The 122,795-nt window shown below is 38.5% G+C and overlaps 2 protein-coding genes across 2 annotated transcripts; one reads left to right on the top strand and one right to left on the bottom strand.

Moving 5' to 3' along the window:
• Positions 1 to 2,073: 2,073 nt before the first annotated feature.
• Positions 2,074 to 54,351, bottom strand: LOC140238509 (nephrocystin-4-like). Its single transcript, XM_072318414.1, has 32 exons — positions 53,884 to 54,351; positions 52,422 to 52,568; positions 47,932 to 48,067; positions 36,520 to 36,627; positions 35,465 to 35,620; positions 34,681 to 34,820; positions 33,826 to 34,007; positions 32,898 to 33,039; positions 31,123 to 31,344; positions 26,092 to 26,169; positions 25,466 to 25,617; positions 24,409 to 24,655; positions 23,957 to 24,045; positions 23,303 to 23,491; positions 22,603 to 22,695; positions 21,888 to 22,005; positions 21,250 to 21,393; positions 20,592 to 20,693; positions 19,878 to 20,085; positions 18,027 to 18,253; positions 17,291 to 17,349; positions 16,397 to 16,564; positions 15,315 to 15,537; positions 14,489 to 14,575; positions 12,689 to 12,845; positions 10,636 to 10,706; positions 10,001 to 10,086; positions 8,339 to 8,510; positions 7,716 to 7,824; positions 6,789 to 6,907; positions 5,338 to 5,433; positions 2,074 to 4,613 (listed from the first exon to the last, which is right to left on the bottom strand). Exons 1-32 carry the CDS (start codon positions 54,349 to 54,351, stop codon positions 4,473 to 4,475), a joined length of 4,836 nt encoding a protein of 1,611 aa, XP_072174515.1. The 3' UTR covers positions 2,074 to 4,472.
• A 56,074-nt stretch (positions 54,352 to 110,425) lies between these two features.
• Positions 110,426 to 122,354, top strand: LOC140238459 (protein LZIC-like). Its single transcript, XM_072318361.1, has 6 exons — positions 110,426 to 110,548; positions 112,154 to 112,289; positions 114,371 to 114,469; positions 116,772 to 116,867; positions 117,148 to 117,229; positions 119,199 to 122,354. Exons 1-6 carry the CDS (start codon positions 110,448 to 110,450, stop codon positions 119,252 to 119,254), a joined length of 570 nt encoding a protein of 189 aa, XP_072174462.1. The 5' UTR covers positions 110,426 to 110,447; the 3' UTR covers positions 119,255 to 122,354.
• Positions 122,355 to 122,795: the final 441 nt, after the last annotated feature.

Raw genomic sequence — 122,795 nt, 5'->3', positions numbered from 1 at the left:
TTGGGGGAAGTTTATGCATTGAGTAATTTCAAAGGTATGAAAAAAGAGTGTGATAACGGTACAAAATAGATTTTTTTTTTTTTTTTTGGGGGGGGGGGGCATTGAAACCTGGCCTTTGACCCTTAACCTTTGACCTTCTGGCTGGAAACTTCCTGGAGAATCTCCATCAGGTAATGCATGTACATAGTTTTGAAACTAATAATGCAAGCATTGCATACCATGAGGGAAATAGTAAAATTTTGAGGAGTTGACCTTGACCTTTGACCCCTGACTATTGACCCATGACCCCTAAATTCCCTAGAGAATCCCTGCCAGACAGTAGATGCGTATGTACCAAGTTCCATGAAAATACATGCATTGAACCATTTGCGAGAAAAGTGATATTGCAACATCTTCACCTAACCTTTGACCTTTTGACCTTTGACCTTATGACATGAAACTCTCTCTGGAGAATCTTTACGCAGTAGTACATGTCCACACCAAGTTTCAAGAAAATACCTTCGGGCATTGCATAGATATGGGGGAAATTGCAAAACTTGTAGCATTTTACCTTGACCTTTTGACCTTTGAACTCTGGCCAATGTCACTAAAATCTACTCAACTAATTGTCCCATCATACATCATCCTTGGACCAAGTTTGGTGAAAGCTGCTTCATCCAGTTTTGAGTTATTACGTAAACAGATAAATTTTAGGATTTGACCTTGATCTTTGACCTTTGACCTCTGTCCGATTTCACTGAAAAACTAATCATGTAATTGTCCCATCATACATCATCCTCCAACAAAGTTTGGTGAAATTTGCTCCATCCAGTCTTGAGTTATCGCGTAAACGGATACAATTTCATGATTTGACCTTGACCTTTGACCTTTGACCTTTAGCCGATTTCACCCAAAATCTAATCAAATAATTGCCCCGTCATACTTCATACTTGGACCAAGTTTGGTAAAATTCCAGTAAATATTACTCAAGTTATCGCGTAAACGAAAGCGGACGGACGTACGGACGGACGGACGGACAACCCGAAAACATATGCCTCCGGCACCACTTCGTGGCGGAGGCATAAAAACCCTCAATGATAACCATAAAGCACAAGTGATGGCAATAGCATCTTGATCTCAGGGAATTCCCCTTTCTAAGGCACCCTATTCAATTCACTGCTTTCATGGAAGTACGGCAGACAATTACAATGTGTACATTGTATTTGAATAACAGCATCACACACATGCTTCACGCTTGCAAACCTTTCTTTACACATATGCCAATGAAGTGGGGCTTGTAAACCAGCTTTTTTTTTTTTTTTTTTTTTTTTACTCTCTGTGTCAATTTTCGTGGTAACAATTCGATTGACTGTTCGTTGCCGTACGGCCCGTACTTTGTGAATGCTTTGGTATACCATGTGCATGTTAAGTTAGTCTGAAAAGCAAGGGTAAACTATGGCAAGCAAAACAGAGATACTTTGAACAAACTGGGATTAAGATTTGGCAAGTTATGAAATTGCAAAGTTTTGGTAATTTCACAGAACGTTTCTTTAACAGTGAATTATACAAATAGTTGATGATGGCATTTTGCCACAACTTGCAGTATAGTTTGGGCATAAAATCTTGATTTTTTTTTTTGTTCAAATGCAATCATGTCCCAGTCTCTAATCCTAATATATCTGACTGTTCATTGTTTTGAAGTTGTTCTGCTTTAACAATTCACACTTTCAGAGCAAAAGAATTGATAACCATCAGTTTTTTGTACATGATAAAATGGAAAATTGTGAGGTGATGACAGCTAACTAATTTGCATATTCATATATGAACTGTTTGCAACATTAGCAGATCTATAAAATTTTGTAACTTCCTACATCATATTTTGATTTCATACAATTGTTATAGTTGTGCTTGTAAATTGTTTGTTTGTTTGTGAGTGTGTGTGTTTTTCAACCATTTTATTTCTGACCCAGACTTGTCTTCTAATTGGGTGGTGGGGGTGAGGGTTGAAGAAAATGTACCTGACTTTACTGGATAAGTGTCATCTACACATTCACATGAAGTCTGATGCAATTAAAGGAAGAGGACAGACATCCATTACTTTTGCTTTCTTTATTGACATATTATACATATATATAATTATACATCATACATAGCATGGCAAAAATGACAACATACATGTATATTTTCAACTTTGTGTGTAGCATTGGCAATGAAATATTTCACAGTGGCTCGATTTTTCTTTCTTTTAAAGGTTATATCAAATGCTCATAAGAGATGACAGATGATAAAAAACACTGTATTCTTCCATATCCTGACTCTTCGTCCTAAACACTCACTGTTTATTAAGTGAGCAGGGAAAATTAAACTGATTTTGAAACCTAAGCCAGCAAAATACACTCATTTGATGCTATGTTATAAACTAAAACTATGATGAGTCCAGTAAACAGAAGACAACAGGTAGAGAGTTAATGGCGCCCAAAATATAATGTCTAAAGTCAATGTCCTTTCCTTTGTCCGTACACAGGTGCCTTAGACTAGTTTGACTATTTTTCTCCAATTAATAAATGTGGGATGAATGAAGTAACATTGAGTTTAAAACTCTTGAGTATTTTTAGGCATAGACAATGTAATTTATAATACACTAACTATACTACCTTTCATGCACAGGTGAGGGGCAATATCAGAGAGGGGGAATAATAATGATTTTGGCACACCCGTTGTATTTGTTATAATTTTAGTCATATATTTTTGCCGCTTGACAGGTAGTATTCTTATATGAGAGAGAACTAAAAACAAAATACCATTGTTGTCAAATACCAATCGAATACTTCAATCTCCCAAATATGAAGTAACCTCAAAATTGAGGATAATTTTTGGGAGAAAGTATCAGTTTGTCCAATGATGACTTGAAGGTGGTAAGGTGGAAGATGGTTTCCTTTGATAAAATCACAATTAAAAAATAACAAAAATCATCTCAAAAGTCATTTACTGAGTAGGTGAAAATATCTTTATCAATACAGATTGATATGACTGGTGATAGGTTGACAATTTTTTTCATTTTGCCTCAATGATATCTCAGACAATGAGATATGATTCTTTATATGTGTTTCCTTGCTCTGCCATGAAACATTGTGCTGACAGTACAGTAGCACATAGCACACACATAAACTGCACTGGAAAGCAGTGAAGTTACAGTATGTCTTCAAAACTTTTTGATTAAAAAACAGCCTTTTAAATCTCAATTCTATGCATGCCATTTTGCTGCCTCAAAAGCAGTATTCCTATATACTGTAAAACATGATATTTTTGCAGCATGAAATTTTTGCGAATTGGAGCCGACGGCCTTTTTTGCTGCATGAAATTTTCACGAGTTGCCTCGAATATTCAGTGCATATAGGGTAGACACAAACTTTCGCATGCATCTTAATTTCACAATTTGGCTCTCGTGAAATTCACGAAATTAAAATGCATGCGAATATTCCTTGTTTTATAGTATTGTCAAAAAAGCAAATGAAAATTGGAGTCTTAACCTGCTGAGGATGAGCAGATTTTGCTATAACATGTTTCCTACTGACACCTGCTTGTAGGACACTTGAGACTCGTCTTCAACAGGTTAAATATCTGTGAAATTTTGATATCCTCGACCAGATATGATGTGCTGCTAAAGATATCTGTAACTGCGTAGCCACCAATTTGATCATTCTCTCCAAACTAAAAAAAAAACAAAAATGATAAAAGGAGAATACAATTTCTGAAGTACAGCTATCAACAATAATGAATATCAAGGTGTGAATACGAAATAACTTTGCCTGCCAAGGTAGTTATTGATTTCACGAGCAGCTGAAAAGACTGTGACAAGCATCAAGGCAGCATGTAAGAGTTCATACATGTAAATTCATTTTGGCAATGTTGATTTATATTTGAGTTCCCCTCTCATCAAGTGTCTTGCAAAGCAGATCACTGTAATGCTTCCTCCACCAACATGCTGGCAGTTCTCACTGAGGTTTTCAAGGTGATTGATTGCAATAAAAGGTTTCAATATGTGAGTTATATAAAACAAATAAGGGCCATTCTCACTGGACTTGAAAACCCATAGAGTTAGGGCAAATGTCACCTTGCAACTGTACCAAATTCCACTAGAATTTTTGCACAAAAAAAGTTTCTAGTCAGAGTGCAAAGTTCAAAACTTTGCACAAAAATTTGAAGGACGATTTGTGATGAGAACGTACACAGGAGAAAAATCACAAATCTACTCATGTGACTTCTGCATCTGCTCTTCCTTTAGCACGCGTCAAACGAATAAACTGGGCATACACAGTTCTTCCAAAAGCATTTTTCAATTGAGCTAACATCGCAATTTTTTTTTGAGCAATGGGGATATGCAGTGTAGAACATTGTGAGCTTTTACATCATGATTTTCTTGTAAGAATGGCCCTTTTGTGTTTTTGACGATAGGGATGGGGTGGATTCAAAGGTCGCACATCTTAGGACTGTCATGAGTAGATGGCCGTCACTTGGAAAGTCTCCTCATTCTTGTCATCCTCATTGTTGATGAAGATGAGGATCTCAGCGTTGCCGGCCTGGTGGTTGGGGGCAAAGCGGAGACCAAGGGGGTGCGTCTCGCCCCCTCCAATCTGGGAGAAAAGATGGTAGTGTGTGCACGTGTGAGAAAAGGAGAGCAGCCATGAAGATTCAAAGTGAGAATGACAAGTAACTTATGGGCCTAAATATGTCATCCATTTTTTAACAACTATGTTTTGAGAAGATCTGAAAAAAAAAAGATCCACAAGCATGCATTAGCCCAGATCTTTAATTAAAAAAAACAAAAACATTCTCTCTGCCATTGAAATCATGTTTCTAGTACCCATGTCATACAGTAAAATTACATTACACTAATGATCATGCTTTGGGGCATGTTAACAAAATACTCCCTATCTATTAAAGAAGTAATTAATGCATAATGTTTTGATGAGTATTGATATTAGAAGTTTTACTACAATTACATTCAGTTTCCTCAAGTATTCTCAATTTTGGAAAGCTTTCATCTTGCTTAAATCTCATATGATTTCATCTCGTTTTCAGGACACTAAATGTGGTTTATTGTTACACACATGACAAAGTGACCTTGCTAATAATTGCAGAAGCATAATCATGCGTTGATAGATGAATTTTCATGAGGAAATTTATGACCAAAGGCAGCAAACAAATACTACTTATGATTCAGAGTTTGACAAGTTGAACAAGAGTACTGAAAATAAATGGCATTGTTTGATGATCCTGCTATCTTACAAGTGATAGTTGAGCTCAGTTATTAATCTTAGCATTTGTGCCTCATCTAATCATTGCTCCTCCACTCACCTCTATCCTCGTCTCCTTGAACTGCAGCAGGTCGTCACGGTTACATCTGATGAAGAACACTTTCTTCTGGGGATACCGATTGGTGTAGCTGATCCTCTGCAAAATGTCAGTCACGAAATATACACAGAAAGAAAATATATTGCAGGTTTGGAAATGAATTAAATTGTAGGGTACAATACTCAACAAATAGATACGGTACATAAAGACACAAAAAATTAACCTAACTCTTTCTCCCTCTCCCTTTACTATGGTACAATAATTGTGACCCGCTACAACAAAATGATCCTAAAGTCGGGAGAGGTCGATTATTTGAAATTTGCATGACAAAATTCCCTAATCTTTCTGCTTTAAATTGATATATAACACATCTTATGAAAATAATCGGGTGCGGAGATATCGATGTTTAAAAGAGAGCATGTCGAGACGTATGGGAAATCACTGTTTCGAGAAAAGCGCCCTAAAAGTTTTCCTTGCGACGCAATCGCGATCAAGGGGCACGTAGTCAGTTTTCACCTCCGGACAATAGAAGGTAAACCCTAGCAACCCCCGAAATGCTTATTCAAGCACAGCGTCGGCGGTCTCCTCATCGACCAATCAGTGACCAGGATGCCAGGAAAAGCGGCTGGGCATAGCGCACCCCTCCCGCACGCACCAGTCGACTTGGCAGTGTGCGAGCTTCACGCTTCGGTTAGCGGCAAGCAGCAAACTGACCAATGAGATCACTCCGGTCGTTGTTAGGGGCGGAGCCTGTCTGTGGCGCTAAATCCAAATTTTCGAACCGGTTTCTGCTTGGTTGAAACGCCAAAAACATGGCCCAGAAAAACGCTATTTTTTGGTCTTTCCTTTCATCATTTTGCTTCAAAATTTCGACAGATGATAGAAGACATGTCAGATTCCAATAATATGTCAAAATCAGAAAATCGTAAGTTTTGACCAATTATGATGCTCTGACTTCAAACTCGATTTTCATGGCTTCGACCGTGCGCGACTTTAGGACCTTTTTGTTGTAGCGGGTCACAATTCTTTATAAATATTAACTTTAAAGTCATGACAGTGCTCGTCTGGTGTTATTACTATATGATCACATAGAGGGTAACATCTTTTTTAAGGTCTAACCTTAAGAATAAACACCACAAAACCTCGATAGTACACTAGGAATTCACAAGTCTAACACACGTTAATAAAGAAAGGGAGAATAGTGTACTGTTCACCAAGTCACAGCAGAGTGTAGCATATCACTTGATCAGAAAGTTTAACCCATTGAGGACGAGTCCCGAGTATACTCAGGCAAGTGTCTATGGGAAATATGTGCTGTAGGAAAATCAGCCCGTTGTCAACGGGTTAAGTAGAAGTAGTTACAGCAGTTTCAAATATGAAATTGTTGACTGATGATTCTGTTGATAATTATCACATGCACTTTTGTGACAGATATCAGGGATGATAAATTTTACCTTATTTGACCCCTTGCCTCCACCGACAGGCAGCTGTAGCTCAAAGGACTTGGTGATGTACGGAGCTCTACAGATGACCGATACTAGCCATGACCGCACCAGGACGTGGTACTCGATATCTGATTGGACAAAGCCCCCTGGTCAAGGATGGACCTTTGGTACTATGAATCAACATTAGTTGAACGCTGTATTCTTACCATATACTGTAATTATATCAGAAAGTCTGTTAGTATGTACGACATTGCAGGTGAGAATGTTTTTTTTTTTAAAACTAGAAATAGTGAAAAACAGCACTTTTAACAATCTCATCAGCATGAATCTTTTTTTAGTTATCATACAGTGAATCTGTTTTAGATATACGTATTGCTCTTAGTGCATGTCTAGTGTATGGATGGCTGCTCTGAATGAGTGAACGATAGATGACCACCTGCTACTCATTGGACTTGGTCTAAACATCCCAGAATTTCCTGGGTACTGTACATTCCTTGGCCATTATAATTTTACAAGTACCTTGACACCTTTATACATTGTGTGTCAAAAAGGAGTGTTACGCCGAAAGACATCACATTGTAAGCTGAAGCTTAAACCCACTAACTTAGTCTCATATCCACCTCTTCACTACCATACCAGGATAAACTTTACAAGTCTCTATCAGCATTACTTTTAACAGGGAATAGAAATAATTTTGCATTCCAAATTTGTTGAACGATTTCCCCTTTTTCCCTGAAAAAGAGAACGGAAAAAAAAAATCCTGTAATATAATTTTGTATTATTTTTTTTTTCCAATCTTGTAATGGCTTTGAAATGTAAAACATTAAGACCATAAAAAATAAAGAGAACTATTAGAACCTCGACACGATGACCAATTGTCCAAAAACGTAGAAAAAAAAGGTACTTATGCATCTCATGTATTGAGGGTAAGGATACCAACAACATTGATGAACATAAACTTGTTTCCTTTCAAGCGAGGGCGCACTCCCAGATTGAGTTCGTGGACGGAATTTGCCAGGAGCATGAACGGTTCACCAGGAGCAACCTAGCAATACAAGAAAAAAATATGAAACTTTACCAAGAATTCTGACATTAATGCATAACTTATTTATCTGTTTGAAAATTGTACATTGACGTTAATAATCATAACATAGTGGAAGGTGCAACAACAAACTAGGAAGGTACATGGGTAAAGGAAAGTGGAGGGGGGGGGGAGGGGGAGTGGTGGAACAAGGTCTGATCTTGATGTCATAAGGGGTGGGAGGTACACGTACTACATCAAACCAAGTGGGTGGGTTTAAGGGGGATTTTGGGAATGTGGGGAGGGTAGAAGGGTGTAGTCATGATCAGGATCTAACCTTGATCTTCCTCGGTTTGTAGGTACACCATCAAACAAAATGGGTGGGGTTTAGGGGCTGGGGAATGTGGAAAAGGGAGAAGGGTGTAGTCTGGCTCTTAACCTTGATTCCCTGGGTTGGAGATTCAATATCAAACCAAATGGGTAGGGTTTATTGGTTGAGGAATATAAGAATGGAGAGGGGTGTGGTTTGGCTCTTAACCTTGATCTCCCCGGGATGGGAGGTGAAGCACTGCACATGGCGGGTGGAGCTGGACCCCTTCAGGACCAGGGTGATGTGGGCCGTCTGACCCTCCACACAGGTCACATCAACCCGCTGGAGGGTGTGGATGTAGAACTCCCAGGTTTGGAGGGGACGGGATAAGTACTGGCTCCTGTAAGTGGAAGAAAACACAGGACTTTGAAAGATGCTGATCCTGCAATTTGCACTGATATGACTCAGTCAACACTGGTGACAAAGAATCACATTCAAAAGCATTTCCAACTGCAATATGTTGTCAACCATATCGTCGCTGGGGTGATAATTGTATCTGCAATTTTGGTGAAAATGAGTTTTTTGGATTAATGGTCAAATAATTGGTTAAGTGATGTCCTGTCCAAATCCCCACTGTCTTACTCCAAAAATGAAGCCACTACGGCATGTCAAAGGAAAGGCTATCCCATTCGCCACAGTGCTTTGGCCGCCATGTTTTTTGGCTCTCCTGAACATTTGACATTTTGTAGATACGAGGTCTTATCGCCCCAGCTACGATATGTGACCTTGCATCACAAAACGAACAAAAAGTCGCACCCCTTGATTTTAAATGAGGACTTGAAAAAGGTGAAATGGGTCAACAGAGTCAATCTTGAGTTTTTTAAATTTTCTGAAAGAGCTATCCTTCTTCTACATTATTCTTAAAATTGGGGTCATAACATGAATGGGAAAGTGTGTTTTGAGCAGTTTTTCTACAACCCTTTTTTGGGGGGAGAGTAGAACGATCAGCTATGTCTTGAAGGCCTCCTTTCATTTCTTGAAATCCTTTGCATACTCTTCACTTTCAAGTCTAATAACTTTTGAAAGGATAATGCTACTGCTTTGAAAGTTGGCAGTAATTATGGACAGAATGTGTTAAAAGAGCATGCTTAATTTCAGCTTAATCTGATAATCCCTTCATTGTAGTTGCTCCAGTGGTTTACATCCTGTGTTTTGTCCCTTTCATCGCGCAGCTAGCACGGCTTGGTAACGATTAGGCGCTTGAATAGACGCTGTACTTCAGAGCCTCTTTTCTCAGTTCACACTTTTCCAGAGTGTGATTTCTTTCCAGTATTTAGATAGGTTAGGGGAGTCCATTTGAATTGAGCTATACATCATTTTAAAGTTTAGAGTCTGCTCTTTCAGAATCTGCCCTTAATTAAAAATCCATGTCTGGCGACTTTTTGTTGGTTTTGTGATGCAGGGTCACATAATAATTGTCGATGCAAATCAACAAGAGGACAAATTACACCAATTTAAAGCATTGGAGCTCTTCAGCTTTTCAAATTTTTCCATCAATGGCATACAAAATTATCTCTTCCAAAAGAACTCAAGATCCTTAAAATATTATCCTGCTGCATAGGCTGCTTAGACACACATTGTCTTCAAACACAAGAAACTAAATATCATACATTATGTATTTTTAAGTTACCACTATATACAAAGCCTACCAGAATCACACATTCTATCGAACATGATACAAATTTGTCACAAAATCTAAGCATCACCTTATCAAAATTTCTAGAAGTGCTTAAAACTGGCACAACTGAACGGAGACATTTGTATACAAAACCTGACAACATCACAGGCGCTCAAATGCAATGGACTTAGATAAGGATGAACAAGTCTTACGAGTAAATGAGGATGAAAAACTTCTTCACAGAGGGCGAGGCTCCACAGGCAGCTTTCAGGAAGATTTCATTAGGCTCTCCTGGTATCTGTAGAAAAACAAAGTACCAAACTTGTTCAACCTTTTTTTTTTCGGGGGGGGGGGGGGGGGGGGGGGATAGGCAGAATATTTTAATGATGCTTCAACAGCTTCAATGTGTGATTTATTGATCTTTTATAAAGGCTGAAAGTCCAGAAAGAAATCATAAATCTTTCTGTCCCTCAGTTGAGAGATCAAATCATTTTGCAACATTCACTTTATACAAATGAATAAAAACATAACTCTTAATCTTGTACCATTTTCTAATGAGACATAAACCACAAAAGCTCATATTCTATTAAAGAAAAGAAGTAAAAATTCACTCCTCAGTTTAATGTATGTGGTCAAGTGCTATACATGTATATTTCTCTCACAACCTGCTGAATTCAGCTCTGATGGCAGAGTGAATCATTTATCATTTATTCTTGGAATGACCATGAATTCACATGGAATGATGGATTATGAGCATTAACTTTTGCATTATCTGTCATTGCCCACACAATACATGATTGATTGCACAGCATGGCATTATTCAACATTGTCAGGTACAAGTACTTACAGTATTTTTGGTCTCACAAATAACATTGTCGTCACTGCACTTCACAAATATCCTGTCAATGGCCATGGGACCTGGGTTGAATTAAGCACAAATGAATGGATAATACATCAAATATAGATCACAAAATATCAATCAAATTCATATTAATTTATGAGTTTGCTGACAGGCTATTGACTAATTGAGAATCAGCGTTGAGTCATGGCAATTCTAATGCATGTATGAAGACAGACAGTGTACGTTTGTTATAAGTCACTACCTACAAAAATTCACACAGTAATACACTTCATCCATTCTCTGATATCTTATATTTTGTTATATGTTTATGTGGAATTCATACAGTAATACCTCAAGTCCTGTATTTAGCATGTCTATCATATCAAAATTCATGGTGCATTCACTTGTTCAGTATCTGATATGTCCTACAAAGTCCCTATGGAATTTTGCTGCCGATATCATCATCTTGTCACCATATACATGCAAGTGGAATCATTGAATTTTACTGCAGATTTTTATAGGAGAAAGATTTGGTGGAGCTTGCTATTAAAAAAAAAAAAAAAAAAACTTCATTAAATCTGCACAAATTTAGAAAAAGAAAAATTATAAAAAATATGCCATTTTGAAAGAGAAATAACAGCTGTAAGCTCAAAAAATGTATTGCCAATTTCAGAATCAGTTGTAAATCTAGTGATTAGGAGACTTTTGAATATTCTGCAGCTGAAACAAGCAATCATAAATGATCAAAGAAGGGCTCAAATTGTGTCAATATTTTTAACTCTACCATATGAATCTCTAACAGTGTAAAGAAAAATCAATCCAAAAAAGAGACAGCATTAAAAACACAGAAATTTGGTTAATGTGACGTAATGGGGTATGTAATCACCTTATTTCTGTTTAAACAAGTGACAATCTACTCTGAACACATTGAAATTAAAGACAGTGTACATGATATATTTTGCAAGTCTAATTCTTTGCAAATCGGGACTTCTTGACAATTTTGTAAGTGGTTAAATTTGCAATCATGGGGTACAGCAATGAAGGGAGAAATTGGGAAGTGCGCACATCCATTCATACAGTAGATGTGTCAAGTTTAACCCTAACTTACCTGGGCTATTTAGCGAGCTTGAATTCCTGGGGGGGGGGGGGGGCATTATGGCCCCCCCTTCAGAGCTCGACCGTTGATCGCCGCAAAATTTTGCATGAACATAAAGCCGGATGTAATCTACAAGACTGTTCAGTTAAATTTTCAAAAAATTTGCATTTTCTATTTTAAATTAATTAATTATTCAAATATATGCAAAAAACCTCATTTTCGTCTGTAATTGGCTTATAAAAGCTTGTGGAATGCAGATTTTTGGTGTAAATATTCCTAGTGACATTCCGAATATTTGTGCGTAAGAAAAAAATTCAGTATCAAAATTAATTTCTAATGTTTTTAATTGTTTTATCAATTTTTTTATGTATTTCCTTGTTTTTTCGAACTTTTGTTTTTGTTTTTTTCAGCAGAATTTGTCATATACATTTTTTGAAGCATAATTATACTAAAATAAATTGATTTCAGCCATATGAATCTTTATATGAATTAATTGAAAAAACACAATTTGTATTGACTCTGTACACAAAATCACGTTTTTGAGCAGTTTTGGGGTTGACGAAAATTTTATGAAGGGGCGTGGCTTCGGAACGGTATGCCCGGGCGCGACAAATTTGGTCTCAAAAGTTGCGCGAGACTTGAAAACTTAAAAGTCAGCGAGCGGCGCGGTCAAAAAATTTTGCGCGCCGGAATGGTCGCGGAATTAGTCGGGGGGGGGGGGGCATTATGGTCCCCCCCAGGTAAGTTAGGGTTTAGGCCCACTAAACTGTATGATCATGCATCATATTTGTACCAGGACATGTATGTGTGCAGGTCGCATTCATGTCAGGATGAGAAATTCAATGATTTTTTTTTTTGTGTGGTATAAAATTTGCAAATAGCATGTGACATGTGGATTTCAAGAAAATAAAGCCCTTAAAAAATACAGTATTTGCATATAAAGTAATTAAGCAAAATGTATACCCATGATTGAGCTGAAGGCGGGGAGGCGGATGGACTTTCGACAGAAGGAGTGCTCTGGCTGCTGGAGGCGGAAGGTCTGGTCAATGATGTGGGGCTGAGGGTCAACGTTGAGGGACAGCACAGCGATAGCCTTGTTGTCTTGGGTCTTGAAATACACCTAGACAAAGAACAGAGAAGACAATAGACATGCATACAAAGTAGAATTAGAAATTACATTATTAATATTTATCCATGTATTGGCACTTTGGTTCATTTTGTTTAACACAGTAACATTAAGTTAGATAATGTGAAATCAAGAATCTTTCACATACATACAATTATGGTTATATCTGTATGGACAGACAAATAGATATGCATATAGATAGATTGGGTGGATATGAGTACTCTGCTGTCATGTGCTCCTTTTGAAAAGGTCATGACATGAATGCCGGCTTTTATGCCATGTGGATTCTAATGCTTAGTCCAGATGTGTTTTTCTTTGTCTTTCTCTGCAGTCTTCTCGCCAAAGGAGTTGCAAAGTGAATTTTAGAACATGAATTTTATATTGTTAATAATTAACTCTTCATCTGATTTGATATTTTAATTACTGCAGCTGATTTGGATTTTATACTGATGACAATTCATTGTAATGACTGAATTTTTGTTTGTATTTTTATGTTTTATCTCAGGACCTTGATGAAAAACAGCTCATGCTGATCAAGCTATCCTGAATAAATATGTTTCAATAAATAAATAAATAAATAAATAGATAAGATCAATGTAGGAGCCATAGTGGCTTAGTGGATAAGACCTCAGGCTCTCAGTCATGAGGTCCCTGGTTCATGTCCCCTGGCAGCAGTGCATAATTATGTCCTTTAATAGGCAAGGTATTTTATATTCCTTGTCTAGTTCATCCGAGGGTGCCTACATAACTCTGTATGTAAGTCCCATAAAAACTTACTCATAAGCATTTTTTCCTTACTGGCAAAGTGCAAAAGGTCCACACATTATTATAACACATATGCCTGTCATTTTGAGATGAAAATATACTTTCACTAAACTCTGATTTTACTGGTACAGTTCGACCTCAATTATCCGGCCTCCTGTTATCCGGAAATCTCTATTACCTGGAACGCCTTCACACAGTGAAGGACTTTTTTTTCATCCAAAAATTGAGAAAACACAGTGACTTTCATGGATCTATTTCACTAATTTCATAAGATGTGCATGATAGGTTTCTTAATATCTAATGAGGTAAAACATGTACGATTTTCACATAAAGATATACTTTATTTTTATTAAGAAGGGACTACAATTTTGCGCAGGCTAGCATAGATTACACCACCATTGCAGGGTACGCTACCTGCCTAGCTGCCAGTGCACTGAGACAGCAGCTATACACATTAACATTGTGTCTCCCATATCCTGCCAACTCGCTTATCCAGATGAGCGCCGGTCCCGACATGGCCGGATAATCGAGGTCGAACTATATTAAAGTAAGCGTACTTCATATATAATAATTGCAATCCATCTCCCAATTTCAAAAACACAAAGATTTCTCTATTGTGGCTTTATGATATGGTGACTTTGTCCTAGGCCTACAGAGTTAGTGCCCTTCTGGTTTTGAGCACTTAAATGGTTGGTGCAAGATAGCATGGGATAGAATAATACAGCACACAATGCCACAGGACCCCCATGAAAGACGATACATAACACAGCAATCTCTGGCTTCAGACTTTGAATGAATAATGGTTAACTCCATGGGGCTTTTATTTCATTTCTCTCCTTGCCTAGAGAGGGATAGGCTGATGTGGGACTTACTTTGACAAGTTGCGACTCCAGAGCTGAATCAACCTTGTTGTCTCTACCACGAAGATGGAACTGTGATCGAGGACCAACATACGGTGTCTAATGAGATAATATAGATAAAATATTAGTATTGGTCAGTGATATTCAAATTAATAAAATTACGATAGATGTGAATGATTGCAAATATCTAACTGATGGCAAACATGTTACGAGCATAGAAACTGTCATCTCTTCATTCATTTGTCTTGTTCAATCTTGTTCTTCTTGTCTTCAAAACTACCACCACCATCGTCATCATCATCAACAAAGACAAAAAAAACCAAAACAAAATAACTATTATTAAAAATACTCCACTCTCGACTGGCAATGCAAACAATTTCTTGCTATCTCTTACACCTAAATCACAACCATTGAGTTTAACTTATTACAGCCAACTTCTAAATCATATCTTCCTAATCATTATTGTTTTTATTATAGTGAAGCAGGAGCTATTGTAATAATGCAAATGATTATCCTTCTGTTATCACTATCAATATCATTGTCATCTTTATCATCATTATCTTCAATGGCATCATCATCACCACCACCATCAGCAGCAGCAGCAGCATCATTATCAACATCACCATCATCATCATCATCATCAACATCATCACCACTGGCATCATCATTATCAACAGCATCATTATCATCATCATTATCATCATCATCACCATCAGCAGCAATATCAGCATCATCATCATCATCATCAGCAGCAGCAGCAGCAGCAATATCAGCATCATCATCATCATCATCAATGGCACCGCAAGTATTTTTCAGCCGAGTAACTATGGCAACTCACATTGGATGTCACGGTGTGGTCTGCCTTGAAGCTCTGAAACTTGAATGGGATGTTGACCTCTTCCTTGGGCCTCAGGAAGACCTTTAACCCCGGCACCTCCCCCTTGGAGGGTGCTCCTCCATCCTGCCTCTGGCTGCCGTCAAACAGACCCTCCTCAATGGGCGTGTTGAACGTCTCAAAGACAGCCTTGAAGTGTCTCCACTCTTTGGTGTCAGTGATCACGCTACACAAAATAAATCATAAACCCTTTGAGTGCTGATTGCACACAGTAAAACCCATAGCATTGTACACACTGTCCAAAGTCCCTGGCACAGTAAGGGTTAAGTACTTAGTGGTAAAACAATATACCTCTATCCAACAATGCATAAACTCAATGAACATCATAGGCACCCCGAGGGGTATGTATACATATATACATATAATTATATAAAACATTCATATCACATACTGCATACACTGTATCACAGTCATAACAATCAAAATACACTTTCACAAACTATCATCACAACATAAATTTGAAAAGTAACTTGTACACATTCAACATCAAAATTCATAAACTGCCTGATTAAGAACAAACAATATCAGATTTTGTGATTAACTCACTACCTCTATCATTTGGTAATTCTCACAAAGTGATTACATGGCACATTCACTTTCTGTATGCAAAGGGTCACCTAAAGCTAGAAGTGGATAGTGCCAGCATTTTGACCCCTGCTGGGGACAATCTCACCTTCATTACCTTCATTTTGAAAAAAACAGAGAACATTGAACAGAACCCCACACCCCCAAACAAACCCAAACAAACAAACAAACAAATACAATACTGTACCAACCAATTTATACCCCCCTCCCACCCCCCCCCCAAAATGACAATCAACAACAACAACAACAACAACAACAACAACAACAACAACAACAACAACAACAACAACAACAACAACAACAACAACAACAACAACAACAACAACAACAACAACAACAACAACAACAACAACAACAACAACAACAACAACAACAACAACAACAACTAGAATCACCCACACTATCAGATGAGAAGACTGAAGGTAAAGGTATCATCTTACCTCAGATCTGGATGTTCCCACTGGATTGAGATGGTGTGTGAGGCATTGTATGGATTCTTGAGGACGAACTCAAAGAACTCGGCCCGTCCAAAGGATGGATTGATGGTGTGTTCTGTAGTAATGACTGACTGCAACATGTTGAGAATTCCCTCCTTTTTGGATCTCTCTCTGCATAGGAAGGACACGTGGATATAACAATTACATTGACAATAATCACACTGAGAATATACATGTAATTCATCATATTAATAACTGTTATAAAAACAATAGCAATTGACTTCAAATTCAGCAATGCAATATAATAGAATTTGAGGTGCAAATTGTGCCTTTGCATCAACAGAAATACAAACATCTGCAATGTAGCAATGTGGGGAAAATAAATGTATTGAATACGAAAATGCAGTTGACCATCTCAAGCCATTTGTCACATCCTGGCTATTTTCACTGCAAAGGTAAGAACATGTTTGTTCTGTTTTGTTTTGTTTCTTTTTTTTTTTTGTTCTTCTCAGAATAAATTATGAGATGTGCCAGACATTGAAGGCTCAGTTAGTATTTTCATAGTCCATAATAAAAGCTTATATCTGGTACAGATAGTGGGTTTTCATATTTATTGCCAATCTGAATCATTAGCTTGATCACAGGACATGCACGATTGAAGATTTCGTCCGTAAAATCAATTATCAATTATCAATTGATCATATGGATTATACATATATTGATTACATTATCAACATCATCACCATCACCACCACTACCACCACCACCACCACCACCACCACCACCACAATCACCCTTTCTAGCATCATTTTCATCTGAAATCCTCTTCATTATCATACTCATGGTCTGACAAAATGACGTACAGGCCACTCATAATCACATAATATTGAAGCTCACCTGTATAGCTCTATGGTTTTCAGGTCTCTCATTCTTTGAACCTTCTCTTCTTTCTTCACCTTTGTTTTAAGTAATATAAGCAGAAGAGAGAAAAAGCAGGATTGGAAAAACAAACATCAATGAATTATTGCTCTGTATACAAAAGGGAAGGAGAGGACTAACTTTAGCAATCTAACAGCCAGATATTAACACTGGTATTACGGTATCTTCTTCTTTTTTTTTTTCTAATTACACACAGACAAAATGTGATTCCTTTCACAGAATACACTACCAAATATAATCCATCATGACAGCAATTATCACAATTTCAAAAATGAAATAACAGTGAATTAAGAAAATCATCCTCGCTTTCTCCCAGCAATTTTTAGGGATGCATTTTAAACACACACACACATACAGACATCTATTCAAGAATTGAAGTATGCCAATCTTATGTTAAATCCCACACATTACTGAATCTACATTGTATGCTGATTTTCATGTGCTTACTTAATAATCCAACTCATTGAATCACAAGTTCTAACATCATTATCACATCACAAACTGCAGGAAAACAGCTTCAAAACAAATTCTTCTTTGCAGATATTCTAGCGCATAGGGAATTGCAGTTACTTAATCCAGTGTAAACAAGTACACGTATAATATGCACAATTATTGGTAATTGTGTATCAACCAAAAATACGACACACCCAAACTGAAACAAAAGCAGGGTGAAGGAAGACCACCCATCACTCACAAGGAGGTTGTTGGCGAGTCCGTTCTCACGCCCCTCCTGCTGGCGCACCGCCTCCATGCGGGCGAGCTTGCGTTGCTTGACGTGGTCGCCTTCCCGGTTGGACTCCTTGAGGACTGCGGTGGTCTTGTCGCGTCGCGAGAACAGCACCGTGGCGAGCTCCTGGTCCGCCTCGGCCATGTGGGAGGCCAGGAAGCTGCGCTTCTGCTTCAGATTGGCAAGACTGGCACCTGACATCAAAATGGAGAGGATTTTTATGGAGTATGACTGAACTACTTGTTGAAAAGTAGCAGTTACGTTGAGATATATCTGTAGATAGATATTAAATGTAGACTGAGTGGTGGATGGAATTAGGAACACTGATTAACCCGCTGAGGACGAGTCCCAAGTACACTCTGACATGTGTTTATGGGAAATGCATGTTGTAGCATAATCAGTCCGACCTCAATGGGTAAGGTAAGCCACTGAAGATGGTTAGCTGGAGAAAAATATATAAAGAATGGTAGCTTGGTAAACAAATAAAAATTGGTTTTATAATACAAGATTGCATACACAAGTATATTAACATATGGCTGAAATAGGTAAGAATACATTTTCCATTTCATTATCATATTTTGCTGAAAATATAGACACATACAAACGGTACAGTCAACCTTGCACACATCTTTACGTCAAAAAATAGGCTAGGTCAAAGAAACATTTAACAGGACAGCTATGAATATGTGTTTATTCTATTAAGTACAGTCAAAATTAAGAATAGATTTTTACTTGTCCCTTTGGATTCAATTTACGGGAGGTTGACTGTTAATAAAAATCATACACGCGTATCCATAGTTTAGAGAAAGTACATGTAACTCTATCCTACATGTACTTGGTAACACTACATTAGCTCCGCTTCAGTCTCATTTTCTCCGAGGACTTAGCATTAGGGTTAGGGTTGTGATAGAGTTTTGGGTTTAGTTTGATGCAAGGATTAACCCTAAAAAGACTGGGCTATTTTGGTAGCTCGAAAGACTGGGGGGGGGGGGGCCTAAAGGGCCCCCCCTTAAGATCTCAGCCATGGATTGCACGATCGCCGGGGAAATTTGCACAATGGTAGTATGCGATGTAATCTACAAGATCGTATATTCAAATTTTCCAAAATAGTCTTCTTTTATTTTATTTTGATTAATTATGCTAATTTATGCGAGAAATCAGACTCTTTGATCTAAATCAGTAAATAAAGCTCCAAAAGTGGTCAGTTTTGGTCTAATTATTCTTTGTGGCATTCTTCTCAAATGTACCTGAAAAAAAATTCGGTATCAAAATTAATTTCTTATTCATTTTATTGTTTTATGAATTTCTTATGTATTTCCTTGTTTTTTCGACCTTTTGTTTTTGCTGTTTTTTTAAACAAAATTTGTGGCAGACACTTTTTGAAGCATAATACTACTAAAACAAATTAATTTTAGCCATTGAGAGTAACAATAAGCATATTTATATGAACCATGTGAAAAAACTCAATTGGCATTGACTTTGTACACAAAATCACATTTTTGAGCCATTTTCGGTCTCGCGTGCATGTACAAAAAGTTATGTAACTTCAGAACTGTACCCCCGGGCATCACAAATTTGGCGTCAAAATGTGCGGGAAACTCGAAAGAAAAAAGTCATAGAGCATCGCGGAGAGAGCATTGCGTGTTGCAGAGTAATCGCGCGAAATGTTGAGGGGGGCCTTTTAGGCCCCCCCCAGTCTTTTTAGGGTTAAGATTAGGGTGAGAGTTATGTTTGTGGCTTAGTGTTTCACTTAGCTCACAGATATTTCATGGGAGCAAATAGTCGCAGGAGCAAATGTCACCAAACTGTGCTACTGACTTGTCTGTTTGGTTCCAGCATGAAGGCTGCCCCCAAGGAAGGCCCCACTGCCATCCTCCTGCACGATGATCTTGGTGTCCTGAAGGGGTAGGGTGGCTGCTTTCACCAGCTTTGCATCCACCTGGTGGCCCACGTTGGCCAGTCGCAGGTGCAGGCGCCCTCGTGTGACGTTCTTGGAGCCCACGGGGCGAATGCTGCCCCCACGTTGCTACGTGAGGCAGAATGAAGAGTGTGATCGAACATCAATGGCTTGCTTAGAAGTGAACAAGTATAATCTTTTATGGTATCTTCTACTGTGCATAGAGGACTGTAAAATACAAATAATTCTTAAGCATCTGCAGGAGAAACTAAAATTTATGAGTGAGAAAGTGCTGCTTGCTTTATACCTTATATGAACAATTAATTTTGCTTCACAGCATACAATTTCTCTCAAGCATTGTCCTTTACATCATGCAGGCCTCCCAACCTTTCAGAAGAAAGAGCAGTTTCCATGGGAGTGTGTAATGAAATTATCGGGAAAAACAGGAAAATCCTATTGAAACAACAGCTGGGAATGTTCAAAATTCAGATTCGGGGGGAGGGGAGGGTAATTGCCCTGATACAGTCCTTTTTATGACGATGTTCCCCTGCACTGTGCTTTTCAGGGAGGTGAAAAATTGACATATCTCTCTCTATTCATCCACTATCCCTGAGCGTTTGATATTGAATACCCACCAGGTCTCCAGTCAGAACGTAATCCTCGTCGCTGTGTTCTGTTGTCATGATATCCACCTCATGGGTCACCTGCACAGCCTCTCGCCCAGCCCGTAGCAGTTGCTGTAACATAAATACAAAGTAAATCAATTTCCTGTTGTGCACTTTTGTTGTATTCATTGAGTTCTTGTTCTCTGCAACTAGTGGTGGCAATCCTACAGAGACTTGTCAGGCAGAATATTTCTTGAGGTATCAATGATTTAAGACTGAATTTAGTCTGTATTATACCCAATCACTCAAAAACAATACTGCTCACTTTGTAACATTAGCAATTTCATTGAACTCACACACTACTTCCCGCACTTAGATTTTATGTTTGCTTCCATTTGTAACAATTCTATGATCAATCACAACCACACGGTACTTGAACAAGCAATACAGGTCATAGCTTTACTTCCAGCCAAATTAAAGAATTCACAGACAGGGAAGATCACGTTTTAAGATCCAGTTCGCTTGTTTCTTTAGATTTAGCTTGCTTTCCATTTCGTTTTTATTGTTGCTGCTCCTTTTTTTTTTTTTTTAAACGCAACAATATTCTGGAGTCAGACTTTATGTGAATACATTTACCAATGACGCCACAATTAGAGAACTGCATAATTAGTTTAATAGCAATGCCTACCTTAAGATCGACAGCGGTTGAGCCAAGGAGCAGGAGAGAATCTCCGTCCCAGGTGTCTATGTGGAATGTCTGCTTCTCAAGGTACTGCAGGAATAGCCTCGCCTCTCCTGGTTTAAGGAATGACGGGTCCACATTGTAGCGCACCTAGGGAGCGAGCAGGAAAATGGCAGAAAGGGAGAAATATACACTTCTAATTAATGTGCAAGAATTTAAGATACATGCTCTATCACTTTAATACATCAAATGCAAACATCACATATTCCTATTTACAGCCTGTAATTCCACTCTCTGAGTCACAATGCACTTTTTGAATATATCAAAAAATATCACATGAATACTCTGAGGCCAGATCATTATTTGCAATGAACTCCTCATGGTTTTAAAGAGGGACCAATACAATAACTATGAAAATAATCTGATGATCATCAAATTTTCGTTCCCCTCAAATCATATGCTGCACCAAACAACAATTTTAACATCTAATCTATTCTATCAATCACTCATTCCTGTTACTATAATGACTGCATCTCCAATGAACAGACAATCTCCTTCTTTCTTCCCTTCTTTTGTTCTTCCTTGTTCCTCCTCCATTTTATCTTTCCCCTTCTCTTTTCTTTCTTCCTCTTCCTCCGTCTTACCATCCATCCTGGTGGACCACCTTCTGGTTCTTCGCTCTCTTTTTTCAGTCTCTTCAGGATGAACGGAAGACTTTGGGGATCGGCTGAAAGCTGTCCCTCCACCTCTCCAAGTAATAACCTGCAACAAAATAGTATTTGGGCAATCATATGATTTGCTATCTCCCTAACACATTGTCATCCAACTTCCAGCTACTTTCGTGGAATACTGTCATCTGAAACCTGCTAAAATATCAAAGTGTTAAGTATTCTCAGTAGGTTTCCATAGCAAGAGGCATAGCTCTGATGATTTCCAGTCTACCATGCACCAAATTCTTTCTGGAGTGAGAGGTGGTCCTGAAGAGGACCAACTCAATCTACTAGCTTATTCACCACTCCCTGTTACCATGACGACTGCATCGAGTTGATCCTTTTCGGGACCATCTCTAACTCCAGCCAGAAAGAATTAGGTGCATGGTGGACTGCAAATCACCAAAGCTATTAAGGTGTTATGTTGGCCATTATATTGGGGATCATTATCAAAATGTTGGTTGATATCATACAGTATGCATACCCTCTCTCTCTCTTTCTGTCTTTTTCTGAACTCCTTTAACCCGTTGAGGACGGACTGATTTTACTACAACACGCATTTCCCATAGACACTTGCCCGAGTATACTCGGGACTCGTCCTCAACGGGTTAACACTTATGAATAACACACAAACTATTTGTATTTGTACCTTTCTGTGGTGACAGGTGGATATCTGTAGAACTGGAATGTGAAGAAGACGGTTTTGGGCAAGTCCTTCCTGTTCACATCAAATGAGAGGAGCCTGGAGGGGGTGTAAATTCAAAATAGACAAGGAATATCATTTCTTAATTACTTCTGCGATATATACATGTTGTATCATCAAACGAATACAGACATTCTTTGTTTTCTTGCATAGATTGTGAAAAGTCTTATCAATTCAAAACTGGCAGATCTGCACAAAAACTTTATTTCGTCCAATCGTATTTGTCATTTTTTCTTGCAAGTATTGTTGAATACGTGCTTGGTAACATAAAATTACAATAGAATGCATGTTATTTTACAATGTGAAATGCCAATTCAAATGAAAATATAATTGATAAGCATTATGAATGTCAAATCAATGTATTAACTCTATGTAAGCAACATATGCACAGAAGAGTATATTTGATTTATAGTTCAAACCCTATTCACTCTCTTCACCATCTTTAATCTGACAAACCACACTGTTCGACCTAGTACACTTTTAGATCGCCCACAGTTTATAAAATCACTCTTATTGACCAACCACATTGTTTATTAAAAACACTCTTTTGATCAATTACACTGTTTATAAAGTCACTTTTTTGACCAACCACACTGGCACAGTTATCGACTAACAACACAATTAAAAAAGAAAAATGACAGCGCACCTTGATATTGCCAGAAACTGAATCACAATTTCATTGCACTGGAGCTGGTCAGCATACTCGAGCTGGGGGTTGAGCCTGACGTGGTCATTGGGGTCAACGACCTCTGGTGCCTCCCCAGTCCTGTCCGTGATCTCCGGGAACCCAGCCTGGAAAAGTCTGGCGTAGGCAGCTCGGCTAAGACCTCCACCACTGAGTGAGAAGGGGAGAGTGATGAAAGGACACTGAATCAGATGGTGGTAATCACTGAATCAGAGTCTGGAATGACATACGGTGGAGTTCACTTGTAACCCTTTGCATGAAACATACCATTTAATAGCCTGATTTATTTGCGTTTGTGTTCTTTGCATCTGAATGAATAAGACAACCTCAGCATATTACTGAAGGAATGGTAGGCAATGCCATTTTCGGGTGTATTTGGGGTAGTATCGCACCAAGCAAAAATGGTATCTTTTAGTTGCTACATAGCAGGGAAACAGAACTATCAATTTCAATTTTGCATAATTGTCCATCATGTGCATCTGAGGATAAGATGCCCTGACGCTCAGGAGAAGTCTTGTTGAAAGGGAATGAAAAAAATCAAACCATTTTTAACAGCCAAATTAAGAAGAGATGAGTCTTAGAGAGTTTAGTAGTGATAGAGAGAGTGGTCCTTACGTCTGTTGACCCGGTCCTGTTGTGATGATGGGGGCGTGGACGGGGGTAAATGGGATCTCATCCACTGGCTCACCAACGCCTAAAGGTGCCTGGAGAGGGGGAGTTGAGACGGAGAGGAGGGTGAAATCTGTGAGCATGAAGACACTCTGGCAAAACTGTTATGCTGGAAAGATACTAACTTCATCATAGCCATTTCTATCAAAATCACTTTTACTCATGGCCATTTCTATCAAAATCACCTTTATCATAGCCATTTCTATCAAAATCACCTTAATCATAGCTTTTCCAGCAAAATCTCCTTCATCATTTTCATCAGCATCACTATGACCAAATCACTGGGACCACCTGCATCAGTCACCGTTTTCACAATTGGCATAAACCCCAACCACGCGCACATCATCATCGACAAAATCCATCTTCCAACACCAGCATCCTTCCAACATCTCTCTCACCTCCATGTGGGTTATCTCGTACGGCAGCCTCCCCGACATGGGCTGCGGCTGGATTGGGGGATAGTTGGGGGGCATGCCTCCCGTGTTGTACATCCCCGCCCCAGGGGGACCCATGAACTGCTGGGCGGGGCCTGTGCCGTACATCTGGGGCATGAGGTACTGGTGGTTGGGACCCCGTTCGGGAGCGGTGAAGTGTTGCTGGAGGGTGTTGGGTGCCATACTGCTGTGGCTGGCTCCTAGAGGTAGTCTGGGTGAAGACATACAAACGAATAAATAAAAACACATAAACAAAGTGGTATGAAAAAAGGATGTCCTTTGGTACACTAGCACTGAATACTTTCTGATTTAAAGGGTAACTGACACACATTAAAGACATGTCTTTAATGGTTCCTTATAGGAAACAGCTAACAAAAGAAAATGTTTTACCTCTACCAATGTAGTAACTACATCATCAAATACTAAATTCTTCTTCTCTGTGCAATGATATCCACAATCTGATATAGATAGAGTGGCCACTAATACAAGTTTGACTGTACTGGGGTGGACTAGGCCTACTTTAACTATCAAAATTAACTGCATGATCACCTATTTCTCAAGAGCCCAATAAAATCCAATGTCATGACAGTGGTATCAATAATTCTGACGTGTATTTTGTTCACTAGTATGATCCTTATTTTTGGCTGATAATTGTATGACAGTATTTGCTGAGTATTGCTTCTAGATAATGCAATATAATTTCCACCAGATGCGTGATAATAAGTATATGAAGGAAAAAAAAGTGCTTTCATAACCCCCCCCCCCCCCCCCCAAGCTATAGAAACGCCTGAACCACATCATCATGTCACCGGCTTACCTACGAAATTAAATGCAGATATTTTCTTTCGCTATTTACTTTCATATCATACATATTTTTCATCCCTTGATCGTAGAATACGTATCTCCAAACATGATTTTAGATACTTTATGCCTTAAACAATTGACTTAATAAATCGATCTCAACCTTAATAACATAATTACTGCAAATCAATGCCAGTGTGAGGTCAAAGAAGTGGCATACTTTGGTGTTCGTGGGCTGCGAGGGAGTGGCGGCTTTGCCATCAAGCCCGGATGCGGCTGGATCTCATTCAGCACCGACGCCTCTGTCCCACTCGTCTGGGATGGCAGGGACTGCATGGACGGATACTGCCCTCTAGAGTCCGGTCTTATATCCTGCAGAGAGAACCAGAATAATTAATCCTCACAGTGCTGTATTTGCAGATTGTCATGTCATGTGAAGTGTTATCTCTATCGATTGGTGCAGATGTTCAAAATCTAATTGTAAAAAAGCGAACATCCAAAATCAAAACGAAACAGGCTCCACGAAGATAGAACCTGCCAACATTAATATTACACATTCACACTATTGCACTTTACCCACATATTCCAATATTTTTAATTTTGTTGCTAATTATGATTTTTTTTTTAATTTGGCAAAAGTTTTAATAAACCTGTTTAAACAATTGTCAGACTAAGCTTTCATATAGATCAACCATTTGTACTGTACTGCTCTCTCTCTCTAAAAAATAAAAACACAAACAAACAAAACACACACATACACTGTATACAAACATAAATATAATATTCCGCTAGAATATACCTCCCGGAGGATTACAGGGAGGGATTTGAACCCTGGAACTGACTTACTGATGGAGCAAGGTGCCTTGGGGCCTCCGATGGCACTGAAGTGGACTGAGGACTGACCGGACGCTGTGCTTCTTCTCTCTGCAGTAATGATAATCATAAAAAATAAGAGACCCAGGGGGTTTAGTGTTCACCTGAGTATCAAAAGTCCAACTTCCATGCATTCTTGCAGACTATTACCTTAGGAAACAGCAAACTTGGGAGCTTTGGGGGAACTCCAAGGGGCATGGTGTCCATGTGTATACTTTATGACAATTGATATAATAATAGCTAAGTTTGTAAAAGAATTGACCATGCATTTTCAAAAAGAAGATCAAAAGGGTGAAAACTGAACCCTGATATGTTCCCAACTTAAGGGGGAAGGCATGTTGCCCATGAGTACAAATTTTATCATCGTAGCAAATAATGCCTGCCAAATTTGGTCATAAATTTGACCAAGTGCTGTCAAGAAGATGCAAAAAAAAAAAAAAAAAAATGCCCCACTTTGGCCCTCCGCAGGTCCCAAAGGGAACACAACTTGATCTGACATGAACAACCTTGAAAATAAACTCTCAAACGAATGTAAACATACTTATATAATTTAGCTCTATCATTTCTGGTTCTGTAAAAAAAAAAAAAAAAAATACCCCCCAAAATTCTCTAATTTTGAGTTTATGAGCCCCCCCCCCCCCCCCAGACCCTGACGTGGGGCATGCTTTCCAAGAGTACAAACATATTCTATTAATCTAGTGATAATGTCTGCCAAGAATGGTGACCAATTTGACCATCTGTATTCAAGAGGAAGATGACAATGTGAAAACAGGTGCCAAAATTCATTTCCCGTAAACAGTTTATGTATGACACACAGTAGATGATGCATGCCAGGAGATATATGATCGGAATAGCTCACTTGAGCCTCTGGCTACAGTGATCTCACAACAAAGGGATCAAATGACAGATAATTATTTACTTCACCCTATGAAACACATACAATGAATAGTAACTACCTTGTACATTGTAATATAATAGAAAGATGTGGTACTGAATAACAAAAATATTGTTTATGGGACTTTACAGGTCGATGCTGTCAGACTATAGTTAAAACTAGAAATGTCGCTTTGGCGACTGGTATGCCTCCGCCATAATGCATGATTTTCCCAATAGGTCTAGATAGTACATGTGGACAATGTGTGATTACATTTTCACAAAATTGGCAAAATATTGAAATGACAAGTTTGTCACAAATGTGTTGAATGTTCACCTTCCTTGACCTAGGTTTAACTGGATGAATAGGAGAGCATGTATCTAGGGATTTAAGGACTTTAACTTGACTTTGACCCATTCATACATTTAGGCATTGAGTAATTTTCAAGGTACAGGTGTGGAGAAAAAGTGCAATTTCTGAATTAAATAGTAAATTGTTACCATTTTCATCTGGCCCTTGACCCTAAAATTCATAAGATAATCACTTTCAGGTAGAACATGCATAATACGTACTAAGTTTCAAGATAACTTGAGCCACTTCGAGATATGGAGGAAAAAGTTAGTTCAGCACTTTCACTTGATCTTTGACCTTTTGACCTTTGAGGCAAAAAAAGAAGAAAAAAAAAACTTTCCAGAGAATTTCTATTAGGTTACACATGCATACACCAAGTGTAAAAAAATAATAACCCTGCTGGCATTGCATAAATATGAGGGAAATAGTAAAATTTTGAAGTGTTGCACTTGACCTTTGACCCCTGACCTTTGACCCCATGAACCCTACATTCTCTAGATAATCACTTCCAGTCAGTACATGTATATACTATGTTCCATGAAGATACCTTGAACAATTTTCCAAGGCACGGAGAAAAAAAAAGAAGTTTTGATATTTTTACTTGACCTTTTGACCTTTGACCTCATGACCCAAACTTTCACCAGAGAATCTTAATTGGGTAATACATGTATATACTAAGTTTCAAGAAAATATCTTCAGGCATTCAATAGATATGGCGAAAATAGTGAAATTTCATGTATTTGACCCTGACCTTTTGACCTTTGACCTTTGACCTCATGACGCAAACTTTCACCAGAGAATCTTAATTGGGTAATACATGTATACACTAAGTTTCAAGAAAATATCTTCAGGCATTCAATAGATATGGTGGAAATAGTGAAATTTTATGTATTTGACCTTGACCTTTTGACCTTGAGCATGTGCACCCAAAAGTTGATAGGCAGAACTTCACCCCCTAATACACATACATGCCAAGTTTCATTAGGATACCTCAACAGGTTTTGATAGTTACCTTGTCCACAAAATTCATTACGGACGGACGGAAGGACGGACGGACGGACGGACGGACGGACGGACAACCCGAAAACATAATGCCTCCGGCACCACTTCGTGGCGGAGGCATAAAAACTTATTTGGGGTGATTTGTGTTAGTCTTTGTAATGTATGTCAGATTTATCATAGGTCAACAAACTAATTAAAAGTGATGTGTGTCAGGTCCTAACTTCACAGACAACCTACAGTAAACTCAGCTCTTGACTTCCTGAGGTATGTGAAATGTACACAGCTGCTTACTGAAATTAAGTCTGACAGCACCATCAACACCTGTTTGATATTTAACATTCACCAGGTTCACATTCCTTCTTTCATTGTTTAACTACTAAAAATAGTCAGAATGAGCAATGCTGACACATCAAATGAAACAAAAGAACATCACTTCTCCCTTTGTTTAACTGCATGAATTTGTCTGAACATGGCAAAAAGCACAATAAGAACATGGGGTGGGGGTCTAATACTCAAGTGTGTATTGCAAGTTCGCTTTCCACACATTCTCCCAGACTATTACCTATAAAAAACAGTTCCATGACTTTTGCTCCTGTGACAATTGCTCCCATGAAATATCTGCACTCAAGGGCCAAACATAACTTCTACATCCAAATATAACCCTTACCCTGATCCTAATCCTCTCTGAACCTAAGACCCAATCACAACCCTAACCCTATCCCTATGTTCTTGGAGAAAATAAGACCAGAGCAAGTGTCGCAGGAGCAAATGTTGTGTCACCCCTAAAAACATTGCAAACCTGTTGGGGGAGGGGGGAGTGGGGACCAAAGACCTCAAGGGGAGCATGTGTTCATTTTGCCATTAAATGTACAGGTATCTTATGAGTAGTATACTCACCCTCATGAATTTATATCATACGGTGCTTGTGCAATAAGAAATAATTTATTAGTTTGTGTATTTGTATTGTAAAGTATTCTTTGTTTTGTGTTTTCTGTAATAATTGATATGAGTAATTGGATTTGGGGAATTGACGTTAAGTTCAGTTAAAAATGAATGCAAACACAGTTATTTGAGTATCAAAGTGTTAATGGTTAATGAGGTTTTTATTTTTTTATTTTAAACAGATGATATGCAAAATATATTTATTGAATTTTTATATTGCATTGAATCAATCATAGGGAAATGTGGTGTATTTGTTATTGTAAAAATGTTTATATAATGTCTGTTGTTTGATGTAATTTATACGTTTTTCATGTGATGCATTATAATTTAGCCTTCGGGCTACTACTTTGCATGTTTGTTCCAATAAACCATTATCAATCAATCAATCAATTTGTATATTCAATCACACTGGCTATATGATTCCTGTCAAGTTTGTACAACATTTAACCATGCATTTCCAAAAAGAAGATGACAGTGTGAACATCTCCCTAGGGATGCTACCTGCAAAGTTTTTGAAGGTTTTAAAGAAGAAGATGAAAATGGGAAAAAAAAAAGTTTAATACGATGCATCATGCACACTGGATGATGAATTATTGCAATAGCACACTTGAGCCTTTGGTTCAGGAAAAGCTAACTATAAAAGGCACAAATGAAAGATGATTTTTTATCCAACCTGATGAAACACATACATAATGAAAAGTAACTAATACAACACAAAGATAAAGTGCTACATAACAGAAGTATTGTTTATGGGACTTGATGGGTTGATGCTGTCAGGCTTATAATAGGTCAACAAACTAATTAAGAGTGATGTGTGTCAGGTCACTGACTTCACAGATGACCAACAGTAAACCTAGTTCTTGACTTTCTGAGGCATGTGAAATGTACACAGCTGTTTACTGAAGTTAAGTCTGATAGCAACATCAACATCTGTTCGATATTTACATTGTAATATTCACCTGGTTCACATTCCTTCTTTCATTGTTTAACTACTAAAAATAGCAGAATGAAAGAGGGTGTTTACAGCAAATGAAACAAAAGAACATCACTTAACCCTTTGTTTGACTGCATAAATCTGTTTGAACTTGACAAGAGCCTTTAGACAGCAAAAAATGTAGCAAGAGCTAAGGGTTGAGGTGTCGCACAATGAGTACTGCAAGTTCATGTTCCTATCATTCTTGCAGTTTTTTTTTTTTTTTTTTTAATGTAAGAACATTGAAACATGATGTCCTTTTGAATATTTTATTTCATTATAGATGATAAAATGTACCTGTACTGCCCCCACCCCTAAGGTGGGCATACTTGGATCCACCATGAACAAATTTGAAACAATAATCACCATTGTACTTTAATACTTACAACTATGCTCTATCAATTATGATTCTAGACAAGAAAATTTGTATCTGTCTACTGTTTAATATTTATTTATTTATTCTTTATGATCTCTTTTGGGGGTGGGTGATTGGGATTCCCATGGGTGCGGGTGAAATCGGGCATGGTGTCAATTTGATTAGATTGTGATGCTATTACCCTGGGATGCTACATGTACTTGCCAAAGTTAGTGAACATCCCATATAAGGTTTTCAAGAAGATGAAAATGTGAAAAGTTCACACATGATGCACATCAGATGGCTTTTGCCGGATGATGAATGATTGCAACAGTTCATATGGGCTTTTGGCTCAGATTAGCCAAATGACAAAGTTATAATTTCTGGTACAACTGTTCCTTGTACATTGGTTGGGGGGGGGGGGGTAATTGCCCTGATATGATGAGGAACATATTCCTGTCCAGCAAAACAGGGATCAAAAGGGACTATCAATGTGATAGGACAAACCTTATGCTTGAAGATGAACTTTATCTTGCCAGCAGCCATCTTGGTCATCTCATCATTGTCCAGATCTTGCTGCTTGTAGAAGAGGATGCCCTCGGGGTTGGGTGTGGCACCGCCCTGGAAGGTCAGGGTGACCTCGGACGAAGGGTCGCGGTAATTCGGCGACCAGGCCACCCAGCGCACGGCCACGTTGCGGGACTGAGAGCGGGCCATACTTGCTGTCAGCTGCAATGTCATGAATAAAAGTGAATAGGACCATTCATGTGTGAAACTCCGATCAATTTCAACACAAACATCAGAAAAACAGAGATGTTACATACAATTTCCGCAATCCTGTTGCTAAAATACAAGCATCAATGATTCATTCTTTTTCTTTGTAATGTGATAAGGGTAGGACTACTGAATAATCTTTCACTCATGTAGCAGCAACTCGATAGCAGATCATTTGAAAATGAACAGCAATATGCCCAATTTGATTTTACTGATTTTGAGCTTGTAGTATACAGTATACAAATGCTTGCCCTACACACATATCAGATGAACAATGTACTAGGTACATCTTGATTTATTTGCTGTAAGATATTATTACTTAATGATAATCAATAAAAGAATGTATAAAAATCAATTCAGCAAAGATACAAATGATAAAGATATCAATATCACGCTATCATCACCCAAAAGATATCTTACTTTGGATATATATATATACTCAAACTGTTGATGAAACAAATGTTTATCTACAGAAGATATGAACATACTATGTCATCACAACTCAATTTATATCTTTGATACTGCACCTGCTCCACTGATTGATTCATCTCTCTATATGTTTGTCAGCAAAGGACAGCAATCACATTGCCTCACAACTCTGCTATAATAAAAGCCTTCCAAAACCTGCTAAATCTATAAATTTGTGACTGCCTACACCTTCATCCATCTGCACATATTTTGCATGTACAACACAGGAAATAACTATAAGATTATAGCCATGCATTCTGGCACAACATATTCAATCAATAAGTCACCTTTCTCAATTAATTCAATTAATGACTATATGTACTTAAAGGGACTGTACAGTACTGGTTGAGGTGGGGATTCATGTTTTGAATATTCCTACTATAAAGTGCGATAATGAGAAACCTCTTATGAAATATGAAGGAGCAGATAATTTTAAGAAGGATTCAACGTTTATTTGATGAAAATTGGTTTTCAAATGGCTGAGATATCCAAAAAAATTATGATAATAAAAGGCAACAGGCCACACCTTTTATTAAGGATATCTTTGTTTCACCTTTGTTTTCATCAAGTAAAGTTTTGATACCCCTTAGAATTGCATACTCTTTGACATCTCATAGAGTGGTTTCTGGGTATCTCGCAAAACATTAAAGGCTAAATCCTCACCTTGACCAGAACTGTACACACCCTTTAAGTTTCCTCGCAGACTTCCCTTTTGGGTAAAGGCATGTTGTAACATTATAAGGTCAATGACACTGCCATTCCATTACAATGCAAGTTCTTGGGACATATACAGTAGTTGTTTTTTTTTCTTTTGATCATTATTCATTCATTTTTTCACACATTTTGAAAAAGAGAGAGAGCAGTTTTTTTTTTTTTGCTTTTTTTGTTTGTTTGTTTGCTTGTTTTTTTTGAACAGTAAGGAAGCTACTTAACATTCTTCAGCATGAAATGATCATTCTATAGCCAATGCATCCTGAAATCAAGGAGATGATACAGCTGGACATATCAAAAGATGATTACCGTTTGTTTTTTTTCAGTACCTTTTTCTCGCTGGATGAGGTTGGCACGGTAACAATGTACTCCATTACAAAGACGATGGCAAAGAGAGGATCCTTGACGATCTCTGTCAGGTTGATGCTCCCCTTCACGTGGAGGACGGATGTCCCTCCCTGAAGACTTTCTCTAGAAATCAAGATGGTTACCATACATATCTATGTTCAATTGATTCTTGTTTACTTTTATTTAGAACCTGTGTGCGGAACATGACACCACTAACTCTATGTGTGCCATGGTGCAAACCCCCTGTATGCCACATATTATGGCTGTAACATATTTGAGTGCTCTTGGAAAACAGTGTGTCTTTCAAAGCCATGTAATTTTTTACAGAAATGTGTGTGTGGTTTTTTTTAATGCTCTAGAGACATGCTGTTAAAGTTGTAGAGAAAATTCTAAGCTTTGCTGTGATGTAAACCTTATGTATGACATAGCTATGGTTACTTTTCTTGCAAATGACCCAGTAGCTATGCTTTTGTTCAGGTCTGAGAGTCATGACTTCTGCAGACACAACCATAACGGAAAATTAGAATTTACTTGAAAATCCTTAGGGAAAAAAAGTACTGATGAATAATTCAACAGCAACAGTGATTATGATCCAAAGCAAATCAAAATTGGTGATATGGTTTCCAGCATATCTCAGGATATTCCTATCATTTTGCCTTTTGAACCGACTACTTAAATGTACAGTTGTAACTAGAAATATCATTTTCCTTTATATCCCAGCTATTTACGAGTATATCTAATTTATTTGTTGACATACACTTTATGATCATGACAGAGAGAAATGGTCAACAACCCTGAGCCTGACACAGACTCCATTTTCATTTGTATTCCAGTTATCCATACACTGTAATTCATTTGTTAGTATACTGGTACACATATGAGTATGACAGAGAGATATCGACAACTAACCTGGAACCTGACATGGACCCCCTTCGGCCCCTCCTGCTGCTCCTGGCCCCACCCCTGCTCAGGGAGTCGGCGTCCAGCATGACGATTTGAGGCTTGTCCACGTAGCCCCACCCATTGTGGACCCCGACCTGTAGCCTCCTTTCAGTCACCTGGATGGTGCCCTTTTCAGAAGCCACTTCCTCCTGTAGAGTGGAGGTTGTGGAGGACATTGCATTGATAAAGGAAAGCATACACAGACCTCCCAACCTGCAATTTTTGTTCCTCCCAAGTTAGGTTTGTTGACAATATTGTTTGTTTAATATCATTCTGGAGAGAGCAGCAAGTGCTCTGAGTAGTTTGTAACTAGTGTTAGCACTATATAAGAAATATATTTTAATTACTTATAACCTTTCTGACTGAAAACTAGGGATGATTTGGCTCAAAAGTAGGAAAGAAAGAACAGTTTCCATAGAAGTGTGTCAAAAAAATCATCACGAAAAATAGGAAACTACAATTGAAACAAGAACTGGGAGAGGTCAAAATTCAGAATATTTCCTCCAAATTAAGACTTGGAAGATTTGCATATAGAACATGCCAATCTCATCATCCACCATCATTGTTATTTTCATTGTCATCATTATCTTTATTGTCTCGACCATTCAAACTGCCAGCATTTGTTTTGTTTTTTTGATATTGGGAAAAAAAAGAACAAGATTTTCAACCTCAATACTATTGATGAACAGAAGGATATCTCATTCCACACGATTCTATTCTGTTACTGACTGCCCTCCCCATTACGTGTAGGTACACTTCTTGGCAATTTGGTCCACCCCGGCTTCAGTAAGAGTCGACTCTTAAGAATTAGAAAAGACTCACCCTGACAGATCTGTCTGCATTGATAAGTCTGCAGAGTTCCTCCTCAAACTTCTCCACGCTGGGATTGAGGGTGACCTCCATCTTGTCGACGACGGCAGAGATCTTCTTCAGCGGCTTAGGTTTCCTCAGACTGTCTCCTCCTACAGGGATGGATAGTGAGAGAGAGGGAGAGCATTCACAAACATCAGGGGCATGGAACATTAAACAGATATTGACTGGTGGGTGGGAAAATATCGTAGATCGGCTAATCAAATCCAAATGCATCGGGTGCACTAACAAATATATTGACTGGTGGAAGAGGGAATATCACAGATTGGGACACTGAATCCAAATACATGTACATTAGGGGATTGAACATTAGACATAATTCATATTTACTGGTAGGAAAGGGAATATAATACATTGGAAGATTGCATCTAAATGCATCGAGGGAACTGAACATTTCGGAGATATTGACCTGTGAGTTGAACAGTATTGCAAATTGAGAAAAGTGCATTCACATGCATGTAAGGAATTAAACATTCCATACATATATTGACAAGCAGAGGAGGGGATATCTTTAGACTGTTATAATTCTTATGGGTAGTATCAAGATTACTGTATCGTAATGTCACTCAGATTTTCACTGCCATCACTTACATCACGAAAAATGCAACATCAGGTCAGAAGGAAAAGGAATACAAACAAAAGAAAAAGCTAGACACCAACTTATGAGATAGAAGGAAAAGGGCATTAGAGACAGATGTAAAGCAAATGAATGAAAATATGTGGAACTTTGTCAAACCTGAACTTGGATCTACCACAGCTATCCCTGGGATGACATCACTGCCTAGAGCAAGGATGTTTTCTGGTAACAGGTGGTAGACTTTCTCCAGATACCGGTGGGTCTTTATGGTGAAACAGATTTGGCAGTCGGTCACAAATGTGATGTTTTCATTTCCTGATGGGCAGAATCAAAAGAGAACATTTTATCTATACATCAGCAATATGGACAGATTCACAATGATCACGACACTATGAAACTCTTCACAGAAAATGTATCATCTCACCTATTCTTTGAACCCGAAGCACGAAAACATCTGCCCTGATATTGCCTTTTGTCACTTGCTTGCAGCCACACTCTCACATACTGTAAAGCGAGGAATGTTCGCGAGCATTTTAATTTCGCAAATTTCGCGAGCACCAAGATTTGCGAAATTAAAATGCATGCGAAAGTTCTTGTTGACACTATATGCATTGAATGCCAGTGGTAATTCGCAAAAATGTTATGCCACGAAAAAGGCTGTTGGCTCCAATTCGCGAAAATTTCATGCCGCGAATTTATCATGTTTTCCAATCTGGTATGTCACACTTCCATTGAATATTTCTCAAGAATCAAAATTATTTGCCAAGTGCCATATGGCACAAAGAAAGTCCACAGAAACAAAATCCTATATTCCTAAAGTTGCAGTCACTGTTTTTCTGAACTTAAAGAACTGTGTGTAATTAGTGCTAATTATCAATCATAGATGCAGTACAAGTTGCAAGCAAGGTGCAATAGTGTTAAATCTCTAGTGAAATTTCCATTTTGAAGCAAACTCATGTACTACTCAATTACCAGTGCTCAGTATTACATTCCTTACCAGTAATCTACCAATGGGAAAAACAGCTGCATACACTACAGTATGTTTAAGAAACAACAAAAAACACCCAAAACCAAATAAAAGAGGACACGGTAATGTGCATACAAAATTAACTATGGACAAATGTGCATGATGAACACTGTGTTGTCCATTTATGCAGCTCCAAGAGAGGGTAAACTTGCTAAAATCTAGACATGCAATCCTTTGTACTTTGTACCTTCAATGTCATCATTCTCCAGATAGAGCAGGGCCCTTGGGGAGCCATGGTAGACGTCTGCCCTCCGGACCGGGGCTGGTGTGGACTGAGAGGTGTCAGGAATATCATCTGGGAGGAAAAACAAAGGTGAAAACACAGGATGATGTTGCAAGTTCTGTCTGATGTGGCTACCTCTTAATTGGTACCAGTCACTCCCTCATCTTTATGTGGCGAGTACAGCTGAGATGAAGTGGTCTGTTTCATACTTCGTATATAAGATGCACCTTCGGGGATATGGAAGAACAATAATGACCCCCTTGCGATGCACCCCAGATGAGTGGTAACACTAACAGTCAGCATTAATATACAAATGATGCACAGGAGTGCGCTACGCCTCCACTAACGCCACGAAATAATCCTGTGCATCATTTGCTTTATAAAATGGGTCGAAAACTAACAACATTTTTCACGTACCTTTGTGGATCAAGATGTCCGAAGATGTTCGTCCCAAACACGTCGCACTCGGAAATCCCGCACATACAAGTACTGTACGTATAAGAGTTGTACGTACGGCACACTGTATTGTTATGCACACAAGAAAGGCCGGCCGGCAGCCCGAACTAGAAGTTGTTTACAGGATTGACAGCGCGTACAGTAGCGCGCGACGCACTTGTAACAACTGATTGAGTGCGCACTGCTAGTGCAAACATTGTGACGTCGGCCGTGGATCCGATCCGGATGTTAGTGAGAAATTAATACAAGCACACGTGACTCATTTCAGCGCTTCCAATTGGTTACATTCTTGAACACATTTTATAATAATGGCATATCATTGCACATTCATGGCTTACATGAACTTGAGGGGGGGGGGTCCGATGTGGTACATGTGTAAACTGGATACTGATGGTTGTGTACATTGCAAAAACCGATAAGTCCATATGTGCCAAATGGAGATATTTGCGATTAAAGGTCAAGAAAAATAAACAGAATAATAATAAAATTTTTGCTTCTTTTGATCATAACTTCAAAAATGTACCTTTATATGTAGTGACCAATATATCATTTAAAAGGTATTATTTTGTACTTTATGACAGAGACCGTACTTCAAAATCTTCAAAAATGGACTTATCGGTTTTTGCAAACAAACTCTTCATATACATACAAGCTTTTAGGATATGATATTTTTTGATGCTCTCCGTTAACCCATTGAAGACTAGTCCCGAGTATACTCAGCCAGGTGTCTATGGGAAAGGAGTGGTACAGAAAAATCAAATCATCCTGGTGGAATTTGCAACAACCCAATGCAATGGACTCTGATAGAGGAGAGTAATCTGTTATCAAAAGCATTAAATAAAGTGGAAGTACTTTGAAAGGGTTAAAAAATGTAGCACCATCCTTGCACTTTATTTGGTTTTCAGAAATAAATCAAATGCTGTTGAAAAAGGGTGATGAAAACAGACAGACAGACAGACAGACAGATATGGAATGACAGAATATTTCTTTGAGAGAAAACTTTGAACAAGATCTGTTGGTAGAAAGAGGAAGCTTGCTAAGAAGCAGAATTCTACCTACAATGTAATAGTGTGGTGAAGGGTAATAAAAGATGATACCAGTAGATGCGGGGGGGGGGGGGGGGGGGGGGGGGCAGATGATATGGAAGTCCTGGAAATAAGGTGGTAATGAGCATCTGCTTGAAAGACATATTGTGTAAAAAAGGTAATGCTTTGACGAGGGATCTGAGAGCAAACTACATTGCAAATTTAAGGCCCAGTTTGAAGACTTTAATATCTGTTTTATGATATTTGGACTTTTCCCATTTCTCTATCTCACATTCATGCTTTCATTTTCGAGTGCGTCTTGAGCATTTCATTTTTTAATGGAATTGACACAATATCTATTGCAATTATTATTATCATCCTCATGATTTGATATCAATGGCATTTAAGGTGGACTGTGCCTCCCACTTGAGGAAGTCTGCTTAACCTACCTACCATTGTTTTCTGAACTGTTTTCCCATATCAATTCAATGACTTCATTCAAATAATTGAACAAACCTTACGAGTTGTTACAGATAACATACATTTTAGATGAGATGTAAAGGTATTTTTTACTCTCTTGGGCCCCATATGGTTCTTCAAATTTCCTTCAAAACACGTAAACAAAATGACTATGACTGGCATTTAAAATCCAGAGTTTGTTTATAGAAAATATCCAAACAGCATTCAAGAAACTTAAGAAAACATCACTCTTCTTTTGCGTATCAGTCTGCATAAAATGGCAGCCAAAATCTTTCCTTACAAGATATTTGACAGTCCTTATGATTGGCACTGAGCTTCTACAGACTCTTCAATAACCCTTTTATGAAGTCACTTTTTCCATTTGCAATAATTTCGTGCCAAACTGCGGCGAATTTATCGATCTTCTATTTCGTGACAAGCCATTAAGAAATCAACACAATGGGATGGAGAAAGGCGTCACATAAATGACGAAGAGCAGAACAGTGTGCCTTGAGGTTAATGAAAGGCTGAAATCAGGTCACGGGAAGCGCGAATACAGTGCATTAGTACCACACTAATGCGTACACCTAGGCAAAAAAGATATAGAAAAAAAAAAGAACAAAAATAGAAAAATCTCTGCAGCTACAATGCATAACAATGAGCAAAACTAGATTTGGTTGCAAAAACCAAAGAATACATTCAAAATCTCTCTCTCTCTCTCTTCTTTCTTGGAGAAACTCTTGAAGAGTTATGGGAACACAAGGTCTACAGATTGCACGTAGACATGAGTCTGAATGGATACCGGTAAATACTGTTGTGATGCAGCCAATTTTGCTCTTGCCCACAGTCCCTCCAATAATACATCTCCCTATAGAGATGCCCTTGCTTATTCTTCTTCTGGTCTCGCTCCCCCATGCAATACTCAAATCACCATTGGCCCTTCTCTTCTGCACGAGTCATCTTTGCCATCATCATTTTCTAAGGTCCAATAATTTCACCAGACATCATTAATATCAGGACATCACTGTTCCCTTTGAAGTGATGACATCACAAGGTAACTGATGAGACAAGGAATCCTTAACCTTTGACATTACCGATGTAACTTATTGCTCTGCATACAGCGCTAACTCTGCTCAGCTCCCCACAAAGAGACTCCAGCACTCAGTGTCACACTGAAACATGGAAGCGTCCACACAGGAGAATCAGGCGCACGGAGGGTTCCTGCATCAAAATTGGGTAGTCGTGGCGACCTCCTTGATATGCATCGCAGTGGTTGGTCTCGTCGGCAACGTCTTGGTGATCTTGTCAGTCTTTCTCTCTAGGAAACTCCAGACGATCACCAACATCCTCGTGGTCAACTTGGCCTGTGCCGACTGCCTGGCCTGCCTTGGGTTCCTGCTGGAAGGTGCCGAGCTGGAAGGAGCTCATCTTCCGACCATGCTCTGTTTTGTAGTGGCCGGAATCAGCATCGTCTCCCTGGTATGCAGTGTCCTCACTCTCGTTTCCATCTCGTTCGTCCGCTGGTACACCATCACCCGATCGATCCGCGGCCACCGCGGCTGTCATACACCATGCAGGGTTGTCCTTCTCGCTCTCCTGTCCTGGGTGCTGCCGGTCACATATCTGGCTGTGGTGCTTCTTCTGGGTTTTGCTCAGCTCGGCTACAACAGTTTCTACGGTTTGTGCATCCTCAGCTCACCAAGTCTCATAATCACGGCTCTCAACATCTCCATCATCATTTTCCTCCTGCTATCCCTTGTGATATTTTATGGCCTCATCCTTAAATTTGTGCTGCACCACAACAAACGATTTCAGGCCAGGTACTCGGTGGACATGGTCGCCACAATCTCTGGCAAGAGGGAACCTTGTGTTGCTCGGGTGCACTTTAAGAGGAGCACTTTACTGAAGAGGAAAGAGCTTGAAATCACCAAGAACCTCTTCATCGTTGTCTGCATCTTTATTGTCTGCTTTCTGCCATCCCTGATAATCCTGGTACCTGCCCTGCATAAGCTCTCAATCTACGCAGTCCTGTTCCTTTCTGCAAATAGTGTGATGAACCCAATCATCTACAGCTTCAAGCATCCGCATTTCAAGGAGGTCTTTCAAAGGATTTTGTTCTGTCAGCTCAAGGACATGCCCATGCAACACCCAAGTCTTAACTTCAGTGTGAGAAACCAACCATAGCAAAAAAAAATTTACAGACACAACAGAATCACAACAGACAGAAGTTGAGGATTTTGCTGGTATTCCTGCTAGAGAGAAAGTTGTACAGCCAATCTTGGATACCTTTAGAAAAGATGTCTTCATACATATAGTAAGTTATCTTATCTAAATATTGACTAAAATTGTAATTCTATGATAGAAAAATTTCATGAATATTTTGTTATATTATCATTCTGTGGCAAAAATCCGACTTACATACAGTGCAATTTGTCCTCGACTGGTCATTGTGAAAAACATTTTTTGGCGATTACCTTTTATTATGAAAAAAACAACAGCAACTTTTGAGTGGTACATCTGCAGAGAGTTTTCAAAAATGCACTGAGGAGGGAACATAGCATGATAACACATTTTTTTTTTTTAATTACAAGGTGTACATCATTCTTACAATTGAACAATTTTCAAAGACAGTCAAACACAAATTTTTGAACAGTGGTTCTGGGATTAAATAATGACATTTAAATATCTCTTCTCTCATCCTCCAAAAGACTAATTCTTGTAACCAATAGAAAGTCCTGCCATAGTTAAAACTACCTCAACATATGAAAAGCTATGTTATTTGTGTGTTCATATGATGGTTACTTTCTCTTGCCCGATTCTGTGAATGTATTCAAGTGACTGACTCTGGCAAGCACTTTTAACACCTTTTAGATGTAGAAATATGTATATTAGAAAGCAAAGCTAGATGGTTGCTTTTTAAATCATGAATGTGTGCAGTTTTTCATGAAACCAGCATTGATAGCCTACTACCACCTACCCTCCTTGATCTTGCTTATAAAATTCTTGCACTCTGAAACTACTAGGCAAGTAGGCCATGCCTACGATCACCCGCGACCATGGAAGTAACACCATCACCTTGTATTGGTCTGACACATCCTCGTTGTGGGGAAGGTTTCAAAAGGATATTTTGGTGTTACAGTTCGACCTCGATTATCCGGCCATGTCGGGACCGGCGCTCATCCGGATAAGCGAATTGGCCGGATATGGGAGACACAATGTTAATGTTTATAGCTGCCGTCCAAGCTGCCGTCCCAGTGCATTGGCCCTCTGGCAACTAGGCAGGTAGCCTACCCCGCAACGGTGGTGTAATCTATGCTAGCCTGCGCAAATGACAAGTTTTCCATTCATGTTCTTATGGTGAATTTATAGATCATGTCTGCTTACAATGTACTTTTACGATGATAATGTGGTGTGAATTTATGGTAGTTCTGTCGGGAATATTGTAGGTAAATCGTGTGAGTTTTGTAGAAATTTTAATTGAGTTTAATGTCACTGTTTTTTCTCAATTTTTGGATGAAAAAAAAAAGTCCTTCACTGCGTGCGTGAACACATCCGGATAATAGAGATTTCCGGACAAAAGGAGGCCCGATAATCGAGGTCGAACTGTATTTCAAAGGATTGTAGGCCTGACCCAGAAGAGGGCCTAAAATTAATGAGAATGAGGGACTCAACTATGAATCTCTGTAACATTTGTTTGTAAAGAGACTTCTGTTGACAGCAAAACCAGTACAGGTGGGGACGCTGTGTTCTGCTACAGTATCACAAATCTACACATACATGGTTAAATGTCACCTTGCTTTTGTAAATATAATTGGATATAGAATTAATATATCACATACTCGAAGTGAAGCATGGCATTCGCTGGAAGATGGTTGTACAATGTAGCTTTTTCTTTCTTTGTTTGTATGCGTGTAAAATAGAAGGTACTGTAAAAGCCAAATTTTCATGCAATTATTCATGCTCAACTACATGTACATGTAGGTAAGATGAATTTTGTGTTTTTAATCTGACAGAATCAAAACATAAAAGAGTGTTACATGTATAAAGTGTACATGATACAACAAGTAACAATTCACCTCCTGTAATTTTTGTAGTAATGTCTTGTTGCGCAAAATATGCAATATTTCCACACCTTGAAAATTATGACCACTTTTACAGCAGTAGGTTATTATCCAGGTACAGTGGTATACATTGTAGAAACAGCTCCAGTTTGCTCATTATGCCAAAGGACATGCAGAAGACTGTAAGAACTCTGCCTAGAAGTACATTAATCTACTTTCAGCTTGCTTTCAAATTTACGGTTGGGAGGGGGAGAATGCCATATTTCATCTTGTACCTTAGAAAAACTCAACCAGGTTTGGTGTTCTGTTACCTTATCATGCATTTTGCAATCATAACTTTTAATACTGACTTGTCCAAGGTAACACCACAGTTTTTCTGTTCTATTTTTGTGAACTGGCTCTCTTAAAATTATAAACATTATTCACTTGACACACTGAATAAATACAGTTGGCATTCTTTCATCACTAGTCCTTGTAATCAATAGTCGGTGATTACAAATTTCATGTGATGTGCAAGGAATGTGGGACATATTTTTTCCCCCTAAACTTTATACATCCTGACACACTGAACATTGATATTCTTTCCTCATAATCACCTGTGACTAGTGGGTGATTACAAACACTACACGATGTGGAAGAAACATGGAACTTGAGTTTTGGTTTTTCTAAAAAAGGCCTGTTATCCATCAATCAAGGTACTTGTAAATTGAATATTTTGCGCTGAATTCAGATAGTAATGTCATTAAAGTACAGTTTCAGGGAATTGATCTCTCTGTTATCGCATCACCATTTGTATAACCATGCGTTTTTTTGTTTTGTTTTGTTTTTATACGACTGCTATACAAACTTTCTTGTGTGTAGCAGGTTTTTTTTTTTTTTTTTTTTTTACATATAGGACTGTACAGTTACTTTGTTAAAAGTATTTTTCCAATTGATCAAAACTGATAATGACATTTGAAAAGTAAAATTATCACCTGAGCCTGACATTTCTTAGAAAAGATGGAATATTTCCATTAAAAAAAAAGCTGATATTGGGTGCTTGCTTTTTTTTTTTCAATCACAGATGAACTGAAATCACTGACAGTACCTTTTCTGGAGAATTTTATTTATTTATTTTTTTTCAAATAGTGCAAAATAGTGCCAAAGCACTGAATGCATCAAACAAGGTTTCAACATTTCCACACTATTTTTGCTTTCTTCTACTTACCCTTTGGACAAGCAGATTTCTCACTCTTCATATTTATGCTTGCACGAAAGGAAAACCTACTTGCCTGATATTAAAAACATAAAACAACAACAACAAACACACAAAACAATCAGACACTCATTTCTTATTAACCTCAACTCCCAAGGCTACACCTAAATACATGAAGTTATTGTTTTTCTTTGTTAGCTGGCATGTAAGGTTGTAAGAGCTGGGATTCAACAAAAATCTAATTACTTTGCAAAAAAAGTGGAACTGTTTCTTGCTATCTCATTTGCCACCTGCTCATTATGTGAAATGCAGTATAAAGTACAATTGCTTGCAATTGCTATGAGTATGCAAGTTTTGTCAGGTACATGTAGTAGTATCATAGTGGATGGCAATGAATGGGACACCAGTGACTGTAGATCCGAACTCATGCAAAATTTCCCAGCAGGCCTATTCCATTAAAATTTCAAAGCCGTCCAATGTAATCATTATCATCAATGATCATTATTTAGAGAGGGCATACTGTATTAGTAATGTACTGTATTTCTTTGAGACTTTGAAGTTGACTTGCACTGAAAAAGGAGTTACTTGCACTTGGAGAGCGAAATGCTTGCTTGTGAATACAGTGATAGTACAGTAGCAAATGTTCACTTTCTGCAAGCACTTGCAGAGCAAGACAGAATATGGTGTATTATTGCATGGTGACTAACAACGGCAGCCTACACATGCATGGGAGATGCAAATCAATCACATGCCTACACCTGTATGCGTTTCATTGAATATACTCCGATGTTGAATTGCACACTGAAAATCAAGCAAACAAGAATACGCAGAATTTGTAATGCGCCACCAGATAACAATCTTGAATATTGCACTTTGATGTCATCCCTCTACATTTACTCTCATTATAAGCTTGCACTGTAGTTTTGCATGAGAGCACTCCTCTGATGCCATACTTTTGCTGCATGCACTCAATCAGTTACAAGCTCAAGGTACGTGTAAATCACCTACTTACAGTCAACAATCTTAGCCTGTTGTACATGAAGATGAACTAATTATGCTATAACATGCATTTCCCATCATAGATACCTACGCGAGTATTCTCGGGAATAGTCTTCAATGGTTTTAAGCGATCGCTGCTATGTACATGTATGACTGTACCACTGTGTGACCACTTGCCTAGATATTCATAAACTTCCTATAATGTATCTACAGATCAGTTTATGTGACACAACGCCCTCTTGAGTTCAGAGCTGGAAAGGGCATTCTTCTATCTCTCTCTCTCTCTCTCCTCATCCTAACAAGCAGCTGAAAATGTCAGGGCCTTTGCGCTTCCACGGTAGCAAATTAAGATTGAACGGGCAAATGGTGTAATCAAATGCCCTGTAAATATTGATGGCATTGGACGATGCATTTCTGTCAAAGATGTTGACTGACGTAGCCTGATGGAACTGGCCTTGTCATCTTGTTCGCGGCAAAGCACTGAATTAGACCAGCATCCACAAAATTAAGCCTACCCAATCAATTTAGAGGAAAAGTGGGGATGCAAATGTGAAAAATCAGTCATGGAATTATTTTGTATCTGTACCACAAAGATGTACTATACATTGAAACCAATGAAAACAATACAGCTCTGAGAAAAAGAAAACATATTTGATTGCAAATAGTCAGGACTTGTCTGAAATACATTTTTTTTTTTTTTCATGAGATACATTGTATATATAATTATACCTTTCAGGCTCAAGTAAAGTGTTTTGGAAACCATAAGATTAATATGTCAAATATATGTCAAATGAAAGCACTTGAGTACAAGCTAAGACATTTTGCAAAGAAGGACAAACTTTGTATTTCAGTATTGTTGTATTTACCAGGAGCATGCTGTGCATTCACAAACTGTACTTGCTTTACCCATTAATTACAGAGAAGTGTTGAACAGTACAGTACTGTTTGTCTCAAGACATTTAATGCTTTATGGGAAAAAAAAAATAAAGGAAAAACTGAAAGTAAATGTGAAAGTCATGGAAGCAGTTTCCTTCAATGGTAGATAAGGGTGCTGAAAGAGATTCATCTAATTTGGATTTTAACAGAATTCACTATCTTCTCTAGATGTGATTTTTGTTTCTTTTGTTTCTTTCTTTCTTTTTTTGTCTCTCACACGCATGGGTATTCATAGCTTTGCAAAACCCCAACAAACAAACTTTCTATGTATCATGTTTATTAAAACAGATATGTACAATGTAGTCTGATGGACAGTGCGTGCCTGAGGATGTAGTGCTTTGAATACTGATTTCATGCACCCCAAGCATGAAATTCCCAACATTCCATCTCCTATTATTGCTCTTGCATGCATGGCTTGCCCCCATTTTTGAGGGTACATTCGCAATACTACTTTATGTGCGAACTAAACCACAGAGAGAAAGGAACACAAAAATAAAACACAAACACTGTACACATTATACAAACAGGACTTGATACTGAAAGAAATATATGCACATAAATCATGCAGTGTTGTAGAAAGGAGATTTCCCATCCATCCCCATTGGATTACAGCTCTAAGAGGTTTACAAGGATGATTGAAATGCTAACTTTGGGATGCTTAACCCTTTTTGTGCCACAGACTTTGGACAGTGTATAGAACACTGTGAGTGTTTTGGTGCCAACCAGCTCTCAAAGCACACAAAAGGTTAAGCTGAATACGTGCCCATATTTTGTTTAACCTGCTGAGGATGGTTTGATTTTGCTACAACATGCATTTCCCATAGACACTTGCTCGAGTACCGGTATACTCAGGACTCGTCCTCAAGAGGATAAAGATGAAACAGAGGAAGGAGTAACTTCCATATATAGTGTCTAAAGGCAGCAGAAGATGCATGATGAAAAAGTCCTTTAGAGCACCATCATCATCAAAACAAAATTTATTTCTTTATCAGCTTATCGTTTTTTCATCTTTTAAATGACTTTGTCATAGGCATCCAGGCACCTAAATGAGGCACCTGTTCAATAATTTTTGCTCAATTCCAAATTATGACCACTTCAGAAAGATACTTGCATGTTTGTCCAGCATGGGGATGTAACTGCAAAGTCTTAAGAATAGCGTACAAATTTCATAAAGTGTTAGTCAAGAGGAAAAGAACTTCAATGCTCACTTTTGTGAGTCTGTTCTGGCAAATGTAAGATACCAGTGTATTTCACTGTTATGTGATTGTAATGCTAATCAACTTATGATTAGGTCAATAATGCTCAACTACAAAATCAATTGGCAGAAGTAATGATAGCCAAGCGGTCCCTGGAGAAAGCAGTATTTCTTTCCCAATATGGTCTGCGGCCACATTAGGCTCTGAATTCACTGTGCAAAAGCTGCCCACACCTTACTAAACACATCACTGATACATACCTAAAAAGAGAAATATTCACAGGGAAACAAGCTATTGCTAATGTCCTCTTTGTTACATAAGATTAAGGGCGAATGTTAACACTCTTTTATCAGGGTCATTACCTGTTGGGTATCCACCCTGTAGAGTACTCAAGGCTCTGAATTCACTGTGCAAAAGCTGCCCACACCTTACTTAACACATCACTGATAACATACCTAAAAAGAGAAATATTCACAGGGAAACAAGCTATTGCTAATGTCCTCTTTGTTACATAAGATTAAGGGCGAATGTTAACACTCTTTTATCAGGGTCATTACCTGTTGGGTATCCACCCTGTAGAGTACTCAAGGCTCTGAATTCACTGTGCAAAAGCTGCCCACACCTTACTAAACACATCACTGATACATACCTAAAAAGAGAAATATTCACAGGGAAACAAACCATTGCTAATGTCCTCTTTGTTATATAATGTAAGATTAAGGGCGAATGCTAACACTCTTTGATCAGGGTCCTTTTTTGATATACCTGTTGGGTATCCACCCTGTAGAGTGCTCAAGGCACATACATACGTTTATTATCATCATTATTATTACTCTCTTTATTATTATGGTTCAATATTACTATTATTTATATTATCATTATTATTACTATTACGACTATTATCATATTATTATTATCATTACTATTATTATTATTATTATTATTATCATTAGTAGTAGTAGTAGTAGTAGTAGTAGTAGTAATATTTTTATTAGCATTATTATTATGAGAGAGATGCCTGAATAAGCCCAACAACTGTACAAAATTACCTTGCTGAAACAGTCTGAGGATGCCCCAGCCACATGAGAACTGGCGCTGTCCAGTCTTTGGGTCTGATAGGTTGCCGACGATCTCGACCACGAGCACGATGTTTGGGTCCGCCAGTGAGGTGTGAAAGTAAACAGGCTGTCAATTGAGGGAACAGGGATAAACATGGAGTCTCTCTTAATCAAGACAGAATGTGACCCGGTTGAACACACGTAAGACGGATATCTTTGTACCTCTTTGGCTTGGCGTGTTAAGCTGGCGGCTTGCATCTCACTAGCATCCAGCAAAATGGATGCTAATGCACCTAATTTGATCATAGCCATATTCACTCTGAAGTATACAGTTGTAGATGATACCTGATTGCCAAATAAGCCAGTTCGGAGTTAGCTCATGGGCACATTGGTCCGAATGACCTTTCTTTTTTCTCAGTCGGTTAGGGGTATTTCACTCGTTTCAGAGCAACATAATGCGTAAGCTTTACATAACAATTTATGGAATTCGTTGATCCTGTTCAAACAAAGAATGAACTTGCGTAGACCAGATGACCAGAATGATTAGTCAGATAACACTTGGGAAAGCATCTTTCATCATTTTGCACTGAATGTATTAACAATCTCTTTCTATTGATATTGCCAAATACCACTTTTGCTGCCAGGTGGATGTGCTGGCAAGCAGCATTTATAAGTATTACATGAATAATCATTACATTACAGATGTTTATCCCAGTGAAATTAAAAACCAACATGCCTGTTGGTCCGAATGACCTTGTTTCTGCTCATGCGCAAAGTGGAACTCAGAACTGGCTTATTTCCCTCCATTGACACAAAGGAACATAATACTGGTACTGTAAAAGTGGAAATTTTCGCGCATTTTGCGCAACCAGAAACTAGCGCGACAATAAAAGCATGCGAATATTTTTGCTTGCCATATGTTCCTGTGTGTGATGTCTTGATTCCGTGGATTTAAAAACACGCGAAGCTCTTCTCACCCGGCCTAGCGCGAAAAATTAGTCATGCGAAAATATCCACTTTTACAGTAATACAGTTTTTTAGTAACAGTCATGATGGAAATCGTTGGCCATTTCACTACTCGTTCAATGATGTGCCCATAATTCTTTCCATACCATGTTGCTATTAATCAACACTGTATAATCAGTGCTTATATTTGACAATGAATGACAGTTTGCCAATTAGGTGAATTATATGAATAATTCAATGCAAGAATTATGAATAAATTGAAATACTATATAGTATACAAAATAAAGAAGAGTTCCCCGAATTTTACACATACTTTAAATGATTATTTTTTTAATAAATCATCGGACTCACTGTTGTATTTTATTTCAATTCAAATATTTGTTAAAATTGTATATCTCACTGACATCTTTGAAAAAATAGCATCCCACAACAATGTACAGTGTTGGGCAGCCAAATTGATTTACTACTATAAACATGGACAAGAAGTTCTAGACATCCAGGAATTTTTACTTTTCAAAATAATATACAGGATACCCATGAACATTTACATCATATGCATGAAAAATAGGCAGTGATACACAGTAGGAGTTCTCTTGTTTTATCATATCACAGTGTGGACATACAGGGGAAAAGCAAATATTGCCTCTTGTAACTGTAAAAGTAGTACCATATTAAAAGGCTCTTTGATGATACATTTAGACTCATAACACAGAGTGGACTGATTTTGGACTTCAGATTCTACTCCATATTTTTGGTGATGTCCAATACCCCATTTATTCCAAAAGTTGGGTACAGTAAATGTTGGTGACTGTTTTATACAGAGTTAAGACAGCAAAAGCACTAACAAGGAGTGCTCAGTGGAGTACCCTATAAAATGCCCTACAGGTATAAATGGGATGCAAGATGATTTTAGGCAGGACTTTGTCCACATCTAATGCAGTCAAGGTCTGTAAATCTATGACCACCAAATCTCATTAGTAACTCACTCACTAACTCACTTTGAACACTAAGGTCTATCAACGTTTACCAGAAAGTGATTCATTCTATTAAATAGTTCATTATCAAAGTGAGTCTGTCACTGCAGCACACTTGAACTTTAAACCTAGATCCTTAATAGTCAAGAGTTGCTGTAGTTACGCAAATCGTAAACACTGCCATACACAACATTCCAGGCTCTGTTTAAATTCACAGTGATGCACTGGCATTTCAGTCCACTGTGGGAAGAAGCTGAGCACTTCAAATCTAACAAAAATTACCGGTGTATGATGTACAGTGCACATGGCAAATCCAGGTTTCCCAACCGTTCTGACTGAAAAGTAGATATGATTTGGCTAAAAAGTAGGAAAGAAAGAGCAGTTCCCATAGGAGTGTGTTGTAAAAGTATCAGGAAAAATAGGAAACTCCTCTTGAAACAAGAACTGGGAATGGTCAAAATTCAAATCTTTCCTCAAAATTCAGAATGGTTGGGAGGTCTGCAAATCTCTGCAATTTATACACCCATCAAACAGCATTCTCTTAAATATGACTACATCCTCCATCATTTCAGATTGAAGCATTTTAAATGTGAATTTTTGAGACACGAGTGCAAAGATAAATCAGCTCAATGAGGCCAAGAGTAAGAGCTAGATCTTAACTGCACTCAAAATATTTTCAACTATTATCATTTCTTTCACTCTTCAGACTGCTGCTTCATCCTGCATCAATTCAGTGAAAGTGCCTCAAATATCAAAATTACAAAAAAAGGAAATCTCACTTTTTAAAATGCTACATGAACATACAATGTACGTACAGTAGATACTGAGTTTGACAGTATCTAGTAAAAATTTTGAGTAATTGTAAATAAGTAACTATTGTATGTAATGTCAACTGGCATTGTTTTCTTGCAGTTTCACTGACAAGGTCTAAATAACATTATGATCATGGCTTTTGATGTGTTTTGAAACTGTTTCCATCCTCTGTCCTCTTTGGGAATTACGGAGAAGATTTCATTGTACTCTTCATAATCTTTTAAGGACAGGTTGATTTTGAAGATATATAAATCTGACATTTTTCATTTCACTGAACAGAGTAAACAGTTAGAGCACAATGCATAGATAAAAAGGGGGAAAATATGGTCATGACCATTACCCAATAAAAAAAAAAAAAGAGTGAGAAAAAATACGTAAGCAACATCACAAGGATCAAATGAATTTGCACCTTGACCACCTGCTGAAAGTTTGAAATAATCAGGTTGCTCTTTAGAATCATAAACTGATTCTTCCAATCTTTTGGCAAGAGCAGGTGCTGAATATCGATTGCTGTCATAACACTGAATTGGCAATTTATCCATGAGGTATGACTGATCTTTTCTCACTACAAAATAACCATCATTCACTATGCACACTCAATAGCAGGTGAGATTTGAACACGTACATGTACACCACTCTGACTTGTAGCTATGTCATAAACTGGATTTACAGTAAATGTCAAATCTTGTCAAAGAATTTGCTTATTGTATCTGGTGCTTTCATCTTTATGAGTTCAACAACCAGTGGCTCATTATGGTATGAATTGCCATCACAAGCAATTTTTACATTTAACAGTTTGAAATTATATCAATGCGTGTTAGTAATTTGTTGTTGTTGTTTGCGTGACAAAAAATATTTGGAAATAACACATGAACTAAATTCAAGATTTGGGAGGGAGTGGGGTAAAACTCCCTGTAGATATTCAAACGTATGTGTGAATCTGCTCATGGCAAGTGTTTCACCATTATTTAGAGTGTGTGACTGTTCGTTGTTTACTCCTCAGAACAAAGCTATGTGTATTCCAATATGATTACTACCAGGGTTTAATATCGCACTGAACCTTTATGTCACATTCTGTTGACATGCAAAACATCAAGAATCTCTTAAAACTCTGTCAATATACTAACTCCTACAAATCTATCTGCCATGAAGCGTGTGAAATATTTGCCCGTACGTATCACCATGGATACAACCATAACGCTATCACCATTTGTGTACTCTGATCTTTAACCAAGGAAAAATATTAATGGATATGACTGTCAGTCAGGTTCATAAACCAAGGTGAATGCAAGATCAGTCAGTATCTATACGGAGATAAAAGCATTTCACCCCTGCACTCCTCTTCGGTAGGTGTGAAAGTATGACTAGTTTCTTCTGTTTACTAAACTTGTCTGTATTTAGATTATGGTGAGACATTTCAAATATGAAAGACATATATACAGGTGTACACCTTTAAGCTTTTAAGCAATTCATGACAAATTCCAAACTTGCCATGGAAACGCACATCTCACTGTTATTCATGCACATAAAATGAGCTCACAAATCAAAGATTTTATGTGTTAATTCTGGATTTAAATGGTAAAAGCTTTAAAGCATTATAAGCAAGCATGTTTCCCAAAAGTTTATAGTAAGTAGAATTTTTGAACAAAAGCACAATGCATCACAAGCAAGTCTAAGACCTATTAGATGCCCTAAATCTGCTTTTCACACATGTACAAATGTACCTACCACATTGTACTGGAGTCGGGGCCCATGGTTTGAGCTCTGTTTGCAGGGTTTCTTGGGGCCAATGAGGGTCCTCCCAAAGAATCTCTTGAAGGTGATGTCATAAAGGCTGAACCGGAGTTGGTACTGGGTCTGGCACTTGGACTTGTCCTGGAAAAGAGTTTTACAGAGGAAAATATGGGAGATAAAGACAGACAGACAAGCGAAGAGAGAGAGAAAAAAAGAAAATGAAAGACAGAAAGGGGAGGGGGAACAGATAAGGACATCCAATATTAGTTACTTCATTTGTGGAGATGAACAACTCATTTCAAGTAAAGTCTCAATTCTTATTGAAGCCTTCAATCCCAATCCTCACTGCAGAGCTATACAATGCATCTGAAATAAACATAAGGTAACTTGTAATACACATAATTATTTACATGAGGGGTAAAGGAAGATGAATGATTTGGAGGAACCATGGTGGTTCAGTGGATAAGACCAGAGGATCTCTGTCATGAGCAGTTCCTGGTTCAAGTCCACCAGTGTTAGTGGTAGCACTGGTTGTGCTCATACATTGTAGGTAAGACACTTTATCCTTATTGCCTAGCAGTCCTTTAGATGGGACTCACACCGGCCAGTCCCCATGCCAACTTTACTATCATTGTACAAGTACAAGCTTTCAAAGCGCCTCTTATTGGCCATGTCAAACAAATACAAACAACAACAAATGGCATAAAACTAGATGAGTACAATAGACACCATCACTGCGTGATTACAATATATTATAATGCATGTATAGCATAAAGTTTTATGTAGCAAACCAGCACACTCCTCTTTCAAGAATACCAACAAAAGAGCAGAAACAGATGAAATTAGAAAGGTCCACTGTGATTCAATACTCATCAATGGAATGTCAACATTTCATTAACAGAGCTAAAATCAAAACACCAAACTGCTATCGAAACTAAACCTTCAAGATAAAAATTGGTTTACAGTTTTTTTTTAACAATATCATTAGCATTCCCAAAGCACCCATAATGTGTCAAACCATTTTGTTTCTAAACACATATTCACAATACATGTATGATTTGAATTTATATTGGTGTACAATTACAGCAAAATTGTAATGAACAAGGGCAAAAACAGACAAAATAAAAGATTTTTAAACTGAAAGAGTCACCGATAAAGCTAAATCTTAACAAGAACAATTTATTAATGTGGGCTTTCAAGCACCACTGAAAAAAACAATGAAAAGCTACATGTACAATAAAAAGTAATTTCTGCAGTTACAATTGTATGGAAAATATGCCCCCTTGTCCTTTTTACTGTAATGGTTCAAATTTGACACCGAGAAAAAAAAACCCAACATCTTTGTACTAATCCTGAAAGTGGGAGCAAATGTTTCAACATGGGAATACACTATATTCTCAGTAAACATTGCATAAATACAACAATATGATGCAGACTATGAGTAATGGTTCATTACCTGGCCATCATCTGGCTGACCTAAATTCTCCACCGAGTGAAACATGAGGAAGAATGGAACCCAGTTCTTAGATTCCACTTTCTCATCACCATAATATCTGGCTATCGTTCGGCGATAGTCCGCCGGGATCACACGCTTCTCCTTCAAATCTTGCTTGATTGCCCTGATTTCATGTGGAGATTGCATGAGACACGTCGGACTACGAGATAAGGCACTGGTTGACCTTGGCCGACATGACAATGAAAGGTAAGGATCAACTGCATGTCGGCTACCCCCTGTGCCATCAGAAGGGGCCGAAGATCGGGCAAGGCGTGTTGCAACATTGGGCATGCTTTTCGAGAGATTCGAGATTGGCGAGACGAGAAACCTTGGCGAGTTCGGCGACGACAACTGGCGAATGTATGAATGGGAAGCTGCCAATTTGCTGTCGCGTTGAGAGCGAAGCGATTCTTCATCCTCATCATCCATAGTGCTGAACTGTTTTTTCCTTACTCTGTATTTTCATTCCAGGGTGTCGGTTTATTAACTGCCATACATACGAGAAGGTACTCTTGTCAAGGGATGAACTTAAACTTTATTGAGCACTAAAAGATCAATAATTCATTCCAACGTAACCATTAAAAAAAAAGGACATGGTTGATGAAGAAAGCACAGACAAAAAAATTCCCTCGGTTGCTTTTACAACATTCTAATCATACACCCTTGCTCTCCACTATGTATTTCATATCGCAAAGAAATAATTTTGATCTACTTGTGGCAACTTTTTTTTTTTTTTTAACCCATAATCATTTTGAAAGGGTGTATCAATCTTATTTCTGTTTGTTCATACAATGTGTAGGAGAGCTGTGGATTGTCATGGTTAGAATCAAACATTGATTTTAGCTCGGGTACAATGTCTCCAGAATTCCCAGTGTCTGTGTTCAATACTTTCACCTTCAAATAGATGTTGATATCAAGCACTATACAGACAGGTCCCTACAGTTTCAACACCCTTTCATACTGATGATGAGTCACAAATTACAAACTGATTTTAATTTCCCCGCTGTTTGAGCAGAGCTGCTTACCAACATTTACTGTACATGATGAAGTAAACATGTTTTTAGTTTTGTTTAACAAGTCAAAAACTGAAGTGTTTCAAAATATTTGGAATATCAAAAATTCTATTAAAACCTTCTGCATTTTTTTCCAGAATATAGTGAAGTGTCATTGTTTGTATATTGCCTAAAAGGCAGCGTTTTAGGACATTACACAGGGGCCGCGGAACGTTTTTCAGTGTGGGGGGGCTGCGGGACCGGGGGGACAGGGGTGGCAAGGTCAAAACCCCCCGCTTAGACGGGAAGAATCTAAGGGCGGAATCTTCGGGAATTGAAATTCAGGAGTGTTGTGATTTTTTTTTTGATTTTTTTTTTTCGACTTTTTTTTTTTGACGAACCAAAAGTGTGGGTGGGGCTGCAGCCCCCCCCCCAGCCCCCCCGCTTCCGCGGCCCCTGTTACATGTTTAGCTTCACTGCAGCAAAGTAAGGCAATACTCCTTTTCATACATCCCAAAATTACCAAAACATTGATGTTATTGTAATGAATGTTCAAGGAAGAAAAATTTGCATGAAAAGTATGACAGACATGGTAAGATGCAAATTATTGTTGATTTCACATTGTAAAGTACTTAATAAGTCTTCAGTTTACATGATTCACACTATACACAAATACACACACATGCAAATGAAACATGTACATACCCACACATACCCATACACACACAAATGCCTGTACACATACACCTGTCATAAGAAACTTGTACAAATGTATCCTAGAAAGATACACAATAACCATCTGCTACAGCTGTTGTAAACCAATCATCAACCTTCGCAACAATCAATGAGCCAGCCCAGCACATGTGTTTTCCCCTCCATACAGTGTATACATGTAAATGGAAGCTGCACTGTACAGTTAAAAAGTCTCCTAATGATCGAAAGAAGTGTAATTATCTCCTTTCCTTGTTGACATCTACTTGAATGTACAGCAATTTTATGGACACAGGTGCACTGAGCATTTTGCATGCGTGTGTGTGTGTGTGTGTGCTGTGTGTATTTGATTTTCTTCACTCCAGTCACAAACTTGCAATCAATCATGGATGAAAACAGGCCCTTATTGTCATTTGGTTTCCATGAAAATATTGATCTCTGTGCAAGGGTATGCTGTGTGTGTGTGTTTGTGTGTGTGCAAGTAGGTCTGTTTGTGTCCTGACAAGGAAGATCCATGCACAGTAACAAGCTTGTTCACCATTGATTATGTGTCGAAAAATTTCTGCCCTTTTTTCATTCAGCATAACGTTGAAACTTGTAAATCTTGTATGGTACAAACAATTTCTGCAAGTCTGCTGACAGTTAGAAATGAAATCTACCCACATTCCTTAGCGATATTTATCGCATGTGCATGTGCAACAATTAATGCCGAAGAATTTATATAATAATTCAAAATACATCAAAACATAAAAAAGAAAGTCAGCCAGTTGACATCCAGATAACAGAGAGATCGATGGTTGTGCAATTGAGGTTGGATTGTACTACAGTAGGTTTCTGCACAGTATTTATTAATGGCACTGCAATGTACATGTATGGAAATCATACCAGAACCTGTTTAAAAGTTAAAGGACAAGTCCACTTTCATATATACATGTGGATTGAGTGAATGCTAGCTGCAATGCTACAATTTTGTAGAACACATCAGTGAAAGTTTGGGGAAAATTGGACAATCTGTTTAAAAGTTATGAATTTTTAAAGTATCTGCACAGTCACTGCTGGATTTGAAGACTACTAGAGTGCATGATGTCACATGCGTATAACGATATAAGAAAATATAAAGAGAATTTCACAAAATTGTACTTTTTGAAAAAAGTACACCTATTTCCTTGACTCCTCAATGACATATGGGTAATATTATTCCCCCGTACTTTCTGAAAAAGGGAAGTCAAGTGTTCTTTTACTATGCGAAAAGTGAAAATATCTTGAATTTTCCTTTCTTCATATCGTTGTACACATGTGACATCACAGGCTGTAGTAGTCTTCTCATCCAGGAGTGACTACGTAAGCAGAAAGTTCAACAATTCATAACTTTTAAACGGAGTATCCAATTTTCCTCATGCACTTGCTGATGTGTTCTACTCGGTTGCTGCATTTCCTCAATCCACATGTCTATGAAGGTGACCTTGTCCTTTAATTCTTGCTATCGCCAATGACGTAAAAAGTACCCGGACGTTGATTTAAGCGTCATTTACGGTGCATTATGGGATAGTCCGGTAGCAAAATCACTTCCGTTCGTACGCGCGTGATATGTGACTAATGCTATTTACACACACAACCGACCGTATTCTACATGTACTTCCTGTTTTCTCGACTTGAATTACAGCTTTGATATGATTTGAAATTTCTCAATTCTTACGAAATTTGCTGTTAATACGACTATTGGTTGTTGCTGCGAAGCTGCCATGTGTTGTTCGCACGACAATAAATGAAAAAAATCTGCAGAAATAGGACCCTTACTGGCATGCGAGACGTGACGTGGCTGCGTGGGTGAAGTTTGCGGGTGACTCCACAGCGCAGTACGCGCACGCGCGACTTACTAGTAGTGGTAGTAGCACTAGGTAGTAGGCCTTGTGCCTACGTACATTGTACGTACTGTACTTACTTGGAAGAAGTTGCTTCGGAGACAGGATAAGTTCGAGATCACTGTTCCCGATTGTGTTCGCGACATTTCGACAGAGAACAAATAAAAAAAAGATGGGCATTCTATGACGATATCCAGGGGGGTGAATATTTTCCAGCATATTTTCAGCGTATGCAGAGATGACTGATCTGTGATGTGCACATCGATCGCATATGATCAAGCTGTACTGGTATGTGTTAGCTTTATGCGCTGCATGCAGTGGTGCATGCTAATGCAAGGCCCGCCACCGGCGGGGACTCGACTACATAACATACAGTGCATGCTCGGGTATGACAGGCCTGGCCACTCGCTTGCTCGGGCGGTGCCGCCTACTGTACTACTAGTAGTATCCGTGGTCGGCGCGGCGCTATGTAGGTAAGGCACACGTACGCGCACGCTAGCATTGTGCAAATTATGCTCCGCGCCGGAAGTGCCCTTGCTACCAAGTGCACTAAATCTTGACGAAAAAGCCACATCCGGGTACTTGTTACGTCATTGGCGATAGCGAGAATTGAGTGTCAATCTGTTTGATAGTGGGATGGGGACATTCATAATTCATGCTATGGTTCTGATTTAGAACTACGGGATATAAAATATCAAAATATAGGAATTAATGATTATAATGCTTGCACTTGAGATTCTCTTGTGGCACACCAGCAATTTGCAGTTCTGAATGAGAACAAATCATTGCTCTTTCCACGAAATATCAAGTGGGCAGAGGTTTTATGACAAAAAGTATGCCCTGATGAAGCCTGTCAGGTTTTCTCTGAAATTTAGGAGTACCGTAAAGTTCCGTGTATAAGACGCACCCCTACTTTCGGACCTAAAATTAAAAAAAAAAAAACACGAAAATTTCCATGCAAATATTGCGTGTGTCATACATATTATTTCAGCTCAAAATTTCCCTAGAATGCAGCATGTATTTGCTTTATTTTTCGTTTCCTTTTATACTTTCTTTTAACGGTATTCATCGGACATCGGCAAAATATGGAAGACGCAAAATGCGAGACTCGTCTCGGTACTCGCTTGCTATTGTTTCGCCTTTCAATCGTGGTACATTTGTCATGCATATCGTACTCATGAGTGTACAGTACGATCTTTGCTGTCATACATAGCAGAGGATGTCTCGCATGTTGACGCATGTCAGACTGGAAGGTTCATTACGAAAAATAAGAAAAACATCAACAAGTGTAGCAGAGGGATCATACGGCGAGACGTACGGTGCGTATGGTAATTACACTCACTGTTGTTTCGCCTGGAGGGATTACCAGTAACATGTGTGTCTCTTGTACCATGCTTGTATGCACAGTGCTAGCCTTTTGCAAAAGGCAGCTTGCTATAATTTCAGCACACGCACACAGAGAGCAATGGACTTGCACACACAGCGCGCAACGGGCAAGCGCGCCCCGATCCGATCGCTGTGTGCACGCGAGTCCATTGCAAAAGCCTCTCTACAGCTGCTGCCTTTGCCAAAGGCTTGCTAGCTAGCTAGCTAGCTACAGTGTAGCTATGCTATCCTGGCTGGCCTCGTGATGAAGAGCAAACGAACGACATGGATATGCATGCATGCTTCACACATCGTTCATATTTACGGTGACATAGTGTCGATCCTACTCCGTATTTTACAGCTTTTGTCTATGGCCATATTGATACTAGTACATTGATAAGTTTTACGGTATCGGTAATTTAGTAATGATACCTGTACATCGCGTATTCCAGCTACTAGGTTGGCTGTTGGTAGCTTGGTAGACTGACATCGGTAGCATACAGCAGTGCTGTTACAGCTGTTGTCTATGGCCAGATTGCTACATCGTTACTGCACAAGGCCGATGTAAGTTTATCTCGTATTTGCAGCTTTTGTGTGTGTCCAGATTGAAAGATCGCTCATTTATCCGTAAGTTTTAGTGATTGCTTACCTTCCAAACGTCGATGGGCGTACATGGCCTCAAGTTGGCCTTATAAAATTGGGTGTACATGACGGATTTTTTTCCGTGATTCGACTGTACCCGTGTATACGACGCACCCCCGATTTTCAATGTTTTCCGACGAAAAAATAGTGCGTCTTATACACGGAACTTTACGGTAATGATAACCATACATTTTGGTTGTTGTTGTTTAAAACAATGTTTCATACATGCATCTGAACCAAACTTATGGAAAAATTCCTGACATTTCTACTAAAAATTATAATTTTATAATGTATGTCTGGTCTGTGCTCTCAACCATCCTAATGTGAAATGATTTTTGAGTGATAGGTTTGTTCATGTCATGTGTTAGAAAACAGGTAAAATTACACCAAAAAAGGTATAAACTACATAGTTTATGGTAAAGCCACAACTGCATAAGAACACAGACATGTACATGTAAATCTAAAATCGGAGATTCCATATTTTGGAAAAAATGCAATTGATATCAACAACCAAGAGACTTTAAAGAAATAACCATAAACATCCTGTTTGAAGCAAACATGACACTCCTTGGAAAAGCTGCAATCATTTTCATCTTCAATATTGTAAATCTGATTGAAGTAAAAAAAAAAAACAACAAAAAAACCCAGGATAAAAAGCCCTACGTAAATACATAATGTTGTATACTCCACTTGTATGTGACAAATTCCAAAATTATGCTTTCATTTTAATTTGCTGATGCATCTAAAAATGGTGGGAAAAGTGATTTTTGTCACTAGTCTCAACAGCCATCCTTTCACAATGACATTCCGCACACAATGTAATGTACATTGCACACACGCACATACACACAAACACCGTACACGTCCACCCACATCCAGATGAATACACTATGTGAAGTGCCAATCAGCATGAACAAAGTAGCCAACAATCAAGAAGGCTCCATCAGATCTGACAATCTCCAGATTGTAAAGCAATGGATCTTGACGTGGCCATAATATTTAATACTTCCATCCAGAGCTCGCTGTGATGATGCATTCACATGTAGTAAGAGTAAAAGACTATTACTCCTCTTTGCCTTTAGGCTGCAGGATCGTTTTTTATTCCACTTGTATCAACAACCGGTGGGGCAATCAGACTGTGGCACTCAGTGTTGTCCATCCTGAGTGACGGTCAAGTTGAAACACACACAGCGCTGTTCAAATGGAAAACTCATCAAACGAACACAGAGAGTCCACAACTGAAGTAATCCCCTGAACAACAACTCTCTCTCTCTCCCTCTGTGCACTGAAGGAGTAAAACTGTTCCCCACCATAAGCAAACAATGCTAATCAAATATTTGCTTGCCCTTAAGAGTCACTCCACAGATGAAGAATGCATGCACGCAGAAAGCCGAACATCCCTTGAAGTGTAATATCCAATAAATCCGTAAGGATGAAATGAAGCATATCATTCATACATAGGCACGCTGTACAATGCAACTGCACATGTTCAAGATTTGCAGACATCATCCACGTGTGAAGTGTTACGAAAAGCAATTAGCAAAGACCCCTCAAATACTCTTTGAAATACAGTAATGCACAGTGTCTATTGAAAACCTAAATTGTCCATCTGCTTGTGACATGGGTGTGAAGTCCTCTGCCCTGAACAGTTGTAAACTCTGTGCTATTAAACAGTTTTAATGGTCAGGGTTCAGTTGGTAAGCAATTCTGAGTCTGTGTTCACACAAGTAAATATCTTTTCAAGACTTTTTGTCCTCCTTTTGTTTTTCTCACTTTCTCACTCTTTACCTTTGTCCTTCTCCATCCATCCATCATTGTGAAAATCATCTCTTTTCACTGCTGAGCCTGTTTACTTTCCAAAATATGATTTTTGCTGTTAAATATGTTTAGACATTGACTACAATGTACAGATCTATCTATTTGAACCTCCTGGAATTCCAACAATTTTTCTTTCCCTAGATCCTTTCATCCTTCTCATCTCCTTATCTTATTTTTTTTTTTTTTTTGCTACTGTTATTACAGATTAAAATTTGGTGAGTCCAGATGCGACCATGGCAGTAGCTTGCAGCAATGAGAATAGAGAGACTGCTAGATCTATGCATGTGGTTCTGTATTTTCAAGTCTAGATTATGAGCATTATGATTATTTTTTTCCCCAGTGAATTTTTGTTTTATTTCATCAAATTTACATATCCCACACAATGAAACAAAACTGACTAAGCCGTTCTTCATATGCATTTTACTAACTGACCGTTGAACACACAGATTCTCGCTTTAATACCCAGGAAGCACATTGTTGGGTAGTTTGTTTTGGTGCAGATTAAATCTCACCACCAACTGCAAATTGGGGAACAAATCGTTGGGAAAACATTTTCCGGTGTGAACAGCATCAAGCATTTCTATGGGCTGAAGACTGTTATTGCTCTCTTTCTGTCTTTCTCGGTCTCCCTCACTCTGCTTCTTTTTTTTTTTCTCTTAGATAGCTTTTAGGGCCTCTTGGGGGGGGGGGGGTTTATGCTAACATCTTCTGACATTAAACAAACAAAAGCAGAGAGGCACTGCAACACAATAGACCAATCAGGGAGTCAAGGAGACTGGAAACAGGACCCGCAACATCAGGGCTTGGGGTGGGTTTCTTTCCCAGCACCATCTCTGGTCCAGCGATTTTCTGGGATTGATGTCTCAAGGAACTTTATACTAGAAGCAAGGAAGAAAACCACTGAGGAGCAATTTACATTGGACAAAAGAGGCTAAATCAGACCATGGAGCTGAAGTTCGAGCTACAGACTGTACTTGAATAATCAAGTGAAAAAGGAGATTTAAACTGCAGTTTGTGATTGTGGATAATAGAAACACTCTGCCTTCTACAAAGTTACTTCAGCCTATTAGGTCAGTGCCAGGGGATCTTTTTCATACTGACCTGTCCCTTTCTCTCCACTTCTACTTTTGCCAACGTCTGGATGAATTTTATATCTGCCTGATTTTCCCTATATCATTTTGGCCTCCTATCATAGGCATATCTGCTGCTGCCCCTCCCCCCCCCCCTCCCCCAATGGTGCCAAACATTCCTACTACAAGCAGTCCTTTCTGAAGCTTTGCTGTCTGTAATAGGCATCAAGGAGACAAGGAACATACAATGTACTTGGCAATACAAGTGCTGAGGGCAAACACATCAAACTTTTCACCATATATCATGATTCTCTAATGAGTTGGAAATTCAAAAATTGAAGCATACATTTGTACAGCACCTTGCTGTATACAGCAAGCTTTAAAACACTGCATATTGACACAAGTGCTGTGCTCTGCAACTATCCTTAAAGGACAAGTCCACCTTCACTGTAGGATTGAGAGAATGCAGCAATATTAGTCGAACACATCAGTGAAAGTATGAGGAAAATCGGACAATCCGTTCAAAAGTTATGAATTTTTCAAGTATTTGCGCAGTCACTGCTAGATGAGAAGACTACTGCAGTATATGATGTCACATGCGTACGATATAAGGAAAATAAAAAGAGAATTTCACAAAACTTTACTTTTTGAATAAAGTGCACATTTCTTCGACTTGTACTGATGTATGTTAAGGTTAATGTTATTCCCCCTGCCTTCTGAAAGAGAGAAGTCGAGTGTTCTTTTGTTACGTGAGAAAAATGGAAATATGTTGAATTTTGTTGATTCTTTCTTTATATCGTTGTACTCATGTGACATCACAAGCTATAGTAGTCTTTTCATCCAGCCGTGACTGAGCAGAGACTTCAAAAATTCATAACTTTTGAATAGACTGTCCGATTTTCCTCAAACTCTCACTGATGTGTTCTACTAATATTGCTGTGCACATTCACTCAACCCACATGTCTATGAAGGTGAACTTGTCCTTTAAACAGAGAGGTGACTGCATCCAAGAGAAAGTGGGTTCAGCATGACAAAAAACCTTTGAAAAACTCTCTGAAACCACAGAGATAATGCAGAATTGCAGGGAATAATTTTCCTGTCATTGCATCTCAATTTGCTGTGGATTTTTATACCATTGCTACACAAACTTTTGTGTGTGTGAGTGTAGCAGTTTTCTTCCACAGGAGTCAACATACACATGTAATTTGCAATATATTCATCAGCTGAAATGATGTGCTTTTCAAATTTGATTTTGACAATTATTCCCTGAATTACGTGTTGTACATTGTCTTTTTATACAGTATCAAAAATTATGTATCTTGGTAAAAGTAGTTGACTTATATGTATAATGACTCTTGCAAAGTTGTCATTTATTTGCTTTCATTCACTAAAATGAGCAAGAATGTTTAGTATGGTTGTCTTGATGTTCTTTTCTGCAAATAGATAAACTTCTGCTTTCTTAAAATATCACAAGTACACAAGCAAATGTCTGAGATACACTGTATCTTGAGTACATTGCAGGGCCACAGAAATGACGGACCATAATAATTGTGTTTCCATGGAAACATCATAAAACAAACCTACTCTGCTGCTTTGCAAAGGAGACCTAGTTTGATGGATTGGCCTAAATTTGTCCTCTGATTAAAAGCTGTCATTAAATTCAGTCTGATAGTGCGATCATGCTTTCAGTCTTACCCAATTGTTGTTTAGTTGCTATGACAACTACAAAGTGTTTATGACCAAGGTTGTCAATAGCAACATCTACAAACACTCAAACATGGCAGTACACCTATTGTTGAATATTTTTTCTTAACTGTAAGGAGTACCAGTACTGAAGATTATTTTGACATGCTTATAAGGAAAGCTGGGAAAATTCTGATTTCGAACTCAGCTGCATTCAATGAAGCAACAGAATTAGCAGGATTAGGGTGTACTTTGATATCAAAATCATGTCTTGTATTGATTCTTATGGTTATCTCACATGCAAACCACATGTGCTCATAATTACCTCAAAATTTTTATGACCTCTACTATTCAAATACTTCACCTGGTAAAGGGCAAGGCTTCAAATGGAGGAAAATATTATCTCATGCTTATCTCCTTCAAGATAAAATTTTGTTTCAATTACAGTTCTCTTAATATGTATATATTTGCATTTCCTCTTTTTTCTTTTTGTTGTTGTTGGTGTTTCGGGGTCAGCTTGACAATTTCACTCCAATAGCAAACACAGCCACAAAACACAAAAATGTACGTAAAGAAAAACCCCATCAAACACATTTTCAAGGCAATTTGATAAAATAAAATTTTACATTCATGAGTCAAAATTTAGGAACACTGCACATGATACCAAATGTCGTGTCCCCCATCCGTCCACACTGGCAGCCAAACTTCTCGAAGTTTGGGTCACTAGTGCATGTGCACCACAAAAAAAAAAAAAAGAGATAGAGCCACCATCTGACAGTTAATGATTGTGAAGTTACAATGCACACACGTGAAATCCGATTGAGGTATCACCTGAAAACCATTGATTGATGCCGTGAACAGGTGGTGGACTGGTCATGTGACAAACTTTAGTTGTGAGCGTTCAAATATCCCGAATTTGAGTGAAAAGTTTGGCAAGAAGTTTGGTTGGAAATTTGCGGTCACACTGGCAAACTAAGATTTTTAAGATTGCGATCTTAAACTTCAATCTTGATCTGCTATTGAGAACTTGCTCCCTCTCCCCCCCCCCCCCCCAACTCAACTTCACTTCTTCAACTAAACCCTGGCAAACAAGCCTAGTTACAAACCACACTGTAAATCTAAGAGAAATCTAAACATGGCTCTTGGAGACTTTACAAACATCATGAATACTTATTTCTGGTTTTCAAATTTAGATCATTTCAAGTGAAAACAAGTGGGCTGATTTCAATCAATTAAAATCCTGTCATGAGAGCAAAGAGTAGGCTATTAATAGGCGTGTCTTCATCAGCCGAAATTCAAACTAGCGGAATATTTTGCGGTCTGGGAAAATAGCCTGATACTGCAAATGTGCATCTTCATCAGCTCATGGTACAGCCTGCTTGGGGAAATTAGCCCGAAATTTGACATACGATGCGTAATTTGCATCACTCTTTAGTTCAAAAGTGGATTTCCCTGTGCAAATCTCCCGTATCACTGTATGTATGATACACATCAGACTGGTACCGACACAGGTTTAGGTACAAGCTCAACTGACTCGCGTTCGTCACGTCAGTCTTGATCATGTACACAATAGCTTTCAGGTCTATTTTCTATGATTCTGTTGGCACATTAGTGTGCAAATCGTATCAACATTGACAGTTAATAGGGGACACCGTATCCATGATAAAGTAGACGGGGGGCTTTGCCGCGAAGTGAAATGAAAGGAACAGTTTGTAACAACGGTTGCTTACCTGCACCAGCCAGTGCTTCTCTGGAATGTATGTATGGTGGGATTGAGATATTTTCCGGCTGATGGCGATGCACGCGAATTTTAGCACGTTAGTTCAAGAACTAGCCCAAGATTTTTGGAGAAATTTTCCGTATCAAAAATAGCGCCCTATTTGCGTCTTCACTACACAAATAACGTGCTATTTTAACATCAAGCTAGTTTTGTAACTGCAAAATAGGGGGCTATTTTGAAACTTTGGGCTGATGAAGACACGCCTAATGATGGGTGGTACAAATAGTGAGTATGTTATTGTAGTCTTGGAAACTACATGTATTAACCCTTACTATGCTTTGCTGGCCAATGCACAGGTGTCTGGAAATTAATCATCAGTGAACAGAAAGTTTTTTGCTTTGGGCGCCCCCTTTGAGCTACTAAAATATTTAAATCTGAAATGTTGGTGGCCTGAAAAAGAAACATAGTGGCCCAAAATAAAAGGAAATCTAACAACCCATTCCAAATCATAAGTGGTTGGAAGGGCTACCAAGAGATAGCACTCTTGAAAATTTGGTGACCCAACATTATTCTTAGTGGCCTTCATTATTTATTATTGTCATTATTATTATTATTATTATTATTATTATTATTATTATTATTATTATTATTATCATTTTTCTCTATTCATTTATCTTTTTTTTCAGCAATGACAGTTTACACCAGAGCTAACATTAAAATGTCTTATAGAAGAGATAGAAGATTGAAATGTTCCTGGCTTGCATACAATAATGACAACACACTAATTAAAGTAGCCCAAATGGCATTGATTTGATATTCAAGCTGCCAGACACTGGAATTAGTCAATATTTCTGGTGTCCCTGACTCTGGCATGTTTATACAGTAGCTGACCATGTGATTCTACAAGCTGTTTTCCTTAAATTGCTTTATATGTTCTTTATCATGAAATTTTGCATGCAAACTGAAATCATAAAATGGGGTTGTAAAGATTAAAAAATGAACAGAAATGTATGAAGTCAAACATAATGTTCAATCTAAATCCTGGAGATACTGCTGCAACTTTCAGCACGGTGTCCAAAACTTCCTTCCCTTGCCTTGTGCAATATTTAATACAGACCATCATATAATGCATACATGTGAACAGACATCGGAAATTAACCTTAGAATTAAAATCAATAAAAAATACAAAGAAAATATAAAAATACAAACCATGTCTAAATCCAATGTAACAAAAGATACAAACCTTTGGCATTAGAAACAATATTTCTACATGTTTATGGTGGTTGACTTGCGCTGTGAACACCATAAAATTGGCAGGACTGTACCACTGGTATGCACACTCACTGAGAATTGATGATTAATTATTGAAAAATACAGTACGCCTATCTCTGCCTGTTATTAAAAACTCCCAAAAGACTTACAGACTCTACTTTAAATACAGAAATATTTTGAGTTCACTTCAATCATTTCCGTTTAAGATTAACATAATTCAGAATTACACTGTATGTCACATTTACACTCACCAGTATTTTTGGAATACTCAACATTCTTAATGCATGCTGAATGACTACATGCACAATGTACAATGTATGTTCATTAAATCAGCACATACAAAACAGTGTAATTGTACAGTACAGCGTAGCTACAGTATGATTTATTGAATTTGAGCGGTACTGTACATTGTAAAACATGATATATTCGCGGCACAAAATTTTCGTAAATTGGAGTGACGGCCTTTTTCGTGGCATGAAATTTTCGCGAATTGCTACTGGCATTCAATGCACATAGTGTAGACAAGAAATTTTGCGTCCATTTTAATTTCGCAAATCTTGGCGCTCGCGAATTTCGCGAAATTAAAATGCACGTGAACATTCCTCGTTTTACAGTAACCCTTTGATTACTTTGAATGCCTACTGGTACAGAACAGTGAAAAACCCTATAGCTATGCATTAATGTAAAAGTCCCTGGCATGTACAAAACATGCTGCTACAGTATGTTCAAATCTACTACTGATCATATTCATGAACAATCCATTGTACTTGCTTCAGGAGCATAATATTCAGATAACATTTGATTTGCTGTTGCATGTAATAATTTCACCTTGGATCACAACCATGACGCAACAGAGGATAAATCTGAGGGGCTCTCAATGGGGGGGGGGGGGGGGGGGGTTCACAGACATGACTTACAAAATAAATCAAAGCTTGAAACACACCTACAGTACAAAGAGCATACAAATTTGAATAAAGGTTGTCAAATAACCAAATTATGGACAGATAAAATTCTGATTAATGTAGACACTCTCAAGAATATGACAACTTGTTTTGAGTTATCATTTTTCTGTAATCTGCTTTTTATAAATCTTCTGTTTTACCTACAAGTGTACATGTATATTCTTCATAAATTTGTGGGAAAAAAAGTAAACACCTGTTGATGTTTTGCAATTCGATGTGAATATTAATGCTGATACACTAATAATGATAATCAATGTACATGTATTTGCAGATCCTGAACCATCTACATTATATTTGCAAATGTGTATCTAGTATTAAAGTATTATTAGCTACTTTAAATTAAAATGTTCAAAGCAGAATTAGGTAAAAGGTATACACATTTAAACCTACATTGTATATGATTGCATTCATTTTACAGCATTTAAATGTACTGTACACTATCCCTTTTGCAAATACATTGTCTTTTAGCCTAGTATTGTCAACCAATTTTAAAAGCGCTCAGTTATCACACCATACACGTATGATTCATGGCAAAACTGTCACAATCACTATTTTCTTATAAAAGATGGTGGCAGGTGTTTGTTCATTTTATCCTTTCAATCTTTTTCATTAGGACCAAATGCTTTTATGGATTCAACATGTAGATATTCCTTGGTATCAATGTCAGTTGAAATATGATAGTTTACGCAATATCATCACTATTCAAAGAATAGCTACAATGTATTAAAACATTTTGTCATCCTTTCAGCTTTACCAAGATCAATGACACAGCTGATCACTGTTGTTACAAATGGACATCTACATTTGTATCATATTTGTAATCACTTGCTTTTCAAGCTAAAAACTATAATCAAAACTTGAAGGGACTGCACAGTACTGGTTGAGGTGGGGATTCATGTTTTGAACATTCCTAAGTGAGATAATGAGAAACCTCTTATGAAATATGAAAGAGCATGTAATTTAAAGAAGGATTTAACATTTATTTGATGAAAATTGGTTTTCAAATGGCTGAGATATCCAAAAAAGTGATAATAATAAAAGGCGACAGGCCATGACTTTTATTAGGATCTCTTTGTTTTACCTTGTTTTTGGATATCTCAGCCATTTCAAAACTGATTTTCATCAAATAAACTTTTGATACCCCTTAGAATTGCATGCTCATTGACATCTCATAGAGTGGTTTCTGAATACTGTATCTCGCAAAACATTGGTAATCCTCCCCTCAACCAGAACTGTACACACCCTTCAACAAACAAATTCTATTTTGCTAACACCAAAAACTGAGGTGAAGGGAGGCCTACAACAGTGACTTTACAGCAATAAGAAGAAGCCTTTAGCAAAGAGGGGGAAAAGGATAACTCAAGGAATTAGGATACTAGTTTAACATCACAGCGGCATTAGTTCTTTGTAATGGCAATAAAGGCATCTGTACAACCCATCAAAGCATATTTTGAGTAATTGGTATATGAACAATTGACTCAAACAGTAAACTACAATGTAGCTGTAATAATGGTGTTCAAAGACTTGTGTCTTAACACTGGCATCCAGTTTCCTCCACAGAGGACACAATCGCTTACAACACTGCTAACTCTGTATAAATTCACAACCGTGACAACACCATGGAAACTGGAACAAATCGAAGCAGCGAAGGCAGAAACCCACGTCTTCTACTGTACTTCTTTAATACAAATCACAACAGATTCGTATGAGCTCAATCCTGCTTGGCTTGTTGAGACTGAATGCACCTCTGGACAGAAAGAATCATCTGCACTCCAGAAATTGTAAAAAGGTACGAAGAACCTTGTATGTTGGACCAATGCCACACTTCCACGATATAACATGCAAAGGTGAAGATGGCCTTGTAATCCTGATGTCAAGAAAGGAAGGAATATCACGCGCATCACATCACAAACAAGTAGAGCTGGAAAGATGCAAGCACCTGTATACTTGCTGCCGACAAAAACAATAATGTGTCATTAGAGAGCTGTGCACAAGTCCTCCCGTAGCCCAAACATCTCTCCTCAATAGTAGAGATACTCTCCTCAAATATATCCTCACTATTGAATTACACTAATTACTCATGCTGTAAAATCTTATCAGAGTGATGCACAACTTCCTTTTTTTTTTGTTTCTATTTTCTTTCTGTCCCCTGACAAAAATTGTGCATTTACAATGGCGTATACCGCATCTCCATGAAGACGAGGTCGTCATCCATTTATTCAATCAAGCATGTCTCCCAATGAAAGAAAAAAACAGAATGTAAATCAGTTCTGTCCTAGAGCCCAGCGTCCGTGAGAGAAGAGAGAAACTACACGTGTGTGATAATACCTTTGTATGAGAAATGGGTTGAGCGTGGTACATTCATTCAGGGGCCAAGGATAATGGAATGCCAACTGGCCAGGGGCTAGTATTCCATTTCCAATGACAGCGCGAAACGGATATTACCAGAGAGCAGTGTATCTGCCCAGTCACCCACACACAGGCACTGTTGTATGCACACACAAGAAACACAGTGACCGAGGGAAACTTGACAAACAGCTACAGTTTGTACTGTATATTATATTGAAGGAGGACTTTTTGTTCTTGAGCTTAGAATGCATTGTACAACGTACACAGAAATACAACAAACATATAATATTCTTGGCCTGACAGAGTTGTATTCCACATTTTATTACAACCACTTTGTTTTTTGCCGATTTAGAACCAATTGTAATCAAATAGAATTTTAATTCCTCCTATAATTGCTCTTTAATATTTCAATTCTAATTACAGATGTGTAAGATGTAATCATCCCCTTGCAAAAACCGTAAAATCTGAATCCCATCTCAAAAAAAAAAAAAAAAAAAATACTTGTACATGTAGACCATCCCTTCCTCCTCACTAGGAAATGACTGCAGAAAAGACAATTTTGATATGCACACACTTCCATGTACAGCACACTCTGACTAAAAAAAAACATTAAACTTTTCAAAGTGTATAAATCACAACAATTTCATTCAATGGGTTCTTTTCATCAACACTGGCTAACAACAAAATTATGTACTTTACTGTACAAGGTGTATGTAACAAGGCAGAACATTCATAAATACAAGGTGTGTATGATTTTATGATTCAGGGAGTATGATTCTTTTTGCCCCAAAGAGTAAAATGAAAAGACATTTTTGGAATATCTCATGAAAGTTTTTTTTTTCTTTTTTTATGATAATGATAATTTTTCTCTCTTTTATACAAAACAATGCTGGTTATTCTAAAACTTTATACAAAAAAGTAATATTCTGTCATGCATTAGTAATGTTTACCTACATAATACACTTTTTATATGTACAAAAATGTATACCACATGTGTGTGCATACAGATCTACAAGTTTCATTGCAAGAGCTCAACACAGCATTTATGCACAGCATGATGTGACCCTGCATCACAAAAACAAAAAAGTCCCCAGAGATGGATTTTTAGTTAAGGGCAGATTCTGAAAGAGCAGACTCTAAGCTTTAAAATAATGTATTCAATTCAATTTCGGTTTTATTTAAAACAAACAAACAAACAAACAAACAAACAAACCCCCCCCCCCAAAAAAAAAACAAAAACAAAAACAAAAACAAAAACAAAAACACGCCAAATAAAAGTCCGAAGAAACCACATTTGGTTTACATTGATCTTTACAGTAAGGGAAACGTAAAGAAAAAATAAATGTTTATGACTCAATTCAAATGGACTCTCTTAACCTATCATGCAAAGAAAGCAAACATTCTGGAAAAGTGTGAACTGAGAAAAGAGGTTCTGAAGTTCAGGGTCTATTCAAGTGCTCAATCTCCAAACAGTTCTACGACGTACATGTAGCTGTGCAATGAATGGAACAACAGGATGTAAACCACTGGAGCAACAACAATGAAGGGATCATCAGAATGCCAACTTTCAAAGCAGTACTTAGCATTATTTCATAAAGTTTTTGAGTTTAAAGTTAGGAGTGTGCAAAGATTTTCAACAATCAAATGAAAAGGGGCCTCTAAAGACATGCACCTAATCTCACAACTCTACAAAAAAAAAAAAAGATTGCAGAAAAAACCTAAAACACACTTTCACATTCATTTTATGATCCCAAATTTAGAAATAATGTAGAAAAGAGTCTTTCAGAAAATATGAAAACCTCTACATTAACTTGGTTGACACGCTTTCTTTTTTGAGTGCGATTTTAATATGATGCAGTCACATACAATACTTGTATCATTAATTGCTTAAAGACACCCAGTCGCGAGGATACATGGACATATTTCAGCCGCGGGCGGCAGCACGTAAACTCGCTTCCGAAGTTGCTACGAAGCGAAATGTGTGTGTGCGCAAGACATCCCTAAAGCAATGTATCGCGCTATAGTATCTCGTTTGCTCGCTTGATTGATCTGAGCGCGGGGAGTACGTTTTGTGTAATGTGAATTGAATGTATGGTACGTGTACGGTACTGTGTGATGCAATGTTCGCATGAGCTATAGTAGCTAGCTGCCTATACTTGTACGACTACAGTGTACGCCTTCTCTTCATCGCACCGTCGATCGTCGTCAGTCGTTAACTACACTGTAATCGTCAGATCAGATTATATATAGGTAGGGTACATGGCCATCATGGACGATGACACATCGTCATGGGTAGCGGATATTACCGCCGAGTTGTCCATTCTGAACGCGGACGGAGACCCTGTGTCTTGTGTAGCCCTACTACATATCGACCACCCTTATTGAAACCGACCGCGTATAATTCGCGCACTGAACACTTTAGTACGCACTTCTCTGCGCGCAAAGCACATAAAAATGGATTGGCTTTGAATGTAGATGAGGATGGTGTGGGAAAACGCGATAATTCATTGTTCATTAATGGTTTTAATCAAGGACAAAATTTCAAATGAATATTTTCACCGAATCGTAATGACAGCACAATGTAACGTCTATGGAAGTTTCTAAAAGGCTTCTAAAAAGCTTCGTACAACACGGTGTTCAATACAACTCGGTTTGCGTGCATTGTCAATGCAAAAACAGCGGTCGATCCTATTAACGCGATTTACCGCGGGGAGCTGAAACGAGGCCACGCAAGTCCGTCGGCGATATTTTTGCACTGAAACTTCGAATCGAAAACGGAACAACGGCATTTGATAGAGCTGGATTTTCTCAATCACGTAGGTCAAGTTTTTTTACGTGAATTTCAGTGTTAAATATTCTTATCAAGCAGATAAACATTAGGCAGTCGATTAGTAGTAGGTCCAACCATACTTGCCCTGGCGTGTGTAAATTCAGGACGGGGACCGGAAGCGACTGTGCCCGTGCAGGGACAACGGCCACAGTTGCACTGCACAGTGTAACTGTGGCCGTGATAACTATACACAGCCCAGTCGCTGTACATGGTACGTCGAGTTTTCGCATAGCGTAACAGTGTCTGGTCGGGCTATGGCCGTGATAGAAGGGGGCCGTGCACCAACCGACATTTAGTCGAAGTAGGGCCTAAACTAGAATCTATTATTGTTAGATCTATCATCTTTGAACCTTTAGTTCCCCTGTTTAAACGTTAGAGTTCTACCAGATCTATTGGGTTAGACTACATGTATGATGGAGCTTGCGATAGATCTATTCATTTTTTTAAATTTATTTGCAAATCCTAAATCATATTCTTGGGGAATTTGCATAACATGATTGATATGAAAAACTTCTCATTTAATGGGACTAATGACATTAAACTGACCCAGCAAATGTCATTTCAATTACGGCATTATCATAATTTGACATAAATGAGAACGCGGAATTATACATAGAAAAATAGGCCTACTTGTCGATCAAACGCAAATGCCCTAAAGTTACTGATACTAGATTAGAAAAAGTCATTCCACTTCAATCACTGATTCATGTGTAGACTTCTACTTACACATCATCTGGATCTGGATTCCTTGAAGTTGTTGACCTGGCCAGCTGGGGTTGCTTGATTGGCGTAAGCCGTGGCAACACAATTCCACCGTGCATATCGTAACACGAATTTGCACATTCTAAATAAAAATTCCTGCAAAACTGTTCATGCAACTCCAGCAAGTGGAAAGCAAAATTTTCATCGGCACGCTGACACTGAAGCCTCCCCCTCCGGTCTCTTACTTGTCCTCCAGCTAAGAACACGTCTCTCTGCGTTCTCCACTCGTCGATAGCGTCAAACAAGTAGATACGTTGCCTCGAGTTGGACGGCTGTTTGATCTCCATTGTGAGGTTTCATTACTAAACCAAAGCCAAGGCTAAGCCGAAACAGTACAGCACTTTTTATTGCAAACAGTACTCGCATACTACACACAATATTGATACTGACATATCGGTACCGACGACTTTCTATCAACTTTGTTATGTTACGATCCGGCCCAACGTACTGTAAGCTGTACGTATAACACATGCAGCTGACGCAGCAGACAACATTGCACGATGAGATCATAACAACCTGCCATATGGCCATATGCATTGCAACTTGCTATACATGAAGCTTATAGAGTTTTAATATTTCTTCATCAAAGCATATTTATAAATACCAAATATCAAACAACGTAATATATGAATAATTTATGATATTGTTATATAATATTTTCAGACATTTTTAAATATTATCGCCTAGATTGCTGAAATTGGCACCATAGTGCATATAAACAGAGACTGGAGCCAGATACGTACGTACGTACACCCTACAGCTCTCACTACTAGTACTTGTTGTGTCGCGGACCGGGAGAGATTTTCATGCGCATGGCTGTTGTGCGGTTTTGTGCATGCACCCATTCGGCCCCATTCGGTAGGTATTCGGGCGTCCATGTTGAAATTACAGTGGACAGCTCGCGCGGCGCTCGTGCCCCATCAGGTTTTCGCTGGTGCGCTGCGTAGCGTCGTGTTCGGCATTCGGTACGTACGGGGGTACAATAACGGGAGGAGCAGCTTGTCGTGCTTTTCTACTGAGCTGCGAATCGCCTGCGACGACCGGCTGCCTTTAACATGAAGTTTTCACTCCTCTTTCTCTCTTTGTCTTCTTCTTCTCTCTCTCTCTCTCTCTCTCTCTCTCTCTGTCACTCTGTAGTAATTACCTGACACTGTATGATGTGTGAGTGCCAGTGTCAGTGTGTGTGTGTGTGTGTATACAATGTACTTGCATAAATATAACCCCCGTCTCTCTCTCTCTCTCTCTCTCTCTCTCTCATGGGGTTTAAGATTTTGGAAACACACATATTGTACATGTCGCACATTTGATATTGGCCTTTAATTAATAGTACAGTAGTGATAGGACCAGTAGGATCAGCCAGAGAGCACAATGTACAAACGTACAAGCAGGGAGGTGCGAAGAGACACCTCCCTGGTACAAGTGTACAATGATGTACATTTTATGTAGACAGCTAGAAGTTGGTGGTCTGAATGATATCTGATCACAAGAGGGCAGCATTCACCAACACATCTCATCCTCATTAAGGCTTCTGTTCATAGAATGGGAGTTTGCATTTACACTGTAAATGAGCCACTAGAACCTTGAATACACTGTACCAAAGATACTGACATCTACATGTTTTACAATGTACAGTACAGTTGTATAGTAATTTAGGGGAAAATTCAACACAAAATAGAGATGGCAGCTTAGAAAAACAAGTTGATAGTGGTGGTTGATGAAGGATCTAGAGCTCCAAAAAGGAACACATGCATCTAAAGACGGAAAAAAATGCTCTCTTTTGAGTAGAGCTTCATGAGCAAAATCCAGTTAATACAGACTGTACATGGACATGTACACTACTGTAAGTGACAATCGCTGGTTTCACGTATACATTAAACATTGATCAGGAAACACAATTTAAATTTTTGTTGCATTTGAAATTATACAAACTGGGGATGGGTTGTGCTTGCTGTTATCTTAAATGCACATCTTTCTTTCTCTCTCTTTCTCTCTTTCAAAATGCATCATGCATTGTACATGTAGGCCCTACACACAGTGCATGTGAGACCACTGCACATGCTATATTTGAACACAAGAGGGCAGCATACAACTTTATCTCAATTTGATACATTAACACACAGGCCCTGACAAACTTCTTGTCAAGTGCCCAGGGTCATTTTGTAGACTTCCCTGTCATATTGTTACAATGTGTCAAGCTCTATACATTGTACCTATGGAGTTTCACTAGGAAAGGTAGCATTCACTACATTGTTGTAGGTTTTGGAGTAATATCTTCAGAAGATTTCTCTGTTTTACCTTTTGATTATTTTTTCAGGCATGATTCTGAGTTGTGAGGGACAGTAATCAATGGAATCACATGACAAAACATCAAAAACTTAATACATAGGAAAACACTTTCACAGTTCAGTGAAAATATAACATGGAATATTTTCAATTCATAAAGAGTGTGCTGGCATAGAGATATTGAGTCCATCCGCTAGTGTTTAATATCACTCATCATGATTACATGTACTGTTTGTACAGTTGTACAAACTTGTGTACAAGTGTGCATGCATGGTTTTACGCTTGTAGGCCCTACAAAGTGTATAATAGCAACCCAAAACAGGTGCAGTTTTGATCATACAGTGTATTTGAACAAAGGGCACGGAAAAAATTCATACAAGCTACAAAATGTAATCATAATCATTTCAAATGTTGTTGTGCACAACTACAAAAGCACTATAAATGTCCAATTGATGTAAAAAACACAATGTACTACAGGTCTGTACACTTGACTATACTGCCAAGTTGCACTCTGCAAGAGCTCTACAAATACAGGACTGTAACTGATGTTTCTTTGCTTTTTTTCCCCTAACTAAACAACCAGTATTTGCTTGTATAGCATTCTGTAGAACTTTAAAAAAAAGACTATGCGATACAACTGTAGGCTACACGTACAACACATGTACATGAATATGTACAATGCAGCCAAAATATACCATTTCAATCAGAAGTGCGGTTGACAATACAATACGTACGTGTATATTGTAAAATGCATCTTATCTGATAAAGTACAGTTATGTATACATTGGTGTATCTCTGGCTTTCCTTCACAAACTTCCTACCGGAGGAATTGTAATACCATTTCTGCACCCATGCTCAGCCACAGGGTGTGCATTGGTGGCATGCAGCTCAATTTGCACTGAGATGATAATCATTTCAGGTGATGTGTTCAAACCTGAGAGGCCAGGACTTAATTTGGTCCCTGCAGCCTGTGTGAAATTAACCACTTCCTTACGGGAACCCAGGTTCCTAAAATGTAGACAGGAGTGCCTGCATTTGTCACCTAAATTCATGTTAATTTGTGTTATACTGCCCACAAAAATGGCTGTCATAGAAATATTGGAGTATCTTCTATCAATATTTTTCTTTCTGCGTGCATCGTAGTATTACAATTGTACATGTATTTCCCTTTTCTCCTGTGGTGTGTGTTCTTGTTTTGTTGTAAAACTTATATAAAGATGTACAAAGCAAGCAAGGATGAGCCCAGTAGATATTTGACTTCGCTGACTCGTTGTGCAAGAATCTTTAATATTTTGGGACATTGAAGGCACTTGGAGAATTACTGGAGGAACGGTTTAATGAAAAATGTCGTCTCATACTAAACAGTGCAATGAAATACTCAACAGTTACAGGATGTACAGTACTGTTCTCAAACCCTTGTATGTTCAAGGATAATTAAGAAATAATATGAAAAAATGGCATGTATTTTCAAGAAATCTACGTGTACATGTAAGTTTCTGCACAAAACTCTAAATTTTAAATTTTACTTCATAAGATTGTTTACCTGTAGTGGTGTACTGTACGTGTCCAGGTCAAATGGTATCATGACATACATTGTACATTATATGTAAATATTCACATCTATAGTCAAGAATAACATACACCATAAATTGAGCACTACAATTCTGTCAAAGGTGATACACACTACAGTTGTATGTTATACATTTCTTTTGTTCTATCAGTAATTTTTAAATGTCTGATTCAAATGCATATTTTCATGCTTTAGTTTTTTAATGGATTTTTTTTTTTTTTTTAAATTCAAAACCACTTCACAGAAAGATTAGAGCGAACTATGTCAAATACTAGTAGAGATGTTTAAACAGGGATTGCAAAGTACTACATTTTGATATCATTTTAATGGAACTTTGTGAATGGTTAATAGGCCTAAACTTGCCAAAACTATGTAACAAAAGTCAGATTGAAAAAAAAAAAGGTACATTGTAGGCCAAGTTTGACCTTGATTATCCAGCCACATTGGGACCAGCAGCCATAGCCAGCGGGCATCCAGGGGCCCGTTTCATAAAACTTGTTATCAGTGACAACTGCCACATTTCTATGACAAATTTGCTCTCAGCCAATCAGATGCAAGGATTTCAGTAGCTTGTCACATCTATGACAACTTGTCACTGATGACAAGTTTATGAAATGGGCCCCAGATAATTGATTTGGCTGGATAAGAGAGATGTACTGTATAGTCTAGATAATGTAAAAGTAGACATTTTTGTGGTGTTGAAATTTTTCCTGACATGATTAATGAATATGATTATGAACAAATAATTACATACATGTAACTATAAAAATATACACAGCCCTATTGCTGTACACAAGTGCCTTGCTTCGCAAGGTGTCTGGTCGGGCTAATGAACAATGCTAAGGAAGCATGTCCTCAGAAGAACAAGTTCTGTCAGGCGTACCTCAAGGCACGGTTCTTGGACCCCTTTTGTTCCTGACATACATAAACGACCTCCCAGAACACATTAAATGTACAACGCGGCTCTTCGCAGACGATTGTCTGATACTGTATACACATCGGTCACAGAAGAAGAACATATGGACATCCTGCAAGAAGATCTCAGGGCTCTTGAAACATGGCAAGACACATGGAAGATGTCATTTAATCCTTCTAAGTGTTCTATTGTGGTTATCTCTAACAAAAAGAAACCACCCACTCGAGACTAGACTATGTCTTTTGTGGGCAGACCCTCCATCATTCAAGTTCCCAGCCCTACAAAACTGTATCTCGGAGTTCAAATTGACAGCAAGCTTTCGTGGGGGGAACATGTAGACAACACTGTCGCTAAAGCAAACCGGACACTGGGATTCTTGAGAAGGAACCTCTGGTTTTGTCCCAAGGAAGTAAAAGCAACAGCTTATTCCACACTAGTAAGACCCATACTGGAGTACGCATCTTGCGCCTGGGATCCACACAAGATAGGCCAGATTGAGAAGTTGGAAAGGATACAAAGGAAAGCAGCACGCTTCTGCCTAGGAAACTACAGTAAGAGTAGCAGTGTCACACAGATGCTAGCAGATTTGAAATGGGAAACACTGGAAACAAGAAGAGAAAGGAATAGATTGACCATGTTATTTAAGATACAGCGGGGAATGGTGGGGATATCAGCCAATAAGTACATCACATATTTGCCAGAAAGGAAAACAAGGAGGAAAAATGACATGCACATCCAAATACCATTGCAAGAACGGATACATACTAGAACTCATTTTTTGTAAGGACTCCCATGGCATGGAATAAATTAGAAAATGATATAGTTAAGGTGACATCGTCGGAGAGCTTCAAGGGGGCACTTACAGCATAACCACGCACGTGTATTCAACACCAAAGTCAGCGATATGCAGTGTGCTGCCCTGCTGGCTATAACCTTCAGAAGGTTCAGAAGGAACAAAGGCCAGAGATTGACCAACAGACATAATGGTTGATGTATGACTGTACACCGTCCACGAACGACATACTAGTACATACATACATGTACATCATATATACATGTATGACGTTAACTCCAGGCTCAGGGCGCTCCATTCATTTGGGCTGGTCGCAGTTTCATGTTACCATGACTAGACGTCTAACGTTATAACTGATCAAGTACAAGTAAACCCTAGACAAACCTTGACCGACAGATCAGTCTGTATCTGGTCGTCGGGGAAATGTTCCGCGGAGACTGCATCTGGCTTCACGGATCCCCGTCCTATACAACGGAGGAGAGCGATAACGTCAAAAAAAAAAAATAAAAGACTCCTCCGGACAGACAGAATTTTCTAAGACAAACCAAGCTCTATCTAGGACCTAGGTCTACATACCAAATTACCTCTACTAGACTAGTGAGTGTACAGTAGTGAGAGTCTAACAAGTAACATGTTCAAAACTTTATCAATTAAATTAGGCTAGATCTAACAGTTACAGATACAGAGATAGTAACAAAAGTTTCTTACCACATGCATGCCTTCGACCGCCTGAAGCTGAAGACAGTACGGATTGGTTGGATTGGATTCTATCTCCTCTCGTCTCTCTCCAGCAGTGGGAAGGAAGTTAGCATTCCTCCTGAATAACTCATTCCACTTCATTTTCCCTGTCATGTTTGACCCTGATGTAGCGACAGTGTGGCTAATGTCCGTAATGACAACGTATCTAATTCATTGACTGGCAACACCTGCATCAACAACTATCCAAAGCATACATTGTACTGCTAACATCTTAGTGCTGTGTCTGACTCTGCAGTAAAACTAACTCTAAAATTTATATCCATTTAAATTTACTAACGTTAGGCCCCTTTTGATGACGTTGGCTTGGGCTGTGGAATGGTGAGCAGCGCTACCGATAGGCGAACCTGTTAAAAGCGTGCTATTATTTTAAAAGCACAACGCCGAACATGTCTCAAGTGACGCGAAGGTGAAGTTCTCCACCACGTCGCCACAGGTCACTTACAGCCGCTCCGACCGGTTACCGGGTTGGTAGAACTCTCGACACGATGATGAGATGGGAGAGATTGTATTGCGCCTCCTGCCTCGCCTCCTCGCTAGGCTAGGGATCGGTCAAGAGAGGAAAGCGTCCCTTGCAACGGAAATATCATGAATGTGAACACGTATCTTTAGGGATAATGTCACACGGAATTCATCAGCGTTCCCAAGTCCTTCCGTAAAGCTGATGTACAAGAGTCAACTATATTCAATTTTATACACAATAAATTTAGTCAACAGAGTTCGGTGTGCAGAATAACTTCATGAATTTCCTACCTCTCGGTCCCGATCCCATCATCAATGAAACTATTGCAATATCACTGAACTCGTATGAATGTGATTGATTGAGAGTTCGAGGGATCTGGGACCGCTGTGCATAGCCGTTCTTATCCAGCCGAATCTACAATTTACACAACATTAATGAATATTTCTTGGATACCGTAATAATAAGATATGCTATAAAATAAACATAATAAAGAATAACTCAAATTATTGTGTTTCCTTTTTTAATAATTTCAAATAAATCAGAATATTATCAAATAAATGATATAATTTCTAATTGAATCCTAGTAAGAGAATAACAAACGGGACCCATAACAAACTCAGTAATAACCACAGATATAAATAGGTAGATTGATCAAGCCCATTCACAACCCACGCGTAGCTTTATAGCCAGTTGCGCGCACATTACATGCCGCCATTTTGATTAGTCTTTTGTTACGTCACGGCTTGCGATGAACAGGGGGAGGTAAAAACAGAAGAAAAAAAAAGTCAGCGTAGGCCTGCGCTATGCTGCAACTCTGCAAACCAAAGATAGTAGAGATATAAGATACGAAGGCGCGCAATAAAGATGGACACAAAATGGCTACCCTACATGACGATACAAAAGAGAGCTAAGTACAAACTCAGTACACCTAGGAACATCATTCATTTCCAAAGGTAGTGGTATTCTTGTCATCTTAAAAAGATTTAAAAATTATAGTCGTAGCTTTTTTTCGATGAAGGGGATAATTTTGACGAACGAGATTTTAGAGTAATAAGGATTATTTCGTGGAGGTAAAAATTTGGCAACAACATGATCTCACAATCAAAAACGCTTGATAAACAACAACAACATCTGCAAAGACAGCGCGTCTCAGGCAAAGACACACATCACCTGAGACGCGCTGTCCATGAAGCCGCTGCTGTTGTTTATCAAGCGTCAAGGCAGCGCGTCTCAGGTGATGTGCGTATACGCTTGAAGACCGCGCGCTGTCCATTTGTTTTGTACAGGATTAGCGCGCACTTTCGTGTCTTATTTATTAAGCGTCTTTGCTGCAAACCCTGTTCTGCGCACGCTAGCCGTGACGTAACAAAAGACTAACCAAAATGGCGGAGATCGCGTGCGCTGGCTATGCTTTCAGACCCCACTTGATCATTCTACCTATATAGTTCTGTGGTAATAACAAGTATGCACAAAATATCATCCTAGTACCAGTAATGAGATTAAACGTTTGTGTCAAGATAAATAGATACTTCATGTTTTTTATATTCTCAATAAGTATAATATGATTCACACTAAATAAATTATTTTCATTTTTTAAGTATAGATTTTGATTGATAAATATAGTTTTTATATTCCTAAAACAGCACTTGTGAACTCAAGGCTGCAATTCGTGAGCAGCTGAGCGATCACGGTAGAAGAAGAGGTCAGTGGACTACCAAGTAAACCAAGATTTATTTCCTTGAATTTTATGCGAGATAAATTACATCGTGCTTTATCCATCCTCGCTCGACCTCTCCTTCCGGCTCCCAACCGTGTCTTTCCAGCCCCTCATCGTTGCTTTGCGCCTGGCCTCTCTGCGAACACGCCAAGTTTAGACGTTTGTACCAGGCAGTAGCCACGAGTACGAGTAGCAGCTGACCTCCTCCCCCACGCCCCGCGACCGCAGGCGCAGGCCAGCGAATCGTCACACGGGTACGGGTGAAGTTTGTTGACTCGGATCATCAGCCAGCCAGCCACCAGACGGGCAGAGCAGAGTCAGCCAGAGCTGCAGAGCAGAGTGCCAGAGAGGGCAACAACACTACACTACAGTGCAACACGTACTCGACAGAGCAAATTACGAAGCTACGGTGATTTTTCACATTCCAGTGAGCTTGGGATCGAGATTTTCTTCCTCCTAAGTAGCGCATACATAAATTACCATAATGAACTAATGGGCGCTAATCATATTACTGGTAGGGCCAGGGGCAGGGCCCTAATTTAATTTAATGTAATCATTATTATGGTCGGTTTAGGGTAGTGGTGAACGTTAGACACGTTTCATGGATAGACTCAGTTTACTCAGTCAAGGACTAACTAGACACAGCCGGCAGCCCAGTCACTGTAAAATAGCGACAGGGCTGTACCGTCAAGACCCACAACACAAAGAGAGCTCAGCGATCGCATTGCAATCGCAATCGCTTTGAGTTTCGATACTTTAGATCATTTTTTGTCACCTCAAACTCATCTAATGTAAATCTTCATTAATGAGACTTCATCTAGATCTAGAGTTTTCTATGCTTTCGGTATTGACATGTAGATCTATAGACTTCTACACATTTTACAACTTAGCGAAAATGATGATTTATGCAGCATGTGCGAATGGTACATCTGATAATCGGCAGTTCACGCAATCTGAATGCACTTTTAACCCGTTGAGGACGAGTCCCGAGTATACTCGGGCAAGCGTCTATGGGAAATGCGTGTTGTAGCAAAATCAAACCGTCCTCAACGGGGTTAAAGGTCATGCTGTCGACTGTGCTGCTACCAAAGAGCGCATGCACGCAATAATCGCAGCACTTCCAGCCACGCACGTGCACGCGTACATTAATTTGCTGAGTGGTCAACGCGCCATTTTTAATTCTGCAATGATGAACCCCGACGGTCGGTGATTGCGCTAGAAAGTGCCATTTTTTTTTTGTTCAATGGATTATCGTTAGGGCTCTCTATGGACTTATGTACCTTCTGTAATATAAGCATGCACTTTTATGAGTAACATATATGTCCATGAAATAAGTAATGTGTAAATTGATAAGTTTTGTAGTTGTGTTGTGGTTCCCCACTTTGATGGCGAGGTTTCCACTGTCTGATGCTGTGCTTCTCACAGCGTCTGGTCGGGCTACTCAAGGACTTGAAATACGTGTAGTCAACCCTCTATATACAACATCTACATTCTATGGCTTAGGACTATGCCAGGCAGAAGTCAGCCCAATCAGTAAATTGTACTTGCTTGTGAAGTTGTGTACAGCGACAGGGCTGTGTATAGAACTAGTTAGCCAGAAGTTGACTGAAAGAACCTCAATGATTTGCATCTTGTCGGGGTTATATATGCCGCGGAGACTGCATCTGGCTTCATGATCACAGAATCCCCTTAAAGTAAAAAAATGAGAAATTAAAAAAAAAAAAATTATAAAAACTTCTCAAAACAGATGGATTTTCTGTCAAGACATTTCTATGACAGAAATATTTTGTTAATGTTATTGACTATTGTTGCAATGTTGGTTCACAAACTGTCAAGCTGTCGGACCTAAAATTTACCCTTTTCATACATAAGAATTAAAAATTGTAATTTAGGATCTAATTGTTATGTATGATGAACCTGTTTGTGAAGAAGTGGAGGTTACTGTATGTAACTTTAGGCTCTACTGGCTATTTATATTTGTTCAGATTTCTGTTGGTGTGAATGGCATGGTGTGCATGACTAATTGATTTTAAAAGTCTATTATACTGAGTACTGTACTAATTGACATCATTTTGACTTTGAGGAAGAATCATGAACTAGAACTAGTACTGTAATTTACATTGAAATTTTGACTTCCTTGAAATTGTGCGATGTGGTCCATCTTACTTGGCATTCTACATTGTAACTGATACCCATAGAACTTCACAAGATATTTTTATAAACGAATCACAGCAAGGAATGGTAGGTTTGCATGATACTAGTACTTGAGTTTGACTGATCCACAAAAGATCGGCCTGTATTTTGTCTTCGGGGATATATGTTCCACTTCCACAGAGATTACAATGTATGTCTGGTTTCACAGTTCAATCCCTTTTTTTACAGACCGAAGGCTGTCCTCCTGGCTCCTTAGGGGTGCTCTGACCGCTCTCACACGCTGACCAAGCATTACCATATCCCCAATTTTATACAGCTCTTTCGTACATTCAAACAAGTTTGATGTGACATGACATACACAGTGTAATTATGCTGCAATATTTGTGGTAACTTTCCCACATTGTGCAATCGAAATACTTGCATTAACTACACACACGTAGGTTAGATCACAGAAATTTGTATCCATATTAATGATGATTGCAACATTGTCATTTGCTACAGTAGTAAGTCGCCGTGTAATACGTATCATGCTCTAATTGGCCAAAGGGACCATTCCCATTGCACGTACATCCCATGTGATTGGGTAATCATGGATTCATAATTATAGAGATGAGCTCTGTTCTGATCGTATTGATGGGCTGGTAGTTGTGTGTTTTTCCATTAAATTTTCACCCAAATCTTGGATATTTCAAACATCTGGTGAACACATTGTATATTAGTCTAGTGGGATTTGGGGAAAATATGACTGTTAGAGGCATTTTTTAGTAAAAGTTGGGAACCGGTCTATTTTGTATAATTCAAGTACGCTGAATCCAAAAATTCCGGTTCCCAAGCGGAATTTTGAGTCTAAGAGCATCTAATTTGCATAAACAAAATGGCTGCCAATTCATTGCTTTTAAAGGTGTTTCGATGATCTAATTTTCATAAAATCTCCTTAGACATGCAGAAATAGTAATAATTTCAGAAATTAAGGTGCAAAGACAATAGCTAGGTCAAGAGTCGAATAAAAAATTAATCAATACAAAAGAATTGAATTACACTTATGCAAACATCTATGCAAATTGAGTATACAAGAGGATACATAAGTGGCAGGATTCTGGATTCTACAATGCATTGCCGCAATATATGATGATAGATATCATTGTATCAGGACCTGTTCACGATTCCTAGTGTAATAAAGAGATACAAGAACCAATTTTTAGTATTAAAATGAAACATACGTCTCATTTGCATAATGAATTATACAAATATTTTTCAATTTTCTCAACATCGCTATTTTCCCCTAAAACAAAGTTCTGCTATCAAAATGTACATTGGCGTACTGAAAAATAGATATGCTATCGGTCAAATAAAGTGTACATAGTGTCATCTGAGTCCGAGAAAAGTACTGGCATCAACCAATTCAGAATAAAAAAAAATGAATAACAATATTTGCAATAACGTATGCAAATTGGTAATGCTAGGACAGGCTTCGAGATTCTACAACACATTGCCGCGATATATGAATCTGAATCATTATAGTTATAATATCAAGTTGATGATTCTTTTGTGATAAAGAGATACAAAAAACAGCTATTAGACATACCCTAATAATCTAATTTTCATAATGAATTATATAAATAGTTGGCCATTTCTATGGATATATTCCCTAAAACAAAGTCTTGCTATCAAAATGTACCTTGACGTACTAAAATACAGCTAAGTTATTGGGCAAACAAGTTGCACATTATGATGTCGTCAGAGTCCGAAGTAAATCAAGTACTGGAATCAATCATCAAAGGAGAACTGAATGACACAGAAAGGAAATATGTTTGCAAATTGATATTCAAGAGGCCGTAGACCAGGCAGGTTTCTAGATTCTACTACGCACTGCAGCAATATATGAAAATGTTTTTTTATTTTATTTCAACAGTTATAACATCATGACCTGTTAATGATTCCAGGTGTGATTAAGAGATGCAAAAATTAACTGCAACTACTAAACAAACACACATCTATTATCTCATTTGCATAATAGATTATGCAAATATTCACCATTTTCTATGCATATTTACCACCAAACAAGGCCTTGTCATCAAAGTTATCGGGCAATCACATCAATATACATTAGATTTAAAATCAAGTGGCAACTTTCATTAATCTCATCTGCAAACACAATTTATGTGGGTTTTTTTTATCTATCTCTTTACCCGCTCTGCAGGCTCAAGCAAAAAAAAAAAAAGAATTGTAAGAAAAATCCTGGTATCTCGGACAGTGTCGGAAGCAGAAACGAAGGATGAACTTTGTAATTCTAGTCATCAACGCTTTTATATTTTGGCTGAAAAGAAACATAGTCTGAGTCGAAAAGTTTATTTCTCAATCGAGTTAAATTGATCTACGTTCCTGCAAGGTTTGCACCATCACATTGTTGCTAACATGCACACTCTGCTGTACATCGTAGGCCTGATTTGTGACATTTGCATCGAAATGTTCTGCATTGCTTTCGCATGCACATGAAATCATCTCAATGCAGCTTTGCAGGATTGGAGCTAGATATATCAGTTGTACAAGCTGTAGACCAGATCAAAACGTCCCTACCCATTGTCGAATGGGGAAGAAAGATCAGGTCTGGCACAGTGAGCAGGATTTTCTTTTTTATTCTTCTTCTTTTTTTTTTTATACAGGAGTATTGTCGTTGAGCTGCTTCCGCGAGCGTTCAGTATACTTCTGTCGGTAAAATGGTAGAACATATTTTTTATCAAATGAGCTTGTGTGATGCATCTTTTGAATCGAATATAAGTTTATTCTTATAAAGACGACTGATAACAACCATGTTCTTGGAACCCTTTAGTTTTCTTCTCGTACAAGCAGCATCCTTGATGATTGTGAGTCATTGATCACTTGCTTTAATAAGAGTGCTACTGTCAGTATCAATTTGGCAGAAATTGCACAACTCCAATATCTTACGGAAGAAGGTCTCTTTAAGGTAGCTATCGGATCGATGTTATCTCTCAAGGGAACAAAAGTAACTTCATGTTCGCAAGGTGGTGGAAAACCTTGGCCTCCATGAAAAGATCCATTTCCTATATAATTCTTGGGCAGAAATTCAAGTGACAACATGGATATTCAACCCTATACTTGATAAAGCATATAATGAGAGGCAAAATGGCGACCATTTACGTCTGATACGAAATCGAATCTTCTGTATGTAACATGGTTTCTAATGAGTGTTCATTATTCCTAGGTTCTTACAATCCACTGGCCCTTAAAGCTAGAGGCCTGTTTGCTAATAATGTCATTTCTATGATCTGAATCACACCAGGTGAGATATATCATAAGTCAGACAGACAAGGGAGCGTGGCGTCGTCCAGTTGAGAATAAATTGAAAGGCATCGTACCTGCATGGTGGTTATCACTGGCGACATATTATCCACGCACTGGCCGAGGCAATTTCAGAGTTCGAACTGTCTTGGAAGTTGACTAAGTTACATTCTTATACAGATGTAGAAGGATAAAATATAGGTAGATGTTTGCCACACCTTTTTTTTCGTTTCTTCTCCCTCACTGCTATTCTAACATCGTTATAATTTTATCATGATAACGCGCTATCAGAGTGGCAAAAGATCGCAAAGTTTAAGATCGCGAAGTCTTCACGATCTTTTGTTGTCCGGTCACAATGGCAAGAGATCGGGAAGTTTGGCGGGGACAGCATTATAAAATGAAATATACCTAGCTGTAGTGGGAAGTTTAGAGGAAAGTTTGCAGTCACACGCACTTGAAAAACTTCAAGATCTTATAAATTGTGATCGTAAACGTTCCGATAATTTGCCAATTTGGCCACGCCTTTTGAGATCTTGGAGATCGCGATTTTAAACTTCTTGATCTTTTGCCAGTGTGTGATCGCACGTATTCTATAACTTTCCAATGGATCCTTCTCCAGTCTTATATATATATATATATATAAATCTATATAACGGACTTACAACATAATTTTGTTTATTCATTGGGGCATCAGTAATGTTTGTTGTGACATTAAAGGTATTTTTCATCAATTTGCAAGGGAAAAAAAAAACACGCTTCAAGAGAAAATAGAATAAAACCACCTATCCCATTTCAATCTATAGACGAATGTTTGCTATATATATAAAATCGTATGTAATCATATATTTAAATCTGTATACTGTATATGAATATATATATATATATATATATATATATATATATATATATATATGATTACCATGCTCTGGTTAACTAGGAACAATACAATAACGGACCTAATGTTGCATATGAACAAAATGGCATTGATCGATGACATTCCTCCATCCCATAAAAAGTTGGGTCATGATCCGCGTAGAGAGAGTTTTCATCAATTCGTTTTGCGATTATGAATGTACTAAATTTTTTTTTTCATGGAATTGACAATTACATGGCAATATTGCAGCTATTTTGTATGTATTATGCAAATTAGGTGTTAAAGTGCATTTGCTTGAAAAAGACATTTTTTTTTTTTTTTCCCCTAGCGCAATCAATTTTGGTTAAGAATCGGGTTCCTAACTTGACCTTTTATGAGGCTGAATGAACTGCATGCACACAAACCTCATGAAGCCTAAATATAATTTCCATACCAATTAAAATATTTGCATTTATTTTGATACCACTGAGATGGGATTCTGGTTTTTATCTAACCCTCAAAACCTTAAAGTCTACATATCTAGTGTTTTTAACTTCCCTCTCAAGAAAAAAAAAAATGAAAAATCTTCCAGTGTTAATATATGATTATTTGCATATTTCAGTACTCATTTGCATAATTATGACAGAAATATACTATTTACCACCTGAGAAACGTTTATCCCTCAAGTTGGTAATACCAGTGTAAGTACATAGATTTCAAATCACTTTCCCGGCTCGTTTAAAAAAAAAAAAATCTAGAAAATGCATGTCTGAAACGGTAAGCACTATTTGGGCACCCGTCCCGCTTCATCATGAATATTCATCATCTACATGTATCCGTAATACCGTGGAAATGCATGATTTTTACATTTCCCGGCAGCGTTTTTACATTTCCCGACAAAAAACCGAACATTTTTCCATCTCCCGGCGAGACGTTTTAACATTCCCCGTTGATGCAATTTTTCAAGATTTTTATATTTCCCGGCAATACGTTTTTACATTCTATGGCACGTATCCAGCGTTCTGCCATTTGCTAGTACAGTATCTTACTGCCTGATGAATATTCATGATGAAGCGGGACGGGTGCCCAAATAGTGCTTACCGTCTGAAACTCACAATTTCTGTGGCTTGGCAGCCATTTTGTTTATGCAAATTAGATGGTCAAGATCCATGAATTTTGCTTGGGAACCGGAGTTTTCCTAACCCTCAAAACCTTAAAGTCTACATAATTAGTGTTTAACTTGCCTCTCAAGAAAAAGATTTTAACGATTACTCTTCCAGTGTTAATATATATTTGTCTGCATATTTTAGTACTAATTTGCATAATCATGAATAAAATATACTATTTACCACCTGAGAAACGTTTATCCCTTAAATTGGTAATTCTATTCTCTGTACAAACATTTCAAATCACTTTTTTCCAGCTCGTCTGCAAGAAAAATTATAGAAAATGCGTGTCTGAAACTGATAATGTCTTAGCTTGGCAGCCATTTTGTTTATGCAAATTAGATGGTCAACATCGGTGAATTTCACTTGGGTACCGGATTTTTCCTAACCCTCAAAACCTTAAAGTCTGCATGATTAGTATTTAATTTACCTCTCAAAAAAAAAAAAAAATGCCAAAAATACTCTTCCAGTGTTAATGTATATATATATATATATATATATATATATATATATATATATTATATGCATATTTCAGTCCTAATTTGCATAATTATGAATAAATTATTCTATTTACCACCCGAGAAACGTTTATCTGTTCAATTGGTAATTCTATTCTCTGAACAAACATTTCAAATCACTTTTTTCCAGCTCGTTTGCAAAGAATTTCTTGAAAATGCGTGTCTGAAACTGATCATTTCTGTGGCTTGGCAGCCATTTTGTTTATGCAAATTAGATGGTCAAGATCGGTGAATTTCGCTTGGGAACCGGATTTTTCGGATTCAGCATACTCAAATTAGGTAAAAGAGACTGGTTCCCAACTTTTACTAAAAAATGCCTCTAACACCATTTTAGAGAGCCCTTTTTCAGAAATCCCACCAGACTATATGTATGAGATGTAGATTTTACTATATAACAAATTTGCTGATCTAGGACTGTGAATTTAAATAGACGCTGTTGAGAAGGGTGAGGTACCTCACCCAATTCCCCATAGGGACAGTGGTTAAGAGTCCCCCTACAGGGCAATTCCACGGTATGTAGGACACAGATGCCAAAAATTCAAAATGATATTTGTTTCAAACACCATACATTTTCAGACAATACTTGAGTTGAAGTGTTAAGAATCATTATGTTTTTCAATAAAAGTGGCCATTTTGATTTTCAAAATGGCTGCCAAAATATGCCTATAACTCAATGGTAAGAAAGAGTGTATTGTCACATAATTTACCCTCTGTATATCCACTTTACTAGTATTCTAAACAACAATCTTTTATATGTATGCAGTTACCAGACAAGTCTTTTACCACATGATAGAAAGAAAAAGCTGGTTGCTTTAAAGAATTTTATAAAAACTTTTAATTAGTTTGACAATGATGGATGTAACGTCAGTTACCAAAAACAAGGAATTTTTAACTTTATTCATCAAAGAAAGTGAGCTGTATGATGTAACTTAGGATTTCTAATGTATGCCCATATGCCTTCCTTTCAATACCAGAAAATAAGGATACTTGGCATACTGGAGAGTTAAATGAACACATCAAAATGTGTAACGTCAGTTACCGAAACGTCATATACCAGTATGTAACGTCAGTTACCATGACAGTAATTGTAACTTAAGCAAATTTTTTGACTTTAGGCCATTTCAATACATCTGGAAAGTCAAAGGTTATCAACAAAGAGCAGCAATCCCTTTGATAGGGAATGATGTCATCACCATGGTACACTGTATGTCCATGGATATATATATATTTTTTTTCATTTTTTCTTAAATCTATTTATCATATATTTTTTGGTGGAGGGGGCTTGAGCTTTTGATTTTCAGTTCAGCACAAGTTTAAGGTTAAATCATCTGGAAGTTTAGGTTTACCACATGCAATATATAATGCACTCAAATTACTATACAGTACATTCACAGTCCTACGGGATGATAAATCTACCAAATTTGTAGGCCTAATCAATGATGTGGTTGCATGGTAACCACCTTTTTCTATCAAAAAGCTTGTGTACAGCTGTATACCAACAGTTTTATAATCTTTACTAATGACTACTTTTGCTAGCATTTTTCTTTTTTTCTGGAAGCTTAGTGAAGTTTCTACCCCAAGGCAAATGCAGGAAGAGATATATTTCTTCGCTTGCACTTAAATGTTTGGTTTAGTTAATATGGCACATCTTGAAATGGTACATAAGCAGGCCTGACATAAGGCATGTACTGTCATTACTGTTTGAAACTAACACTGATGTTGCTCAACGTTTAACACTAATGTTGCTCAAAGTGAGAGGCAATTCTAGAGTAAAATAAAAAACTGTTCATATTTGTTGATTACTTTATTTCATTCATGCAGGGACATTTTTGTAATACATGATAATTATGAACTAGAAGATTCTTTTATATTGATCTTAGAATTCTTTCATTGCAAAGTCCTATTTCTTGGTATCTGGGATGTATTTGCAAGCCTTGATATACCAGTGAAAAGGAAAAGAAAAACAATTACATTCCTTCAAGCAAGGAATAAACAAATAATGCCCTTTTGACCAAAAAAGCATGCTTCTTCTTCACAAAAAAAAAATATTAAAAGTGTAACACTGTTCATTTAAATCATTATTGATAATGGAGATCATTTTGTTATTTGTGGCCCTAACAATGCCTTGAGGGAGAAGGAGTAAAATACAGAAAAGAAGAAAGAATGTATCAGAGTAGATTTCATACATATATATGAATATTTTTTTAAATTCATGAAATTCTTCCGTCGAGATGTTTTCATTGCAACTGATTGACAAATTGCCCTACATCGACGTAAATAAGCACTGAATTGATCAGTGTTTTAGTAGTAGCCATGATAAAAAATCATGGGCGTACATACTCGAGCAGGATTCGAACCTACGATCTCCTGATCACCGGACAGGCGTCATCTCCACTAGACCACCGAGCTTTCGCCCGACAGCAAGTGTTGGTTCTAATCCTTATAGCATGCAGCGGGTACTGCTTTGTTATTTAAATTCATGAAATTCTTCCGTCGAGATGTTTTCATTGCAACTGATTGACAAATTGCCCTACATCGACGTAAATAAGCACTGAATTGATCAGTGTTTTAGTAGTAGCCATGATAAAAAAATCATGGGCGTACATACTCGAGCAGGATTCGAACCTACGATCTCCTGATCACCGGACAGGCGTCATCTCCACTAGACCACCGAGCTTTCGCCCGACAGCAAGTGTTGGTTCTAATCCTTATAGCATGCAGCGGGTACTGCTTTGTTATTTAAATTCATGAAATTCTTCCGTCGAGATGTTTTCATTGCAACTGATTGACAAATTGCCCTACATCGACGTAAATAAGCACTGAATTGATCAGTGTTTTAGTAGTAGCCATGATAAAAAATCATGGGCGTACATACTCGAGCAGGATTCGAACCTACGATCTCCTGATCACCGGACAGGCGTCATCTCCACTAGACCACCGAGCTTTCGCCCGACAGCAAGTGTTGGTTCTAATCCTTATAGCATGCAGCGGGTACTGCTTTGTTATTTAAATTCATGAAATTCTTCCGTCGAGATGTTTTCATTGCAACTGATTGACAAATTGCCCTACATCGACGTAAATAAGCACTGAATTGATCAGTGTTTTAGTAGTAGCCATGATAAAAAATCATGGGCGTACATACTCGAGCAGGATTCGAACCTACGATCTCCTGATCACCGGACAGGCGTCATCTCCACTAGACCACCGAGCTTTCGCCCGACAGCAAGTGTTGGTTCTAATCCTTATAGCATGCAGCGGGTACTGCTTTGTTATTTAAATTCATGAAATTCTTCCGTCGAGATGTTTTCATTGCAACTGATTGACAAATTGCCCTACATCGACGTAAATAAGCACTGAATTGATCAGTGTTTTAGTAGTAGCCATGATAAAAAATCATGGGCGTACATACTCGAGCAGGATTCGAACCTACGATCTCCTGATCACCGGACAGGCGTCATCTCCACTAGACCACCGAGCTTTCGCCCGACAGCAAGTGTTGGTTCTAATCCTTATAGCATGCAGCGGGTACTGCTTTGTTATTTAAATTCATGAAATTCTTCCGTCGAGATGTTTTCATTGCAACTGATTGACAAATTGCCCTACATCGACGTAAATAAGCACTGAATTGATCAGTGTTTTAGTAGTAGCCATGATAAAAAATCATGGGCGTACATACTCGAGCAGGATTCGAACCTACGATCTCCTGATCACCGGACAGGCGTCATCTCCACTAGACCACCGAGCTTTCGCCCGACAGCAAGTGTTGGTTCTAATCCTTATAGCATGCAGCGGGTACTGCTTTGTTATTTAAATTCATGAAATTCTTCCGTCGAGATGTTTTCATTGCAACTGATTGACAAATTGCCCTACATCGACGTAAATAAGCACTGAATTGATCAGTGTTTTAGTAGTAGCCATGATAAAAAATCATGGGCGTACATCATACTCGAGCAGGATTCGAACCTACGATCTCCTGATCACCGGACAGGCGTCATCTCCACTAGACCACCGAGCTTTCGCCCGACAGCAAGTGTTGGTTCTAATCCTTATAGCATGCAGCGGGTACTGCTTTGTTATTTAAATTCATGAAATTCTTCCGTCGAGATGTTTTCATTGCAACTGATTGACAAATTGCCCTACATCGACGTAAATAAGCACTGAATTGATCAGTGTTTTAGTAGTAGCCATGATAAAAAATCATGGGCGTACATACTCGAGCAGGATTCGAACCTACGATCTCCTGATCACCGGACAGGCGTCATCTCCACTAGACCACCGAGCTTTCGCCCGACAGCAAGTGTTGGTTCTAATCCTTATAGCATGCAGCGGGTACTGCTTTGTTATTTAAATTCATGAAATTCTTCCGTCGAGATGTTTTCATTGCAACTGATTGACAAATTGCCCTACATCGACGTAAATAAGCACTGAATTGATCAGTGTTTTAGTAGTAGCCATGATAAAAAATCATGGGCGTACATCATACTCGAGCAGGATTCGAACCTACGATCTCCTGATCACCGGACAGGCGTCATCTCCACTAGACCACCGAGCTTTCGCCCGACAGCAAGTGTTGGTTCTAATCCTTATAGCATGCAGCGGGTACTGCTTTGTTATTTAAATTCATGAAATTCTTCCGTCGAGATGTTTTCATTGCAACTGATTGACAAATTGCCCTACATCGACGTAAATAAGCACTGAATTGATCAGTGTTTTAGTAGTAGCCATGATAAAAAATCATGGGCGTACATACTCGAGCAGGATTCGAACCTACGATCTCCTGATCACCGGACAGGCGTCATCTCCACTAGACCACCGAGCTTTCGCCCGACAGCAAGTGTTGGTTCTAATCCTTATAGCATGCAGCGGGTACTGCTTTGTTATTTAAATTCATGAAATTCTTCCGTCGAGATGTTTTCATTGCAACTGATTGACAAATTGCCCTACATCGACGTAAATAAGCACTGAATTGATCAGTGTTTTAGTAGTAGCCATGATAAAAAATCATGGGCGTACATCATACTCGAGCAGGATTCGAACCTACGATCTCCTGATCACCGGACAGGCGTCATCTCCACTAGACCACCGAGCTTTCGCCCGACAGCAAGTGTTGGTTCTAATCCTTATAGCATGCAGCGGGTACTGCTTTGTTATTTAAATTCATGAAATTCTTCCGTCGAGATGTTTTCATTGCAACTGATTGACAAATTGCCCTACATCGACGTAAATAAGCACTGAATTGATCAGTGTTTTAGTAGTAGCCATGATAAAAAATCATGGGCGTACATACTCGAGCAGGATTCGAACCTACGATCTCCTGATCACCGGACAGGCGTCATCTCCACTAGACCACCGAGCTTTCGCCCGACAGCAAGTGTTGGTTCTAATCCTTATAGCATGCAGCGGGTACTGCTTTGTTATTTAAATTCATGAAATTCTTCCGTCGAGATGTTTTCATTGCAACTGATTGACAAATTGCCCTACATCGACGTAAATAAGCACTGAATTGATCAGTGTTTTAGTAGTAGCCATGATAAAAAATCATGGGCGTACATCATACTCGAGCAGGATTCGAACCTACGATCTCCTGATCACCGGACAGGCGTCATCTCCACTAGACCACCGAGCTTTCGCCCGACAGCAAGTGTTGGTTCTAATCCTTATAGCATGCAGCGGGTACTGCTTTGTTATTTAAATTCATGAAATTCTTCCGTCGAGATGTTTTCATTGCAACTGATTGACAAATTGCCCTACATCGACGTAAATAAGCACTGAATTGATCAGTGTTTTAGTAGTAGCCATGATAAAAAATCATGGGCGTACATACTCGAGCAGGATTCGAACCTACGATCTCCTGATCACCGGACAGGCGTCATCTCCACTAGACCACCGAGCTTTCGCCCGACAGCAAGTGTTGGTTCTAATCCTTATAGCATGCAGCGGGTACTGCTTTGTTATTTAAATTCATGAAATTCTTCCGTCGAGATGTTTTCATTGCAACTGATTGACAAATTGCCCTACATCGACGTAAATAAGCACTGAATTGATCAGTGTTTTAGTAGTAGCCATGATAAAAAATCATGGGCGTACATCATACTCGAGCAGGATTCGAACCTACGATCTCCTGATCACCGGACAGGCGTCATCTCCACTAGACCACCGAGCTTTCGCCCGACAGCAAGTGTTGGTTCTAATCCTTATAGCATGCAGCGGGTACTGCTTTGTTATTTAAATTCATGAAATTCTTCCGTCGAGATGTTTTCATTGCAACTGATTGACAAATTGCCCTACATCGACGTAAATAAGCACTGAATTGATCAGTGTTTTAGTAGTAGCCATGATAAAAAATCATGGGCGTACATACTCGAGCAGGATTCGAACCTACGATCTCCTGATCACCGGACAGGCGTCATCTCCACTAGACCACCGAGCTTTCGCCCGACAGCAAGTGTTGGTTCTAATCCTTATAGCATGCAGCGGGTACTGCTTTGTTATTTAAATTCATGAAATTCTTCCGTCGAGATGTTTTCATTGCAACTGATTGACAAATTGCCCTACATCGACGTAAATAAGCACTGAATTGATCAGTGTTTTAGTAGTAGCCATGATAAAAAATCATGGGCGTACATACTCGAGCAGGATTCGAACCTACGATCTCCTGATCACCGGACAGGCGTCATCTCCACTAGACCACCGAGCTTTCGCCCGACAGCAAGTGTTGGTTCTAATCCTTATAGCATGCAGCGGGTACTGCTTTGTTATTTAAATTCATGAAATTCTTCCGTCGAGATGTTTTCATTGCAACTGATTGACAAATTGCCCTACATCGACGTAAATAAGCACTGAATTGATCAGTGTTTTAGTAGTAGCCATGATAAAAAATCATGGGCGTACATCATACTCGAGCAGGATTCGAACCTACGATCTCCTGATCACCGGACAGGCGTCATCTCCACTAGACCACCGAGCTTTCGCCCGACAGCAAGTGTTGGTTCTAATCCTTATAGCATGCAGCGGGTACTGCTTTGTTATTTAAATTCATGAAATTCTTCCGTCGAGATGTTTTCATTGCAACTGATTGACAAATTGCCCTACATCGACGTAAATAAGCACTGAATTGATCAGTGTTTTAGTAGTAGCCATGATAAAAAATCATGGGCGTACATACTCGAGCAGGATTCGAACCTACGATCTCCTGATCACCGGACAGGCGTCATCTCCACTAGACCACCGAGCTTTCGCCCGACAGCAAGTGTTGGTTCTAATCCTTATAGCATGCAGCGGGTACTGCTTTGTTATTTAAATTCATGAAATTCTTCCGTCGAGATGTTTTCATTGCAACTGATTGACAAATTGCCCTACATCGACGTAAATAAGCACTGAATTGATCAGTGTTTTAGTAGTAGCCATGATAAAAAATCATGGGCGTACATACTCGAGCAGGATTCGAACCTACGATCTCCTGATCACCGGACAGGCGTCATCTCCACTAGACCACCGAGCTTTCGCCCGACAGCAAGTGTTGGTTCTAATCCTTATAGCATGCAGCGGGTACTGCTTTGTTATTTAAATTCATGAAATTCTTCCGTCGAGATGTTTTCATTGCAACTGATTGACAAATTGCCCTACATCGACGTAAATAAGCACTGAATTGATCAGTGTTTTAGTAGTAGCCATGATAAAAAATCATGGGCGTACATACTCGAGCAGGAATCTCGACGGAAGAATTTCATGAATTTAAATAACAAAGCAGTACCCGCTGCATGCTATAAGGATTAGAACCAACACTTGCTGTCGGGCGAAAGCTCGGTGGTCTAGTGGAGATGACGCCTGTCCGGTGATCAGGAGATCGTAGGTTCGAATCCTGCTCGAGTATGTACGCCCATGATTTTTTTATCATGGCTACTACTAAAACACTGATCAATTCAGTGCTTATTTACGTCGATGTAGGGCAATTTGTCAATCAGTTGCAATGAAAACATCTCGACGGAAGAATTTCATGAATTTAAATAACAAAGCAGTACCCGCTGCATGCTATAAGGATTAGAACCAACACTTGCTGTCGGGCGAAAGCTCGGTGGTCTAGTGGAGATGACGCCTGTCCGGTGATCAGGAGATCGTAGGTTCGAATCCTGCTCGAGTATGTACGCCCATGATTTTTTATCATGGCTACTACTAAAACACTGATCAATTCAGTGCTTATTTACGTCGATGTAGGGCAATTTGTCAATCAGTTGCAATGAAAACATCTCGACGGAAGAATTTCATGAATTTAAATAACAAAGCAGTACCCGCTGCATGCTATAAGGATTAGAACCAACACTTGCTGTCGGGCGAAAGCTCGGTGGTCTAGTGGAGATGACGCCTGTCCGGTGATCAGGAGATCGTAGGTTCGAATCCTGCTCGAGTATGTACGCCCATGATTTTTTATCATGGCTACTACTAAAACACTGATCAATTCAGTGCTTATTTACGTCGATGTAGGGCAATTTGTCAATCAGTTGCAATGAAAACATCTCGACGGAAGAATTTCATGAATTTAAATAACAAAGCAGTACCCGCTGCATGCTATAAGGATCAGAACCAACACTTGCTGTCGGGCGAAAGCTCGGTGGTCTAGTGGAGATGACGCCTGTCCGGTGATCAGGAGATCGTAGGTTCGAATCCTGCTCGAGTATGTACGCCCATGATTTTTTATCATGGCTACTACTAAAACACTGATCAATTCAGTGCTTATTTACGTCGATGTAGGGCAATTTGTCAATCAGTTGCAATGAAAACATCTCGACGGAAGAATTTCATGAATTTAAATAACAAAGCAGTACCCGCTGCATGCTATAAGGATCAGAACCAACACTTGCTGTCGGGCGAAAGCTCGGTGGTCTAGTGGAGATGACGCCTGTCCGGTGATCAGGAGATCGTAGGTTCGAATCCTGCTCGAGTATGTACGCCCATGATTTTTTATCATGGCTACTACTAAAACACTGATCAATTCAGTGCTTATTTACGTCGATGTAGGGCAATTTGTCAATCAGTTGCAATGAAAACATCTCGACGGAAGAATTTCATGAATTTAAATAACAAAGCAGTACCCGCTGCATGCTATAAGGATCAGAACCAACACTTGCTGTCGGGCGAAAGCTCGGTGGTCTAGTGGAGATGACGCCTGTCCGGTGATCAGGAGATCGTAGGTTCGAATCCTGCTCGAGTATGTACGCCCATGATTTTTTATCATGGCTACTACTAAAACACTGATCAATTCAGTGCTTATTTACGTCGATGTAGGGCAATTTGTCAATCAGTTGCAATGAAAACATCTCGACGGAAGAATTTCATGAATTTAAATAACAAAGCAGTACCCGCTGCATGCTATAAGGATCAGAACCAACACTTGCTGTCGGGCGAAAGCTCGGTGGTCTAGTGGAGATGACGCCTGTCCGGTGATCAGGAGATCGTAGGTTCGAATCCTGCTCGAGTATGTACGCCCATGATTTTTTATCATGGCTACTACTAAAACACTGATCAATTCAGTGCTTATTTACGTCGATGTAGGGCAATTTGTCAATCAGTTGCAATGAAAACATCTCGACGGAAGAATTTCATGAATTTAAATAACAAAGCAGTACCCGCTGCATGCTATAAGGATCAGAACCAACACTTGCTGTCGGGCGAAAGCTCGGTGGTCTAGTGGAGATGACGCCTGTCCGGTGATCAGGAGATCGTAGGTTCGAATCCTGCTCGAGTATGTACGCCCATGATTTTTTATCATGGCTACTACTAAAACACTGATCAATTCAGTGCTTATTTACGTCGATGTAGGGCAATTTGTCAATCAGTTGCAATGAAAACATCTCGACGGAAGAATTTCATGAATTTAAATAACAAAGCAGTACCCGCTGCATGCTATAAGGATTAGAACCAACACTTGCTGTCGGGCGAAAGCTCGGTGGTCTAGTGGAGATGACGCCTGTCCGGTGATCAGGAGATCGTAGGTTCGAATCCTGCTCGAGTATGTACGCCCATGATTTTTTATCATGGCTACTACTAAAACACTGATCAATTCAGTGCTTATTTACGTCGATGTAGGGCAATTTGTCAATCAGTTGCAATGAAAACATCTCGACGGAAGAATTTCATGAATTTAAATAACAAAGCAGTACCCGCTGCATGCTATAAGGATTAGAACCAACACTTGCTGTCGGGCGAAAGCTCGGTGGTCTAGTGGAGATGACGCCTGTCCGGTGATCAGGAGATCGTAGGTTCGAATCCTGCTCGAGTATGTACGCCCATGATTTTTTATCATGGCTACTACTAAAACACTGATCAATTCAGTGCTTATTTACGTCGATGTAGGGCAATTTGTCAATCAGTTGCAATGAAAACATCTCGACGGAAGAATTTCATGAATTTAAATAACAAAGCAGTACCCGCTGCATGCTATAAGGATTAGAACCAACACTTGCTGTCGGGCGAAAGCTCGGTGGTCTAGTGGAGATGACGCCTGTCCGGTGATCAGGAGATCGTAGGTTCGAATCCTGCTCGAGTATGTACGCCCATGATTTTTTATCATGGCTACTACTAAAACACTGATCAATTCAGTGCTTATTTACGTCGATGTAGGGCAATTTGTCAATCAGTTGCAATGAAAACATCTCGACGGAAGAATTTCATGAATTTAAATAACAAAGCAGTACCCGCTGCATGCTATAAGGATTAGAACCAACACTTGCTGTCGGGCGAAAGCTCGGTGGTCTAGTGGAGATGACGCCTGTCCGGTGATCAGGAGATCGTAGGTTCGAATCCTGCTCGAGTATGTACGCCCATGATTTTTTATCATGGCTACTACTAAAACACTGATCAATTCAGTGCTTATTTACGTCGATGTAGGGCAATTTGTCAATCAGTTGCAATGAAAACATCTCGACGGAAGAATTTCATGAATTTAAATAACAAAGCAGTACCCGCTGCATGCTATAAGGATTAGAACCAACACTTGCTGTCGGGCGAAAGCTCGGTGGTCTAGTGGAGATGACGCCTGTCCGGTGATCAGGAGATCGTAGGTTCGAATCCTGCTCGAGTATGTACGCCCATGATTTTTTATCATGGCTACTACTAAAACACTGATCAATTCAGTGCTTATTTACGTCGATGTAGGGCAATTTGTCAATCAGTTGCAATGAAAACATCTCGACGGAAGAATTTCATGAATTTAAATAACAAAGCAGTACCCGCTGCATGCTATAAGGATTAGAACCAACACTTGCTGTCGGGCGAAAGCTCGGTGGTCTAGTGGAGATGACGCCTGTCCGGTGATCAGGAGATCGTAGGTTCGAATCCTGCTCGAGTATGATGTACGCCCATGATTTTTTATCATGGCTACTACTAAAACACTGATCAATTCAGTGCTTATTTACGTCGATGTAGGGCAATTTGTCAATCAGTTGCAATGAAAACATCTCGACGGAAGAATTTCATGAATTTAAATAACAAAGCAGTACCCGCTGCATGCTATAAGGATTAGAACCAACACTTGCTGTCGGGCGAAAGCTCGGTGGTCTAGTGGAGATGACGCCTGTCCGGTGATCAGGAGATCGTAGGTTCGAATCCTGCTCGAGTATGTACGCCCATGATTTTTTATCATGGCTACTACTAAAACACTGATCAATTCAGTGCTTATTTACGTCGATGTAGGGCAATTTGTCAATCAGTTGCAATGAAAACATCTCGACGGAAGAATTTCATGAATTTAAATAACAAAGCAGTACCCGCTGCATGCTATAAGGATTAGAACCAACACTTGCTGTCGGGCGAAAGCTCGGTGGTCTAGTGGAGATGACGCCTGTCCGGTGATCAGGAGATCGTAGGTTCGAATCCTGCTCGAGTATGTACGCCCATGATTTTTTATCATGGCTACTACTAAAACACTGATCAATTCAGTGCTTATTTACGTCGATGTAGGGCAATTTGTCAATCAGTTGCAATGAAAACATCTCGACGGAAGAATTTCATGAATTTAAATAACAAAGCAGTACCCGCTGCATGCTATAAGGATTAGAACCAACACTTGCTGTCGGGCGAAAGCTCGGTGGTCTAGTGGAGATGACGCCTGTCCGGTGATCAGGAGATCGTAGGTTCGAATCCTGCTCGAGTATGTACGCCCATGATTTTTTATCATGGCTACTACTAAAACACTGATCAATTCAGTGCTTATTTACGTCGATGTAGGGCAATTTGTCAATCAGTTGCAATGAAAACATCTCGACGGAAGAATTTCATGAATTTAAATAACAAAGCAGTACCCGCTGCATGCTATAAGGATTAGAACCAACACTTGCTGTCGGGCGAAAGCTCGGTGGTCTAGTGGAGATGACGCCTGTCCGGTGATCAGGAGATCGTAGGTTCGAATCCTGCTCGAGTATGATGTACGCCCATGATTTTTTATCATGGCTACTACTAAAACACTGATCAATTCAGTGCTTATTTACGTCGATGTAGGGCAATTTGTCAATCAGTTGCAATGAAAACATCTCGACGGAAGAATTTCATGAATTTAAATAACAAAGCAGTACCCGCTGCATGCTATAAGGATTAGAACCAACACTTGCTGTCGGGCGAAAGCTCGGTGGTCTAGTGGAGATGACGCCTGTCCGGTGATCAGGAGATCGTAGGTTCGAATCCTGCTCGAGTATGTACGCCCATGATTTTTTATCATGGCTACTACTAAAACACTGATCAATTCAGTGCTTATTTACGTCGATGTAGGGCAATTTGTCAATCAGTTGCAATGAAAACATCTCGACGGAAGAATTTCATGAATTTAAATAACAAAGCAGTACCCGCTGCATGCTATAAGGATTAGAACCAACACTTGCTGTCGGGCGAAAGCTCGGTGGTCTAGTGGAGATGACGCCTGTCCGGTGATCAGGAGATCGTAGGTTCGAATCCTGCTCGAGTATGATGTACGCCCATGATTTTTTATCATGGCTACTACTAAAACACTGATCAATTCAGTGCTTATTTACGTCGATGTAGGGCAATTTGTCAATCAGTTGCAATGAAAACATCTCGACGGAAGAATTTCATGAATTTAAATAACAAAGCAGTACCCGCTGCATGCTATAAGGATTAGAACCAACACTTGCTGTCGGGCGAAAGCTCGGTGGTCTAGTGGAGATGACGCCTGTCCGGTGATCAGGAGATCGTAGGTTCGAATCCTGCTCGAGTATGTACGCCCATGATTTTTTATCATGGCTACTACTAAAACACTGATCAATTCAGTGCTTATTTACGTCGATGTAGGGCAATTTGTCAATCAGTTGCAATGAAAACATCTCGACGGAAGAATTTCATGAATTTAAATAACAAAGCAGTACCCGCTGCATGCTATAAGGATTAGAACCAACACTTGCTGTCGGGCGAAAGCTCGGTGGTCTAGTGGAGATGACGCCTGTCCGGTGATCAGGAGATCGTAGGTTCGAATCCTGCTCGAGTATGTACGCCCATGATTTTTTATCATGGCTACTACTAAAACACTGATCAATTCAGTGCTTATTTACGTCGATGTAGGGCAATTTTTCAATCAGTTGCAATGAAAACATCTCGACGGAAGAATTTCATGAATTTAAATAACAAAGCAGTACCCGCTGCATGCTATAAGGATTAGAACCAACACTTGCTGTCGGGCGAAAGCTCGGTGGTCTAGTGGAGATGACGCCTGTCCGGTGATCAGGAGATCGTAGGTTCGAATCCTGCTCGAGTATGTACGCCCATGATTTTTTATCATGGCTACTACTAAAACACTGATCAATTCAGTGCTTATTTACGTCGATGTAGGGCAATTTGTCAATCAGTTGCAATGAAAACATCTCGACGGAAGAATTTCATGAATTTAAATAACAAAGCAGTACCCGCTGCATGCTATAAGGATTAGAACCAACACTTGCTGTCGGGCGAAAGCTCGGTGGTCTAGTGGAGATGACGCCTGTCCGGTGATCAGGAGATCGTAGGTTCGAATCCTGCTCGAGTATGTACGCCCATGATTTTTTATCATGGCTACTACTAAAACACTGATCAATTCAGTGCTTATTTACGTCGATGTAGGGCAATTTGTCAATCAGTTGCAATGAAAACATCTCGACGGAAGAATTTCATGAATTTAAATAACAAAGCAGTACCCGCTGCATGCTATAAGGATTAGAACCAACACTTGCTGTCGGGCGAAAGCTCGGTGGTCTAGTGGAGATGACGCCTGTCCGGTGATCAGGAGATCGTAGGTTCGAATCCTGCTCGAGTATGTACGCCCATGATTTTTTATCATGGCTACTACTAAAACACTGATCAATTCAGTGCTTATTTACGTCGATGTAGGGCAATTTGTCAATCAGTTGCAATGAAAACATCTCGACGGAAGAATTTCATGAATTTAAATAACAAAGCAGTACCCGCTGCATGCTATAAGGATTAGAACCAACACTTGCTGTCGGGCGAAAGCTCGGTGGTCTAGTGGAGATGACGCCTGTCCGGTGATCAGGAGATCGTAGGTTCGAATCCTGCTCGAGTATGTACGCCCATGATTTTTTATCATGGCTACTACTAAAACACTGATCAATTCAGTGCTTATTTACGTCGATGTAGGGCAATTTGTCAATCAGTTGCAATGAAAACATCTCGACGGAAGAATTTCATGAATTTAAATAACAAAGCAGTACCCGCTGCATGCTATAAGGATTAGAACCAACACTTGCTGTCGGGCGAAAGCTCGGTGGTCTAGTGGAGATGACGCCTGTCCGGTGATCAGGAGATCGTAGGTTCGAATCCTGCTCGAGTATGTACGCCCATGATTTTTTATCATGGCTACTACTAAAACACTGATCAATTCAGTGCTTATTTACGTCGATGTAGGGCAATTTGTCAATCAGTTGCAATGAATATTTTTGTTTGTATGTGGTTTTTCCCCATGACCTGAAAGATTTTTTTTTTTTCACAAACAAAAATATCTGTGTTTTGTGTAGTACTGCAGGGCATTATGAGTGGGGTACTCTAGATAGAAACTTTCCTGTTCATTAAAGAAAACAAACAAACAAACAAACAAAAAACAAAAACCTTAGTTATGTCAATATTCATACTTGGAACTGCTGAATCTAAATGGCTCTGTGTAATCATAACTGTTGAATAAGCATTCAATCTTAAGATAAATGTCAAGGAATATCCTCTGGTGCATTTACATTATTTTTGCTCAACTGTGCTATGGCATGGGTGGGGGGGGGGGGAGCTTCCCCTCTAAGGGCCCCACCCCATTTGTATCTTTAGATTTTGTTTTGATTTGTTGCTAAGTAAATGCCTGGGATTGTTACTGGTATACTGCAGCAGCATAATAACCTGTTAAATAAATTAGTTCTTTGTAAACCCCACAGCAAAAGTATGTGTAACGTCAGTTACGTAACGTCAGTTACTGACATGTTTCCCTTTAAGTTTTCATTAAACACAAAGAAAATGGAATAATGTTTCATTTCATTTGGGTATTTGTAATTGATGAACCGAGGTATGATTCCATATCAAACAAATCACTCTGAAAGGTAAGAATTATAAAATATCACAAAACTATTCCTAATCATAATTTTCCATGTGTAAACCCTATGGCAAATGTAAGCGTAACGTCAGTTACGTAACGTCAGTTACCGTCATGCCTTCACTGAAATTGGCATGGTGCTAAAAGGAAATATCTAAAGTGCACATTATTTTGCACACCTGTTCCTAAGAACCTAGGTATATTGCCATATAAAACACATAAAGTTTAGAAGTCAGGGACATGAGATATTTCCATTTAAATCTACACCATAATTTCCCATGTCTTTTTTCCGTAACGTCAGTTACCGACACATTTTCACTTGCTATGTGATAAGAAATGCAGTTTGAGAGAAAAACTTTCCACCTATTTCTTCATTCTCATGAACTCATTCATCAATGCTAATTACAAGCCCCAGGTGCTTTCATTCACAAAACTACAACATAAACAATTTCATGAAAATCCTTACGCGTAACGTCAGTTACCGTGGAATTGCCCTACAGCAACATGTATGACATGCTTTGTCTGTGTACGTAGGAGAGTGGTAGTACATGTTACTATGTCAAAAAATGATAAAAAAAAAACATACACCTATCAATGGTGTAATGATTGGCTCTACAACCTCTACACCAGTGTTTTACTGATAGTGTCTGTTTTTACTGTGCAAAAATGAAAATTAATTATCAAAGAATTAGTAAGTTGCAAGTGTCGTTAAGCAGTTGGTAGGAGGAGAGGGAGTTTTAACACACTAAGGGTAAGCTGATTTTGCTGTAACATGCATTTTCAAGGTACAGTACCTGCCTGAATATTCTTGGGACTAGTCTTAAACAGGTTAAGGAGTGAATAGCTTCCTGTCAGTTATACAGCTTGCTTCCTCTCAGATAGTTTCAGCTGTGAAGTCAATCTGTGAAATGTGATTGTATTACAGGATTAGGGCACTGATGTTGCTCAGTCGGAAGCACATGATGTGCCAAGTTACCTTTCAGTCAGATGGCTCGGGTTCAACGCCCATTGTAGCCGAGCAATGCATGCAGTCATGTTGGTGCTTACAGGAAAAACAGGCAATTACCCAGCTAATGCATGATTCACAAACATATTTTCTGTTTTCAAAATATAACCCCCACCCATGTACAAAAAAAAAGACTTTAAAAAAGGACAATATTTGAGACGAACTTTAAAAAATTCCTTGTTTTTTTTTTTTTCCTTAAGGGAGAGAATGTTTTTAATGAAACAGTGACAAAAAGAAGGATACAGTGGTAAAACTGTGGATTGTAGTTTGACCATTGTAAAAATTTTTAGAGAGTATTGTAAAAAGAGAGCTATAATCAAAGAATAAATCAGTAACATTAAGATGTACAGCAAAAAGTTTTTTTTTTCTTTTTTTTTTTCAGTTGAACCACTTTGGTAGTAAAGTATGTATTACAACATTTGTGACTTTTTGAGTTCACTCTTCATGAAGTGGCCTCACATGCTCACAATTCTTTTTTAGCATTGTCACACACATTATGCAAAAAGAGATGGGTGACATGTGTTAAGTGCAATGAAATAATAATATGTCAGTCTATAGTGCCGCATGACACTCTTGCAGGAACCACAGAATATTTCAAGTACATTGTAGGGTGCGGTCATGGGTAGTGCTCCTGGTTAGGTCAGTGACATATTATTTGTGTGCAGTTCAGTATTTTTTCTAACCTTTCACTTTGAAATTGCAATATGGTTGTGATAGTTAAAAGCACTTTACCATTTGCAGATGAAATGATAACCCAGGTTTTTAGTGCTTCAAAATACATATGAGTTCTACAATAAAATGTGAGTTGGGGATAGAAACAACCAATGTAAGAAATGTAGATCAGTATGAAATCAGTGTTTTAAAAGTATTGTTGAATATACAAAATGTGAACAATAAATGATAAAATTGTTTCAAGAATAAACGATCAAAATGTTTATTTAGGAAAATAGTGTTCCACTCCCTATATTTATGGCTATACATTGTATATTGCATTTTTTTTTTGTTGATTATGGTAGGATGTTTTCTGATACTGACCTACACATATTATATTGGCATAATGACATATTATGCATCAAATGTTAAACTTGAACATTTTTTTAATCACTGCTCCCAGTAGTAAACAGTTACCTTTTATCAGGGAAACGTCACCATGAACAAGTTTGCATGCATGTACAAAAAAAAAAAAAAAAAAAAAAAAAAAAAATGTGTGTTTAGAGTTAGAATATCTGGAACAGATCTGGGCTTGTCAAAGATGAGTCAATGAAAAAACAATTTTGTTGACTCACAGGTTAAGCTCACAGGCAAACAAAGGATGTTAGACATACACAGTCATTTAGAATGCTCCACATGCAGCATTATCTTGCTTCAATCTCATACAGGAAACTCACAGTGTCAGCTGGTCTTGCAATGAAGGTAAAATAGTTTTAGAAGACAGGTATAGACTTTTAGCACTGGACACCTTGAAACCATTCTTGTCTTCATAGTGATCTATTTGTAATATTAATGTTGAATTATCAGAGGATTATTTGTAAAGTATCATTCATTATTAAGACATGTGTGAGCAGTTCTTCTCTTTTAACCCGTTGAGGACGGTTTGATTTTGCTACAACATGCATTTCCCATAGACACCTGCCCAAGTATACTCGGGACTCGTCCTCAACGGAATAAGCATGCATTTGACCATTTGATACAATATGTATTTGATGTCTCATTGCATGTCATGCACGTAACTAGTCATTGATCTACGATGTGATGCTATTGATGATACTAGTACTTTGTAAATTTTAGGTGAGAGTACAGTGTGCTATCAGTTATGACATGGTGTTCAATACCACTCCAACAGACCAAGAAACTGCGTAGAGTACAGTGTATGATGACGTACGCAGACGTCATGGTTGGGTATTATGTCATGCATACTATCACAGACTACTTGATAAGTTGCAGTATACAGTACTTGAACCTTGAACACTTAAAAAATTAAACAATCCAAGTGCAGCATTTCCCCTTTGATACTCTATTAACCCACTGAGGACGAGTTGCGAGTACTGTAAAAGTGGATATTTTCGCGCGACTAATTTTTCGCGCTAGGCCAGGTCAGAAGAGTTTCGCGTGTTTTTAATTCCGCGGAATCAAGACATCACGCACAGGAACGTATGGCAAGCAAAAATATTCGCGTGTTTTTATTTTCGCGCTAGTTTCTGCTTGCGCGAAATGCGCGAAAATTTCAACACCGCGAAAATTTCCACTTTTACAGTATTGTACTTGGGCAGGTGTCTGTGGGATAATGCATATTGTAGCAAAATCAGTCCGTCCTCGATGGGTTAAATTTGGAATGGTCAGTGCAGTGTGTTGGCAAGGGTGATGATGTAGAAAGAAAAGCTGACTGGAACTACATACTGTGTATGTGATGGAAATGGTGGTTTTGAGAGCCCCTATGAAAACTGAGAATGAGTTCAAATTATGCATGCAAGACAATGTAGTTGAAGGTTTATTTGTTTATTTGTTTGTTTCATTTTTCCATCTGAGAAGATGGCTGGATAGCCTACATGTACTGTATATTCAGCTGCACTAGCTGGTCTTTCAAGGGGTCCAGTTGAGTGTGAGACAGAAACTGTTGAATGTCTTCCAAAGGATAGATAGTGCTTAAAACAGAATTTTGGAATACATGAAGTACATGTAAAGTTACTGCAAGATTTTACAATTGATGACACAATTTATCATTTGCAACACTGAGAAAAATCTGACAAATTCTATGAGAGCTGGGGCTATCTAAATGTCAACAATTGAGCTGGCATCTAATGGACAGCAAAAAAGAGCTACACGTACAAGATTGTATATAATCATCTGATGCTGTGACTGAGACACCAATGGTATAGACCCCTTGGGTGCTACTAATGAGGACATGTCATTCACTGTACATTTTGTAGATTTATAACTGTAAAGATGCATGGATGCTTCCTCCAAGACATTACATGTACATACAGTGTTGCTGGGCTCATTATCTTTCATAGACATATCAGTGCATTTGTAACCTATCCATAACAGTGGGTGTTTATCATCCATTTTTGCATGGATGGATGAGTGATTACAGCTTTGCCAATCCTCATGAGTTCATGTGACTTAGAAGACTATTTGAACGTTTCCTCCTATACCGTACTGGATTCCTTCCTGCAATTGAAACAATTGTAACTTTCATTTTATTTGCAAAACCTAGGTAATTGTTTTAAAAACTTTCATTGAACATAAATATTTTAAAGGTATATTACAATACAAACACTGAAACATACAATGTAGCTGCTTTTTGACTGATTTTTTATACCCAACCCATTTTTTAATGTGTAGACACTAGATCCAGCAAGTCCTTCAAGCAGGCAGTCATCACTAGCTAGCATCTTGACAAATTCTTCTCAAAGTTGACTGGACAAAGATGGCCTCCAGAGGGCGCAGCGAGACCGAGGCGCTGAAGCAGAATCTTGAGGAGCAGCTAGAGAGACTTGTGGCTCAGCTAGCTGATCTAGAGGAGGCTAGGTGAGGTCAAAAGAATACTTTACCAACCCTGCAGCAAATGAATCCTTTCATGCTGGGTGACAGTGTTTCCTATACAAGCAGTTTTGAACCCTTACATACATGTGTAGTTGGCGACTCCAAAGACACAGTCAGGTATTGAAACAAGTGTCATTATCATTAAATTTAATGTGGATTCTCATTTGCAAAAAAAAAAGGTTTCTTTTGGGGTTTTGTTTTGTTTTGTTTTGTTGTTTTTTTTTTTTACAGAGAACGTTATACATGTATCTACTTCTTTTTTGTTATTTCTGTTTAAAAGTGCAACAGTGTTTAACAATAAACACCTGAGTATGGCTGCTGTTTGGAAATATGAAAGAGCAATCATGTCTTGATGTGGGATGAGTTATAATGTATCAGTATGTAGGCGTAAGGATCAGAGTACATGTATAATATTGCACTAACCTGTGGAAGACTAGTACCAAGTGTACTCGGACAGACGTCTATGGGAAATGCATAATGTAGCAAAATCAGCCCGTCCTCAACAGGTAATAATGAACTCTGTCTTGTAAAATTGGGGGGGGGGGGGAACAATAACAACAACACAGTCACTTTTCAGTAAACCTGCTCTTTTATGTGCATGATTTTTGAATTTTTTCCTGCACAAGTAAGCTCAATTGTATAAAAATTGGGGACAGAGGAAATTTTTCATAATGAACCAGCAGACTTGAGTGGTGTAATATATTAATCAAGAGAGCAACAATTGATGTGTAGCAGACATAACTAACGAAGGCTGTGTGGTATCAGGATGGGAAAACACAAACATGCTGAAAGTTAACCTGTCAGACCTATAGCTACTTTATACATGTAGACCCTCTAGTTATAGACCTGCTCAATTTGGATGCTGTTTTTTATGTTAATTCTTGTATCAGTTTATAGGCCCCTGACTGGGAGGCTTAGTGTGCCTACAGTTTTAACTATTGTTATGCCTGATGTAAGTTAACCCATTTTAAGACCAGTCCCGAAAAATTTTCTGTCTGGGGTAAATGGGAAATGGATGTTACACAAGAAATCAGGCAGTCTTCAATGGGTTAAAGGGCTTTCCTTGATAACACTTTAGCACTTCCTCTGCTGGACATGTAAAATAGACATACATGTATCATATGTCTCCCCCAAAAAATTACACCGGGACCCTCCGCAAATGATATCTTTAAAAATAGTGAATCAATCCAAATACAGATTCAGGGTATGAAACTATAACTCATTGCCCACATCTTACAGAAAACCCCATTCGATTTGCTTTAGTGTTCAAAGAGAAATGAGGAATTTTGTAGAGGATATCAAGAATCTCTTCCCTCCAAATTCTGTCTATTGTATTCACACACAAAAGCATCCAAGTGCTAAACTTGGAAGAATCAAACTCATGACATGCTTTACATCATTCGACATTTCTCTGTGACCGCTTAACCAAATTAAATGGGGTTTTCTGCAAAATATAGCTAAGATGCTATATTTTAAGACCCTGAAGTAGCATTTAGACAGTTTAATCATATTGGGTGTTATCAATGCGAAAATTTAATTGCAATTTTTTGGGGGACATACTGTAGATTTTTTTCATCATTCTCATCACAGAGAGGATCTAGATGATGATGAGTATGAGGAGACAAAACAAGATACGATTGAACAGCTGGAAGACTTCAAAAAGACATTGGAAAAACTCATGAAGGGGAACATGAGCCTCGTGGATGAACTCAATGGAATGCAGCTGGTAAGTACTCAGCTTTAGAAAAACAACAAGAAAGGCATCTGATGGAGTTACTCGAAGCTCTCTGAAACTTTGTATAACAAGCAATTATTAGGAAGCTGTAGATTTCTGTGGCACTGATGTTCAGAGGAAAAAAACAACAACTGTTCTACGCATGTGCAAAATCGCTACTGTAAAAGTGGATATTTTCGCGCTACTAATTTTTCGCACTTGGCCGGGTAAGAAGAGTTTCGTGTGTTTTTAATTCCGCGGAATCAAGACATCACGCACAGGAACATATGCCATGCAAAAATATTCGCGTGCTTTTATTATTTTCGCACTAGTTTCTGGTTGCGCGAAATGCGCGAAAATTTCAACAGGCCACGAAAATTTCCACAAAATCAAAATCAAAATCAATCTAGATCTATTTATATCTTGTGTCGTGTGAGTTTTCACTATGCAATCTAGCCTATTTTTGTGTCCACTTAATTCATGACGCAGAGAGCTATTGAGCTATTTGATGCACTGATCATATGGGGGCGCCATTTCACTTTTTATAGGTTGCATCCTCACGTAATCTAAAGCTACTATGCAACATGACGCAGGGAGAGAGGAGAACGACCGATACAATTGTTGTCTTAACGTCCAGGTAGAAAATCTAGAGCTCCCTAATGTTGAAGAAAAGCAGAGACTCCAACCCCAAGCACCTTCTGATCTGGAGATTCTCCTGCCTGAAACCCCTAGGAAATGGGAGACTCCAACTTGATGTGCACAAAGCGCACATCATGAGCGCGAAGTTTCTTGCAGCTGGGGTCCAGGGCCCACTTAGGGGTCCTGGAAGCTCTAGGGTTCTAGATGCTCTCTTTTGCTATCTAAGGCTTATTTTTGAACATACGATGACACTTTTACAAAGTAAGAAATCATTTCAAGCGGGAGACACAGAGCCAGGGCAGGAGAAATTGAATCTCAAGTGGGAGAACGGGAGATTTTGCCAAAATGGGCTTTCAGCGGGAGAGTTGGAGTCTCTGGAAAAGGGCGACCTGTAATTTTTTATGGTGGCCCCCTTGCTTGTTCTTTGAGGGTTGATTTTTGATAATCTGCTTCTTGTACTCTTTAATGGCCACATTTCTTTATGTTCAAGTTAAATACAAAGATATCTGAACCTTTATAATTTTTTGATACTGCCTTCGGTGTTCTGTAAAGAAATACCAAGTTGACTTTAGTTTAAACTAAATTTATATGGAATAATAGTGCCAGTTTCATGAAAATTAGACAATACCTGTACCTAAAGGAAGTTACAGCCAGTATGATGCATCACTGGTATGAATAAGATACAGTATATCTTCAATGCTATGGGTCATTTATGTCGACCAAACTTGGTGGAGTCATACATGAAGGGAGGGGTTCATAGTTTGCACAGATGATACTGGCGCTCATAGGGGACCCCTAGAATAGGATACATATCAAACTTTGCGCAATAGCTTATTTTCCATATATATATTTGAATTATCATTTTCTTCTTTAAAACATTTGGCTGGATATTTACCAAACTTGAGTGGGGGAGGGGATCATAGTTTGGCAGAGTGGTCATCGTATCCTTCAGGGAGCCCCTGGGGTGGAGTCCAGATATCACAAGTCAGCTAATTTTCATAATCTACAGTTCCATTGTCTTGACAGCAGGTGACTGGGTTTGAACCAAATTTGGCAGGAGTTATCAATGGGGGCAGGGAAAATTGTATAGTTTGTACAAGTGGTGGTTGTTCCACATAATGACCTCCTGGGGCAATGCCCAAATACCCACATTAGCTATACTGAAAAAAAAAAAAAAAATTGACATTTTCAGCTTCTTTTTAATAGAGATATGGTGACTGGATTTTCACCAAAAATTAGCAGGAATCATAACATGGGGAGGGGATTTTTTTTTAAATTTTATTCATTCATTTTTTGGGTTGTGCATGTGGTTGTGGTGCCCTAGCGGAAAGGTGTTACCCAGAAGGCCTGCAGCTGTCCATAAATCTCAAAATGTTTGAAATAGTTTGCCACAGGTGGAATGTCACGAAGGCAAAGTTTCCCCTTACCTTATTCCGTTCATATCCACATTCCAGGCAATTCAAGCAGCTATCAGTGAAGCCTTTAAAACACCAGAAGTCATCAAGCTCTTTGCAAAGAAACAACCCGGTCAGCTGAGGCAGAGGCTAGCAGAAGTAAGTGGCATTAGGGAGCCTCTCTTTCCCCCTCCTTGTGCGTCTCTTGTTTCTTCTTCTTCTTTTTCTTCTCCTTCTACCCTCTGTAGAACTAGTGTTTGGTGTGTTTTTACTCTATGTACATGTACATGTACAATGTTTTGTTCTTCTCTTATGACAAGTGTTCTTTTTTTTTTCTGGAATGTAATGAGCTGCACTTGTGTATGAAATTTCCCAATTTTCTACGCAAAAATATGATTTTTGCCTATGTAATGTTTTTATATTTTTTTAAGTGATGATGAGTATATATTTTCAGTATGCAGAGGTTGATGGCCCTTGAGCCCTTGACTCAGCATATTGTGTTCAGACGATCCCCACTTTGCGGGATAATGTCCCTTTTGCCAGGACTTTCCCCAGCAGTCCCATTGTGTGAACGCTCGATGGGACATTCCCTGCTCCCCCGGCAAGCTTGTCGAGTCCGGCAACAAAATTCTGACGAGGGACTAACCTTGATCTCTCAGGCAGCTGTTTTCCTCGTTAGTGGCGCACAATGCTGTCATATAAATTGCAATTTTGCGCCCTACAGCACCATGTACGGTGACCTAACACACAGCTGAAACCACCAGCCATGATTTTGTCCCCCTATCGGGGGGGGGGGGGGGATTTCAGGGGGAGATATCAATGCAGGTGTGGACAGTCGACAGTAAAAAAGATACAATCGCTCCAAACTGCCCTCACAAAGCAGGGGATCATCTGAATGCAGGGTATGGAATCACCACACTGCTGTTTTGTGCTGAGGGGGGGGGGGGGGGGTGGGGGGGATTTCAGGGGGAGATATCAATGCAGGTGTGGACAGTCGACAGTAAAAAAGATACAATCGCTCCAAACTGCCCTCACAAAGCAGGGGATCATCTGAATGCAGGGTATGGAATCACCACACTGCTGTTTTGTGCTGAGGTACACTGTACAGTGTGTCATCACTCATGAATGAGAATTGAAAAATATGTGGATGCTTGTTTATCTCCACTGCTGCAAGAACATACCAAATCCAGAACAGGCACCAAATATATCTCATCCTGATTCAACTACCTTCTTACTGTACATAACCCTCTCACCTGGGGTATTACTCCTAAATTGTTCCAAGAACAGGAGCTATTGTTTGATGCATTGGCTGGTAGTTCATACTGTTATGATCATTTGTCTATAGATGATATTGGAGACTGAATGAAAAAGTCCTCTTTTTGTATTAAAATGATCCATTTTCTCATAGTCTGTTGTCCTGCAAGGTCGTACATTTTACAATTTGTATAGGTGTGGGTGTGAATGGGCTTATTTGTTCAGCACATGACAGCTCATTGGCCCAAATTCACAGAAGGTATTAACTGTAAATTTAGTCCATGATCATGCAAAGTTTTAGTCTTTATAACTGTGCATCACAGATCATGTATGCCAGTAGACATCCAATATTGAATGTGTGCTGATACGCACAGCTGAAAGATATGACATATTCAATTCTTTGCAAGACATGACAGATGCTGATTTACCCATGATTCACTTTCATGAAAATGTGCATGAATGTCTATAACATAGACATGTCAAGGGATTTCTAAATATTACATACCCACGTACCTCTATTTAGAATAAGTTTTTGGGAATATAATCATAGAAATATTGTGATCTAATGTTGTCACATAAATGAAAAGTGTATCTTTGTAATGTGTACATGATTGTTTTATTCCATGGACTAAATTTAAGCCATCTGACTAGATTTAATTTAAACTACAACTGTACAATATGTGGACCTTTGTAAATTCAGGCCATTAAGAATACACTTTAGGAAACTGGAAGATCCTACCATTCCTTGATATATATATATATTTTTTTTCATAGACCAAGATGTTGCATGGTGAAAAATAAAAAAGTTAGTAGAGATAGCATGGTTTTGTACTGCCATCTGGATACTGGTAATTGAAGTTAAGACTGTGAAATCCCCACTGTAACCTTGTCCTCTTTGTTCTGTTTACTAGTATGTGTGTGTGTGTTTTGTTTTTGCTTTTTCCTCCCAGGGTTGAAATTGCTGCGAAAGCCATGATTATATTTTGGAGTGATGAAGACTTGTAAAATCGTACATGTATTGCATTGCAGGAGGCATACCTTTTGCCTTGTTTTTTTTTTTTTTTAATAATTATCTTCAAACAAATATTTGTTCACTTAAGAACTGAGCAAAGATATAACCATCATGAAATATATGTTGCATACTTACATGTACTTTACTCTCTCTCTCTCTCTCTCTCTCTCCTATTTTACTCCTGTTTATGTTCAGATTCAGAGAGATCACAAAGTAGGGAAACTCTCGGAGTCACGTTACAAGCAGCAGATGGTTGAAATTCTCACAGCCCTAAAAAAATTAGGGGACACGGTAAGTAACTCTGTCCTGAAATGGTCTTTGACATTTACTTTAAGTTAGTCGAAAGAAGAATGCTGCTTACTTCAAGCAACAGAAGTTGAGTAAATCTGATCGTATTTGTACAGAAACTGTTTCTGTATTTGATATGGATTGTCGACTCCAAAGTCAGTTACTACTGTACTTTTTGTTTTGTAATTTGTAAAACATGAAACTCTATGCACCAATCTACTATATCTCACATATACATTCAAGTATAGTTATCGGTGTCTCCCTTCGCTCATTTCATTTGCAGCTCTCACCATCAGAAGCAGCAGCCCTGGCCAGTAACTCCAACCAGGCTCTTAGTGAATTTGAGAAGGTGACGGGAGATATAGGTGAGTAAGGGGGTGGGAGAATGATAAGATTATGATTAAAGGTGCATGGTCCCGGTGTTTTAGTCAAATGCGAACGTGGGCGCACGGCGCAAGTTTCCTATAGAGGCCTACGCTATCAACTCCTCTTTAGCGCTTATGCTGTGGCCCACTTCCCCGAGTCTGAAGAAGTGCGATTCACTGTAGTCAGTGGTCCGATCACAGTTCGGCTCATGATTCGACTGAGGGGGATGACAGCTTTAGCAAACTTCTTTTGTGATGTCATAATAACAAGCACATATGCACGCATCCTGGTATTACTACAGACTGCGCGATGCGCAGAGAAGACAACGAAGGCAATGTTACTTTGCAACACCTACGCACTTTACTCTTGATGACAGCTCAACTTCGGTAATCTTCGTATCAGTGCTAACGGTGATCGGAAGTGTCATCAACGGCGCCCTCTACACTACCGGGACTATGCACCTTTAAACTGTAAAACCAGAAACATTTTGACATGAAACTTTGTTTGTGATTGCCACTAGCATTCAGTATTTCAGTGCATTGTGTAGAAAAACAAAACAAAACTTTCACATGCATTTTACTTTTGCAAATCATGGCTCCTCGCAAATTCCCTAAAGTTGCATACACCCAAAAACTTACTACAACAATAGGAAAGCAATGAACAAATTCATAGGGCTGAGAAACTATACAGATGTATATTACACCACTGTAAGAGCTCTGTGTAATTGAACAAGTCTGTTTTCATTATTTATTTGAAGATCTAGCAATGCTGAATTTCCTACTCGTAGAGGCTATTCTTTCCTCAGTATGGGCACTGGCTTCGCAGACATGATCTCTCAATGTTATCTCCATTCACATGATTGCGTTCGTACTACATGTAGAATCCTAGATGATTCCCCCCCCCCCCCCCCCCCCCCATGCACGATCGCGTCAAAATTTGGCATGTGTGACACCCATGTCATAAAGTACAAGATTGTGTCGTAACATTTGTGTAATTATCAATTTCTAATTTTAATCATTGAATTATGCAATTTAAGCCCAACATCTTATTTTATCATGTTAAACACTAATTAAATGTACTGACAGTCTATTTTTTTTCTTTTTTTGGTTTGTATATATCTGTTTTAACGTATTCAACAAATGTATATCATATAAACTTTCTAATGTCATTTAAATTCTTAGGTTTTTTATTGCTGTAGGAAATATATTTCTTTGTTTGTTTTTTCAATGAGAATTGTCATGGACCACTTATCTACCATAATTAGCATAAAATCAATCAAAGTGATGAATAGTAAAAAAAAAAAAAAAAAACATAGTAACGTTTTTATGAGTTTCAGATCAGAGCACTTTTTTCCAAAGGAAATGTACACAAAATCACCAAATTCTGCATGTTTGGGGATGACATACTCTTATTAAAAAATAAAAAATAAAAAGGTAAAAAAATAATAATTGGTGTGGCTTCGTAACGGTTTGCACGGACATTGCAAATTTGGTCTCAAAAGTTGCACAAGACTTGAAAGAAAGAAGCCAAGAAGCCTTGTGTCAGTGCTTGGTATTGAGGTGTCTGGCATACTGTAAAACGAGGAATGTTCGCTTGCATTTTAATTTCGCGAAATTTGCGACCGCCAAGATTTGCAAAAGTCCTTGTCTACACTGTATGCATTGAACACCAGTGGCAATTTGTGAAAATTTAATGCCACGAAAACGGCCACCAGCTCCAGTTCGCGAAAATTTCATGCTGCGAATATATCATGTTTTACAGTATTCAGTATGACACCAACTGCTTGGTGATTTCTTTGTAATTAGGCAAAACATTTTACATTAACAGCCATGCATGGTACAAATGTATGCCTGTGAGGTTTGTTCTAGGTGTGTAGACTTGTACAGGTTATGCAGTGATGAACTATGAATAACCCCCAAACTATGCTCTTTTTTTTTCTTGTTTGTTTGTTTGTTTGCTTATTTCCAGGTGGTGACAAAGTATTAAAGGTTGCTGGATCACAGGTTCAAGAAGCAGCTAAATGAAATAGCGTTGTACCTGCAACAATTAATGTCATTGGCAAATGAGTGGTGTTGCATGCGACATGTTACGATCAGTCGCTATATTGCTCATAAACTCTGAAAGAGGGTGACTGCACTGGATCACACTGCAATGAAAGTTGGGGATCGACGTTGGGGTTCAGGGTAGCATTGATTTGCCCCGAATTCTAATTGCACCATGTGAATGACAGTGTACAGTTGCTGTGTTTTACACAATGGATCTGAGGTGGATTGGAGTTGCTGGATTGTGGGTTGTTCTTTTTTTCTCTCTCTCTTTTCTCTTGGGGAAAGTGTTAAATCTCTCCAAAGGATACAGTGAAACTTGCTGCAATTGAAAAGTAGCAAAAAGAGTATGTTGGATTTATGTGCAACGAGAATGAAGAAATCCAGTGTTTACCTAGGGAGGGGGTTTGATTGTTACCAAAAAAAAAAAATGCATCACTACATATTTTCTCTTACATGGCAATATTCAACCCCTAAAAAGAAAAAGCAAGGGAGAAAACTGTCTGTGTTCTTCAACCTCTTTTATCTAAAGAAAAAGAATGTGTCATTATATAATCATGACATAGTATATATGGTATAACATAACTTATGGTATAACATAATTTGTGATATTGATTATTGCAAAAAACTTGATGTAATGTGAATAAGGACTGCTTGTCTTTATTTCAGCTAATTATGCTGAATGCTACACCAGCATTGAGAGTAAAATAGAATCACTTCAGGCACAAAATGCTGTGTCCATTTTCATTTCAATCTACATGTAATTTGTATTTGGGATTTAAGCCACACAGGGCAAAATGATACTCCACTGATGTGATGCACATGTATTAGTGTACATCATGTATTTCTTTCAAATGTTGTTGGGGTTGAATGTTTTGTGGGCAAAGTGTCTTTTTTACTTAACCTAGAGAAATAGGCATTTATGATAAAATAACTGATCTGAGAGAGGAGTTGCTTTTGTTTTTAAACCAAATAAAAGGAAAAGAAAATGGTTTGAACTACAAGTCAAGTCAAATAGTGAAACATTGGGCTGTTGATTGTCGATATAAAGTGAATACTATATGATGATTATGAAAGGAATTTATATCATGAATTATTTTAGCTGTGAAAAACATTTTATGCTCATTATTGTGTGTGAAATATAGGCCTGAAATCCATTCTTGAGAGATTAGGTGTGGTATAACAACAAAAAGTTATGAAGTTTCTAACATTTAACAAGTGTCAGATGGATGCACCATGTATCACTTATATGATGGCTTTTCTAGAGACTATAAGATTATGTGATTACTAGTATAATTCATAAAATATAATTGCTTTATGTTTCTTCTTTAAAAAGCAGGTCAGAATTCCATTCATGAGTGATTTGATGAAGTAAAGGTAATCCAACTAAATGCTACTCAGTTTCTGTCATTTTGCAAGTGTGTGATGAATTTCAGGAATGATAAAGTATTGGTTAAAGTGGGAACTGAGCTTTTGACATTTTGCGAGATGTTCAGAAACCGCTCTATGAAATGTTAAAGAGCATACAATTTTGAGGGGAATTAAAAGTTCATTTAATGAAAATCGGTTTTGAAATAACTGCTATACCCAAAAACAAGGTATAACAAAAGTGATCCTGATAAAAGCCGTTGCCTGTCACATTTTATTAGGATTGCTTCGAAAACAAGAGAATATTAAACAGAGGGGTGAAGGTTGAGGTGTGAATTTTTCTTCTATTTGTCTCCCCCACAAATGAAATTTGTTGGGACAAGGTCAAAATTTTGGAGCTTGGGTAATTGTTTGAAGTTTGTTGTGTCACTACTGGCAACCAGGGATAGCATGATGGTAGTGTCGCTGCTGGGAAAGCAGTAGATGACAGATTTGAGTCATGTGGTTCCTTTCTTTCGATATGTTCGTTAAATTACCGATTACATGTAGCAGTTGCAATCTTACAAATTTCATTTGTTGAGGAAGACAAAATAGGAATGCTTCGTTTGGATATCTCATCCATTTTAAAACCACTTTTCATCAAATAAACTTTAAATTCCTCTTAAAATTTCATATTTTTTCATATTGAATGAGAGGTTTCTCATTCTCCCACAAACACACACATGAAAAAGTTGGAAACATGCAACCCCGTCTAAACCAAAACTGAACCCTCCCTTTATCCATGTGACACTTACTTGAAGGTATTTTTAAAGATTAGACATTAGTTTACAGTCGGAAAAAGTCCAAACCTGCTTTATATGCGTTGTTTACAGTAAACAAGGAACAAGCATTTTTCTTTCCCCACTTCTCCAGGTACCTAAGATATACTTGGTCTATTTGACAGTTGTCATATTTTGTTTTGTTTTTGTTGGTTTATGTTTACACATACATGTGTATGATACATAGTCTTTTTAATTATATTCCTTGCTCTGTGGGATAGCTATCTGCTGCATAAACAGTCACTAGAGAGATTTTCCATTCTAGTTCTTGAAACATCTTGTACAGAGGCTTTTGTGAGAATGTAAATATTAGGAGTCTGTAACTGAATGGAAAGTCGACTCCTGGAATGGTTCAATCTACTGGAATAATTAATTTTCAAATACAGTGTTTCAAAAGACATGCTAAACAAAGGTAGTTTTTGGAGTAGAAAAATAGTGAAAGACCAATGTATCATATGCTGATATCGTGAATAGGAAGGGGAAAGTATAAGAAATTATGAGACAAAAATAGTAAAGTAATTACCATGAAACATGTTAACACAGAAATGGGTACATGTATGTATCAAAAAGATGCAATGAATGTAAAGTGGTATGTACAGAATCTGAAGTAAGTACTTCAAGCTACAGAAAGTGAGTGGATAGCACTATGGTGTAGATACTGTCAAGTTGTGCTCATGTTCTTATGCTATTTTTCAGTTTCATGTGGTAACAAAAAATCAGAATGGAAGATTACATTTTTTTTGTTGTTCTCCAAGTGAAATAGATTGAGTTTGTCCTAGCTACAAGAGTGTGTAGGTATGGGAGTGAATGTAGCAGAGAACATAATTTCTTATCTGACTTATTAATGTACAAAGGAACACTTTGTATCAATGCTCTGTTAGATCAGGTATTTTCTTCATCTGGGCTTCTTGTTTTTCAAATTTTTGTCCTTCATATTTGACTTTCATTTAGTTGTAATGATTCCATTTTGATAAGCTAGATGCATATTTGTGCCTTTACCATTTAAAATTTTCAGAATTTGTGGCTTGAATGTATATCCTTTTTTTTTTGTGCTGGTTTCCGTCAGTGTTTCATGCTTTTGATGTAATTTCTTTTACATGTAGGACTTTTCTTTCTCCTCCTTTTCATACTCTTGTAGATCCTAATTACTGAAATACAGTTCCCTTTTCAACTCACCCCAAGTAGTATCCCTAGGGGGATAAAATCGTGATTTGTTCAAGTGGACACCATGCTCAACCTGGGAGACTGCCTACCCCCCCCCCTCCCCACCCCCCCCCCCCCCCAAAAAAAAAAAACCAAACAAACAGAAAACAAAAAACAAAAACAAAAACAAAACA

Source organism: Diadema setosum, chromosome 15 (genome assembly GCF_964275005.1).
Source record: "Diadema setosum chromosome 15, eeDiaSeto1, whole genome shotgun sequence".
In the NCBI taxonomy this organism is placed as follows: Eukaryota; Metazoa; Echinodermata; class Echinoidea; order Diadematoida; family Diadematidae; genus Diadema; species Diadema setosum.
The sequence above is the reverse complement of the archived record's forward strand: the minus strand, read 5'-3'. Positions and strand labels throughout refer to the sequence as shown.

What these genes read in the sequence shown, in the direction of transcription:
- LOC140238459 (XM_072318361.1), top strand. Translation starts at nt 110,448, where the DNA reads ATGGCCTCCAGAGGGCGCAGCGAGACCGAGGCGCTGAAGCAGAATCTT. An exon ending in TGAGGCAGAGGCTAGCAGAA is followed by an intron (nt 114,470 to 116,771) that starts GTAAGTGGCATT and finishes GTTTATGTTCAG; the next exon opens with ATTCAGAGAGATCACAAAGT. An exon ending in GAAGGTGACGGGAGATATAG is followed by an intron (nt 117,230 to 119,198) that starts GTGAGTAAGGGG and finishes GCTTATTTCCAG; the next exon opens with GTGGTGACAAAGTATTAAAG.
- LOC140238509 (XM_072318414.1), bottom strand. Translation starts at nt 54,351, where the DNA reads ATGGATGATGAGGATGAAGAATCGCTTCGCTCTCAACGCGACAGCAAA. An exon ending in GACTCGCCAACAACCTCCTT is followed by an intron (nt 17,350 to 18,026) that starts GTGAGTGATGGG and finishes CTTAAAACAAAG; the next exon opens with GTGAAGAAAGAAGAGAAGGT. An exon ending in TGGAGTCGCAACTTGTCAAA is followed by an intron (nt 12,846 to 14,488) that starts GTAAGTCCCACA and finishes TTCTTTGTCTAG; the next exon opens with GTGTATTTCAAGACCCAAGA.